At 35.6% G+C, this 144,179-nt stretch overlaps 5 protein-coding genes across 9 annotated transcripts; 3 read left to right on the top strand and 2 right to left on the bottom strand.

Annotated features, from left to right (window-relative positions):
* Positions 1–12,644: 12,644 nt before the first annotated feature.
* On the top strand, positions 12,645–14,868 carry LOC121369465 (E3 ubiquitin-protein ligase RGLG2-like). Its single transcript, XM_041494569.1, has one exon. The coding sequence runs from the start codon at positions 13,007–13,009 to the stop codon at positions 14,036–14,038; it is 1,032 nt and encodes a 343-aa protein (XP_041350503.1). The 5' UTR covers positions 12,645–13,006; the 3' UTR covers positions 14,039–14,868.
* Positions 14,869–30,990: 16,122 nt separating this feature from the next.
* On the top strand, positions 30,991–34,516 carry LOC121369464 (E3 ubiquitin-protein ligase RGLG2-like). 4 transcript variants are annotated; one of them, XM_041494566.1, is made up of 2 exons: positions 30,991–31,046; positions 32,945–34,516. In XM_041494566.1, the coding sequence occupies exon 2, from the start codon at positions 32,965–32,967 to the stop codon at positions 33,991–33,993; it is 1,029 nt and encodes a 342-aa protein (XP_041350500.1). In that variant the 5' UTR covers positions 30,991–31,046; positions 32,945–32,964; the 3' UTR covers positions 33,994–34,516. The 4 variants fall into 4 exon arrangements, with proteins under 4 accessions (XP_041350500.1, XP_041350501.1, XP_041350499.1 ...); XM_041494567.1 differs by lacking the exon at positions 30,991–31,046 and adding an exon at positions 31,054–31,102; XM_041494565.1 differs by lacking the exon at positions 30,991–31,046 and adding an exon at positions 31,115–31,253.
* A 22,758-nt stretch (positions 34,517–57,274) lies between these two features.
* LOC121367511 (tricarboxylate transport protein, mitochondrial-like) lies at positions 57,275–101,663 on the bottom strand. The gene is made up of 7 exons (XM_041491731.1): positions 101,425–101,663; positions 74,999–75,209; positions 63,855–63,940; positions 62,205–62,342; positions 61,431–61,651; positions 60,391–60,464; positions 57,275–59,811 (listed from the first exon to the last, which is right to left on the bottom strand). Exons 1-7 carry the CDS (start codon positions 101,534–101,536, stop codon positions 59,697–59,699), a joined length of 957 nt encoding a protein of 318 aa, XP_041347665.1. The 5' UTR covers positions 101,537–101,663; the 3' UTR covers positions 57,275–59,696.
* Positions 101,664–102,026: 363 nt separating this feature from the next.
* Positions 102,027–115,168, top strand: LOC121367510 (tektin-1-like). 2 transcript variants are annotated; one of them, XM_041491730.1, is made up of 7 exons: positions 102,027–102,180; positions 108,086–108,277; positions 108,671–108,836; positions 109,586–109,714; positions 110,811–110,954; positions 112,749–112,971; positions 113,496–115,168. In XM_041491730.1, exons 2-7 carry the CDS (start codon positions 108,088–108,090, stop codon positions 113,850–113,852), a joined length of 1,209 nt encoding a protein of 402 aa, XP_041347664.1. In that variant the 5' UTR covers positions 102,027–102,180; positions 108,086–108,087; the 3' UTR covers positions 113,853–115,168. The 2 variants fall into 2 exon arrangements, with proteins under 2 accessions (XP_041347664.1, XP_041347663.1); XM_041491729.1 differs by lacking the exon at positions 102,027–102,180 and adding an exon at positions 106,283–106,400.
* A 573-nt stretch (positions 115,169–115,741) lies between these two features.
* On the bottom strand, positions 115,742–143,045 carry LOC121367509 (F-box only protein 21-like). The gene is made up of 12 exons (XM_041491728.1): positions 142,754–143,045; positions 139,697–139,942; positions 134,940–135,064; positions 133,956–134,111; positions 132,130–132,266; positions 130,534–130,667; positions 128,662–128,806; positions 126,018–126,197; positions 125,318–125,440; positions 123,084–123,154; positions 122,430–122,587; positions 115,742–120,392 (listed from the first exon to the last, which is right to left on the bottom strand). The coding sequence occupies exons 1-12, from the start codon at positions 142,915–142,917 to the stop codon at positions 120,214–120,216; spliced, it is 1,818 nt and encodes a 605-aa protein (XP_041347662.1). The 5' UTR covers positions 142,918–143,045; the 3' UTR covers positions 115,742–120,213.
* Positions 143,046–144,179: the final 1,134 nt, after the last annotated feature.

The following is a 144,179-nucleotide window of genomic DNA, read 5'->3' as shown; positions in this document are numbered from 1 at the left end:
GTCAAAACTTACCAAATGTTTGACATCTAATAACCGATGATTCATTAATCATTGTGCTCTAGTGGTGTCATTAAACAAAACAAACCCTGACTTTTATTTCTGTCGATGCCCAGTTTATCGGGGTTTCACTGTAGTATATTAGATTCTGTATAACCGTAGTTTACAACATGCTGAAGTGTTATTAAGCAAATATTCCTTTCCTTTCCTTGCCTATAAACTGAGATTAAATTCTCGTATTTGCGAGCCTGTTTGATGTGAGTAAGTGTTCTCTCAACACTCTAATGGGCTTGTCTGTCATAAATGTATGTTACATATGCTGCTTTATGTAATGTAATGTGCTCACTAATGGATGCTTCTAGCACAAAAGATATTTGATATGTGGAAGCAGTAACACAGTCGTGATAGATTGTTCTTAATTCATCTCAATCATTTTCCTGTACTATAAGCTGCAAGCTGTCTGTTGTAAGAAGGCTTCAAGCCATATATATATGCTGCCATTCTTCCAAGTTATTTAAATTTAGTACTACACTTCTGTTAAGCAACCACCTGTTGAAAGAAACAATGTTGCTATTCTCATGTTATTTACATACACATTTTAATTTAAACTAAGAACCCAGGAGAAGATCCATGGGGATGGTGCTGGTGGTGCATACACCTCCAGATTTTGAAGTTTTGCGAAATCCAATATTAAGGAGAGGAATGCAAATATGGGACATAAAAATGTGGTTAGCCTGATGTTACTGGGGGAGATGGCTAAATGCATGTTTGGTTTTAATTTGGAATACTGTACAAAAGTAGGAGTCTTTTTAAAAACTTTGTACCCCCTTCTCTGAATACTGTAGGTGTTTCTCCAGAAAAGTCCTGCATCCATCCCTAGTACCGTTATTAAACAACCATCTACCTGAAGAGGTTTGTTGCTATTCTCTGTTAAGCAACCACTTTTATTTAGAGGCCATTTTGCTATTTTCCCAAATAATAAGAATTTAGTATTAGGAACCTGTGTAAAGCAGCATCCTGTCTTAAGAAGCTATTTAAATTAGCACCAAATATTGCTATTAAGCAGTAATTTATCTTATATAAAATTATTCTTGTTTAAGCAAATACCCATTAACAACGTTAAAAAATGAAACGATTTACTAGCATGTTTCAAAGTTACCCCTGTTTAAGCAACCAGTCTTGTTAAAAAGACCACCTTACAATTTTTTTTAAATGATTCATTATACTAATATGTTTACAAAATGACCTCGATTAAGCAGCCACTTATACTAAAAAGCCCACCTTGCAACTTCCAAAAGTTAGTCAATATGATAGGTGTATTTCAAAATACCCAGCTGTATTAATTAAGTAGCCTATCAAGGTTTAAAGACCATCTTACTACCTTCATTTATTATTAATTAAGCAGTCATCCAAGGTTTAAAGACCGTCTTACTACCTTCATCTATTCTTAATTAAGCAGTCATCCAAGGTTTAAAGACCGTCTTACTACCTTCATTTATTATTAATTAAGCAGTCATCCAAGGTTTAAAGACCGTCTTGCCTCCTTCATTTCTTATTAATTAAGCAGCCATCCAAGGTTTATAGACCGTCTTGCCTCCTTCATTTCTTATTAATTAAGCAGTCATCCAAGGTTTAAAGACCATCTTACTACCTTCATTTATTATTAATTAAGCAGTCATCCAAGGTTTAAAGACCATCTTGCCTCCTTCATTTCTTATTAATTAAGCAGTCATCCAAGGTTTAAAGACCATCTTACTACCTTCATTTATTATTAATTAAACAGTCATCCAAGGTTTAAAGACCGTCATGCCTCCTTCATTTATTATTAATTAAGCAGTCATCCAAGGTTTAAAGACCGTCTTGCCTCCTTCATTTCTTATTAATTAAGCAGCCATCCAAGGTTTAAAGACTGTCTTACCTCCTTCATTTCTTATTAATTAAGCAGACATCCTAGGTTTAAAGACGATCTTACCTCCTTCATTTATTATTAATTAAGCAGCCACCTTCATTTCTTATTAATTAAGCAGTCATCCAACGTTTAAAGACCGTCTTGCCTCCTTCATTTCTTATTAATTAAGCAGCCATCCAACGTTTAAAGACCGTCTTGCCACCTTCATTTCTTATTAATTAAGCAGTCATCCAAGGTTTAAAGACCGTCTTACCTCCTTCATTTCTTATTAATTAAGCAGCCATCCAAGGTTTAAAGACCGTCTTGCCTCCTTCATTTCTTATTAATTAAGCAGCCATCCAAGGTTTATAGACCGTCTTGCCTCCTATATTTCTTATTAATTAAGCAGTCATCCAAGGTTTAAAGACCATCTTACTACCTTCATTTATTATTAATTAAGCAGTCATCCAAGGTTTAAAGACCGTCTTGCCTCCTTCATTTCTTATTAATTAAGCAGTCATCCAAGGTTTAAAGACCATCTTACTACCTTCATTTATTATTAATTAAACAGTCATCCAAGGTTTAAAGACCGTCTTGCCTCCTTCATTTATTATTAATTAAGCAGTCATCCAAGGTTTAAAGACCGTCTTACCTCCTTCATTTCTTATTAATTAAGCAGCCATCCAAGGTTTAAAGACCGTCTTGCCTCCTTCATTTCTTATTAATTAAGCAGCCATCCAAGGTTTAAAGACCGTCTTGCCACCTTCATTTCTTATTAATTAAGCAGTCATCCAAGGTTTAAAGACCGTCTTACCTCCTTCATTTCTTATTAATTAAGCAGCCATCCAAGGTTTAAAGACCGTCTTGCCTCCTTCATTTCTTATTAATTAAGCAGCCATCCAAGCCATCCAAGGTTTAAAGACCGTCTTGCCTCCTTCATTTCTTATTAATTAAGCAGTCATCCAAGGTTTAAAGACCATCTTCCTACCTTCATTTATTATTAATTAAGCAGTCATCCAAGGTTTAAAGACCATCTTGCCTCCTTCATTTCTTATTAATTAAGCAGTCATCCAAGGTTTAAAGACCATCTTACTACCTTCATTTATTATTAATTAAACAGTCATCCAAGGTTTAAAGACCGTCTTGCCTCCTTCATTTATTATTAATTAAGCAGTCATCCAAGGTTTAAAGACCGTCTTACCTCCTTCATTTCTTATTAATTAAGCAGCCATCCAAGGTTTAAAGACCGTCTTGCCTCCTTCATTTCTTATTAATTAAGCAGCCATCCAAGGTTTAAAGACCGTCTTGCCTCCTTCATTTATTATTAATTAAGCAGCCATCCAAGGTTTAAAGACCGTCTTGCCACCTTCATTTCTTATTAATTAAGCAGTCATCCAAGGTTTAAAGACCGTCTTACCTCCTTCATTTCTTATTAATTAAGACCGTCTTACCTCCTTCATTTCTTATTAATTAAGCAGCCATCCAAGGTTTAAAGACCGTCTTGCCTCCTTCATTTCTTATTAATTAAGCAGCCATCCAAGGTTTAAAGACCGTCTTACTACCTTCATTTATTATTAAGGTTTAAAGACCGTCTTACCTCCTTCATTTCTTATTAATTAAGCAGCCATCCAAGGTTTAAAGACCGTCTTGCCTCCTTCATTTCTTATTAATTAAGCAGCCATCCAAGGTTTAAAGACCGTCTTACCTCCTTCATTTCTTATTAATTAAGCAGTCATCCAAGGTTTAAAGACCGTCTTACTACCTTCATTTCTTATTAATTAAGCAGCCATCCAACGTTTAAAGACCGTCTTGCCACCTTCATTTCTTATTAATTAAGCAGCCATTAAAATTAAGCAGCCATCCAACGTTTAAAGACCGTCTTGCCACCTTCATTTCTTATTAATTAAGCAGCCATCCAACGTTTAAAGACCGTCTTGCCTCCTTCATTTCTTATTAATTAAGCAGCCATCCAACGTTTAAAGACCGTCTTGCCACCTTCATTTCTTATTAATTAAGCAGCCATCCAAGGTTTAAAGACCGTCTTGCCTCCTTCATTTCTTATTAATTAAGCAGCCATCCAACGTTTAAAGACCGTCTTGCCACCTTCATTTCTTATTAATTAAGCAGCCATCCAAGGTTTAAAGACCGTCTTACCTCCTTCATTTCTTATTAATTAAGCAGACATCCAACGTTTAAAGACCATCTTCCTACGTTTAAAGACCGTCTTGCCTCTGCTTCATTTCTTATTAATTAAGCAGCCATCCAAGGTTTAAAGACCGTCTTGCCTCCTTCATTTCTTATTAATTAAGTCATCCAGTCTCCTTCCAAGGCCATCCAAGGTTTAAAGACCGTCTTACCTCCTTCATTTCTTATTAATTAAGCAGACATCCTAGGTTTAAAGACCGTCTTACTACCTTCATTTATTATTAATTAAGCAGTCATCCAAGGTTTAAAGACCGTCTTACCTCCTTCATTTCTTATTAATTAAGCAGCCATCCAAGGTTTAAAGACCGTCTTACCTCCTTCATTTCTTATTAATTAAGCAGACATCCAACGTTTAAAGACCATCTTACCTCCTTCATTTATTATTAATTAAGCAGACATCCTAGGTTTAAAGACGATCTTACCTCCTTCATTTATTATTAATTAAGCAAACATCCTAGGTTTAAAGACCGTCTTACTACCTTCATTTCTTATTAATTAAGACCGTCTTACCTCCTTCATTTCTTATTAATTAAGCAGCCATCCAAGGTTTAAAGACCGTCTTGCCTCCTTCATTTCTTATTAATTAAGCAGCCATCCAAGGTTTAAAGACCGTCTTACTACCTTCATTTATTATTAATTAAGACCGTCTTACCTCCTTCATTTCTTATTAATTAAGCAGCCATCCAAGGTTTAAAGACCGTCTTGCCTCCTTCATTTCTTATTAATTAAGCAGTCATCCAAGGTTTAAAGACGATCTTACCACCTTCATTTCTTATTAATTAAGCAGTCATCCAACGTTTAAAGACCGTCTTGCCACCTTCATTTCTTATTAATTAAGCAGCCATCCAACGTTTAAAGACCCGTCTTGCCACCTTCATTTCTTATTAATTAAGCAGCCATCCAACGTTTAAAGACCGTCTTGCCTTCTTCATTTCTTATTAATTAAGCAGCCATCCAACGTTTAAAGACCGTCTTGCCACCTTCATTTCTTATTAATTAAGCAGTCCTCCAACGTTTAAAGACCGTCTTGCCTCCTTCATTTCTTATTAATTAAGCAGCCATCCAACGTTTAAAGACCGTCTTGCCACCTTCATTTCTTATTAATTAAGCAGCCATCCAAGGTTTAAAGACCGTCTTGCCTCCTTCATTTCTTATTAATTAAGCAGCCATCCAAGGTTTAAAGACCGTCTTGCCTCCTTCATTTCTTATTAATTAAGCAGTCATCCAAGGTTTAAAGACCGTCTTACCTCCTTCATTTCTTATTAATTAAGCAGACATCCAACGTTTAAAGACCATCTTACCTCCTTCATTTATTATTAATTAAGCAGACATCCTAGGTTTAAAGATGATCTTACCTCCTTCATTTATTATTAATTAAGCAGACATCCTAGGTTTAAAGACCGTCTTACTACCTTCATTTATTATTAATTAAGACCGTCTTACCTCCTTCATTTCTTATTAATTAAGCAGCCATCCAAGGTTTAAAGACCGTCTTGCCTCCTTCATTTCTTATTAATTAAGCAGTCATCCAAGGTTTAAAGACGATCTTACCACCTTCATTTCTTATTAATTAAGCAGTCATCCAACGTTTAAAGACCATCTTGCCACCTTCATTTCTTATTAATTAAGCAGTCATCCAACATTTAAAGACCGTCTTGCCACCTTCATTTCTTATTAATTAAGCAGACATCCTAGGTTTAAAGACCGTCTTGCCACCTTCATTTCTTATTAATTAAGCAGACATCCTAGGTTTAAAGACCGTCTTACCTCCTTCATTTCTTATTAATTAAGCAGACATCCAAGGTTTAAAGACCGTCTTGCCTCCTTCATTTATTATTACTTAGGTCTAGCTCTGGCACTTGCCAAATTCACCAATTGCAAATTTTAGAAATAATTGACAAATTTTATTTAAATGTGGCGAAATAATTTCATGTAATAATTGACATTTTGTTTGAAAATAACTATGGGTTTTTTTTTTTTTTTTAAGTTTAATTGATAATTTAGCAAATTTATCTGTTAACACAGGGCTATTGCCTGTATTAATCAACCATGCACTTAATTAACAGACCCCATATTTTTATATTGATCTTTGATTGGATGCTGTAACTGATTTAAACTTGTATCTTATTGGCTGTTTAACACAGGTATACTGGTATATATTCCAATATTACCTATATTAATTAATCAACCATGCACTTAACAGACCCCATATACTGTGTATTGTGATACTGATCCTTGATTGGAGCTCTAACAAATTTAAACTTGTATCTTATTGGCTGTTTAACACAGGTTTGTCCGTATACTAACACACATGTTTCCGTACTGGAGCTGCCTATAGTTGATTTACATGTGACGTTGTATATATCCAGCCAGTTGATTGTGCTCATGTCAGTGTGTGTAAAATGTGATTATATGCCAGGACTGGGATTTCTTCCCGCTTGATCTGACCTCATCACGGCCAATCCAGGATCAATATTATCCAGTTGCCCCCGTCTGATGTCTGATGGCCTGTGTGTGTATAGTCGCACGGCTTTGACGATGCTGTCAATGCTGCTGCTGTTGTCGGTGTGTAAAATATATTGATTTGAAGCTGATTTTGTGTGGTAGTTTTAAAATCGGCTGCATGGCAATGGTTTGGAGCTGCTGTCAGTGTGTTAAAATGAAAATAGTGATTGGAGGCAGATTTTGTGAACAGTTTTAAATAACCCTGGTAACAGTTTTGTGAGGGGTTTTTTTTGGTGATGGTTTTGATGGATGACAATTGAATGGAAAATGTAGGAGGAGTAATGTAGAGGGTTGTCTTTCATGAACTCCTTTCAGGTAAGTCAAGTTATGATCTTTTCCCGAGTTTGGTTATGCCATTCTGTATTGAGAAGGATGGATGGATGGATGGATGGATGGATGTGTGAGTTATGGATGGATGGATGGATTTGCAAGTTATGGATGGATGGGTTTTGGGTGGAGTGATGGATGTTTGAGTTATGGATGGATGGATGGGTTTTGGATGGATGGATGAATGATATTCAAACAAATTAACAAATAAATATATTGATTTGAGGTAGTTTTTCCTTCCAAATGTTTGGTGCTGTTTTTAGTGTATGAATGATGTCACAAATTGATATGTAGGAGCAAGACTGCATAATATATAGGGTTGTCTTTCAGGTAAGTCGGTTTGTTATCCCCAGTTATTTTATAACAAAATATGTTATTACATGAAATCATTTCGCCAAGTTAACATAAAATTCACCAACTGCTTTCAAAATTTGCAAGTGGCGAATTTGGCGAGTGCCAGAGCTAGCCCTGTTATCATTTTCTTAGCTTGCTTATAATATTCTAAATTGTGAGGAATAGATGCATGGATGGATAGATGGATGAATTAATGAATGAATGCTTAATAATACATCAGTTATTGGGCGTCAAACAAAAGTAAAATCATACTACCATTTTGTGGGGTTGTTTTTTTATAAGATGTTTGTTAATAAATTGAAACAGTGTATATATTTTCAGTTTTTGACAAAACATTTGTGGTGTATTTTGAAACAATGAACATCTTATCAGATACAAGGACTTGAAGTAGCTCAATGGTAGAACTCTTGCTCGAGGTGTGATGTTTGATGGGTTTTAGGATCAAATACCCTTGGTGGACTCATGGGGTTTTTTCAAATGGCAATCAGTGTCATAACCATAACTTGTAAAGATATAACATATTAAAGGTCCTTGTTGCTTGGTATTATGCAGGAGTAACCTATGTAGTATCAGGTTTCCTCTCTCTCAACCAAGTCTCACACTTACCAAATATTACACACCAACTACTGCAGACGCTGGTGCAGGGAGGGTGGGATGCAGCCTAGTGGTAAAGTGCTCGTTTGATCAGTGGGCCTATTGGGCTACTTCTCGTTCCAGCCAGTGCACCACGCCTGGTATTTAAAGGTGTGTGCTATCCTGTCTGTGGGATGGTGCATATAAAAGATCCCTTGCTACTAATCAAACATTTAGCGGGTTTCCACTCTAAGACTATGTCAGAATGATCAAATGTTTGACATCCAATAACTGATGATTAATAAATCAATCTGCTCTAGTGGTATTGTTAAACAAAACAAACTTTAACTGTAACTTTGTGCATGAGTGTTTCATGGGTCAACCCCCCCCCCCCACCCCCCACCCCCCCCCCCCCCCCCCCCACCCCCACCCCCTCCCTTGCACTAAGGCATATTTTCTTCTCTTTTTGGTTTTTGTTTTCAATATATTTTCAAGGGTAGTATGACCTGGCCCACCATATAAACTTCACTTAACATTGTCTATTCCTGAACATGCACCTGTATACATACAGTATATTTTGATCAGCCTTATGCTTTGTGCATATTAATATTTTAAGTAGCAGGTTATGTGATATTTGAATTGTGGTTGGTCTATTGATCATGCTTGATCATTTGATGCAGGTTTCAGGTCTGTAAGTTATAAATGCAATGTAATGTCAAAGCTGCTATAATGGATACCTTGTATAACCTTTATAACAGGCACCTCTCTTATAAGGACATTTCAGATCCCTTTAACATGTACATGTATTTTAATTGTGCAGTAAATAGTCAGGCCATCTGAATATACAGGCCACCAATCAAGGTCATGTTTGTGTTGCTGTACCTTGGGAGTGTGACTGTATATTGGACTGTACATCGTGTTTCATCTGACTCAATATGTCAAAGCTGATACTGAGTTCATTGACTTAAAATTGATTGCTGGTCACACATGTAACATTTTTCCAAGTTAGCCAGCTTGAACCTTTCTTTTGCATGTGTCACACATGCAGGGCTTGAAATTGACAGTGACAGGCAGGAAATGCAGTCAAAATGCATAATATGCTTTATGATAAGCAAATCCATAAGCAGCTGTTGCTTTCCATCTCATTTGGGGCAGTATTTTAGATCTATCAAGAATTCTGGATTTTCAGAAGCGATAATATAAATCTTGTTTTTATTTACATTTGTCTCAAATCTTCCACATTGCTGTTTTAAAAAAAAAAAGTTACATTAAGAGTTTAATTTTGAGAACCGCTTAGAACTAACTTTCTAGCATTTGCTTCCTGAATTCTGAGAAACACAAAATGAATTTCAAGCCTTGCATGTGTTGTACAGATGATGGCTGCCAAAACCCATTACAGTTTCACGCCATCATGTTTACAATATTCACAATTATAAACATTATTTTTAGCATCTTATAACTTAATCTATTCATCACTCACAAAACATGATGGGTTAAAAATATATATTAATTAATGATAATTAATATATACATGTATATAATGGGACAGGAGTTTTTTTAACAAGTCAACAGAGAAAAACTGGACATTATAATTGCTTATACCGGTACATGTATTTCATGTTTAACCATGCACAGGAAGGAAGGAAATGTTTTATTTAATAACACACTCAACACATTTTATTTATGGTTATATGGCGTCGAGGACCACACAGATATTGAGAGAGCAAACCCACTGTCGCCATTTCATTGGCTACTCTTTTCAATTAGCAAAAAGGGATCTTTTATATGCACCATCCCACAGACAGGATAGTACATACTACAGCCTTTGTTACACCAGTTGTGGTGCACTGGCTGGAACGAGAAATAGCCCAATGAGCCCACCGACAGGAATCAATCCTAGATCGATCATGCATCAATCCTAGATCGATCATGCATCAGGTGAGCACTGTACCAGAGCTACATCCCCCCCCCCCCCCCCCACCATGCAGAGAGTCACTTGCAGAAATGCATACAGACTGACATTAGCTTCAGTATTAACTCAATTATATACAATAAATCATTAATACCTACATCTGTACATGCAGCCAAGGTTCTTCCTAAGCATTATTGATAAAAATTACATTAATATTATAAAATGCTTAACTTTGAGATTTTACCTTCAACAAACCATTTTGCTGCTGATTGGCGGTTAATGGGTTTGTGTATTTTTTTGTCTCAGTTGTTATTCTGTGTTCAACCTCTGATTATACTACAGAATATTTGGTGGAATGAATCAAAGGAAAGGAAATATTCAGGAATATTTATTAACACCCAGCAAACTGTTTAAAGTTTAAGTTTGTTCTGTTTAACGATACCACTAGAGCACATTGATTTCTTAATGTTTGGCTATTAGATGTCAAACATTTGATAATTCTCTCATATAGTCTTATTGGAAACAAGCTACATTTTTTTGATTAGCAGCAAGCAATATTTTATTTGCACTTTTCCACAGACAGGACAGTACATACCACAGCATTTGATATACCAGTGAATGAGGCATTGAGACAGGTCCAGTGAGAAAATTTGAGTCCATTCTATAGCACCTCGTTCAAGCCCACTATTGAGCTAGATCCTGTGATATAAAAGAATGACAAAATGATGGTGAAAACAAAATGTGGATTGTCTCTTTCATATTAGTAAATAAGTAAAAAATATATTTAAGACTGCAGCTTTAATTATAAACTGTAGGACGTTTGTCATTAGCATGTAGTGTATGATTTCAGACCATGAAAAGGAAATCACTATCGCAATTCCTATCAGTTCTAGCTGATCAACAGATGTCCTTGTGGTGATGTTTTCTCGATGTCGTCACCAGTATTAATGTTTGTATTTAAATTCTATTTCAGTGCAAGTGTTTGAATTCTAATTACTAAATGTTTGACATCTAATTACCGATGGTTGGTAAATCAATATGATCTAATGGTGGTGTTAAACAAAAGAAACTTCTTTCATGTGAGTAAATAACTAAGGTTGACGATAGTCACTTTTCACACCCTTGTTTTGGTTTTGTACACAATAAATATCACATATCTTATTTTAATTTCACTTGAAATCCATATTTCGTAAACGATACAATTTTGTAATCACAAGATGTTCTTCAAACACATTCTGGTGCATTAGTAATGTTCAAACAAATAATTTCAATAGCAAGTTTGCACTGGAATTTTTTCAGCATTCTTAAAACGGAAATGTCATGTACCAAGTTTATGGTTATTGTAAGGAGATGCAAAGTGACGTCATTGGAATAGACATCATTCAGATTCAAAATTAGCAATATTATTACAATGCTTCATGGCATTAAACTAACCTTGACCCATGTCAAATTTCTATAACAAGCAGACAACATTGTTTACAGGTCGGTATTATTTTTGTTTTCATAATTCTGGACAAAATATTAATATTCAGTTTTAAAAGATGAAAGAAATAAAAAGTACCTTTTGTCAAATATATCATATAAAAAAATTACCATTGGATATGTTTTATTTATTGTGTACGAAGCCAAAACAAGGATCCGAAAAGTGACTATCGTGGACCTTAAAAAATATATTTAAGATTACAGCTTTAATTATAAACTGTAGGATGTTTGACATTAGCATGTGGTGTATGATTTCAGAGAATGAATGGAAATCATTGTCACAATTCCTTCTGGTTCTAGCTGATTGATGTAGCAGAAATAAATAACTTATTGTTAAAAAAAAAAAGGTAAAATGAAATAATTTTAAATGTAAAATTTAAAATTATTTCATTTTACCTTTTTTTTTTTAAATTCAGTTTCAATGCCAGACAAATATTAAATCTCATATGAGTGTACAACAGATGTTATCACCAATATTAATATTTTAATTTAAATTCTATTAGTGCCAGACAGATGTTAGGTATGAGTGTATAACAGGATCCAATTTCACAAAACATTGTACATCTGTTTGTGACTAGCAGATGTACTGGTCGAATGTTTTCTTGTGTCCGACTTCTATTTCATGCAGAAAATTACATCATTATGTAAGATTAAGCATTTTAAGGTCAAATAAAAATGAAATATGAGTCCTTCAAACTATTTTAGTTATTTTGTAAATAGTAATAAGAACTGTTGTTGAGTCATTGATTTACGTTGACCTCTAAAACTAAGCTTATTATGCTTTGTGAAATTGGGGCCTGATATCCTTGTAGTGATGTTTTCTCTAACTCATCGCCTATATTAATATTTTATTTAACTTCTGTTATACTGTCAGACCGATGCTGTGGTATGAGTGTACAACAGATGACATGTGGTAATGTTTCCTCTATGTCATCACCAATATTAATATTTTAATTTAACTTCTGTTATACAAAAAAAGAGTAAAGTTTGTTTTATTTAACGACGCCACTAGAGCACATTGATTTTTAATCTTATCATCGGCTATTGGATGTCAAACATATGGTCATTCTGACACTGTTTTTAGAGGAAACCCGCTGTCGCCACATAGGCTACTCTTTTTTTACGACAGGCAGCAAGGGATCTTTTATTTGCGCTTCCCACAGGCAGGATAACACAAACCATGGCCTTTGTTGAACCAGTTATGGATCACTGGTCGGTGCAAGTGGTTTACACCTACCCATTGAGCCTTGCGGAGCACTCACTCAGGGTTTGAAGTCGGTATCTGGATTAAAAATCCCATGCCTCGACTGGGATCCAAACCCAGTACCTACCAGCCTGTAGACCGATGGCCTGCCACGACGCCACCGAGGCCGGTTTCTGTTATACTGTCAGACCGATGTTCTGGTATGAATGTTCAACCAATAAGGTCATGTTTCTTCTACATCATCGCCTATATTAATATTTTATTTAACTTCTGTTATACTGTTAGACCGATGCTGTGGTATGAGTGTACAACAGATGACATGTGGTTTCAGTGCCAGACCGATGCTGTGGTATGAGTGTACAACAGATGTCCATGTGGTCATATTTCCTCTATGTCATCGCCAATATTAATATTTTAATTTAAATTCTGTTTCAGTGCCGGACTGATGCTGTGGTATGAGTGTACAACAGATGTCCATGTGGTCATGTTTCTTCTACATCATCGCCAATATTAATATTTTAATTTAAATTCTGTTTCAGTGCCGGACTGATGCTGTGGTATGAGTGTACAACAGATGTCCATGTGGTCATGTTTCCTCTATGTCATCGCCAACATCGCTGGCCTCGTCCTGCACTGGCTGTACTACCAGGAGCGCATCAAGAAGTCGCGAAGCACATCCAGCTCAAGCACGGACTTCACGGACATCTCGGAGATGAAGAAGGTAATGCGGTACAAACACACCCCATCGCTCCTGGCCATGCTCGGACTCCAGGCTCACCACACGTTCTTCGCATTCGACGACCATTTCAACACGTTCAAGGAAGTGAGTCTTGCGTGCAGAAAAGCAGGGCTGGAGAAGTGTGGTCTGATAATTGGGGTGGACTTCAGTGCCAGTAACGAGTGGCAGGGCAGGAAGACGTTTTCGAGTCAGAATCTTCACAGGATAATACCAGGAAGGATTTACAACCCATACCAGAAGGTGATCTCCATCATTGGGAAGACGTTGGAACCATTTGACGACGACAATTTGATTCCAGCATTCGGCTTCGGTGACAGTTCTACTCTTGGAATGGATGTCTTTTCTTTTGTATCATCTGGGAAAATGTGTTGTGGTTTTTCAGAAGTATTGGATCGCTATTCTGATATCGCTACAAAAGTCAAACTAGGTGGACCAACAAATTTTGCGCCTGTGATTTACAAAGCCATAAATATAGTGAAAGAAAGCGGCAAGTATCATATTTTGATCATCATCGCAGATGGGCAGGTTAATGAAGAACAAACGACAATTGCCGCAATTGTGGAGGCCTCGAATTATCCGCTGAGTATTATTCTGGTTGGTGTGGGCGACGGACCGTGGGATGTTATGGAAGATTTTGATAACTGTTTACCACAGAGGAAATTTGATAATTTTCAGTTTGTTAATTTTCATGCTGTTACCGCAAAAGCCAGAAATCCAGAAACGGCTTTTGCCCTGCACGCATTGATGGAAATTCCTGATCAATATAAAACAATAAAAGCCCTCGGTTACATCACACAGACTAACGAAGGCAATGGTAACTGTGTACAAAGTCTGGAGGCAGAGAACAGTTAGAACACAAAGCTTGTTGCTCATGCAAAGGACATATTTATTTAATGACATAATGCCATTTTGACAGGTTATTGAGAGAGAGACAGAGAGAGAGAGAGAGAGAGAGAGAGAGAGAGAGAGAGAGAGAGAGAGAGAGAGAGAGAGAGAGAGACAGAGAGAGAGAGAGAGACAGACAGACACACAGAAAGAGAGAGAGTGACTGACAGAGTTGGAGTGACAGAAAGAGAAGCAGGGTTTTAGATCACACTAATTTTGGCACTGCAGGCTTTTTGTCTGTTCTGAGCAAACTAATGTCTTTTTAGTGCAGTAATGTTAATAATAGCTCCCAATGAGTTGTACATATTCACAAATGCATTTCCAGTTATTTTAATCTAATACAGCTTAACATTGCCTTGATTTTGAGGTGATATGTTAAAGGTGGCATGTTTGTATTCATTTTGACTTGCTTATTTTGGGCATACTTTTTTGGGGCACACCCTATATTGCCTCAGCTTTGGTGCTGTCTAAAGCACTGAGAAGAGAGACACAGTGAGAGAAACAGGAAGAGAGAGAGGGGAGATATATATATATATATATATAGAGAGAGAGAGAGAGAGAGAGAGAGAGAGAGAACGAGAGAGAGAGAGAGAGAGAGAGAGAGAGAGAGAGAGAGAGAGAGAGAGAGAGCCCGCCCTGTTGTGCCACAGAGTCCTTCCATGATGCACTTTATATGCACTTTCTCATAGGCAGGATAATACCTACCATAATGTTTGATAGACTATTCATAGAGCACTGATTATTATGCAGGCAAAGACAGACGTGTGTATGAAGCATCTAGAATGACAGGAAGATTAGTGTGCGGGGGGGGGGGGGGGGGGGGGGGGGGGGGGGGGGGGGTGATATGTTAAGTCAGTTTGTCATATCAAACATTTAGCAAATTAAACTGTATATTTGGAATTTTGATTTGTATATGGATGGATGGATGGGTGGGTGGATGGGTATTTGGGTGTGTGAATGGATGGATGGATGTTTATCATTACTGTGTCATAATGTTACAGAACACCACAATGATTGTATGTAAGGAATAAAGCCATTCACTATTACATAATGTTTATATTTCTGGGCTTTTTTAACAATTAAAATCACATATCAATTACATTTTCTTACTTCAAATACTAATGTTTGTATATATTCAATGTGTTTCTGGTTATAATGCATATAATGTTTGTAGTAGTTCAAACTGGATTTTGCCAAATAATGTTTTTTTAATATACACACAATTATGGGAAGGTAAAAATCTAACCTAAACTTTATGGTGATCAAAATCATATTGGATATCAGTGTTCGAGATTAACGGTATCCCGATATCCCGGGGATACTAGAATTTAATTTTGGATACCAGACTTCAAGAACCCAGTATCTCACCGGGATGCCATATAATACTAAATTCTCAGGTGGGATACCAGATTTTGAAATGTTAGTATCCAACTGGGATACTGGCCAAAATATTTAATCTCTAACACTGGATATACATGTATGTAAACAAAAACAGTCATTAATATTTAACAATTATTGACACATTTTAATGGCTACAAAGCGAGCAATGTCTTATTTATTTTACTTGTTTTATTTTGACTAAAAATAATTTGATGAAACTTGATTCAGTGAGACCATGAATTACCCATGTCAGTTGTTTTTAACATATTTGTTTTAATGTAACTAATATTAACAGTGGACTACATATTTCTAATAGTACTTTTTAATGAAGCAAATATTGTTGAAAGGAAAGGAAAGGAAATGTTTTATTTAATGATGCACTCAACACATTTTATTTATGGTTACCTGCATATGGCATTGGACATATGGTTAAGGACCACACAGATATTGAGAGGAAACCCGCTGTCACCACTTTATGGGCTACTCTTTTTAATTAGCAGCAAGGGATCTTTTATATGCTCTATCCCACAGACAGGATAGCATATACCACGGCTTTGATATACCAGTCGTGGTGCATTGGTTGGAATGAGAAATAGCCCAATGGGCTGACCAACGGGGATCGATCCCAGACCAACCGTGCAGCAAGTGAGCGCTCAAATATTATTGATGACCAGGTGGTATTTGGTAATACTTTTTTTTTAATTATTATTTTTTTTTTTTTTACAGTATACCAATATTAATGGAAACAAAAGTTAAACATTAAATATTATAAAATGATAAATATATTCTGAGGGTGTATGAATATATATGCTAATGAGTTTGTCATTTTGATTTAATGTTTTTGGATCAAGACTAAAATAGCTTATAATTATTATAAGCTATTTTAGTCTTGCTTGTAAATACTAGTATTGCTTGGATGTTCCCAAATGCCACTACTTACAGGGTTGAAAATTAACATGAAAACCAAGGTTGCCAGCAGGGTCAGTTGAAGAAACATCTTACTGGCCCTTCTAAAATTCAACTAGTCCTCCAATTATCACATTGGAATTTAACTGCAAAGATGAAATTAAAACTAGAGTGTTTTCTTGTTGAATAATAACCGTTTGCATTAAAGAAAACCAATGAATTGGCGTTCATAATGAATAAAGTAAAAATTCATATAAAAACATGTTATTAAGTTTTAAACCCATACCAACTCAAAAAAAAAAAAAATGAAAAAGAAATCCAGTATAAATAAATCTTTTTCTTTACAAAATACCATTAAATGAAACATATTAAATCTCATTTTCAATAGAGGGTAAAAGATAATGCAGTAGAAACAGACTAAATGTACAACTGCGCGTGCGCTAGTAAACTAGTCTGGGAGTGGCAGTCCTCTTTTGTGATGCAAGAGGGATGGAATAAACTTTGTGGTGATGCAAGAGTGGTGAAATTCCCAGCAAATGATTTCCTTGGGAGTGGCTGTTTCAGATAGAGATCCATGGAGTCACCCACTGTTTTGCCAAATGCCCATTCAACTCTGCTTTGTGCAGAGATCATGTATTAGGGTTGTGTCATTCAGATTACCTTGGATGTTCCATCAATTGGCTTAAAACTTGTATCACAAACAATAGAGTTAACCTATGCAGTTTGTTGGTAATTTGTAAAGAATGTTTTGTTTTAATTTACACTGCACTTTTACCCCCAATAAAATTTTATTTGAGACGGTATGGGTTTAAAATTTAATAAATTAATGTTTTTATTTGAATTTTATCTTTATTAATTATGTTGGCGCTGTCAATAGAACATGTTCTGTCTTCTGCTGCCAGATCTGTAGTTCACGCCATCATAGATGCGGTGTGTTTTGTCACATTCGATTCAGTATCAGTGTTTCTTTTTTAACTAGTACCATACTCGCCACACTAAAATCGATGGTCGCCTTTGTAAAATTCTTAGTCGCCCTTAGCCAATAAAGGTCGCCATTGGTGACCGGGTGACTGCTAATTTTCAAACCTGTACTTATATATTATTACATACATTTTAACAACAACTTACTTTTGCTTAATCGTCTTTCAATATATGTATACATTTGTGATAGGAATGTGATCAGGCAACAGAATGCTTCTCGAAGGGTGGAGGTGGAGGTGTTAGAGGGTTTAGTTTCTTCAAGTGGATGCAGGTCTTTGAATCTTATTCTGTTGCTTTGAAAACTAATTGAATGATGGTATTTAACAACTGAATATTGTACCTTATGTGGTATTCATCCTTCATTACTGTTATTTAGTAACTTATGTGGTGTTGACCCTTCAGCACAACTCTAAAAATTGTAACCCATATGGGATTTTTCCTTGGTACTGCTTACCATTGGTACTGTAGTATTGACAGTTTAGACTACCTTTGGGATAAGGCATTGCTATTTTAACACTACCCTTTGGATAAAACATTTTAGCACTGCCCTTTCAATGAGATATTGACATTTTAGTACTGGATTTTGGATGAGACATTGATGTTTTAGCACTGCCTTTTGGATGAGGCATTGATATTTTAGCACTGCCCTTTGGAAGAGGCACTGGTATTTTAACACTGCCCTTTGGAAGAGGCATTGATGTTTTAACACTGCGCTTTGGATGAGGCATTGATGTTTTGACACTGCCCTTTGGATGAGGCATTGATGTTTTAACACTGCCCTTTGGAAGAGGCATTGATATTTTAACACTGCCCTTTGGATGAGGCATTGATGTTTTAACACTGCGCTTTGGATGAGGCATTCACATTTTAGCAGTGGACTGGATGAGGCATTCACATTTTAGCACTGGAGCTTGGATGATTGAGGCATAGACATTTTAGTACTGCACTTTGGATGAGGCATTAACATTTTAGCACTGCTTTTTAACAATTATAATAGTAATCATGTGTAATAACTAAAGATTGTCTGTTACTTCTTTTACGTTCATTGGGGTATGAAAAAAAAAAATTCATCCGCAAACTGTGTGAATCGGCAAATCACATACGTTTGTGGATGATTGTTTTGGGTCATACCCAGATGAACATAAAAGAAATAACGGACAATACTTCTAATTAAATTTGAATCATACTTGCTAATAATAACACTAAAACTCTGTACTTTATTTTGAATTATTTTTGGTCCATAAACAATAACACCCAATAAGACAACTTGCCCATATAAAATGACGTCATCAGATATGATGTTCCCGTTTATCAAAAAATGAACAATCCCCCATTGCTACGTTCTGACCAATGGGATGATATTACGTTGTATTTAATTACTGACCATTTAACACAGCTCTCCAGTAAGAACAAATATGTGGTAGTCTCCATTTTAGGAATTTAAACCAATGTGTAAATAATCACTGCTCTTTGTTTAATAACCCACATGGTAGTTGCCTTTAGCAGTTCCTTTTTGAAGAGAATGCTGTTGACCCTTTAACAAGTCCTATTATAAGAGCAACCTATGTGATATTAAACTGGCATGGTCCTTTGATCAGAATAACCTATCGACCTGTCATCATAGTATAGCCCGTTGATAGGATTAACATACATGTATTACATGTATATACTGTACAAGGTTTTGATTGAAGTAATATCTGATAGTCATCTTCAGCATTGCCTTTTGGTAAGAATACTCTGCTGTTTGTCCCCTGCCCTGCCTTTTGGTTTGGTAAAAAATGAGTGATTTTATTTAGTTTTTTTAATGTTGCTTGATATATACATGTACTTCACAATATGTGGTGCTGTTTATTATGTATATATATATTTTTTTATTACCCAACAGGGAAAATAAAAATTATATGCATTGGTCTAATGAACAATACTGTTGGATGATTTGACGCTTACAAACCAATGACGAATGAGTTAGCGTTTATGGCTGTCTGTTTTTGGTGTTAAATTTATACCACAATGTCATTTTAATGCAATTCATTATAGATTTTGTACCAGAATAAAGAGAACTTTTGTTATTGAAAATTATCTATGAACGTGATTAAATTATAAAGTTATAGCATACTCATAACGGTGTGTAAAGTGGTTTATATTGTTTCTATACATGTATGTGCATGTGTGTCAAAAATAAAGGCTTTTAGAGAAAAAATAGCTCAGGTAATAAATAGAATAACAAACTCAGTACCAGTTATTATGAAATTTATGTCCCTTGTAAAATAATAAAGCTTGTGACAAATGAAAATTATTTCACTCAGGACATAAATTTGATAATACATGTAACTGAAAAGTTGCTATCTTTTGTCCCCATATGTCCTGATAACACCTTAGTTTTATGAATAACTCAGCTGATTTCCTCAAGTTTCCAAAATTTAGCATTATACTTAAAAACTATTTCTGGTTGTTCTTTTATCTTGGATAAAAAGTTGACTGTAACTGGATTTTTTTGTTCAGTGTTATTTTCCTCATTAATAACTGAAAAGTGAATTAAATGTGGCCCTGTATGTGCTAATTGTGTGTGCCTGTATCTGTATGTTTTTATGTCCATGTGGCCCTGTGTGTGCTAATTGTGTGTGCCTGTATCTGTATGTTTTTATGTCCATGTGGCCCTGTATGTGCTAATTGTGTGTCCATGTGGCCCTGTATGTGCTAATTGTGTGTGCCTGTATCTGTATGTTTTTATGTCCATGTGGCCCTGTATGTGCTAATTGTGTGGCCCTGTATGTGCTAATTGTGTGTGCCTGTATCTGTATGTTTTTATGTCCATGTGGCCCTGTATGTGCTAATTGTGTGTCCATGTGGCCCTGTATGTGCTAATTGTGTGTGCCTGTATCTGTATGTTTTTATGTCCATGTGGCCCTGTATGTGCTAATTGTGTGTCCATGTGGCCCTGTATGTGCTAATTGTGTGTGCCTGTATCTGTATGTTTTTATGTCCATGTGGCCCTGTATGTGCTAATTGTGTGTGCCTGTATCTGTATGTTTTTATGTCCATGTGGCCCTGTGTGTGCTAATTGTGTGTGCCTGTATCTGTATGTTTTTATGTCCATGTGGCCCTGTATGTGCTAATTGTGTGTGCCTGTATCTGTATGTTTTTATGTTCATGTGCCTTAAACATTTGACATCTTTAGCAGTCCTAAATTAAAGCACAAAGTGCAAAACTGAGAAAATTATACCATTATTCAATTTGGGTATGTATGTGAAATCTATGTGATATGTTTTTAGTCAATACATTTGAAGGAGATGTTAAACATTGTATTTCTGGTTTACATAATATCAAGGTTAATGTATGTGTGCTTGGCTATGTGAAATTAATAGTGGTGTGATACCTGGACAGATTCTATATTTACCCTTCTGCAAAGACTGTCACTATATTAATTTATATACATGTATATACATTTTTATGCAATAAAACCCCTCAAAACAAGTTATTCAGTAAACCAGAATTCCCTCAAAACCAGATGTTTTCTGTGGACCTTTTTTAAATATCAGTACCCATTAAAACCCTTTTTTTAAACTTGGTCCCATTGGTGTCCAGTTTAGAGGGTTAACCTGTATGTATATAATTTTTGCACTGGTTACATTATTGAAAATATTTGCCATGATGTTTAACCTTTGGCAAGCTTGAAAGGTCTAATACAGAGCATGTACATATCAGTATACATGTATCATCTTGGGGAAAACTATGCAATATTAACATATGGTTAATATTAATTACATATATTAAAGTCACAGACCCTAGTTTTTCACTATTTGAGCCATTTTTGATCATTTAAATTTGACATTATTTACAATTATTGTTTACAATGTGCATTTTCGTACATACAAAGTGTTTCTAGTCATCCTGGTGTTTGCGATACCATGAAAAACATTTTTCATAATTCTAAAAACACACATACCTCTGAGAAGTAACAGTTATGAAGAAGAGCTCTAATTTACTTTAGAGTGTATTTCCCCATTTCAACATCACAAACTCATGTTTTAATCTATTGTAACTTTATCCAAATGTGTTACAGCTTGGGATTTTCAGGTGATATGCAGACTTTTTCGGCGATGGAATAAAACGCTACTGGCATAGAGCAGACACACATTTTAATTTTTAAAAAAACCCATTGTAATCTCGGGTGGTACACAGCTGCGTACCTGCGTATATGGAAGCTAGGCCCCTGACAGGTTTGTAGACTAACCAAACTTATCGTCTGTTTTTACGAGTTAAAACTAGGGTCTGCGACTTTAAGTTGTGTTGAAGAATCCTGGAGGTATAAAATAGACCAACATTCCTGGCCATTCACATCAGACATTCATTCATTTCAACTTGCTTTGGATTATTATCCAATTAAAGTTCAAGCATGCTGTCCTGGAGATACACTTCAGCTAGAGTTGTCTGTCCAGGACTGTGGGTTAATAGTTAGGTGTTAGTGTGGAGAAGTCAGTGTGGAGAAGTCGGTGTAATGGTCTTACACTTGCTCATTGAGTTGTTAAAACTTGCTTTGGGTTGGAGCCAGTACCAAGATGTGAACCCAGTACCTACCAGTCTTGACCACAACACCACCAAGGCTAGTCACATCAATTTTATTTTCATTTATATTTATTTTCCTGCTAAGAATCGAGCATTCTGTTGTGGGCACACACCTCAGCTGTCTGGGTTGTCGGTTCAGGACAGTGGGTTAGTGGGTAGTTGCTAGTAGTTAGTGAGAGAGAAGTCGGTATAATGACTTTACACCTGGTTAGTTATTAAACTTGGTCTGGGTGAGAGCCGGTACGTGGATGCGAACCCAATACCTAGTAGCCTTAAGTTTGATAGCTTAACCACTACCACTGATGTCAGTGTCACATCATTATCATGCTATGATTGTACATAGAGAATAATTAGTTAATGACATACATGTAGGATACCGGCCTTGAATGGGAAATTCTGCGTGGCTTGGCGAATGGAATTTCTCATTTGTCCTGAATAGGATAAAGACGATATATAGAGATTATTATATAAGCTTGTATCTTGTACTGATTTTAAGAAATGAGTGTCAGGAGTTTTGTATTGCCCGAGTGAGAGCGAGGGTAATACATAAATCTTGACACGAGTTTCATAAAAATCAGTACGACACACACGCGAGTGTAATAATTTCTTTATTATCCATATTATTATTGTTATTTTTTATGTCTCAAAATGTTTCAACCACAAGTAGGAAACGATGAAATGATGTCATATTTCAAATGCAAAGTCTGAGCTAGGACTGGGGAAAACAATGTCATGGTATGACATCGCTTCCCAAATTTACATCATTACACTTGTTATTACACATGTGCTTCTTATGATTATTATTAACTCGGTTATGATGAACCATGTGGATAATAACCTACATTATTAACTAGTTATTATTTTGTAATGTAGCTATGTGTGTGATGTCACATGAGTGATGTCAAAAGTCATAATCTACTAGTATACATTTATGACTTTGCTTTAATCGGTCATCATAATTGGCCAATTGAAATGGTGGTTACAGGATATATATATATATATATATATATATATATATATATATATATATATATATATATATATATATATTGTAGATAAACGTTTCTGGTGTTTTACTGCATTTTATCACATACATGTCTGTTAAGGTTGTATATGAAACTTCAATCGGGTGAGCATCCACCATTCATATGTGCTTTTGAAATATTGACTACTTCCTCTACATTGTGATATACATGTTTGTCCTTAAATATATTTAATTTCTTATTTATATTAAATATCAGTTACTTACACTGTTGTTTGTGTTCTTTCTGATTTTTTTTTGTTTTTGTATTGCCTTGCATTTCTGTTTAAAGCTTTTCTAGACGCAGGCTCATCAGACATAATTTTTGGAATTGTGGTGTAGTAAAAACTGTAGATTATGAAAGGTTTGTGGAAATAGATAGATAATTAAAAATAGCAATATGTTATCCACACAATAATATGATGACTGCTTCAAGAAAAACAAAATGAAAAAATTAATTTATTACAATATTAATTTGTGAACCAACAAATGGAAACCCACAAAAGCTGGAATCATCACCAAACATCTGTCGTTGGCAGTTGTTTGGTCTTCAGACTCCAGTTCAGATCACAGCTAGCAAGCAGAACTGACAAAGAAAGAAAGAAAGAAGAAAATGTTTTATTTAACGACACGCTCAACACATTTTATTTACAGTTATATGGCGTCAGACATATGGTTAAAGACCACACAGATATTAAGAGAGGAAACCCGCTGTCACCACTTGATGGGCTACTCTTTTTAATTAGCAGCAAGGGATCTTTTATATGCACCATCCCACAGACAGGGTAATACATACCACGGCCTTTGATATACCAGTCATGGTGCACTGGCTGAAACGAGAAATATCCCAATGAGCCCACTGACGGGGATCAATCCCACACCGACCGCGCATCGAGCAGGCGCTGTACCACTGGGCTACGTCTCGCCCCCAAGAACTGACAAATGCCAGCCATTCATTTTATTTCATTTAATACTAATTTTCAAGCTTATTATATATCCAGTGAACATTCAAGCATATTGTCCCGTCATCTGGGCTGTCTGTCCAGGACAGTGCATTAGTAGTTGGTTGTTGGTGGTTACGGCGAGAGAAGTCCCTGTAGTGGCCTTACACCTATACCCATTAAGTTGTTAAAACTTGCTTTGTTGTGGAGTCGGTATCAGGCTGTGAACTCTGTACCTACAGGGGTTTCCCTAGAGCGATAAGCCGACACGGCCCGTGCTCCCTTAGCCAGCCAAGTAAGCGCCTTCATGTCTGGTAAGCGCCTTAACTGCAGGACCGTGTCGGCTTAATTTGTAACATGTATACAAAACAATGGAGCTGTGATCCGTAACGTCATTCACCACACATTATCACACTTCCATTTGGTATCTCTGCAATTCTTTAGATGTTCACTTTGAGGTCCATTGATCGCACCGTTTTAATTGTCGGCGGGCTTGTGCTGGTCACGTGGTACAGGTGATCGGCTACTACTAATCCGCCAGATAACTGCTTGTTGTAATAATGTCTGTAATGCTTGGGAATTACGCATCAAGACAAATCAAAGAAAATACCTATTAATTGAATAAACATACCTTTTGAAGGTGAAATTCTTGAGTAAACATGTCACCACCATTATTTTAATTTTGTAAAGTCCTTGAATCAAAGTAAAAAAACAAACCGAACTGCATGTCAATTTGAATACACAAGGGCCGAAAGACATGTCGGCTATCCCAAGGGCTGAGTTCAGCCAGACCGAGCGAAAACAAAACGTTCGCTACACTGGTTTGTGTGCGCTTCACGTTAAACCAAATGGACACGACGGACACCAATCAAATAGTTCGCGAACGTTAGGAAGAACGTTCGTTGGCTGAACTGAGGAAAGCTCTCGGCGTAATATACGTCACGCTTCAGAGTCAGCTGACACCCACGTGTCAAGAGACATCGTTGCGGACATGAACAATACGATTAGGCCTACACGGAAGTAAATTGATGTAAATGTGTAGAAAAAAACAATAGTTGTTTTGCATCTATGAATACCTAAGCAGTTTCGTTATTTCCTTTGTCTTTGTTAATTTTGTACCTATGGTCGAGAGCACGCACTGAGATCGCGATCGCAGGAAATGAACATGCAGTATTTATACAAATTGCAGTTAAACGTACACTGAATTAGTTTACAATAATCATATTTGTTTGATATGTAGTTTGTTAAACTGTGAGGTGACAAGCATTTAACACGACGCTGAAATCAACAGCAACAACATGGCGCAAATTATGAAATTGTTGGGGGTGGGGAATTGATGGGTTATTATATTAAAAAGTTTTAACCCCCCCCCCCCCAAAAAAAAAAAACCACCCAAAAACAACCCCAACATGATTTGATGGATTGAAGGCAAACACTTAACTGTTTTCAACCCACTACCCCACTTCTTTTGGCTTGATTTTTGTGTTATAATGATGCTATATATGTAAGCGCCTTAAAAAAATCCTGGGGAAAGGCCTGACCTACCAGTACCTACCAGCCTTATGTCCGAAGGCTTAACCACTACACCACTGAGGAAGCCATTAATTTACAACTATTTCTTTATATTTCAACAACCGTGGAATCCAGGACCCAACGTAACTTGATTGGGTTTGATAATTTGATTACACTAATTCCCACGTCAACAAGTTTGATAATTCTTTTAAGTCTTGACCTCAGTGTCTGCTAAGTAAATGATCTTGGCAATTTTTTATTTGACAACACACTGAACACATTTTATTTATGGTTATATGGCATCTGACATATATACACAAAGAAAAAAGTTAAGCACCCCCAGATATGATTACTTATATAATATTGGCATGCATTGCAACTGAAATTGCAATGACAATTCTGACAGGCAATATCCATAGAAAGGATGAGATCATGCAAGCATGACAATGGTGTCACATCTCATCGCCATGTGCACGTGCAACATGCCACCCATGACATTTCCAAAGTGCAGTATGGGTGCGTGCCCAAATTGGGTATTTAACGTGGCCGTCTTACACTGTTCGATCATTATCAGTGAAGATGAATCGAAGGAGAATATCAGTGGATCAAAGATCACAAATAATTGGCATGCGTAATGCAGGAATGACGTTCAAAGTCATCGGCCGTCAGCTGGGGTACCACTACACAGTAATTAGCAGACTCGTCAGGAAACATGTCGTAACCAACTCTGTGAAGAACTTGCCACAGTCAGGTAGACCGTGTGACATCAAACCGTGAAGACGTAGCACTGGGGCGGCTGGTACGGCGTCTACCGTTTGCAACAAGCACAGTGCTGAAACGTGAGTGGCTGCCCAATCACCAGCTCTCTACAAGAACGGTGACAAACCGCCTCAAACTGTTGGGATTGGCGTCCAGACGAGTCATAAGTGTCCCTTACTGTCAAAACGACACAAACGCTTACGTTTGGCATGGTGTCTAGCACGGCGAGTGTGGAATCTGAGAACATGGAGAAGGATTCATTGGTCCGACGAAAGCCGGTTCCTGCTCCATGTCATGGATGGGCGAATGAGGGTTTAGAGGCAGAAAAATATGGCTTATGCACCCAAGAACATCCAACCAACTGTCCCATACGGAGGAGGCTCGGTAATGAGTTGGGGGTGCATCTCCCATGACTGCAAGCTGGACCTAGTCACCTTTCAGGGCAATTTGACAGGTAACCAGTACATCCGTTGGGTCCTGGAACCAGTTGTCGTGCCACATTTCGACAACCACCCACTCGCTACAAGGCCTCAGTACATGGATGACAACGCCATGGCCTCATTGTTCCTTGGCTGTGACGGCGCATCTCCAGAACAACGCTGTGACGACTTTGCCTTGGCCCGCAATGAGCCCCGATCTGAATCCCCTGGAGCACATTTGGGACATTCTTGGCCGTCGAATACAGAAACTGGACCCCCATGTACAAAATCTGAGAGAATTGGAAGCTGCTTTGCATCGGGAGTGGCTGTTGCTGCCTTGTCAGAAGATCCGACACTTGACTGGGAGGGTGAGGAGCAGGCTTGAGGTGGTCATCTGAGCACGTGGAGGGTACACAAAGTACTGAACGTTTGGACTGTCAGTGTCGTCTAGGTAACCGAACATAACTTTTTACCCAGAACTGACAATCTTAAAATGTCGTATGGACTCTGTAGATCCATACTTATAACGGGTATGTTTTGCGGTGAAAACATGACTGGTGAGGTTGCGACCATATTGTGATTAAAAATTCACCACAGCTGACAATTGTTTGTGTTTTCCTATTGTCAGAATGTTGTTCTTGCCTTTCACATACATTGCCATGACTTCATTACGTCAGTAATTGCATGGCAAAAATATTTTCATTCGTCAGAAATTTCGTGGGGGTGCTTAACTTTTTTCCTTGTGTATATGTATGGTTATGGACCACATAGATATTGAGAGAGGAAACCTGCTATTGCCACTCCATGGGCTACTCTTTTTGATTAGCAGCAAGGGATTATTTTATATGCACTATCTTATAGACACGATAGCACATACCACAGCCTTTGATGTACCAGTTGTGGTGCACTGGCTGGAGCGAGAAATAGCCCAATGGGCCCACTGACAGGAATCGATCCCAAACCAACGGCACATCAAGCGAGCGCTTTACAACTGGGCTACGTCTCACCCCAAGTAAATGTTCCTTTCACATTGAGATGGGAACTCTATTAACATGCCCATGTCCACCAAAAGTTCAGGCACGCCTGTCCTGGACTTAGCCTCTGACCAATTCCGCGATATTGACCACTGAATGTTAGCTATACCCATAAATTAAAATAACACATGCCACATGACGTAAGCATTTTGTTCAATGCTAAATAAGGTGATTACATTGGGAGCATGTTAATTTTTATAGTTTTTGAGTCACGCGTAATATTGTTGCAATACTTTTGATGTAAGTTACAGCTGGCTTCTACGTGTTATTAATACATAGTTTGGATGACTGGTGTCCTCTCATAATACTTGCACAACACATTACGTAATGGATTTATGGTATACATACTAGTATTGATTTATGTTGAAAATAGACTCTAAACAGCTTAGAATGCCTGAAGAATGCTGTCATGTTGTAAGCTTGTGATCTGTACTGGTACTCTTGGGTGCATTCAGAGACATTTAAACAAAACATAATTTTTTTTATAATAACCTCACATGGTTGTATACAATTTTGTTTCACTTTCCTAGTAGGTGTACTGGGAGTACTTTAATGTAAATGAAGCCAAACAATTTAAGGTTGCTATTCAGCAAGAAAAATGGACTAGTGGAAACAAATCTCCAGGAACACTTTGAGAATTAAGTTTTATGCAAAAAGCAGAACCCTAGGGTCTGACCTTATTTTACCCTTCAGTAATAACCGAGTGATTATTTTTTTGTTTAAATGTCAGCCAGTATTGGAGATAACTGCATCTGTATGCTCACATGACAAGTTAATCAAGATTCTCACAGAAACACTGAGCTTATTATTCCAACTACAGGTATCCTCTTTTGTTGTTCTGGGATCACAGATTTGACTATTTAAAATACACATGATGGGTATAAACAAAGAAATGTTTTATTTAATGGTGCACTCAACATTTTATCTACAGTTATATGACATTGGAGAGAGGAAACCCACTACCAACACTCCATGGGCTACTCTATCAGATTAGCAGCAAGGGATCTTTTATATATGCATCATCCACAGACAGGATAGTACATACCACAACCTTTGTTATACCAGTTACGGAGCACTGGTTGGAGTACATTCAATGAGTCCACCGACAGGGATCGATCCTAGATCAGGCAAACACTCTACCTCTGAGCTACATGTGCGTCCTCCCCTATATAATGGGTATGGCTGTGGCAATCTGATAAATTAGCTTGCTAGACCAATGCAGAATATTTCTCACTGAGAAGATATGGAAAATATTTTCCCTGTTATGAGTGACTGCTGGGGTAATAAAATAAAATATTTCCTTCCTTCCCAAATTCTGAATAATTTTGTAAATTTTATCAGAAAAAATGTTGCAAAGTTCTTATCAGGCATTCGTATCAGTTCTAGCTGATCAACAGATGTCCTTGTGGTGATGTTTTCTCGATGTCGTCACCAGTATTAATGTTTGTATTTAAATTCTATTTCAGTGCAAGGGGCGGGAGGTAGCCCAGTGGTAAAGTGCCCACTTGATGCATGGTCAGTTTGGGATCAATCGCAGTTTGTGGGCTCATTGGGTTATTTCTCATTCCAGCCAGTACACCATAACTGGTATATCAAAGGCTGTGGTATGTGCTATCCTGTCTCTGGGATGGTGCATATATAAGATCCTTGCTACTAATGGAAAAATGTAACGGGTTTCCTCTCTAAGACTGTATGTCTAATTACCAAATGTTTGACATCTAATTACCAAATATTTGACATCTAATAGCTGATGGTTGATAAATCAATGTGCTCTAGTGATGTTGTTAAACAAAAGAAACTTCTTTTATATGAGTAAATAACTAAGGTTGCTGCCGACAGTCACTTTTCGCACCCTTGTTTTGGCTTCGCACACAATAAATATAACATGTTATCGTAATTTCATTTGAAATCCATATTCGTAAAAGATACAATTTTTTAAATCACAAAATGTTCTTCAAACATATTCAGGTGCATTAGTAATGTTCAAACAAATAATTTCAATAGCAATTTTGCGATTTAGAAATTGGTTCAATTTATCAGTCCACTTCGTCAGTCGTGGATTAGAATTCCACCAACAACTCAATTTAAAATCTTTCAAATTTTCAAAAGATGAAAATAACTGAATATGTAACGAATGTCCATGAAACAAAACAAAAAACCCATCAAGGTGGTGTTGTTAACGTGGAAGCACCTACTGACAAACGGATGTATGCAACTAATGATACTTACTGTCCAGTTGAAGCACTTCGTTAATCGAAAAAACCCACCCAGACGCCAAATCACTATTTAATCATTGCTCAAAGGATGCCTTAAATTCACCAATGAAATACTGAATCTGTCTGGTACACCACAATTCCCATGAAACAATACCAGTTTAGTCGCTTCATGACCGACATTTGCAGGCAATCAAAAACTAAAGTGTGAACCAAATTCTTAACAACAACGACAAATTGCTCTCCTACTTTTATTTTTCGTTAGATTTTACCCACATTTTGTCCAGACAGAAATCTTGAAAAAACCCATTACAATGACACATTTCCACATACTAGATGATAACCATGTCAACTATATCGACTTCGCTGAGATCGCATCTAGGACAAAAATCATGTAATTTTGTGCCGGCTGCCATTTTGACTTTTTATGGAATATTCTCCAAGAGGGGTGAAAGGATGACTTAAATTCACCAATGACGTCATATTTAAACAAAAAATGGCAGACGGCAGAAAACTGCATGTATTTTGCCCTATGCTATCTCAGCGAAGTCGATACTGGCGACATCATTACAGTCTCGTATGTGGAATCTGTGTCACTGTAATGGGTTTTTCACAACTTGTGTCTGGATAAAATTTGGGGGAAATGTAACGTAATTAAAGGTAGGAGAGTAATTTATTGTAGTCGTTAACAATTTGGTTCGGACTTTAACACCATATACACAGCACACTGCTTGTGAGCAACAAGCATCCAGGCAATGAGTCTTTGAAATGAGGCACATCATGTTTATGAGTGGGCATCGAAGTGAATCTGCTGTTAGAAGTTATAACAGAGATTTCCCATCCATACAAAAAAATACATATTAGCACAACTTGGTCGACCATGGCAAACCAGAAACTTGTCCCGTCTACTGTTTCGGCGCCTCAAATGCTTGTTCCATCGGAAAATCCAGCAGTTCAGTCAATTTCGCACAATTTCACATCAACCGGGTTCATTTCTAATTCTTCTTTTCAAAATTGCACTTTCCAGTTTGGCGGCAATTGACAATAATTAAATTAAGTGTGAATTGTTTACTGATGGTGCTGAACATTGAATTCTTCTCGTGAGTGCATTAAAAAACTTTGCAACGTCACAACATTTGATGACGTCATTTATTTTATATTTATATCTAGTATTACTGAGCGTTAAAGAAACAAATAAAATAATTCAAAATAAAATATGAACTTTTAGTAGTAGTATTAATAAGTATGTTTGAAATTTAATTATAAGGATCGTCTGTAATTTCTTTTACGTTCATCGGGGTATGAACCAAAAAAATCATCCGCAAACTTCTGCGAGAACGGCTTCGCCGATTCACAGTTTGCGGATGATTTGGTTTTTGTTCATACACCGATGAACGTAAAAGAAATTACAGACAATCCTTATATAACAAGCAAACAACATTGTTCACAGGTCGGTATTATTTTTGTTTTCATAATTCTGGACAAAATATTAATATTAACTTTTAAAAGATGAAAAATGAAAAGTAACTTTTGTCAAAATATCTATATCATATTAAAAAGTTACCATTGGATATGTTTTATTTATTGTGTACGAAGCCAAAACAAGGATCTGAAAAGTGACTATCGTGGACTTTAAAAATATATATTTAAGACTGCAGCTTTAATTATAAACTGTAGGACGTTTGACATTAGCATGTGGTGTATGATTTCAGAGAATGAATGGAAATCACTTTCACAATTCCTTTTTGTTGTACTGTCACTGACATTTTTTGTAGTTGTTAACAATTTGGTTAGGACAGTACTACTGTCCTAACCAAAACGTTAACAACTACAAAAAATTACTCTCCTACCTTTAATTACCCTTACATTCCCCCCAAATTTTGTCCACACACAAATTGTGAAAAAACCATTACAGTGACACAGCTTCCACATATGAGACTATAACGATGTCGCCAGTATCGACTTTGCTGAGATAGCATAGGGCAAAATACATGCAGTTTTCAGCCGTCTGCCATTTTGCTTTTTTATAGAATATTCTTCAAGAGGGGTGAAAGCCTCCTAAGTACGTGACATAATTAATATAAAATCAATGATCTTTAGTGGTATATTTAAACAAACAAAAAATAATTTTAAAAATTAATATGACGTCATCACGTTTGCTTTTATATCATAACATGTTGCGACGTTGCTAGATTAAGTCATATCCTTTCACCCCTCTTGGAGAATATTCCATAAAAAGTTAAAATGACAGCCGACACAAAATTACATGCTTTTTGCCCTATGCGATCTCAGCGAAGTCGATATTGGTGACATGTTATCATCTAGTATGTGGAATCTGTGGCATTGCAATGGTTTTTCCTACATTTCTGTCTGAACAAAATGTGAGTAAAATCTAATGAAAAATAGGAGAGCAATTTTTGGTAGTTGTTAACATTTTGGTTCGGACTTTAGCTGATTGATGTAGCAAAAATAAATAACTTATTGTTTTTGCATTTAAAATTATTTCATTTTACCTTTTTTCTTTTAAATTCAATTTCAATGCCAGACTAATATTAAATCTCATATGAGTGTACAACAGATGTTATCACCAATATTAATATTTTAATTTAAATTCTATTAGTGCCAGACAGATGTTAGGTATGAGTGTATAACAGGATCCAATTTCACAAAACATTGTACATTTGTTTACAACTAGCAGTTATACCGGTCAAACGTTTTCGTGTGTGTGGCATCTATTTCATGCAGAAAATTACATTATTATGTAAGATTAAGCATTTTAAGGTCAAATGAAAATGAAATATGAGTACTTCAAACTATTTTAGTTATTCTGTTAATAGTAATAAGAACTGTTGTTGAGTCATAGATTTACGTTTACGTCTAAAACTAAGCTCATTATGCTTTGTGAAATTGGGGCCTGATATCCTTGTAGTGATGTTTTCTCTAACTCATCGCCTATATTAATATTTTATTTAACTTCTGTTATACTGTCAGACCGATGCTGTGGTATGAGTGTACAACAGATGACATGTGGTTTCAGTGCCAGACCGATGCTGTGGTATGAGTGTACAACAGATGTCCATGTGGTCATATTTCCTTTATGTCATCGCCAATATTAATATTTTAATTTAACTTCTGTTTCAGTGCCGGACTGATGCTCTGGTATGAGTGTACAACAGATGTCCATGTGGTCATGTTTCCTCTATGTCATCGCCAACATCATTGGCCTCGTCCTGCACTGGCTGTACTACCAGGAGAAGTCGCAAAGCACATCCAACTCAAGCACGGACATCGCGGAGATGAAGAAGGTAATGCAGTACAAACCCACCCCATCGCTTCTGGCCATGCTCGGACTCCAGGCTCACCACACGTTCTTCGCATTCGAAGACCATTTCAACACGTTCGAGGAAGTGAGTCTCGCGTGCAGAAAAGCAGGGCTGGAGAAGTGTGGTCTGATAATTGGGGTGGACTTCAGTGCCAGTAACGAGTGGCAGGGCAGGAAGACGTTTTCGAGTCAGAATCTTCACAGGATAATACCAGGAAGGATTTACAACCCATACCAGAAGGTGATCTCCATCATTGGGAAGACGTTGGAACCGTTTGACGATGACAATTTGATTCCAGCGTTCGGCTTCGGTGACAGATCTACTCTTGGAATGGATGTCTTTTCTTTCGTATCATCTGGGGAAATGTGTTGTGGTTTTTCAGAAGTATTGGATCGCTATTCTGATATCGCTACAAGAGTCGAACTAGGTGGACCAACAAATTTTGTGCCTGTGATTTACAAAGCCATAGATATAGTGAAAGAAAGCAGCAAGTATCATATTTTGATCATCATCGCAGACAGGCAGGTTAATGAGGAACAAACGACAATTGCCGCGATTGTGGAGGCCTCCAATCATCCGCTGAGTATTATTCTGGTTGGTGTGGGCGACGGACCGTGGGATGTTATGGAAGATTTCGATAACTGTTTACCACAGAGGGAATTTGATAATTTTCAGTTTGTTAATTTTCATGCCGTTACCGCGAAAGCCAGAAATCCAGAAACAGCTTTTGCCCTGCACGCATTGATGGAAATTCCTGATCAATATAAAACAATAAAAGCCCTTGGTTACATCACACAGACTAATGAAGGCAATGGTAACTGTGTACAAAGTCTGGAGGCAGAACAGTTAGAACACAAAGCTTGTTGATCATGCAAAGGACATATTTATTTAATGACATAACGCCATTTTGACAGGTTATTGAGGGAGAGAGAGAGAGAGAGAGAGAGAGAGAGAGAGAGAGAGAGAGAGAGAGAGAGAGAGAGAGAGAGAGAGAGAGAGAGAGACCACCCTGCTGTGCCACAGAGTCCTTCCATGACGCACTTTGTATGCACTTTCTCATAAGCAGGACGATACCTACCATAATGTTTGATAGACTAGTCATAGAGAACTGATTATTATGCAGACAAAGACAGACGTGTATGAAACATCTAGAATGACAGGGAGATTAGTGTGCAAGGGATATGTTAATTGATTCACTCACTTAAACTGTATTTTTGGAGTTTTGACTTGTATATGGATGGATGAGTGGGTGTGTATTTGGGTGGATGGATGGATGGATATAGAGATATAGAGGTGAATGGAAGCTGGATGGATAGTTTATTATTACTGTGTCATAATGTTACAGAACACCACAATGATTGTATGTAAGGAATAAAGCCATTCACTATTACATAATGTTTATATTTCTGGGCTTTTTTAACAATTAAAATCAGTTACATTTTCTTGCTTCAGATATTAATGTTTGTATATAGTCAATGTGTTTCTGGTTATAATGCATGTAATGTTTGTATATATTCAATGTGTTTCTGGCTATAATGCATGTAATGTTTGTATATATTCAATGTGTTTCTGGCTATAATGCATGTAATGTTTGTAATTTTAGTTAAAACTGGATTTTGCCTCATAATGTTTTTTAATATGCACACAGTTATGGGAACGTAAAAATCTAACCAAAATTTTATGGCGATCAAAATCATATTGGATATATGTAAACAAAAAAGTCATTAATATTTAACAATTATTGACACATTTTAATGGCTACAAAGCGAGCAATGTCATATGTATTTTACTTGTTTTATTTTGACTAAAAATAATTTGATGAAACTTGATTCAGTGAGACCATGAATTACCCATGTCAGTTGTTTTTAACATATTTGTTTTAATGTAACTAATATTAACAATGGACTACATATTTCTAATAGTACTTTTTAATGAAGCAAATATTATTGAAAGGAAAGGAAAGAAAATGTTTTATTTAATGATACTCAACACATTTTATTTACGGTTATATGGCATCAGACATATGGTTAAGGACCACACAGATACAAGAGCCAGCCTTGGCCGGCTCCTCCGTTCATGACAGGAAAGGTGGGGGGAGGGGAGAGGAGGGACCGCCTGCACTGGCAGGTGCAAGGGAGCACCAGCAGCCCGATCAAATCAGTAGCAGGTGGGTGGGGGTGGTGGTGGTGCTATGGAATTTGAATGGAGCAATTAAATGCCAAAGAGAAAAGGGTGCGCATTTTTGATTGAGGGAATTTGGTGCAATTTTGAACGGTCGGTCGAAAGGTAAATGGCCGAGCTAATATAGGTTTTGATATTAGTGAATCGAGAGTAGCTCGTTAATTTTAGACCTCTACGATGCTGTGGTGTCTCCCTAGGTTGCCCATAGGACCCTTATAAAGGGCCTGACCGCTTCTGGTCATGGCATCACCAAGTACCAAGTTATTACCAGCAGCAAGTATTGAGGGTTTGGGTGGGGGAGGCCGATATTCTTTTGTTCAGCTTCCCCCGGGTGCATTGCATTTGTGTACTCGGAACCGGTATTCTTTTGTCCGGTTTCTTATTAGAGTACGTGCTGGGCAATTAAATGGGGGCGGGTGCATTGTTATCATTAGTCAATGCACCCTGTGTACTGATGCAGTGAGAGTGTAGTCTGTGTGTGAATCCTAGTTTTGTATTAAGGTTGTACCTATTGTCTTAAGTCCCTATTCTAGTGAGTTCAACAGTCATTCATGACCACCCATCCCCCTCCGTCCTTGTATAGCATTGAATACAATGACGGAGGGGGAGTTAAACTAGCCTAGCTATCTAATTTGAAGGGTTAAACCCTTATAGTGTAGGTATTGGTTTAAAAAGCCTAGTGCTTGGCATACTTAACTTTATTACCAATGCAATGAAACGAAACTAACGGTGGCAAGTAGCAATTGTATACATATATGCACCAATCTAGGTACTTAGTTTGAAGAATTTTGATTCCCGCCCCCTAAATATAGGATTTTAGTAGGCTTACTTGGTTTGTCTTCAGGCTATCTGGATAGTTGGGTATCGGTTTTCCTGCATGTCTTTGCTTCTGGAACCCTAGTTGACTTACCTTAGTTAGCTAGGATGGAATGCATCAGTAATAAAAAAAACATGGTGTGGGTGCAAAGACAAATTCGTGCAGTTTATTTACAGCTCAAACAGGCAACAGAGAATGCTTCTTAAAGGGTGGAGGTGAATCGAGGTGTTAGAGGGTTTAGTTTCTGGAAGTGGATGCAGGACTTTAGTCTTATTCTGTTGCTTTAAAAACTAATTGAATGATGGTATTTAACAACTGGATATTACATGTCTTTGTTAAACACTGTGATATATCCAGATCTTCATGCACTGGTGTTTAGTCATCACTGCCTATGCTAAACCCTTGAGCATTGTCCTTAGGAGATAGTACCTTATGTGACCCACTGTCCTTAGGACATTGTACCTTATGTGGTATTTATCCTTCATTACTGCCATTTAGTAACTTGTGTGGTGTTGACCCTTCAGCACAACTCTAATAATTGTCACCTATATGAGATTGTTCCTCAGTATTGCTTACCAGTGATACTGTGGTATTGACAATGTAGACTACCTTTGGGATACAGCATTTATATTTTAACACTACCCTTTCGATAAAACATTTTAGCACTGCCCTTTGGATGTGGCATTGCTATTTTAGCACTGCCTTTTGGATGTGGTATTGATATTTTAGCACTGCCCTTTGGATGTGGTATTGATATTTTAGCACTGCCCTTTGGATAAAACATTGATGTTTAAACACTGCCCTATGGATGAGGCATTGATGTTTAGCACTGCCTTTTGGATGCGGCATTGCTATTTTAGCACTGCCCTATGGATGAGGCATTGATGTTTAGCACTGCCCTTTGGATGAGTATTTTAGCACTGCCCTTTGGATGAGTATGTTAGCACTGCCCTTTTGGATGAGGCACTGATATTTTAGCACTGCCCTTTGGATGGGGCATTGATATTTTAACACTGCCCTTTGGATGAGGTATTGATATTTTAGCACTGCCCTCTGGATGTGATATTGACATTTTAGCACTGCCCTTTGGATGTGGTATTGGTATTTTAGCACTGCCCTTTGGATGTGATATTGACATTTTAGCACTGCCCTTTGGATGTGATATTGGTATTTTAGCACTGCCCTCTTGATGTGATATTGACATTTTAGCACTGCCCTTTGGTTGTGGTATTGGTATTTTAGCACTGCCCTTTGGATAAGACATTGATGTTTAAACACTGCCCTATGGATGAGGCATTGATGTTTAGCACTGCCTTTTGGATGAGGCATTGCTATTTTAGCACTGCCTTTTGGTTGAGGCATTGCTATTTTAGCACTGCCCTTGTGAAATTAATAGTGGTGTGATACCTGGACATAAAACCCCTCAAAACAAGTTCTTCAGTAAACCAGAATTCCCTCAAAACCAGATGTTTTCTGTGGACCTTTTTTAAATATCAGTACCCATTAAAACCCTTTTTTTAAACTTGGTCCCATTGGTGTCCAGTTTAGAGGGTTAACCTGTATGTATATAATTTTTGCACTGGTTACATTATTGAAAATATTTGCCGTCGGTATAATGACTTTACACCTGGTTAGTTATTAAACTTGGTCTGGGTGAGAGCTGGTACTGGGATGTGAACCCAGTACCTAGTAGCCTTAAGTTTGATAGCTTAACCACTACACCACTGATGTCAATGTCACATCATTGTTATCATGATACGATTGTACATACAGAATAACTAGTTAATGACGTAGGATATCGGCCTTGAATGGGAAATTCTTCGTGGCTTGCCGAATGGAATTTGTCATTTGGCCTGAATAGGATAAAGATGATATCCTACGTCATTAACTAGTTATTATCTTTATCCTGTAGACCATAAAAATTAAGGGGAAAAGCTATTATTTCTGTTATTTCAGCTATATTGTGTGATGACCTAAAAATCAAATGAGTGATTTTGTAAGGTATGCTATGCGTGTGATGTCACATTAGTGACATCAAAAGTCATAATCTGCTAGTATACATTTATGACTGCTTTAATTGGTCATCATAATTGGCCAATAAAAACAGTGGTTGCAGGATATATATATATATATATATATATATATATATATGTGTGTCTGTGTCTGTGTCTGTGTATGTGTATGTGTATGTGTATACGTGTACGTGTACGTGTACGTGTACATGTACATGTACATATACACATACATACACACATATACACACACACATACACATACATACAGATACACATACAGATACATATACATATACATATACATATACATATACATGTACATGTACATATACATATATATATATATATATATATATATAACGTAGATAAACGTTTCTGGTGTTTTACTGCATTTTATCACATACATGTCTGTTAAGGTTGTATATGAAACTTAAATCGGGTGAGCATCCACCATTCATATGTGCTTTTGAAATATTGACTACTTCCTCTACATTGTGATATACATGTTTGTTCTTAAATATATTTAATTTCTTATTTATATTAAATATCAGTTACTTACACTGTTGTTTGTGTTCTTTCTGATTTTTTTTTTGGTATTGCCTTGCATTTCTGTTTAAAGCTTTTCTAGACGCAGGCTCATCAGACATAATTTTTGGAATTGTGGTGTAGTAAAAACTGTAGATTATGAAAGGTTTGTAAAAATAGATTGATAGAAATGTCAAAAAATATGAAAGATGGTGGTATTAAAGTTACATTAATAGAAGAATTTATTAAAGCACAAAAAAATTGCTTGGATTAAAAGATTAGTGAACACCGATTCAAAATGAAATGGATTGATTATTCATGAGTATACATTTTTAGGTAATATAATGGTTTTTGACTCTGAAGGAATAGAAAAACACTGTCGATATATTTATAATTATTTCTGGAAAGAAATATTAATGGCGTGGGGAACATATCTTCAAAAATGCAAATCAAACTCTGTGTTTGAAAAGAAGGAGGGATAAAATTTATTAATGATTTATTTCACGATAGAGGTAAATTTTTAACTTATCATGAATTTAAGTTTGCTTTTAATATCAATACTAATTTTTTAACTTATCAAGGTGTAATTAATGTGGTAAAACAATATTTCAAATTGTGTGAAGTTAAACTGAAAAATAAGCTGCCGTCTGCTATATTGCCATATAATATCACAATGTTAAATACAACTGTTAGAGGAAGTAAACATTACTATAATACTTTATTAAATTCGTCGTTCTCAAAATCGGCGTACAACTTAAAATGGGAAATTTTTTTAAACTGTACTTTTTCAGATTCTGATTGGAAAAATATAAATACGATTCCTTTATGCTGTACTAATAGTAGTGAATTGCACTGGTTTCAGTTTAAAATAATTCATAATATACTTTCTGTTAATACCTATTTATATAAAATTGGTTATATTTCTTGTCCGAAGTGTAATTTTTGTAATTTAGAACTTGGTACAATTATCCATTTATTTTGGGAATGCACTTTAGTCAACTCAATTTGGACTGATATTCAGAAATGGATTCATGTAAAAATTGGCAGCAACATTAAATTTAATAAAGAAAATGTAATTTTTGGTTTTAAAACCAGAAATAATGATCCCGTTAATGCCATTGTACTTGTTACAAAAGACTTAATATTTAAAAGTAATTTCAGTGAACATGTACCCAGTTTGAAATGGATCCAAAAAGAGTTGACTGAATACTATTATGTGACAAAAGCAACAGCTTTTTCCACGTGCAATTATGATAAATTCACCAAATTTTGGTCAATTTGTCACAATTTATTTAAAACTTAGATTGTATTTTTTTCTCTTCTTTTTGATATTTAGTATGTCCTCGGTCTCCTTTTGAATTTTTCATACATGTATGTTGGATTATTAGTCACATATATTTGATTTTGTAGCTAAATATATCTTTAACTACTTTATTTTTCATGTAGTTAAATATCTCTTTGTCATATTCACTGCATATATATGTGTGTGGATATCATGTCAATAAAAATGGGAATAATTAAAAAAAAAAAAATAGCAATATGTTATCCACACAATTTGATGACTGCTTCAGGAAAAACAAAATGAAAAAATTAATTTATTACAATATCAATCAGTGAACTAACAAATCGAAACCCACAAAATTGGAATCAACACCAAACATCTGTCATTGGCAGTTGCTTGGTCTTCAGACTCCAGTTCAGATCACAGCTAGCAAGCAAAAAAAAGTTTTTAAAAAGAGTAAAGTTTGTTTTATTTTATGACGCCACTAGAGCACATTGATTTTTTATCTTATCGACGTTAAACATATGGTCTGACACTGTTTTTTAGAGGAAACCTGCTGTCGCCACATAGTCTACTCTTTTACGACAGGCAGCAAGGGATCTTTTATTTGCGCTTCCCACAGGCAGGATAGCACAAACCATGGCCTTTGTTGAACCAGTTATGGATCACTAGTTGGTGCAAGTGGTTTACACCTACCCATTGAGCCTTGCGGAGCACTCGCTCAGGGTTTGGAATCGGGATCTGGATTAAAAATCCCATGCCTCGACTGGGATCTGAACCCAGTACCTACCAGCCTGTAGACCGATGGCCTAACCACTATGGCTGTTAGCTAGTAAGCAGAACTGACAACTGCCAGCCATTCATTTTATTTCATTTAATACTAATTTTCAAGCTTATTATATATCCAGTGAAGATTCAAGCACATTGTCCCATCATCTGGGCTGTCTGTCCAGGACAGTGCATTGGTAGTTGGTTGTTGGTGGTTACTGCGAGAGAAGTCCGTGTAGTGGCCATACACCTATACCCATTGAGTTGTTAAAACTTGCTTTGTGGTGGGGTCTGTATCAGGCTGTGAACTCTGTACCTACCAGCCTTAAGTCCAAAGGCTTAACCACTACACCACAGAGGCCAGTGGAAGCCATTAATTTATAACTATGTCTTTAGATTTCAACAACCATCAAATCCAGGACCCAAACTAACTCAGTGTGATTGGGTTTGATAATTTGATTATACCAATTCCCAAGTCAACAAGCTTGATGATTCTTTTAAGTCTTGACCTCAATGTCTGCACATCACTAAGTAAATATTCCTGGAAATGTTTTATTTAATGACACACTAAACACATTTTATTTATAGTTATATGGTGTCAGACATATGGTTAATGACCACACAGATATTGAGAGAGGAAACCCACTGTTGCCACTTCATGGGCTACTCTTTTCGATTAGCAGCAAGGGATTATTTTATATGCACCATCCCATAGACAGGATAGCACATACCACAGCCTTTGATGTACCAGTCGTGGTGCACTGGCTGGAGCGAGAAATAGCCCAATGGACCCACTGACAGGGATCGATCCCAAACCAACGGCACATCAAGTGAGCGCTTTACAACTGGGCTACGTCTCACCCCAAGTAAATGTTCCTTTCACATTGAGATGGGAACTCTATTAACATGCCCATGTTCACCAAAAGTTCAGGCACGCCTGTCCTGGACTTAGCCTCTGACCAATTCCGCGATATTTACCACTGAATGTTAGCTATACCCATTAATTAAAATAACACATGCCACATGATGTAAGAATTTTGTTCAATGCTAAATAAGGCGATTACATTGGGAGCATGTTAATTTTTATAGTTTTTGAGTCATGTGTAATATTGTTGCAATACTTTTGATGTAAGTTACAGCTGGCTTCTACGTGTTATTAATACATAGTTTGGATGACTGGTGTCCTCTCATAATACTTGCACGACACATTACGTAATGGATTTTCTGTATACATATTGATTTATGTTGAAAATAGACTCTAAACAGCTTAGCACGCCTGAGGAATGCTGTCATGTTGTAAGCTTGTGATCTGTACTATTACTCTTGGGTGCATTCAGAGACATTTAAACAAAACGATAAAAAAATTTCACTTTCCTAGTGTGTGTACTGGGAGTACTTTAATGTAAATGAAGCCAAACCATTTAATGTTGCTATTCAGCAAGAAAAATGGACTAGTGGAAACAAATCTCCAGGAACACTCTGAGAATTGAGTTTTATGCAAAAAGCAGAACCCCGGGGTCTGACCCTGTAATTAGCAATGTCATATTTTAGACCTATTTTGACACTATTTGCCAAATTAATTAATCATGAAAATAATAGATGTATTAAAATATTCGCATGTCTTTTGTTTGATATAGCTTCATGTTTCAAAATGAGTGTTCTTCATGAATACATTCATAATACTGATACACAAATAATATACACTGTACTTTCCCCAACTGAACATATTTCCACATTCGTTTTTTGTACACCAATTTGTAGAATTTTGATAAAGAGACTGCATCACATAGGAAGTACATTTGTATGGATTACACAAACCTGCAAGATTTAAATTCCTCAGCTGAGCTTTTCCCAGCAGGAAGAGGGGAGCGACTGATCACCCAATAACTGTAATGCAGAAACCGAGCAGAGGGAAAAAAATCAATAGCTTCTCACCAGTCTAATGCACATCAAACAACTCATCTGAAGAACCTTGCCTATTAAATTTTTTAGTTAAAGATTCTGTACACTGGTAAATTCGGGCCTTGGGTTACCGACAGAAAGAGGCATGCTATTATCTCCAGACTACTGTGATAATACTGTCACGTGAAGTGAATGTGTGTCAGGATTTTCAAAATTACTTCCTCCAGCATATCATGATGTATCCACCGTATAGTACACGTGGTAGTGATATATCACAATACTTATAGGGGCAGAGAAAGCAAGAAGGAAAAAGAAAGGGAAAGAAATATTTGTTTATTGATGAGTTAGAATTGTGTAAACTGTGGCTGCTAGGCATCCAATATTGGTTACTTTAGGTAGTACTAAACCAAATAACTTCCGGCTGGGTCAAAGTTCGAGGTGCACCCAACTTTTGATAGAGAAGTGAATACCACAAGTCCTGTGATTGGTTATAAATGTGAGTGTGTTGGTTGTAAAAAATAATAGTTTCATCTGGGTAAAAAAAATGTGCAATTTTATTTCATCTAGTACCAATGTGTCAAGTAGCCTTGTGCTTGAAACATGTATGGGGTACCTGTAAAAAAAAAGTACTCGAATTTTGTGCGAAACTATGGTAGTCATAGACTCAGAAACGAGCAGCTTGACCCCCATTTTTTTCTGATTCACTTTAAGTGTAAGGGGTGGTAGTATTTATATCCGTGGCGTTTATGTCGGTTGATACGTTGCAGGTAGGAGTTTTAGCCACATATGTTACTATTGTCGTCTATGGGATTTGATTTGGTAGTATACACCCTTTAACACTTTGGAGACAGAGACAAACTGAGGCAGAGGGAGAGAGAGAGATAGAGAAAGAGACAAACATACAGACAGAGAGGGAGAGAAGAAGGGATGGAAGGGTGGGGGATCTTTTAAAGGTAGATGGGACAATATGTATACTAGTTGGGATGAGAGGGGAAATTAAAACAACTAAGCTACATGAACATCCCACCTCAGGTCAAAGAAATTATATATAATACTTTATTGTATAACATTTAGTGAAATATCTTAAAATATCAGTGAAATAAAAGTGTTATCAGTCACTCAGTGATGATAACACATTTTAGAGTGAAAATTTCACTATTTCACTCTAAAATGTGTTATCGTCACTGTAAAAAGTGTTATCTTCACTGTAAGAAAGCCGGAACTATTTTGCTGCTGGCATTTTAAAAATAAAGGTACATGTAAATTGCCAAAAGTTATATAATAAATAGAAAATTTCATGTTTTTTGTCAAATATGATTTATGTCTCATTGAGTGAAGTTTGCAATCATATCACACTTGTCGTGCAAGCATGATTTGTGAGATATGTTGGACGAAAGAACTGGCCCACACCAGAACTTGCACCCAAGACAGGCGTGCACTACAAAAGCTTGCTTTAAACATGCACATTAAATTATTTCCAATTCAATCCAATGGAAAAATGTAGAGTGCTTCCTTTGAACACTACAATTAGGCTAACAAATGTTTGAAATCCAATAGTCGACGATAAATGTGTTCTAGAGGTGTTGTTAAACAAAACAAAGTCTTATTAATACCAAAGGGAACAGGAAAATCAATAATACAAAGAGAAAAGCCATTAATGTATGTCACAGTAACAACCATCTTCATAAATCAAGGCTAATATTCGTTCCTCGTATTCCTGAATACAAGGAACGAATATTAGTCTTGATTTATATATATTGTTGATCCATTGTTAAAGTAGTCCTGTGGTTAAGTCACTATATATATATGCCCACGACAAACATCATACATAGAAGAAAGTTAGTTTTTTTGTGGGTTTTTTAATGACACAACTAGAGCATTTGCAGTCATCAGAGGAAACCTGCTATACTTTTCCTTATGCAGCAAGGAATCTTTTACATGCACTTTCCCACAGACAGGAAAGCTCATACCATGGTCTTTGACAAGTTGTGGTGCACTGGTTGGAATGAGAAAAACCCCAATCAGTTGAATGGATCCACCGAGGTGATTCGATCCTGCGATGCAAGCACCTCAAGCGATCACTCAACTGAGGTAAATCCCACCCCTACATGTACATAGAAGAAATAAGTGAGCGACTGTTTAACAACACCCCAGAACCATCATACGCAGAGCACTCACCTGCACGGTCAGCTTGGGATCAATCCCCATTGGTGAGCCCATTGGGCTATTTCTTGTTCCAGCCAGTGCACCACAACTGGTATATCAAAGGCTGTGGTATGTGCTATCCTGTCTGTGGGATGGTACATATAAAAGATCCCTTGCTGCTAATGGAAAAATGTAGCAGGCTTCCTCTTTAAGACCATATGTCCGAATGACCAAATGTTTGACATCCACTAGCCGATGATTAATAACTTAATATACTCTAGATGGTGTCATTAAACAAACTTAAAATGTTAAACTCTAGTAGTCCTGTGTAGACATCTGCATGCCCCAAGACAACTGCCGTACACTGAATGAATAAATTAATGAATTAATGAATAAACGAACAAATGGTTTAAAGACACCCAAGCACCATCATATGCAGATTCTTTAAACCATTATCATATAGTCTGATGGTAAAAAAGAGACCAGAACTCTGATGAACAATCACACAGCAACCAGCTGTTTTATTTATGAATATTCTCCATATTGTATAAATATTTTATACAGCGTATCTAAACCACTGTAGGTGGCCATTTACCCTCATATATGTGTACAACAAGCATTAAACTCTTATTCTAACTAAACAGTATGTTACTGTTCTTAAATGATCATACATAATAATGTTGATGGACATACATGTAGATACAACAGCAGTGTTGATAAACATACTTTTATTGTCAAGCCATAAGTTAGATTTGTACACACCATATTAGAAGCTGCTTCCTGCACTATGTTCTAAACCACTATATACTAGTTTCCACAATGCTACAAATACATGCATACATGTGTAGTGAGCTTTTATTGTCAATAATAACATGTATACAAGTATGCTAAACTCTTATTGTTTCTAAATATATAAATACAAGTGCACAAAACTCTTTATTCTTACGGTACCAAATATATGTAGACAAAATTTACTGTACTAAACTCTTCACCAATTATATGTACATGAAAACAAGTGCACAAAATTCTTATTCCCACTAAATATATACTGTGCACAAAACTATTACTCATAATACAGGATTACTAAACCATTACTAGTATCCTCACAAATCACACGTTACACTTACACTAAACTCTTATTCTCACTAAATAGAAGTTATGTTCACAAAACTATTATTTTACTCACATTCAGCACTCATAAATATTTGGTTAATATATAGGGATTAAACTTAGAGCAATAATGCAAGATTTTCGAACATGTAACATGACATCATTTTCAAAAACTGACAAAGGTCGATGTTGTTGAGTCAGCATACAATATATGTCCCAAATGGTAAAGATATTCTTCCCTTTAAACATCTGCTAAAATAGTATGAACACATATATTATAGAAACCAAATTGACATGATAGCAATCATTCATTATTTGTATTGCTCTACATCACATGATTTTTAATTTAATATTTAATTATTATTGATGGGGATTTTTTTCTTCCTATTAATAAAAATTAAATATTAAAATGAGAAATGTGATGTACAGTGATGGAAATATTCAATCTAACATAATTATACTTTAAAAAAGCCATGTTCTCCATTTCAGTGAACACATTATGTACAGACACTGAAATCACAAACTGGAAATAACAAATAACACTTTACAAATCAAATCAACTTCAAAATCAACAAACAAAAAAATAAAAAGTAATGCCACCCTGTAAAATAATCTGGCAGGTTGGACGAGATGGATTTTAAAGTCTTGTGAACAAGATGGATTGGACGAGATGGATTTTAAAGTCTTGTGGACAAGATGGATTGGACGAGATGGATTTTAAAAACTACATGTGATCATGTCTGTGAAAAAGAGCACAGGTATATCATGTTAAAAGTTTGTTTTGTTTAATGACACCACTAGAGCATATTGGATGTCAAACGTTTGATCATTTGACACATAGGAAACCCGCTAAATCTTTTCATTACAGCAAGGTATCTTTTATCTGCACTTTCCCACAGACAAGACAGCACATACCACAGCTGTTAATCTATGTTAATCATGGGGCATTGGTTAGGACGAGGAAAAAACTCAATCATAGAATGAGTACATAAAGGGATTCAATTCTACAACGCGACCACCCCAGACAAGTGCTCTACCAACTAAGTTAAGATCCTTTCCCTGGCTGTCAAAAGTGCAAAAAACGGATCGGAATTTAAGCAGCCTATTTTACTTAAATGCAAGGGTGTACTTAAATGAAAGTGAAAGTTTAAAGTTTATTTAACAATACCACTAGAGCACATTGAATTTTTAATCATTGGCTATTGGATTTTAAATGCAAGTGTGTACTTAAATGAAAGTGAAAGTTTAAAGTTTATTTAACAATACCACTAGAGCACATTGAATATTCAATCATTGGCTATTGGATGTTAAATGCAAGAGTGTCAGTTTTAACAATACCACTAGAGCACATTGAATATTCAATCATTGGCTATTGGATGTTAAATGCAAGAGTGTCAGTTTTAACAACACCACTAGAGCACATTGAATATTCAATCATTGGCTATTGGATGTTAAATGCAAGAGTGTCAGTTTTAACAACACCACTAGAGCACATTGAATATTCAATCATTGGCTATTGGATGTTAAATGCAAGTGTGTCAGTTTTAACAACACCACTAGAGCACACTGAATATTCAATCATTGGCTATTGGATGTTAAATGCAAGAGTGTATGCATTGTAAATAAATGCAAGACAAAAACAGGTTTTACTCCACCTGTACCCTTTTTAGCAGATTGGTCACACACAGAGTTATAGAGCGAAATAAGTAATCTAAAGACACGGTCACATGACTGTTGGTCTTGTCACTTGAAATATAAACTGAATGTATTTTCAACTTCAGCTAATACTCACTACCAGCTGCCTTAAACAGTCAGTGTAAAAATAAGCAATTTTAGTGGGTGGGTTTTTTGGTTCTGTTTTGTTTATCTGGAAGGAAAGAAGGAAATGTTTTATTTAACAATGCACTCAACACATTTTATTTACAGTTATATGGTGTCAGACCACACAGATATTGAGAGAGGAAACCCACTGTCGCCACTTCATGGGCAATGTTTTTCTGTTTTTTGGTGTTTTAACAAGAATTTGTTGATTCTTTTAACAATATAACAATGATTTAACTATGTAAGTTGATATACACCTATGTAGCTAGCTGAATAAAGTACCAGTCTAGGACTAAATGCATACTGAACAACAAAACAAACAAAGATATTAAACTCATATTTTTTCAAGATATCAAAACTTTGGTAAATAGATTGTCAAAATGAGAGTAAAATGTTCAAAAGATATTGTTAATTTTAATAAACACAAAGCTCTAACGGAATTCAAAGTGAATAATTTGAAATAAAATTAACGTAAACTAAATTAATATCTGCATATCTTGTTTTGTTCAGTATATTTTCACCTAACATTTTGTTGGGCTAATTAGTACTGAGTATTAGTATTGGAACTGTTACATGACTGTGCCTTTAAAAATAGAAAGTACAGCACACAACAGAAGACAAATGTTGGGACAATTTTCATTAGCTGATCAGATTTAAAATACACAAAAGAAAAAATATTTTTATCCTTTTTTAAATTTCTTTTTCTGAGGTTGCCTAATGATTGTTTCCAATTGTAAAGGATAAATCACAGTTTCAGTCTACTGTAACATGATCAGTTGTAACATAATCAAAAAATAAATCCCTGAATAATGCAGAACATATAACAGTAAACAAATTTTACAGTCAATCAAAACAACAAAAACAAGCATAACAATTTGCATTTAAATACAAATATTATTAGTGAACAAGCATTTCAGATAATTCTATAGAACATTAAATAAACCATAATTTGTTATTAGAATCCATTTTATACAATCTTGATTATATCGTACTAAAGCAGAGAGCAATCCTGTGAAATTTCTTATTATTAAAACATCTACAAAAAATATATTAAGACCAAAGTACCATAATATTTCTAATACATGATTATTAAAAACATTTAATTTGCATTCTCTTATAGTAAAACAAGATTTTGGTTTTGTCGATGATCAAGAAATAAAAAAGTGTATCAATAAAACAAACAAGATCACTAGAAAATAAGAACTAGTGTATGAGACACGACCTTCACCTTTAGGCAGAATCACTATTTTAACTGGTGCAAACTGGATCACATTCAATCTGACATACATTGGTAATAGTCCTCAGATATGGATATCCATCTAAGAATGAAATAACATTTATTACCCATATGGTTATAGATATTCTGGTTCATATCAAAGTGATACATCCCACTAGAATGCCAAGTGGGACGCAACACTTCGACGTCACTATTGGTACACTTCAACCTTATCAGAACATTATCGGAATGCTAATCAAATGAGTTCAGTGATATAAACTGAAATCGATTATGGGTAATAAATAGGATATTAAACTTGCTACAATTTTGTATCATGTTTATGTCCAGCGTAAAATAATTTTCATTGTCACTTGCTAAAGGTCATGACAATTGAAAATTATTTCACTTGGGACATAAACATGACATGAAATGGAAGTTCGTTTAATATCCTATAATAATGAATCTTGGTGCAGTACTCAGCATGCCAGACAAAGTATATCATCCATACTCACACTATAATATATATTTACAAGATATGACTAGATACATTTTAATATTTTTGGTTAGTCCCCAAAAATATAGATTGTTACATGATTCACTTCAGATATTTCCAATTTACATTTTTGTTTTTTTATCATTAATTTTTAATGTGAATAGGGAAATAGTTTTGTGTCATGGTAGACAAAATGTAGATAATCTAACATTAATTGATGATTTACCGTTTAAAAACTAATTATGTGAAAAAACAAGGCATAATATGAAGAATAATGCCACATAATACCTTCTATGATCTCATACTAAAAAAACAAAACTGCCTAGACCGATTGCAGAACAGAACTTTATTACACCCAGCCTGTTACACAACAGCATATGAACAACTTTTAACATTATAGTATGAAGGGACAAGATGGGTTTACAATATATAGGAATAAAATGGATTTTCCCCCAACTGCTTGTTGGACTGCAAACTAAATAACTGGCTGTTGCCTTAAGGTATCGGCTTTATTCTGCTCAGGTCGAATAGTAAATGAAGCTCAGCGCAGCCTTCAAGCATTTCCATTGTTTGCAGGATGAAGTGGATATTTAAAAATAGTGACCGGTTATTCTCTCTGTGTTCTGCATGTTCACAGTAAGATGTTCACTTCAATGTATGCATCATCACATCCTTATACACAATGTAATATTCACATACATAATAACATCCAACACAACAGTATAATCAGTTTATTATTTCCTAACATCCATCGCCACAGTATAATTACTCAACTTGTCACACATCCATTGACACAGTATAATTACACAGCTAGTCATAATTATCACATCCACAACACAGTATAATTAATCAACTTATCACATAACATCCGCTAACACTATATAATTAATTAATCAGCCTTTCGCATAACATCTACTAACACAATATAATTAGCTTGTCACATAACATCCACTAACAGTATAATTACTCAGTTTGTCATATAACATTCATCAACACAGTATAATTAGCTTGTCACATAACATCCATTAACACAGCATAATTACTCAAACTTTCTCATAACATCTATCAACACAAACATAATATACATCAATATAATTGTGCATGTCTTATAGAGAGGGCCTAATAAGTTAAAAGAACTTGTGCCCAATCCATTTGTTTTTTAAATGAAATAAAATGTGTTTCAATATATCAACAGTAAAATCATTTTGTCACATACATCATAACATCCATCAAAAGTAAAATAATATTCTAACATCCATCACCACAGTTTAATCAGCTTGTCACATGTCAAAACATTCATCAACAGTAAAATAGTTTTCTTACATCCATCAACACCCATCCCCAACTACAATTATTAGTCAGCTTGTCATATGACATCCATCAACACAGTGTAATCAGCCTGTCACATAAATCATAGCATCCATTTCTCAAATATCATTTAGTCAGCTTGCCACATAAATCTATATTAATTTGTCACATCAAAATAACATCCATCTGAATGGTATAATATTGAGCTCATAACATCCATGTCTGCATTAATATTCAGCTTGTGACATACATAATAACATCCATATCCACAACACACTCTACAATACATACATACCTAACAATTGACATGAATAACCTAATGTATTCATATTATGTTAATCAGTTTGGTATTTCTTGATGTCAAAAAATATATTTCTAAAATACAACCGACACTAACACATTCTTCCAGAGGTTCTTCTGGGTGAAATATGAATATGAAACAATATCAGTGATATATAGATTATATCAACAAAAGCAGTTATTGATGAATACTATCTAAAAAACACATAATTAAAAAAATAAAATAAGGAAGAAAGAAAGTAAAACAACACCAAAAGTTGTTTTGTACTGAATACCAGGTGTTATTTGATGGATATACAGGAGTAATGGGTTTTTATATCTATATTATAGTAATATTTACTGAATACCAGGTGTTATTTGATGGATATACAGGAGTAATGGGTTTTTATATCTATATTATAGTAATATTTACTGAATACCAGGTGTTATTGATGGATATACAGGAGTAATGGGTTTTTATGTCTATATTATAGTAATATTTACTGAATACCAGGTGTTATTTGATGGATATACAGGAGTAATGGGTTTTTATATCTATATTATAGTAATATTTACTGAATACCAGGTGTTATTTGATGGATATACAGGAGTAATGGGTTTTTATGTCTATATTATAGTAATATTTACTGAATACCAGGTGTTATTTGATGGATATACAGGAGTAATGGGTTTTTATATCTATATTATAGTAATATTTACTGAATACCAGGTGTTATTTGATGGATATACAGGAGTAATGGGTTTTTATGTCTATATTATAGTAATATTTACTGAATACCAGGTGTTATTTGATGGATATACAGGAGTAATGGGTTTTTATATCTATATTATAGTAATATTTACTGAATACCAGGTGTTATTTGATGGATATACAGGAGTAATGGGTTTTTATATCTATATTATAGTAATATTTACTGAATACCAGGTGTTATTTGATGGATATACAGGAGTAATGGGTTTTTATATCTATATTATAGTAATATTTACTGAATACCAGGTGTTATTTGATGGATATACAGGAGTAATGGGTTTTTATATCTATATTATAGTAATATTTACTGAATACCAGGTGTTATTTGATGGATATACAGGAGTAATGGGTTTTTATGTCTATATTATAGTAATATTTACTGAATACCAGGTGTTATTTGATGGATATACAGGAGTAATGGGTTTTTTATATCTATATTATAGTAATATTTACTGAATACCAGGTGTTATTTGATGGATATACAGGAGTAATGGGTTTTTATGTCTATATTATAGTAATATTTACTGAATACCAGGTGTTATTTGATGGATATACAGGAGTAATGGGTTTTTATATCTATATTATAGTAATATTTACTGAATACCAGGTGTTATTTGATGGATATACAGGAGTAATGGGTTTTTATGTCTATATTATAGTAATATTTACTGAATACCAGGTGTTATTTGATGGATATACAGGAGTAATGGGTTTTTATATCTATATTATAGTAATATTTACTGAATACCAGGTGTTATTTGATGGATATACAGGAGTAATGGGTTTTTATGTCTATATTATAGTAATATTTACTGAATACCAGGTGTTATTTGATGGATATACAGGAGTAATGGGTTTTTATATCTATATTATAGTAATATTTACTGAATACCAGGTGTTATTTGATGGATATACAGGAGTAATGGGTTTTTATATCTATATTATAGTAATATTTACTGAATACCAGGTGTTATTTGATGGATATACAGGAGTAATGGGTTTTTATGTCTATATTATAGTAATATTTACTGAATACCAGGTGTTATTTGATGGATATACAGGAGTAATGGGTTTTTATATCTATATTATAGTAATATTTACTGAATACCAGGTGTTATTTGATGTATATACAGGAGTAATGGGTTTTTATGTCTATATTATAGTAATATTTACTGAATACCAGGTGTTATTTGATGGATATACAGGAGTAATGGGTTTTTATATCTATATAATAGTAATATTTACTGAATACCAGGTGTTATTTGATGGATATACAGGAGTAATGGGTTTTTATATCTATATTATAGTAATATTTACTGAATACCAGGTGTTATTTGATGTATATACAGGAGTAATGGGTTTTTATGTCTATATTATAGTAATATTTACTGAATACCAGGTGTTATTTGATGGATATACAGGAGTAATGGGTTTTTATATCTATATTATAGTAATATTTACTGAATACCAGGTGTTATTTGATGGATATACAGGAGTAATGGGTTTTTATGTCTATATTATAGTAATATTTACTGAATACCAGGTGTTATTTGATGGATATACAGGAGTAATGGGTTTTTATATCTATATTATAGTAATATTTACTGAATACCAGGTGTTATTTGATGGATATACAGGAGTAATGGGTTTTTATGTCTATATTATAGTAATATTTACTGAATACCAGGTGTTATTTGATGGATATACAGGAGTAATGGGTTTTTATATCTATATTATAGTAATATTTACTGAATACCAGGTGTTATTTGATGGATATACAGGAGTAATGGGTTTTTATGTCTATATTATAGTAATATTTACTGAATACCAGGTGTTATTTGATGGATATACAGGAGTAATGGGTTTTTATATCTATATTATAGTAATATTTACTGAATACCAGGTGTTATTTGATGGATATACAGGAGTAATGGGTTTTTATGTCTATATTATAGTAATATTTACTGAATACCAGGTGTTATTTGATGGATATACAGGAGTAATGGGTTTTTATATCTATATTATAGTAATATTTACTGAATACCAGGTGTTATTTGATGGATATACAGGAGTAATGGGTTTTTATATCTATATTATAGTAATATTTACTGAATACCAGGTGTTATTTGATGGATATACAGGAGTAATGGGTTTTTATGTCTATATTATAGTAATATTTACTGAATACCAGGTGTTATTTGATGGATATACAGGAGTAATGGGTTTTTATGTCTATATTATAGTAATATTTACTGAATACCAGGTGTTATTGATGGATATACAGGAGTAATGGGTTTTTATGTCTATATTATAGTAATATTTACTGAATACCAGGTGTTATTTGATGGATATACAGGAGTAATGGGTTTTTATGTCTATATTATAGTAATATTTACTGAATACCAGGTGTTATTTGATGGATATACAGGAGTAATGGGTTTTTATGTCTATATTATAGTAATATTTACTGAATACCAGGTGTTATTTGATGGATATACAGGAGTAATGGGTTTTTATATCTATATTATAGTAATATTTACTGAATACCAGGTGTTATTTGATGGATATACAGGAGTAATGGGTTTTTATATCTATATTATAGTAATATTTACTGAATACCAGGTGTTATTGATGGATATACAGGAGTAATGGGTTTTTATATCTATATTATAGTAATATTTACTGAATACCAGGTGTTATTTGATGGATATACAGGAGTAATGGGTTTTTATATCTATATTATAGTAATATTTACTGAATACCAGGTGTTATTTGATGGATATACAGGAGTAATGGGTTTTTATATCTATATTATAGTAATATTTACTGAATACCAGGTGTTATTTGATGGATATACAGGAGTAATGGGTTTTTATGTCTATATTATAGTAATATTTACTGAATACCAGGTGTTATTTGATGGATATACAGGAGTAATGGGTTTTTATATCTATATTATAGTAATATTTACTGAATACCAGGTGTTATTTGATGGATATACAGGAGTAATGGGTTTTTATGTCTATATTATAGTAATATTTACTGAATACCAGGTGTTATTTGATGGATATACAGGAGTAATGGGTTTTTATATCTATATTATAGTAATATTTACTGAATACCAGGTGTTATTTGATGGATATACAGGAGTAATGGGTTTTTATGTCTATATTATAGTAATATTTACTGAATACCAGGTGTTATTTGATGGATATACAGGAGTAATGGTTTTTTATATCTATATTATAGTAATATTTACTGAATACCAGGTGTTATTTGATGGATATACAGGAGTAATGGGTTTTTATGTCTATATTATAGTAATATTTACTGAATACCAGGTGTTATTTGATGGATATACAGGAGTAATGGGTTTTTATATCTATATTATAGTAATATTTACTGAATACCAGGTGTTATTTGATGGATATACAGGAGTAATGGGTTTTTTATATCTATATTATAGTAATATTTACTGAATACCAGGTGTTATTTGATGGATATACAGGAGTAATGGGTTTTTATGTCTATATTATAGTAATATTTACTGAATACCAGGTGTTATTTGATGGATATACAGGAGTAATGGGTTTTTATATCTATATTATAGTAATATTTACTGAATACCAGGTGTTATTTGATGTATATACAGGAGTAATGGGTTTTTATGTCTATATTATAGTAATATTTACTGAATACCAGGTGTTATTTGATGGATATACAGGAGTAATGGGTTTTTATATCTATATAATAGTAATATTTACTGAATACCAGGTGTTATTTGATGGATATACAGGAGTAATGGGTTTTTATATCTATATTATAGTAATATTTACTGAATACCAGGTGTTATTTGATGTATATACAGGAGTAATGGGTTTTTATGTCTATATTATAGTAATATTTACTGAATACCAGGTGTTATTTGATGGATATACAGGAGTAATGGGTTTTTATATCTATATTATAGTATATTTACTGAATACCAGGTGTTATTTGATGGATATACAGGAGTAATGGGTTTTTATGTCTATATTATAGTAATATTTACTGAATACCAGGTGTTATTTGATGGATATACAGGAGTAATGGGTTTTTATATCTATATTATAGTAATATTTACTGAATACCAGGTGTTATTTGATGGATATACAGGAGTAATGGGTTTTTATGTCTATATTATAGTAATATTTACTGAATACCAGGTGTTATTTGATGGATATACAGGAGTAATGGGTTTTTATATCTATATTATAGTAATATTTACTGAATACCAGGTGTTATTTGATGGATATACAGGAGTAATGGGTTTTTATGTCTATATTATAGTAATATTTACTGAATACCAGGTGTTATTTGATGGATATACAGGAGTAATGGGTTTTTATATCTATATTATAGTAATATTTACTGAATACCAGGTGTTATTTGATGGATATACAGGAGTAATGGGTTTTTATGTCTATATTATAGTAATATTTACTGAATACCAGGTGTTATTTGATGGATATACAGGAGTAATGGGTTTTTATATCTATATTATAGTAATATTTACTGAATACCAGGTGTTATTTGATGGATATACAGGAGTAATGGGTTTTTATATCTATATTATAGTAATATTTACTGAATACCAGGTGTTATTTGATGGATATACAGGAGTAATGGGTTTTTATGTCTATATTATAGTAATATTTACTGAATACCAGGTGTTATTTGATGGATATACAGGAGTAATGGGTTTTTATGTCTATATTATAGTAATATTTACTGAATACCAGGTGTTATTTGATGGATATACAGGAGTAATGGGTTTTTATGTCTATATTATAGTAATATTTACTGAATACCAGGTGTTATTTGATGGATATACAGGAGTAATGGTTTTTATGTCTATATTATAGTAATATTTACTGAATACCAGGTGTTATTTGATGGATATACAGGAGTAATGGGTTTTTATGTCTATATTATAGTAATATTTACTGAATACCAGGTGTTATTTGATGGATATACAGGAGTAATGGGTTTTTATATCTATATTATAGTAATATTTACTGAATACCAGGTGTTATTTGATGGATATACAGGAGTAATGGGTTTTTATATCTATATTATAGTAATATTTACTGAATACCAGGTGTTATTTGATGGATATACAGGAGTAATGGGTTTTTATATCTATATTATAGTAATATTTACTGAATACCAGGTGTTATTTGATGGATATACAGGAGTAATGGGTTTTTATATCTATATTATAGTAATATTTACTGAATACCAGGTGTTATTTGATGGATATACAGGAGTAATGGGTTTTTATATCTATATTATAGTAATATTTACTGAATACCAGGTGTTATTTGATGGATATACAGGAGTAATGGGTTTTTATATCTATATTATAGTAATATTTACTGAATACCAGGTGTTATTTGATGTATATACAGGAGTAATGGGTTTTTATATCTATATTATAGTAATATTTACTGAATACCAGGTGTTATTTGATGGATATACAGGAGTAATGGGTTTTTATATCTATATTATAGTAATATTTACTGAATACCAGGTGTTATTTGATGTATATACAGGAGTAATGGGTTTTTATGTCTATATTATAGTAATATTTACTGAATACCAGGTGTTATTTGATGTATATACAGGAGTAATGAGTTTTTATATCTATATTATAGTAATATTTACTGAATACCAGGTGTTATTTGATGTATATACAGGAGTAATGGGTTTTTATATCTATATTATAGTAATATTTTGAAAAATAAAAGGAATGTATGATGAGACCTGAACATACTGTGGCCATTGGGTATTGACCACTGTAATAACACAGTTATACAAACACTGCTGACATAACACACGTCCAGTTCTCCCAGTAAGATTAGCCCCCATGCCCTGACACTTTTAAAGTCTTGTCTCAAAGTTTTAATAATGCATTTTAAATTTAAACTTCATGGCTTTTAATTCTATAAATCACAGATACCACAGCATCATAACAAGGTTTCCAGTGCAAATACATGTATTTTTATTGATGATTCGAGTAACATAACATAAACAAAAGATGCCAAACACACTGTGTTTTAATGTGTAAAATGTCTTCATCATACTAGAATTTAGTGTTTTGTTTCAAATATTGAATGCTTTAACAAAATGGTGTTTTTTTCACATATTAATGTACCATACAGTATATTTACAGTGGTTTTTCTCATATTACTATTTGTTATGGTCATGAACTCTTGAATACCATGGGAACTGCTACAGCTTGGAGGAAATGGAGGGGGTTGGAAACAAGGGTTGTACAAAATGATCCAAAGTGTATAAAAAAAATTAAAATATTACAAAATGTGTAAAACTTGATGTGTGGAATTTATTGTACACTATGGTAATGTACCTGCAGCAAACTTCAAACCAACCACTAAAATATTATATTTACCAAATTTGATTGTAGTGATTATCTATCCCCACTACAAGCACCCACCCCTCCCAAAGCACCCTAGAATAGTACCAGTACAGTGGACACCCATGACCTTTGTTTTTATTATTATTACAGTAAAGTTTAACATCAGCTCAGTGTTTTTTAAACATTATTAACTTATTTACAACATCATAATACAACAGATTTATGATGTTATATACAGGTACATACTATTTTTCAAAGAACGTCAGGAAAAGAAAAAGCAAACAAGATATAATGATGTGTTTTAGGGCTGTGTTCGAACCGATCACAGAGGGTGGAGGGAGGGAGAACAAGCCACACATTATCACAGCTGGATGCAGCTCTCACATTGTTGGTTTTAAAGGTTAACTTTACAATACACAATTATTTACCATCAGCTTTATACTGTTTAAATAGAGAATACTACATTTGTGTCCATTAGATACTGTTTATTTTACATGGAGTTCTTTAAACATGTATCCAACGAGTGAAAGCGAGTTAGATATGGTTTTAAACAACGAGTTGTAAAAAAAATTGGTATCTAAGACAGAAATGTAGTATTATATTTTTTATATACTAGTATCTTCCAGGGCTGGGAATGCTGAACTGTAAACAAGAGGAAATCTAGAGGGGTCCCGGATATTCTTGCAATCCTAGGTTAAAATCTGTGCCATCTGACACATTTTGGAGGAAAGGACGATTAAAATGCGAGGAAACGCAATGTTCCATGAGAGGAAAACAGCTGATCCGAGGAGAATTCCTACCCCTGATCTTCAAAAAATGTTTTAAAATAAATTTAGCGCTTAAAGTTAACTTGTGCGTCATAGACAAGTTAATTTCAGGTCACGATGATCACAAATGAAATCATGTAATGAATAAAGCATTTTCAATGCAGGTTTTTTAATAATATTTATAAAATTGATATAGCCTTTATAGCAAATGAAAACATACATGCATGTCATATCCTGATATTTGAATACAACTTCTCTAAAACATTTTTGTTTGTGTTAATTTTACTTTATTATGAAGTTAACCTTTAATTAATTAATTAATGGTCATTCACAAGTATTAATTGTTTTCACTGTGTACAAACTGTATAATGATGTGGGGTATATGCCTTTAAATACAAACAGATGTTAAAATATTTCATATAAAATCAAAAACATTTATGTATGCCTTAAAAAGGGGTAGGGTGTTACCAAAAAATAGTACAGATTGTGCACTTCTTGTTAAATATGAATGACACCTAACTGATTTAATTTTGTCCTACTGGAACACATTTCTCTCCACCACTACCACTCCACCCTATGGTAATTTCAGGAACAGACCCTAGTTAACAGAATAATAAATAATTAGCTGTACTCTTCTTGTAGACTTGGTTACATGGAATGATGACCATGATGATGACGATGATGATGATTCTCAACTGGATAAAACTTCATCAGGATTTCACAACAGTGAAAACAGCAATCACTCTAATCATCAGTCGGTCTTCCAAATTTGGTTGAATAAATGCATGAAGTTATCGTAGATCATAAATGTGATGGCGACATCTAAACATACCCGACTCAGTCTTGGAACAGTTCCTTTGTAAAATCTGAAATAAAAAATAAAATAATAAACACATTAATGTTATATAATACTAAAATTTGTTATTCTAAAAGAATAATAACCACATTAATGTTACATACTTTATAAAATCTGTAATAATTAAAACATTATAACCACATTAATGTTACATACTTTATAAAATCTGTAATGTTTTTTTAAAGAACCACATGTTTCATACTTCGAAAAATCAGTAATAATTAAACAAATAATAACTATATTAGTGTTATATATTTTGAAAAATATGTAATAATTAAAACATTATAACCACATTAATGTTACATACTTTTTAAATTCTGTAATAAATAAATAAATAAATGAAAAACTCCAAAACAAAACATCAATGTTGTATAATACTTTGTAGAATTTTTAATAATTTTAAAACATGATAACATAATTAATATTTGTATTTTGTAAATTATGTAAAAAAAAAAAAAAGAAGAAGAAAGAAAATCGAAATAATAATCCTATTAATGTTATATACAGTTAAGAACTTTGATAATTTCTATATTCTACTAAACTGAAATGAAACAGTATTTTGTGTTTTCAGTTACTGAAATCCACTTACGCTTTGGGACCTTCCAGTTTAAAAATCTGTACAGCGCAGTCAAACATATTCTTGTATTTGGAAGCTTCCAATCCCTAAAAAAAAACAAGAAAGATATAAAGAACTGTTAAAACCTTTAAAATACACTGACTACTGTAACATTTATGCAGCCATAATTGTTAGACAGAAAATGAACTTCCATTTTATATCAAGTTTATGTCTCATGTACTGGTAAACGGGGGGGGGGGGGGGGGGAGAGAAATGCATGTGTATAAAAGTGTTATTCATGGCCAACCTCTGGTCGCAAAATGTATTCACATGCATTATTTTCATTGCAGATAGGCACTGCAGATGCCAATGGTTGTTCACAAAATTTACATGTCATAAACATGTGCTAAACTGCGTATTTACGAGAGACAAACATGTCACAATATTAATCCAGTTTACAGTAACCGTTTTTACTTACCTCTTGTGTGAAATAGCCATAAAATAATATTAGTAAGGTGGAGATAAACTTACAGAAAAATGGTGTAGTTTAAAGGCACAGTCTCTAGCTTTTAGGTAGTACAAATATTTTTGGTTATTACAGCTTTTATCATTAAATTCATATTACTAACATGAGAGGTGGATGCAGGATTTTTCTAGGGAGTATGTGCAATGTTTAAAAAAGGCAGGTCTAGAGTAGATGAAACTTTAACGACGCACTCAACACATTTTATTTTACGGTGATATAGTGTCAGACATATGGTTAAGAACCACACAGATATTGAGAGGAAACCCGCTGTTGCCATTTCATGGGCTACACTTTTCGATTAGCAGCAAGGGATCTTTTATATGCACTATCCCACAGACAGGGTAGCACATACCACAGCCGTTGATATACCAGTTGTGGTTCACTGGCTGGAATGAGAAATAGCCTAATGGGCCCACCGACGGGGATCAATCCTAGAAACCTACAGTATTAAAAAACCCCACTAACATCTGATATAGTTCTTCCACAACTACAGTCGATGTCTTTTTACGGATGAACTGAAGCATTGGGTTATAAGGTAACCACTCACCTGCATTCTTGTTTTGATGACGTCAATCGGCGTGTTTCCGAACACAGATGCTGCTCCAGCAATAGCGCCGAATAGACCGGTGACGAGCGTGGGAACTCGCGCACTCTTGTCCTCACCCCGGTACCAGTCCTTCATCGTCTCCATGACGAAGAATCGAATCGCTTGGTTACTGCCCTGTTTTATAATTGTCGGGGTCAATCCCTGATATACACCACGTAAACCTGCAAATGAAATCAACAAAGAATATAAGTATCATTAAATACTCTTTATATTACAAAATATTTCAAAATGTATCTGACAAGCTAGAAAGGTTGTAAAATTTTACATTATTACAGATTTTAATGGACATGAGTGTAGTATTCTATTTCTTACATATCTTGATATTCCAGGTTTGAAAGAAATATAAATGTTATTTCCAACTATAATTTACATATACAGAATACTTGCATGAAGCAGGCATTTGACCCTGAGCCCCTGCACATGTGCCTGATGTTGATGTTACAAATGTCAAACAGTACCTTTCTTGTGGACGATGTTACAAATGTCAAACAGTACCGTTCTCGTGGACTATGTTACAAATGTCAAACAGTACCGTTCTCGTGGATGTTACAAATGTGAAATAGTACTGTTCTCGTGGACTATGTTACAAATGTGAAAAAGTACCGTACTCGTGGACGATGTTACAAATGTGAAATAGTACTGTTCTAGTGGACTATGTTACAAATGTGAAATAGTACCGTTCTCATGGACGATGTTACAAATGTGAAATAGTACCGTTCTCGTGGACGATGCACTTGATGCCATGAGCGAAGCCCCGGTAGTGAGGGTGAGCCGATGACTGGTCGTGGATGAACTTCACTTTGACAGTCTCCATTGGTGTGACCGCCAGGATTGCCTCACACACCCCAGCACCTGAACAGATAACATTACACTTAAAACAGGCACACACCAACTCATGCTGTAAAAATCTTATAATAATGTGTCCGAAGATAATAAGAGATCAAAGAGACTGTCCCAAGTTGCTGCCATTTTAAGATGTTTTTAATTAATGAAATGTTTTAACTATAAAAATTGCATACTCAATAGATATTGTTGTTTAGAATATCAGTGTGCAATGTGTTTCTGAATGTCCTATGTGCAGTTTAGAAGTAGCCCAAACTGGATTTCGACTCCCAATAATTTTGTACCTACGAAAAATATATATATTGGACAATAAAGGATATTTGATCTAGAACAAACACCAGGATGATCAGTAACACGTTTAATATACAGCCACATATATTTTATGCAGAAAAATTTATTTAATATGTAATTATAGTCATTTCTTTTCAATTTATTTGCATGCTTATATCCAATTAAGGTTCAAGCACGCTGTCCTGGGCATACACATCAGCTATCTGGCCTATTTGTCCAGGACAGTGGGTTAGTTGTTAGTGTGAAAGAAGAGGGTGTAGTGGTCTTACACCTACCTATCGAGTCATTAAAAACTCGCTCGAGTGGGTGCCAATACCGGGCTGTGAACCCTGTACCTACCAGCGTTATGTCCAATGGCTTAACCACGCCAAAAAACCGAAGCCGGTTATAGTCATTAAAACTGTCTGTCATTCAGCAACAGCTTAACAATGACAGCAAACTCGGGATAGTTTATTTAATGTTTAATTTGTACAATCTGAAGAGTCTCGTTTATGAAAGCCTCCTAACTGCATCACAGATCATTTCCTGCTATAACCCCTCAGATCTCAGGTGAATGATTTATCACTAAGCAACATCCTATACCTTTTTCATATTAGGTATAGAAGCCAACCTTCCCAGCCTTCCATGTGAAATAATATTTTATTTCAATTGTTTACTTTAAAACTAAAAAAACCCCTATAAAATATATATGATCGATGTTTTATACAAATTAAACTTTAAAACTGCATACACTTTATATAATATTCTGAAAAACTACAAAACAATCCAAAAGTATGATTGTCAATAATGCACTGTCAAGATCAAATAAAGCACCTCTACTCTCAATTAAATGTTCTTTGTGCACGCACACACACACACACACACACACACACAGTATGAAATTGACAACTTATTTAGCATCAATATTATATTTAGCAATGGCAAACTCAGTGGCAATTTTTGTGTAGACTTTTGCCAACATCCATTGCTAAACACAATAATATTAAAAGTGTACTTGTTGTTTTAATATGGTAACTAGAGACCCTAGCTTTAAAATATTGGCTTTATTCTGCTCAGGTTCATACGTGAATGTCATTCTAACCTTTGCAGGGTAAAGCCAATGACATCCAGTTATTCTCTACATAACAAAAGTTGTCCCACCTATGCCATGTATTATATTAAAATGCAAATTGTGATGTAACTACAAAGTCCTTAAAGGTAGCTGAGAAATATTTGATATTAAAAACTTACCTAAACCACATAACATTCTCTGTTGTGGTTTTAAAACACCGGTTTCATCTACAATATTCTTTTTAAACTCTTCAAAAGCACCAAACCTACAAATAAATTTTTAAAAACATTTAGCTACATGTATAGAGACTCAGTCTTTATAGGACAGTATGTTTTTGTTCTCTGTAGAGACATTCGTTCTGTGTAGATAGTTTGTTCAGTGTAGAGACACTGACTTGAACTAATTTTTGATAATTCTATAAATTACTACTAATTAAAGGAGAATTAAAAAAAAATTATTCACACTTTAGACAAATACTATCTTAAATTTAATAATTATGAGAAACACAATAAATAATAATAATAATAATAATAATAATAATAATAATAATACAATTATGAAAATGTCTGATGCAATAAAGAATCAAGGTCAATGTGATTTTGGTTTGTTATTCTGAATGTACTATGATACTTCACTTTTAACAGGTATAAAAACAATCTTTGGCATAAAATGTGGTAACTACATGGTCTCTGAAAGTAAGGGGTTACTGAGAGCTTTTCATCAAATGACAACGTGAAGAAGAGTCTTCATGTGACATTAAAATGTGGAAGTCTGTGAAAATTGGGCATTTCCCTCTTATTAACTGACAACAGTGGGTAAATAATAATGAAATCTATAATTAGATTTGTAAAGAACATTTATTTACTACATTAATCTTCTTTTATCGGGATTAAATTGTTGATAAGATGTACATAAACAAATGTACATTAATAATGACCAATTATCTTATTTATATAGCAGAGACTCAATCTAAGTTAACATTTTGTCCAGTTCATTCCATGATTGATTAAAGTAAAACGAGATCAGTTTAGACTATTGTATTAAAATTGGCTGTTGTAAAGAAATGAGAAGTGGCTGTTAAAGTATAAATACCCCAGTGCAGCAGAAAAGTGTATACGAGAAGACTATGCTACAATCTTTTCATTTCAACTTATTTTCAATTAAGGTTCAAGAATGCTGTCTTGTCAGGTATCTGGGCTGTCTGTCCAACACAGTGAGTTAGTTGTTAGTGGTTAGTGAGAGACGTTTTTACACCTACCCACTGAGTCATTAAAACAGTGAGTTAGTGGTTAGTGGTTAGTGAGAGAGACGTTTTTACACCTACCCACTGAGTCATTAAAACAGTGAGTTAGTTGTTAGTGGTTAGTGAGAGAGAAGTTTTTACACCTACCCACTGAGTCATTAAAACAGTGAGTTAGTTGTTAGTGGTTAGTGAGAGAGAAGTTTTTACACCTACCCACTGAGTCATTAAAACAGTGAGTTAGTTGTTAGTGGTTAGTGAGAGAGACGTTTTTACACCTACCCACTGAGTCATTAAAACAGTGAGTTAGTTGTTAGTGGTTAGTGAGCGAGACGTTTTTACACCTACCCACTGAGTCATTAAAACAGTGAGTTAGTTGTTAGTGGTTAGTGAGAGAGAAGTTTTTACACCTACCCACTGAGTCATTAAAACAGTGAGTTAGTTGTTAGTGGTTAGTGAGAGAGAAGTTTTTACACCTACCCACTGAGTCATTAAAACAGTGAGTTAGTTGCTAGTGGTTAGTGAGAGACGTTTTTACACCTACCCACTGAGTCATTAAAACAGTGAGTTAGTTGCTAGTGGTTAGTGAGAGAGAAGTTTTTACACCTACCCACTGAGTCATTAAAACAGTGAGTTAGTGGCTAGTGGTTAGTGAGAGAGAAGTTTTTACACCTACCCACTGAGTCATTAAAACTTGCTCTGGGTGGGAGCCAGTACCAGGCTGTGAATCCAGTACCTACCAACCTCATGTCCGATAGCTTAACCATGACACCACCGAGACTGGTATATCAGAATCATCAACTGTTTGACATCCAGTTGCCGATGACCGATCAATGCATGTTTTCTAGTGGTGTCATCAAACAAACTACAAACCATAGGCTACACTAAGTGTGGTCACACTGGCCATGGTAATGTAGTTATTAAGACACCAGCCCAAAGAAAGTTTTAATAGACCACTTGTAAGGCCACTATTCTGATGCCTATTGGGCCATTTCTTATTCCAGCCAGTGCTCCGCAACTGATGTAACAAAGGCCATGGTGTGTACTATCCTATTTTTGAGTTGGTGCATATAAAAGATATTTTGCAGCTATCCAACTGAATAGCCCATAGAATGGCAGTAATGGGTTTCCCTCTCTTCTGTAATCCTTGACCATAGGTTTTATGCCATAAAACTATAAATAAAAATGTATTGAGCGCATCATTAAATAAAGGGCAGGACGTAGCCAAGTGGTAAAGGGCTCGCTTGATGTGCAGTCGGTTTGGTGGCCCATTAGCTATTTGTCGCTCCAGCCAGTGCACCATGACTGGTATATCAAAGGCCGTAGTATGTGCTATTCTGTCTGTAGGATGGTGTATAAAAGAATCCTTCACATGTGTCCATGTGGGACAAGGCTATTCCACCTGACGGTACATAATTTGTTGTCAGGGACTCGGCAAGCCTTGTCCCTGACATCATTTTATGTATCTGAGGGTGGAATAGCCCTGTCCCACACGGATACATACTGGAGGATTATTTTTCTCCCATCCAGTAGATGAAAAATAAGCATTTTGGGAAAAGTGAAAAACCTACATTTTTAGTTTTTTACCTTACAATAAAATAATCATAACCATTGAAAAGATCGTATGCAAAAATGGTTTATACTAAAAGTATAAACCGAAAATTCTGCATGGGCCGACGTCATGGAATATGCCTGTCTTGCATGGCTAGGAAACCACATACCACAGTCTTTGACCAGTTGTGGATGCCATCTGGACTGTCTGTCCAGGACAGAGGGTTTTTGGTTAGTTGTTAGTGGTTAGTGAGAAAGAAATCGATGCAGTGACCTTCCACCTACCCACTGAGTTTTTTTTTATGTCAACCCACAACCTTGCCCCCCCCCCCCACACACACTTAAGATTCAATCATGCTGTCCTGTGCACAGAGAACTATTTGAGCTGGTTGTCCATTATTTTGTTTACCCATTGTGTCATTAATCTCGCTATGGGTAGGAGCCAGTACTTAGGAATGAGGTGCATGAATTAATGTTTAATGACAACCCAGTACAGAAAATACATCAATTATTGGGTGTCAAATGCCGGCACCAGATGTGAACCCAGTATCTACCAGCCGATGGTTTCACCACGACACTATCGAGGCCGGTACCTTGTATTGTAGTGACATTGATATTTGTACTAAACTGCTGTGTCGGCAGGTAACGGCAGGTAACCATCAACCATGAAGCAGATGTCCAGCATCTGTTGACATCAATAAAACCTCTTGGCCAACATCACATGGTAATCAATGTGTGTAAACTGATGATGAAATACTGTCAATTATTATAGCATTCAAACTTATTTCCATGCTTACATCTAATAACGGTTGAAGCACATTAATGGCGGCGCCTCAACTATCAGGACTGTGTCCAGGATGGTAGTTAATACTGTAGTTAGTTGTTAGTTGTTAGCAGACACAGATATTTAGCACCAACAAGCATTTTTAGAGTACTGCTGAAGCAATACATGTTCCCTACTGGGTCCAGTAATTTCTTGTATCTCCTAAGTTCAAGGATCATAATTCTATCAAAAATGTATAAATCATCATGAAAGTCAAACTTGATCTGTAACAAGGCTGTAGACTATGTATAAAATATCAGCTCAATATCTTGAAGAATTGTGGGGGGAAAAAAGTATAGAAAACTATATATGGGACAGACGGAAAGAGAGAGACAGACAGACAGATGGACAGACAGATTATGGATGAAGCTGAAACCTATAGGTCCCTCTGGTTGGACCAGTAGGAGACTAATAAGACCTCCGCAACAGCAGCACATGGTAATCAATGCTTGTAAACAGATGATGAAATACTGTGGGCTAATACCGATTTTTCTTGCCTACATGCAGAAATGAATGAGCCAACTTTTGCACGAGGCTAGATAATTCTGTCTGACCCATGAGACAGATTATTTCATCTTATCTCAACGTGGCCATTACAAGATGTTTTTCCGTGGAGATAACTCGATTTATGCAGAAGGTGCCAATTCATGTTGTATTATTATTTTTTTATAATAAATATATCTTAATGAATTGAAATTTTGAACTTGTTGGTGAAGTTGTTGTTTTGTTTTTGTACAAATGGGGACTATAATTTGGTGTGTATGGTCAAACGAGGTTGTAGGTGCAATGCTTACGGAGGGTCAAGAGATTGCTTTTAGTTTACAAATTATGTTTTGCTTTTGTAATTAAGAAGTGTTGGCAAAAAAAGAAAGAACCAATCACCACTGTGAGGTATAGAAAAGGCAATTCCAACCTGTAGGTCTACGTTATTCAGTAAATCTCAGACCTCACCATTTTTATTTTTTTTCTTTGAGTTGGAACTGCCTCATCTATGCCTCACAACAGCGAATGATTCTATTTGTACGTCAGATGTTTGCCGATTAGTGGGAGTGTATGTACACACAAAGAAAATAGATTATCACTATTAGATAATAACCTGACAAGATAAAGGAGGGAATGCTGGACTCCACAACCTAATACAGTCAATATCTTGTGTGTGTTCATCTAGATAGAAACATGGATGTAGCCCAGTGATAGAGCACTCACAAAATGCTACACAGTGAAACCCCTTAAATCAGACACCCACAGGACCAAGACAAAAGTCCACTTTTATGGTGAATTTGATTTAGAGAAAGGAAGGAAATTATTTATTTAATGACGCACTCAACACATTTTATGTATAGTTATATGGCGTCGGACATATGGTTAAGGACCACACAGATATAGAGAGAGGAAACCCATTGTCGCCACTTCATGGGCTAATCTTTTTCATTAGCAGCATGGGATCTATTATATGCACCATCACACAGACAGGATAGTACACACCACAGCCTTTGTTACACCAGTTGTGGAGCACTGACTGGAACGAGAAATAGCCCAATGGGTCCACTGACGGGGATCAATCCTAAACCAACTGTGCATCAAGTCAGCACTTTACCACTGGGCTAGTACATCCCACCCCTCTGGTTTCGAGAAGTCCTGTTGTATACAGATACACATATATATTTTTAAAAAGTGACACTGAAAAATGTCCAAATTTTGTGGAATTCTGACTATCAGAAAGTCTTGTTTTTAATGATTTCACAGTAAGATGCCAAAATTATGTATGTCCCAAATAATCATGACCCCAAATTACATACAAACATACAAAGGGTAGCATCTTAATTATTATCTTAAAACCACGTCATTTCCACTGGAAGAGAAATAAAACACTCTGGAATCTGTTGATGAAGACAAAGTACCACAATGACAGTCCACGAAATCATCACATAGTCAGTGCATACACACAGTAGTGTTTTGATTGGAAGATGCCAATCATTCTTTTAATGAGTCTCATAGAATGTTTGTGATGTAAAGAAAATCACGTTTTGTATTTTGTGAGAAATGAGGATCATAAAACCTGACTCCCACTCCTACATTCCCCCACCCACCCCCCTCCCCGTTAACTTTCCTAGACAGCTATATGCACCCAGCTCATTCCAATCTGTAACTGGGGTATTCCCTCGGGAAATTTAACCAGCACCTAAGTTGAAGAAAAAGTGTGGCAATTTGGGTTCCTACTTTGATGAATCTGATGCTATACAAGACTGAGTTGACTATACACTATTCTGAAGAAAAATGTTTTGATCAGCAGTCAGTCTGGGGTTGATCCCCATCAGTGCATACAGACAGTAGTGTTTTGGTAGTAATTGGGCTATTTATCATTAAAGCCCGTGCACCATGACTGGTATATCAAATGCTGAGGTATGTGCTATCCTGTCTGTAGGATGGCGCATATAAAAGATCCCTTGCTACTAATGGAAAAATGTAGTGGCTTTCTTCTCTACAACTCCATGTTAAATTACCAAATGTTTGACTCCAATAGCCGATGATTAATAAATCAATGTGATCTAGTGGTGTTAATAAAAAACAACAACTTTTCTCCAAAACAAGATGGCACATACAATTGCCTTTAATATACCAGTCCACCAATGAAAACCAATCCTATGATCCATAGCAACTAAGATCATCACTTTACGACTGGGGCTCATCCCCCCACTCCCACCCCCCAACAATGTTAGAAACAAAAACTGATAGGTGCCTAGTTCATATGTCAGTACTGACTCCAAACCAAGTGTGCGTGCACAACTCTGTGACAATCTTTTAAGATGTCTTCAATTTTTTTTTCTCGCTCAAGCCAGTGCACCATGACTGGTACATCAAAGGCCGTGGTATGTGTTATCCTGTCTATGGGATGGTGCATATAAAAGATCCCTTGCTGCTAATCGAAAAGAGTAGCCCATGAAGTGGCGACAGCGGCTTTCCTCCTTCAATATCTGTGTGGTCCTTAACCATATGTCCGATGCCATATAACCATAAATAATATGTGTTGAGTGTGTCGTTAAATAAAGCATTTCCTTCCTTCTTCAATTTTAGCCACTAATCTTTGCTATGGACAAAAGCCTAGGTAGTTAGATGTTCTGAACTTTAACTGAATGCATGCACAAAAATGAAGTAAAATAAATTGAATGGCCTGTTCCAGATACTACACATAATGATATTAAACTGGTCAGGCACTGATTTTACTGCAAGTACAGCTAGTTAATGAGGTTCATTCTCATTTGTATAATGGTAAAGAATGTCTCATTAAAACCTCTTTCCAGGTTCATGGGTCTGTACTTCGCATGGCTGGAAAGAAGAATCATCTCTTCTGGTGCTTGACAGGCACACATCATAATGTCCCTTACATGACTTCTTCAAACAGTGAGGTTCTTATATGACTGAACAATGAACTCTTCCAAGTATTTGCTGCTGTTGTTTTTGTCAATGTGTTTTTGTTGTAGTTTTTTTTTTTTTTGGGGGGGGGGGGGGGGGGGGTTGCTGATTTTGATAGATTTTTGAAGAGTTTTTTGGTTCTTTTATTTATTATTATTATTTAAATAGCGAGGTTGGAGAAGTATTTATTTTTATGCACATTAATCTTCATGCTGTTACCCACCAAGAAATCTATATTGATCAATATCTGAACATTAACGAGGAAGCTATTTGTAGTAAGGAATAATTCAATATTAATAAGAGCACACTATTTGTAAAAGAAAGGATTTTTTTTATGAAATTCAATATGGAGCATTTAAAGTTTATCTTATTAGATCTCTTTCTGCATTATAGGAAATATGTAGCGGGATTCCTCTGATGACTACGAGTTAGAATTACCAAATGTTTGACATCCAATATCCGATGATTGATTAATCAATGTGCTCTAATGGTGTCATTAAACAAAACAAATTAACTTTTATTTAACACCACTAGAGCAGCATTGGCTGTTGGATGTCAACCATTCAGTAATTCAGATAATTTGTCTTCAGAGGAAACCTACATTTGTCCATTAGCAGTATGTGATCTTTTACATGCACTTTCCCACAGACAGGACAGCACATACCACAGCCTTTGATATGGAGCACTGGTGGCATGCTGTACAATCTGTCAAGGAGCACTGAGCTACATCTTGGTCCTTGGCAGATTGTACAGCCTTTGATTAATACCAGTTGTGATGTACTGGCTGGAATGAGAAATAGCCCAATAGGACCACTGATGGGGATCAATCCTAGACCAACTGTCTATCAGGTCAGCACGTTACCACTGATGGGGATCAATCCTAGACCGACTGTCTATCAGGCCAGCACGTTACCACTGATAGGGATCAATCCTAGACCGACTGTCTATCAGGCCAGCGCATTACCACTGATCTACGTAACCCCCCCCCCCCCCCCCCCCCCACCACCAATGACATTGAAGGTCACCTGTAACAAGCCGTTAGGATGTTCAGTCCGATGTAAACATCAGTGGATTGATAGGCAAACAACATGTCAGAACGCTACATTTACTTGAGCTTGAGCATCGTGTCTTCCCATGCAGTTAGGTCAAGATGACATAAATTTTATAACAGGTCAAAAAACAAATGACCTCAGTATAAATCATGTTTACGGAGATTACCCCCATTGTAAGACCACCTGTTTATTGATACCATCTGTTTAGTACCCCCATTGTAAGACCACCTGTTTATTGATGCCATCTGTTTAGTACCCCCATTGTAAGACCACCTGTTTATTGATACCATCTGTTTAGTACCCCCATTGTAAGACCACCTGTTTATTGATACCATCTGTTTAGTACCCCCATTGTAAGACCACATGTTTATTGATACCATCTGTTTAGTACCCCCATTGTAGACCACCTGTTTATTGATACCATCTGTTTAGTACCCCCATTGTAAGACCACCTGTTTATTGATACCATCTGTTTAGTACCCCATTGTAAGACCACCTGTTTATTGATACCATCTGTTTAGTACCCCCATTGTAAGACCACCTGTTTATTGATACCATCTGTTTAGTACCTCCATTGTAAGACCACCTGTTATTGATACCATCTGTTTAGTACCCCCATTGTAAGACCACATGTTTATTGATACCATCTGTTTAGTACCCCCATTGTAGACCACCTGTTTATTGATACCATCTGTTTAGTGAGCCCACGGTTTACTGAGACCACCTGAACTATGATAAAAATGTTTAGTGTAATCACCTATACAGCATGGCAACCTGTTTAGAAGACAACCTGTATTACAATATAACCTGTTTAGTTGGACATGGGTAACTGTCAGATAACCTCTTTAGTGAGACCACCTGTTCTGTGAGAAAACCTCTCTAGTGAAACCACCTGTACTGTGAGCAACCACTTTAGTGAGACAATGTCTACTGAGACAATGATTAATGTGACCACCTGTTTAGTGAGAGCACCTGCTCATTAAGACAACCTGTTTAGTGAGACCACCAACATAGTCAGATGACCTACTTAGTGAGGCCACTTGCCCACCCCACATCCACCAACACATATATATAAAAACATAATATGGCGTTTAGAAGTCAGTGCAAACTTTAGAAGCTATGATGAACAAGAAGGTACATGTATAAATATAAATACGGTAGGTATAGAAAATCATGAACTGTATCATATCCACACCCAGACGAGGAATTAACCATGCAAAGACTCTAATACCAGTCTGTTTATAGTATTAGTGAACAGTATACACCAGCTGACCTTGTAGCTTTACACAAAAAGCCACATACTATTTACTCAACAACCTTGAAATTACAATAGTATTTACTGAACAACCTTGAAGTGATAATAGTATTAAGTACTACCGAAGGTGTGTCAGTTAGACATTTCCTTAATCATTCATTCATTTAAATAACAATCACCTGACACAGGTGTCCACAAGCTGTTAGTTACAAGGGAAGGGTTAACTAGTATCACTGGGTGAAGTAGCTATGTTTATAGAAAAACAAACTAATAATAGACTTTTCTGCATTTAAACAGTACAACTTAAAAACAGTACACGTAGAGTCATCATGGGTAACTACTTCACTGTTCTAGGATTCTGTTACACATTAATTTCTGTTGACAATAATACACACTCAAACCTGTGTTAAGCAGCCACCAAAAGGAGTATCAAAAAGTGGCCTTTTAACACAGGTGGCTGCTTAATACAGGTCAGGTTATGCTATATTAGATGATTTGGGAGAATGAAAAATGTAGTCCCTTTATACAGGTGGTTGCTTAATGCAGGTCAGTTAATACCATATTATATGATTTGGGAGAATGAAAATGTGGCCTCTTAAGACAAGTGGCCGCTAGAGCTGGTTTCACTTTACACGTATGTTAAATTCATGTTTAGTCATGCACTCATGGTTCAAGCAAGGAATGAAAGGAATATTTCTTTAACAACACCCATCACATGTCAGTCTATTGCTAATTGGAGCCAACATACATGTATGATTATTTATCCTGCAACCATCGTTTCTATTGACAGAATATGATGACGGATAAAGCAAAGTCATATCCTGATACTAGCAGGATATCACTTTTGACATCACTCATCTGACATTACACGCACAGCTACATTACAAAATAGCTCATTTGACCTCTAGGTCATCGCACAATGAGGCTGAAATAACAGAAATAATAGCTTTTCCCCTTAATTTTTATGGTTTGCAGGATAAAGATAATAACTAATTAATGGCATTGGATATCTGCTTTATCCTGTTCAGGCCAAATGAGAGATTCCACTTGGCAGAGCCTCGCAGAATTTCCCATTCTTTCCTTCACAGGATAAAGCAAGATATCCAGCGTCATTAACTAGTTATTCTCTATTTGCACCCTTAGTTGCGAAAGAGGACATATTCTACCACATAGGCTACTCATACCAAAAGACAGCAAGGGTTCTTTTTATTAACTTAGCCATAGACAGAACAGTATATACCAGTAGTGGAGCACTGGTTAAGATAGGGAAAGCCCTGAGTCCCTTGAGGGCAATCGATCCTACAACCCATGACACTTCAGGTGAGCACTCTACCATAGTCCTTCATCAGCTATTGGTTTTTCCGCCATTTGATAATCTTTAAATGCAACCTACGAAATTGTTCCATTAGCAGCAAATGATCTTTTATATGCACTTTCCACAGACAAGACGGCATATACCACAGTTTTTGATGTACCAGTTGTAAGTCACTAGTTGGAATGGGAATCAATACACTGATACCTCAATATCATGATACTACTCACCTAACAGCTGATTTTGTTATTGAGCCATATAACAACACATAGAGACTCTGTATACTTCACAACACATTGAGACCTCTGTATACTTCATTAATATGATGATACTACTCACCTGACAGCTGATTTTGGTATTGAGCTGTATAACAACACAAGGAGACCTCTGTATACTTCATTATAATATCATGATACTACTCAACTGACAGCTGATTTTGGTATATTGAGCTGTATAACAACACATTGAGATATCTTTATACTTCATTGTAATATCATGATACTACTACCTGACAACTGATTTTGGTATTGAGCCGTATAACAAGACGTTGAGACCTCTGTATATTTCATTATAATATCATACTACTACTCACCCGACAGCTGATTTTGGTATTGAGCCATATAACAACACATTGAGACCTCTGTATACTTCATTGTAACATCATGATACTACTCACCTGACAGCTGATTTTGGTATTGAGCCGTACAACAACACGTTGAGACCCCTGTACAGCCCGCGGATGCCATGTTCTTTGACAGTGACCTTCACGCAGTCTATCGGTCCTTTGAATCGCTTCTCCACTCCAGCCCTCTCATCCAGTTGCAACTGGGTTTTAACGTATTCTGTGGGAAACGTGATACAGATCTCCAACCCGCCAGTTATTCCACCTGAAATGACAAATTAACAATTACTGCAGTACAATATTTAGTTACATTATATATCTGTTAGTTCATCATCTTTGTGCAGGCAACAGGTTTGGCAATCAAACACTGTAATGCCTATGATGGGTGCCACCTGTGGGGAACAGGTTATGGCCACCTACAGGGTTAAGGATGTGGTCACCTGTGGAAGAGGGAAGGATATGCTCACCTTACATAAACATCTGTTACCATCACTATTTTGTCAGTGATTCATCTGTGTTGACGTTTCTCTTGGACTCGGTCCTATATAGAAATAAAATTTTAAATATGTTAATAAATGTCTGGGGTTTTTTTTTATAATTTCCCTTTAAATATATATCACAACCTGAGAATAACAATTTTTATGCACCGGTACATGTATTTGTCTTTTTGAGACAAAAACATTTGAAATGTCAGTTCCATTTCACTGATATACTTAAAACTTTGTAATTCTAATAGCAGAGATGGAACACTCTCCCCCCCCCCCCCCCCCCCCAAAAAAAAAAAAAAAAACAAAAACCCAACACCATTCTGCTTGAATCTAATGAAATGCATGTAACTCAATTTTGACCAAATTGTTATTTAGAACACAGGCCGTTATTCTCAGATCATCAGTATATGTATATTATGGCACGGGAGCTCTCCTATATTATAATGTCCTCATGATCTAGTATTTGTTTTATTCTATAACATACCCATAATTCCCATGTCATAATCCCAATTGATATTTAACATTATTAACCCATTTAATATTTTTGTAATGTCAAGGTGTCATTTATTTACATACCAACAAGACCTGATGTTTTGATAAGATTTAGTTAAAGTGCTTGATGTTAAACTACATTTGTACTAACTGAGATGATATCATATTACCGATGGAGGCGACTTTCAATCTGTGATTTATTTAATACTGAATTAAAATGTTATTTTAGAAGTGTTATAGGATAAATAGAATTCGCTACATATGTTTTTAATACTGATAAGCAGTCACTTGATATTTTCCATATTTAAAAATACTTGTGACAAATTTTCCATATAATACGTGTACATCCAGATGTACAATGCATCAAGTGCAAAAACCATTAAATAAATATGATAACAGCAAGGACTCCAAAATATCAATGTCTGACAGTGGCAGATAATGTTTTCTTAATACCTAGTAATGATTAATGATACAACTGAATTGTAATTGGTCAATAATTCATACATGTAAACAAGAAGAATGATGCATTACCAGTCAAACGTGAATTGGCTGTACAATCATTTTATTGTAACATTGTAAATTAATAATTATCTCACATTAGCAAATAAAATGGAAGTCATTAATAAACATGTCATGAATGCATTGGTGCATGGCTAGAACAACCAACTAACTAAATGCTGCAAGAGTTTAAGCAGGGCAAGCTCTGGTACTCATCAACACTGCCAATTACAAATTTTAAAAACAATTGGCTAATGTTATTTTATATAATTTAAAAAAAATTAACAAGTGAGTTTCTGAAATGTTTAAGTTTAGTGGATAATTTGGTGATATATTTTGCTCACCCAGAGCTGGTCCTGTTTAGGGGTCTTATACATGCTCCTTTCCAGAGATGTCATGACCGTTGATGTACCAGCAGGTTGTCTGTTTTTTACACAAAAGGTTTTCTCTGTTGTTGCTTGTGACCAGAGGTTCTGTCTTATACTGTTATAGGCTGGACAGTTTGATCAAATAAAACAAGTCTGCAATGTATCAGTATACTTCAAAGTTTGTTTTGATTTATTAATCATCAGCTATTGGATATCAAACATTTGATAATTCTGACAGTCTTAAGATAAAACCTGCTACACCTTTTTCATTAGCAGCAAGGGATCTTTTATATGCACTTTCCCACAGGTAGTATAGTAAATACCATGACCTTTGAATACCAGTTGTGGGGGAAAACCAGACACAGTTGAATTTGCATATAATTGCATACGGTCACCGCAAGATCAAAAAAAATAATTCTTTGCATTGTATTTTCAAGTTGTGTCCCAATCCTGTGACAACCTTTGCTTTACAGGAATTAAGGTTTTAGTGGACAATTTCTGAAAATACCCAGACATGACATCTCAGAACTCTTAACCAACATGTAACATTGAAGAAACCCTTGCTGTGATGAACTTCTTCATTTGTACAGTATACAGAGCTTCTAGAATTTTTATAAAATCCACTAGCCATGGGATCAGTCATTTAAAAACTTTACTAGCCATGATTAAAAATTCACTAGCCCTACTTTACTTTAGGTTAATACAATTTTACTGAATAATAGTAAAAATCGGTGTCATGTTAAGAGAGAGATATAGCTTAAAAACACTAACATTTGGGTTTGGGGGGGGGGGGGGGGGCAGGATATTCATATTAAGAAAATAGACTGCAACATTTGACAATTATTTTCTCACTAGCCATCAGACATGGCAATAGTAGTTATTTACTAGCCAAACATTGAATATAACTAGCCATGGAAGTGAGGCTACCATAATCTAGAAGCCCTCCATTTAATTTGTTTTAAATTTAAAAAAAGAGAAAAGTCTTCCTCTCCCACACAATTATTTTGACAAAAAAAGATAAGAGTATGTGGCCTTCAAGACTCAGGAATGTAGTTAATTCTTTTGTCAAGACCATCCATGCGACCATATATTGCAGTCTGTTGTTTCTAAACACAAACTGCCTCATAAATCACTGAAGCAAGAAATCATTGTTTTCAAGAATTGTTTTTCATATAGCTTAAATGTCTTCCCATATAAATGCACATTTTTTAACCCATATATAAATGTCTCCAGCTCATGCAGACTAAAATGTGAAGGTCATCCATCAGAAGCATCACAAAGGGAAATTAAAGGCTGCAAACGAACAAACACCCTTTTGCATCTGATGCGCAACTATCCCATCGGTGGGCCCATTGAGCTATTTCTCGTTCCAGCCAGTGCACCACAACTGGTGTAACAAAGGCTGTGGTATGTACTATCCTGTCTGTGGAATGGTCCATATAAAATATCCCTTGCTGCTAATCAAAAAGAGTAGCCCATGTAGTGGAGACAGCAGGTTTCCTCTCAAAATCTGTGTGGTCCTTAACCATGTCTGACACCATATAACCATAAATAAAATGTGTTGAGTGCGTCGTTAAATAAAACATTTCTCTTTCTTTCTAATCAAAAAGAGTAGTCCATGAAGTAGTGACAGCGGCTTTCCTCTCTCAATATCTGTGTGGTCTTTAACCATATGTCTGACACCATATAACCGTAAATAAAAAGTGTTGAGTGTGTTGTTAAATAAAACATTTCCTTCTTTTCATTTTGGCAATTATATATCTCTTTTTCTTTTTTACTGTTCTTAATTTATATGTTTAAAAACAATTAACATAGTGAAAAAGGCCCATAATAGTTTATTATGAAAATAAACCTCTTTGAAACATTCCTGGTGACACCTATGCTTAATTGTTCTTTACAGACAGATTGACTCTTTCTAATTCAACATATATTTCTTCATCTTGAAATACCAATCAATTAATTCTGTAATTAGTACACATGATTCCAGGAAACAGATGCAACCCTGCGTACAAATCTGATTAGGCCAATCATGTATTTAAATGTGACACAAATAAAGTGTCCCTCGGTGTGTATACATAACGCTCAATCCTCTCGGAGTGCTTTTCCGCACAACTACACACCAATTTCTCCTCTCGTAACAAGCCAGCCTGTGTATTGATTCACCCAAATTGGTTGCACATCCGCAAGCATTGATTTGAACTGGGCATATCTCGGTGGGAGTGGAGCAAATTTTCTTCGTTTAGAAGATAAAATAGAGTTATCGACTTAGCTGATTGGATAAAGGAGTCTGTTCATTTGTAAGTCATATAAGACTAAGAAGGATTTCATTTTCTCGCCATTTAGGAAATCTATGGTTAATTCAAAACACTTAAGTCTGTTCAAGATCTGTGTGGTCTTTTGTAGTCTTTAACTTCTTAAAGGAGAAACAATGAACGCCACAGTAATATTGCTGATTTCACAGATCAAATAAATCACTCAATGGTTTTATCTGCCACGTTCCCAAATTAATAAAACCATGATAAGACTAGAATGTTGCTAAACTGCTCTCTGACTCTAGTATGTTGCGAAGTCACATTAATAAAACTATTCTGATGCTACGTCTTAGTTGTGTGGCAGTGAACTAGACATTTAGAAGCCTGATACTAGGCAGCTAACTAAGTTACAAAGCTTTTATGAATTTGGGCCAATATGGACTTTGATATTTGACAGATTGAATGACAATTTCAGGTTGCATTAATATTTTGAAGTGAAAAATATTTAAAGCACAAGTTTTAATTTATTTTTTAATACTGAAAATTAACCACATGTGGTGTAATGGACTTGATATAAACAAATATAAAACATTTATATACAATGTAGAGTACTCTATTAAAACTGCTAAATAAAACCCTAACTTTATCAAGGTTTTGTTTGATTGTTGGTTTGTAGGAGGGAGTAAGATGAACAAAAGGTATTTGTAGTAAATATATACGTACATATAATATACATGTTTACAAATAATAAACCCAGTAAATGCACTGTCTGAATTTGACTAATCCGACAGTGATAAATAGCACCCATTAATCCAGACAACCTAATTTAGACTGCAAATACTGTCTAAAGCTTACTGATCTAATCTTTGTTACTCTACATTTAATCAACCTTTCGATCCCAATCAAAGGCTGTGGTACGTGCTATCCTGTCTGTGGGATGATGCATACAAAAGAATGTAACGGGTTTCCTTTTTAAGACAATATATCAAAATTACTAATTGTTTGACATCCAACAGCCGATGATTACTAAATAAAAGTGCTCTAGTGGTGTCGTTAACCAAACCAAACTAACTTAAACATTTTTATTCCATAATCACTGTATACTGGCAAGATAGAATGACTAGATAAATTTCCATATTTGTGGTCACTGACCTGTCTCGGTGGTGTCATGGTTAGGCCATCAAGACTTATTGCTTTTAGGTATTGGGTTCACAACTCGGTGAGTAGGTGGAAGGACACTACAACGACTTGTCTCTCACTAAGCATTAACCCACTGTCCTGGACAGACTGCTCAGGTAGCTGAGATGTGTGCCTAGGACATAACCTTAATTGAATACAAGCATGAAAATTAGTTAAAATCAACTGAATAAAATTAAATGTTTATAAGCGTAACAAACATTCTGAGAGTGGTGCTAAAGCATTTCATTTTCATTTCAACTGATTTTCATGCTTATATCCAATTAAGGTTCAAGCACGCTGTCCTGATACACACATCTCAGCTATCCTGGCTGGCAGTCCAGGACAGTGGGTTAGTTGTTAGTAGTTAGTAGTTGGTGAACTAAAGAAAGAAAGAAATGTTTTATTTAACGACGCACTCAACACATTGTATTGATGACAGAAGGATGGCGATGAAACCTATAGTCCCCTCCGGTTGCATCGATAGGGGACTGATAAGAATGGGCCCACTGCTTATTATAAACGTTTAAAGTCCACATTCAAGCTGTTAACATACAATGTAGTTTGCAGTCTTAACTGCATGACATCTGTAAGGCCAAGGCTTTATTAATAAAGACTTCATTCTAGACTTTCAACTCAACCATATATGCACTGAGCCATGTCACTGGGACATGTGATAGCCAGTTTGAATATTACTAAACCGGAGTGTTTTAATTTTTAGCTTGTTCTTTATGATCAGTGACAGCTAAGTAGATAGGACTGCATATCAAACCATTACAATAGATATTTAGTCAATAAACTGTTTTACATTGCTGTAGACATTTTAAAATCTTGCATAGTACAAAATGATACCATTTGAAACAGCCAATAATTATTACAAAATTGTGACCTAAATATAAAAATGTTTTATCCCTAACTGAAGCTATCAACAGTTTATCTCAGTTAGTGTGGGAATGAGCCACGTGCTAGTGGTTACATGTACTATATTATAACAAGCATTTTCAGAGTACTGCTAAAGCGATGCATGTTCCCTATCCCCTACTGGGCCCAACAAATGTTTGTATCTCCTAAGTTCAAAGGCCATAAACGTGAAAAATGGGTAAATCGCCATTAAAGTCAAACTTGATCCGTGACAGTAAAGCTATACACAAAATTTCAGCTCAATATCTTGAATTGTGAAAAAAATGTCCAGAAAACTATATGTGGGTCAGATGGACGGACTGACGGACGGACGGACGGACGGACGGATGGACGGACGAACAACAGTCAGATATACATACAAGACGGAAATGAAACCTATAGTCCCCTCCAGTTGGAAAAAAAGGATTTTCTGTTTTATTTCAATAATCCAAAATTTATACACTGAATTGCATGGGCATCTAGTTTAAAAATTACCAAAATATGTCATCCAAAATTTATTTAACTCATTTAAAAATTATATTAATAGTAAAATGTATTTTATTTTCACTTACAAATTAAATTTTATTTTTTTACATGTTAGTATGTTACACCTTTTAAATACACAACAGTGTTTAGACAAAATTACCTTATTAAATTAACTAAATCAATTTTATTTCTTTTTACATTATATGATGATGGCATGTGCTAAATGAAACTACTGCCAATTACCGGGCCAGAAATCAATTTCTCCAGATATAATCATACGTCAAATGATTGCTATTTTAGAATGTTATTTTTGTCATTTGTGGTCTGATTGAGTTTACACAAGTTTTACCAATGAAATCGAAGGAGGGTTTTGCATCGACTTGCAACAACACCAGCCATGTCCTCAGCAGAGACATTATCATTGTAGTTTGTGGGTGTTTGCGGTGGTTCGGGGTCGTTGGTGTATAAGAAATCCAATAACGTTGAATATAGTGTGTTCATCTCGGGAGGGTCATCAATCAAATCTGTGCAAGTTTTAGATGCAGACAGTTTCAGTGTAAAATAACTATCTTTGGGGGAGAGTGTGTGTGTACACACAAGTTTTTGATGCACACAGCTTCAGCATAAAACAACTATTTGGGGGGGGGGTTACACAAGGTTTTTATGCACATAGTTTCTGCATAAAACCATTCTTGGGGGGTGGGTGGGTGAGTTACACAAGGTTTTGATGCACACAGCTTCAGCCTAAAACAACTATCTTGGGGGGGGGGGGATGAGTTACATAAGGTTTTGATGCACACAGCTTCAGCCTAAAACAACTATCTTGGAGGGTGGGGGTACACACAAGGAGGGTTGCAGGGGTGGGGGGCAAACCTCTTTTTGAAAAACACACCCAGACAATCCAATCCCATTATTTGACTTTATATTTTCAAATTTCATGTCAAAATATTGTGAAACTAACCTAGTGATAATATACCACAGGCATTAGCTTTTTTTATCCTGTCTATTATAATAACACTTCTGTCAATATTTCATCACAAAGATGTCAAATTATATCCCCAGGCTCATATCCTATCAGCATATAACTTCCGCAATATTAGCCAGTTACAAATTTCTCAATGTACTACACATTTAGGGCTGAATTTACAAAGCCAGTTTAAGACTTACACATGTGTAATTGCATACATTTACAATGCTTAAACACATGCGTTTAAGAAAAACAGGCTTCGGAAATTCAGCCCTTAATACTTAGCTAACATTTAGCTTGAAGTACTTAGCCTCTTTTCAATAATTATTTTATTAAAGTAAAGTCACAACTTTCTAAAAACTGACTAACAAAAATGTTATCCATAGTATAAATTTTGTATAAAGTATTCAACCTTTTTCCAAACTACATCAAAATCTGATTTTAGTAAGTCTTCTATTTTGTGCAAAAGAAACCATAACTTTTTTCATTTGGGGGTGGTGGAGAGGCTCACAAAATTTACAAAACTTTGTCTTTTCAACAACTATGTAGTACCTACCATCCCATATGCCTTTGGTAATATAGTATCAGGATTAGCAAGCAAAGTCAAGAAATTAATTCTTTAAAGGTTAACTTTATAATAAAATTGTTAACTATACAGCTTAAATCATTTTTTGGCAACAATGAGTAGGAAGGAAATGTTTTATTTAACGACACACTCAACACATTTTAATTACGGTTATATGGCATCGGAAATATGGTTAAGGACCACAAAGATATAGAAAGAGGAAACCCACTGTCGCCACTTCATGAGCTACTCTTTTCAATTAGCAGCAAGGGATATATGCACCATCCCATAGACAGGATAACACATACCACGACCTTTGATATACTGGTCATGGTGCACTTGCTGGAGCGAGAAATAGCCCAATGGGCCCACTGACGGGGATCGAACCCAAACCGACTAATCATCAAGCGAATGCTTTACCACTGGGCTACGTACCGCCCCTCAACAACGAGTAAAACGTGTTACATGTATTTCTACTTTTGCTTTCGCATAAGCACTGCAAAGCATCTAGCAAAATATCTATGCTAAACTTTTAAAAGTTTATGAAAAACCAAGGATGACATCCTCATTCTTGAACATTGTCAGTATGTACTCACCACATACTGCACAAATTACAACTTTTGAAGGAATTTACTCATGGTCATTTTTTCTTCTACCTAAAAAGCAATGTTAATTTTATAAAAGTGAAAGAGCCTTTATTAAAAATGAAAACATATGTAATGTCATCTGTTGAGATTTTAACTTTTACTTTAATATAGTTTAAAGTTAACCTTTTATGATAAAAGGTGGAAAATCTATTATCCTACAGCAATAAATCTTGTTTACAAATTCTTCAAAGCTTCTTGATTTTTTAAAAAAAATTTGGTCTTCCACTCAAATAAACATTTGTACACTGTGGAGAGTAAAAAAAGTCAAAAAGCGTACGTGTTTTACTAAAAAAGTCAAAAAGCGTAGCGTGTTTTACTAAACAAGGACTACATCCTGTGGCGTGTGATAATCTTGTTACTTCTTTTTAAGCATCGAGGATTATTGATCTTAGATTGATTTCCACATCAAATAATTGTTAATTTGCTGGGTTCGTCCATTCACCATGTTCGGACGTCTCCAGGCACAGATCAATACAGTATGGTGGTGTTTAACAGCACCATGACGTTTCCGGTTATTCATGAATAAACCAAACTAAAAGGAAACACAGTTTTGTCTGCCTGGCAGTCATAAAAGGCAAACGTCAGTCACACACAGTTTGCACGGAACGAAGTAAAGAATATGGATTTACTGCTAATATGATTTTCTAAAGTTTCCTAACATTACACACCTAGACTGTTGATAAATAGTTGATATATAAAGCCCAAATGTGAACCTCTAAACACCAAACCTGATCCCTTAAACACTAATTCTGAACATTTAATCCCCTAAACCCAACCCTTAACCCCAACTCTGAATGCTAATTAAACCCCAATCTGAACTTATAAAAACGTAACTCCCATAATGAACCCTCAACAGTCAACCCCAAATCTGCAGGGCTCACATTGGAACAAATTTTGTTGTAGCCAATTTTTAGAAATGTAGACTATTTCCTTGAAAATTAGTTTAAAGTGGCTAATTTAAAGAACATTTTATTATCCAAAGACTAAATGTTGTAGCCACTTTGCACGTTGTATAAAAATTATCATTTTGGCAATTTGGCAATGACAAGGTGAGCCCTGACACTGAATCCCTAAACCCCAGTCCTGAACTCTTAAACCCAACCCTTAACCCCAATGATTAAACCCCAATTCGGAACCTATAAATACTGAATTCCCTAAACGACAATTAGAGAAACCAAATGTAGTTCTGCTGCACAGCTCACTGAAATATATGCTGAACATTGTTAATCATTCTTCCTGCGTGATGCAACCTGTCAAAGTGAACAGCTGATCTCCCTCATGAATTCTCATCAATATTAATTGTCACCACCTGTCCACAGGTGTGACATTTAAATACTAATTGAAACATTTCCATCATAACAGGGATTATGTGGCTAACACATGCCAAATGACACGCAGGAACATCGAGTAACAAACAATCACTAAGCATTGTTACATGTATATAAAGTTATTCATCTGACAGCAGACAATTGTTATCGTATATAGCACAAGTGACATTAATACATTCAGCTGACAATATATATTATGTGATTGTGTCTGTGAAAAAGGGTACAGTACAAAGCACAGTAAATGATCAATTACATGTAAAAATGTTGAGAACATCATTTTAGTGACTGTCATCTATCTGTATTGTTATGACTACTGACTATCAGATAATACTAAAATATATTACATTGTACTTCATCTGAACCCTTCTGACACACACACATACATACATACATACATACATACATACATACATACATACATACATACATACATGTACATGTACATGTACATGTACATGTACTGCTACATATTATTTAATAAGTATTTTGTAAATGAACTCTTATTAAGTTTTTATCATTTAAAAAAGCTTATTATTTTTAAAAAGTTTGTTTTGTATAACAACACCACTAGAGCACGTTGATTAATTAACATTGGCTATTTGATGTCAAACATTTGATAATATGGGCTTGTAGTCATCAGAGGAAACCCGTTACATTTTTCCGATTGCAGCAAGGTATCTTTTATATGCACTTTTCTACAGACAGGAAAGCACATACCATGACCTTTGTCCAGTTGGGGTGCACTGGTTGTATTTTTAAAAGCCACTAACTGAACTCAAAAGGATTAAATTATGACATAACTGACTTTGCTTTAATAATGGACTACTGTTTAACATGTTCACATGACAGAATACTTGTATAGTAGATGTCTGACATACCAGCATGTATTAGTTTCAGTATGCTTTGTTCCATGAGATGTGAAATAATCAAGCCTTGCTTGACCAACATGCCATTGAGTGGTTTATCATACAAAAGTTGCCAGTCAACAGGTTATAACAGACCTCACCTTGAAAACAACCGAGGGACGTGATTAATTGCATCCCTAACTTAGATTATTGGGAGCCATTCAGGATATTTCCATACTGAGCATTGATATTTAATCCTTTTCACATTTTTCATTTCAACTTATTTTCGTGCTTATATCCAATTAAGTTTCAAGCATGCTGTCCTGGGCACACACTTCAGCTATCTGGGCTGTCTGTCCAGGACAGTGAGTTAGGGGTTAGTTTGTTATAATGGTTATCACATTTTTCAGTACTTTTACAATGCTAAAACATACTCTCCTTGAACTAGTCTCAGGGGAGTGATGGGGAGCCAGGGTCAAAGCTCCTATTACATGGCATGTTCTGTTATAATAAAACTATGTCCATTCTTTATAAACAAGTTTTCTTCTTTGCATATCCATTTAAAAAACTTTCATTTCTTCTTTGTTTTTGTTTTTGGTAACACATCACTTAAACAAGTTAATGTTTGTTAATACTACTTCCACCAAGAGATAACATAATAAAACAAGTTAATGTCTGTTGATGTCACCTCCACCAAGAGGTAACAGTATTAAACAAGTTAATGTCTGTTGATGTCACTTCCACCAAGAGGTAACAGTATTAAACAAGTTAATGTCTGTTGATGTCACCTCCACCAAGAGGTAACAGTATTAAACAAGTTAATGTCTGTTGATGTCACCTCCACCAAGAGGTAACAGTATTAAATGTAATGTTGATGTCACCTCCACCAAGAGGTAACAGTATTAAACAAGTTAATGTCTGTTGATGTCACCTCCACCAAGAGGTAACAGTATTAAACAAGTTAATGTCTGTTGATGTCACCTCCACCAAGAGGTAACAGTATTAAACAAGTTAATGTCTGTTGATGTCACCTCCACCAAGAGGTAACAGTATTAAACAAGTTAATGTCTGTTGATGTCACCTCCATCAAGAGGTAACAGTATTAAACAAGTTAATGTTTGTTAATACTACTTCCACCAAGAGATAACATAATAAAACAAGTTAATGTCTGTTGATGTCACCTCCACCAAGAGGTAACAGTATTAAACAAGTTAATGTCTGTTGATGTCACCTCCACCAAGAGGTAACAGTATTAAACAAGTAAACAAGTTAATGTCTGTTGATGTCACCTCCACCAAGAGGTAACAGTATTAAACAAGTTAATGTCTGTTGATGTCACCTCCACCAAGAGGTAACAGTATTAAACAAGTTAATGTCTGTTGATGTCACCTCCACCAAGAGGTAACAGTATTAAACAAGTTAATGTCTGTTGATGTCACCTCCACCAAGAGGTAACAGTATTAAACAAGTTAATGTCTGTTGATGTCACCTCCACCAAGAGGTAACAGTATTAAACAAGATAATGTCTGTTGATGTCACCTCCACCAAGAGATAACATAATAAAACAAGTTAATGTCTGTTGATGTCACCTCCATCAAGAGGTAACAGTATTAAACAAGTTAATGTCTGTTGATGTCACCTCCACCAAGAGATAACATAATAAAACAAGTTAATGTCTAATGATGTCACCTCCACCAAGAGGTAACAGTATTAAACAAGTTAATGTCTGTTGATGTCACCTCCACCAAGAGGTAACAGTATTAAACAAGTTAATGTCTGTTGATGTCACCTCCACCAAGAGGTAACAGTATTAAACAAGTTAATGTCTGTTGATGTCACCTCCACCAAGAGATAACATAATAAAACAAGTTAATGTCTGTTGATGTCACCTCCACCAAGAGGTAACAGTATTAAACAAGTTAATGCCACCTCCACCGAGAGACAAACAGTATTAAATAAGTTAATGCCACCTCCACCAAGAGGTAACAGTATAAAGTTTGGAGAAATGTGATGTGGTATTTCCGCGGCGACCAAAACGAAGTAATCAGACACGAAACTGCGCCAATTTACAAAACACAGAATCAATGTTTGCCCCGAGTCAATCACTGGAGGAAGCAAAACTACAAGTATGTTGTCGAAATTAAATAATCAAGACTACTGGCTCCATTGCAGGATGTTCCAGCACAGAAATATTTGTAAGCAATATCTTTGTAGCAATATTCCAAAACGAGTGGAGAAGAATAGGCATAATAAAGATGAAGAATAGGCATAATAAAGATGAAGTGAATGCTAACTACAAGTATTACTGTGTGGATGTAATACAAACCATGTCATTCAGCTCTGGTTTCATTGTTAGTTGTGCATGGCAGTCAATTGTGAGAGCTGGGGCCTAATTCATAAAGGTCTCTGCTAGACAACAAAGCATTCTCTTTGCAAGTCTTTCAGCAATGCATTGCGACATCACAAAGTTGCAAGAGTTTAGTGAATTAGGCTCCTGATGAGCCAATCAGGGTCATTACTAGACTAAAATAACTAAGGACAATAAAAAATTTTTTTTTTTAGAAAAATTCAGAAAAAATGTCTTATGACAAAGAAGAAGTGTGTTTTGTTTAACGACACCACTAGATCACATTGATTTATTAATCATCGGCTTTTGGATGTCAAATATTTGGTAATTTCGACATATAGAAAGGAAACCCAGTACCATTATTTTTCATTAGTAGCAAGCTGGGATCTTTTATATGCACCATCTCAGACAGAAGCCTTTGATATACCAGTCATGGTGCACTGGCTGGAACGAGAGATAGCCCAACTGGCCCATGGACAGGGATCGATCCCACACCGACCACTCCAAGTGAGTGCTTTACCACTGGGCTACATCCCACCCCAAATGTCTGAAAAGGAAACCAGCTACATTTTCCGTTAGCATCAAGGGATTTTTATATGCACTTTCCCACAGACAGAACAGCATTTGGAATGGAAAAAACTCAATCAGCAAGTGGGTCCACTGAGAAGAATTGGACATAATGAAGATGAACTGTGCTGTAATGTAGTATAACTGTGTAGTGGCACACAAACCATGTAATTCAGCTCAGGTTTGATTGTACGTTTAATTTTAAGAGCTGAAACATGATCGATACTTGATGAGTCAATCAAGCCCATTACTAGCCTAAAATAACTAGGGGCAGTAAAAGAAAATCAGGGCAGTGTAATATAGACTATTCTCCAGCAAAAGCAAAAAAAGGTAGATACTTTAAACTAACAACTAGACACTTATTCTAAACAGAACAATTAGGCAGGGTGCGAGGAGAGACATAATCCAGTGGTTAAGTGCTCGTCTCATGCCCGCTCAGTCCCCATTGATGGGCCCGCTGGGTTATTTCTTGTTCCAGCCAGTGCACCACAAGTTCCTGGTGCCCCAAAGACCTTGGTACAGCTCAGTCCCCATTGATGGGCCCGCTGGGTTATGTCTTGTTCCAGCCAGTGCACCACAAGTTCCTGGTGCCCCAAAGACCTTGGTACAGCTCAGTCCCCATTGATGGGCACGCTGGGTTATGTCTTGTTCCAGCAGTGCACCACAAGTTCCTGGTGCCCCAAAGACCTTGGCACAGCTCAGTCCCCACTGATGGGCCCGCTGGGTTATTTCTTGTTCCAGACAGTGCACCACACGTTCCTGGTGCCCCAAAGACCTTGGTACAACTCAGTCCCCACTGATGGGCCCGCTGGGTTATTTCTTGTTCCAGCCAGTGCACCACACGTTCCTGGTGCCCCAAAGACCTTGGCACAGCTCAGTCCCCACTGATGGGCCCGCTGGGTTATTTCTTGTTCCAGCCAGTGCACCACAAGTTCCTGGTGCCCCAAAGACCTTGGTACAGCTCAGTCCCCACTGATGGGCCCGCTGGGTTATTTCTTGTTCCAGCCAGTGCACCACAAGTTCCTGGTGCCCCAAAGACCTTGGTACATCTACTATCCTGTCTGTGGGTTGGTGCTAGGGCCTCCACGAGTACTCGAGTACTCGGGCACGCGGGCCAAGTCTAGCAAGACTAGAATACCCATGCAAGGAAGAACTCTCATTTAATTATACTTGTTTACGTCATTTTGCCATATGCGTTATAGTGGCTGTTACATTATAGTGCTATGAGACATGAAGTAAAACAAAAGTCAAATGTGTGGAATGCAATATAATGTCATGATTTGGCATGATTTGTTCAGCACTGCAAATAAGATGCATAATGCTAATTCACTTTTATTATTAAGTCTCATTGTCATCTAGTTAAGTGTCGGGTACTTGGGTCTGGATAGAGTACTCGAGTCTAATATTTTAGACTCGTGAAGGCCCTAGTTGGTGCATATAAAAGATCTCTTGCTGCTAATATAAAAGATCCCTTGCTGCTAATATAAAAGATCTCTTGCTGCTAACCAAAGAGAATACCCTGTGGATGCGGGAGCAGGTTTTTTCTTATTATCTGTGGTCCTCGACTATATGTCCAACACAAATATAGCCATAAATAAACATGTGTTGAGTGCATTGTTAAAATAAGATTATTTGTTTTTACTTCTTTCTTTTTTTTGGGGGGGGGGGGAAGAGGGAGAAACTGTTGCCTTCTCATCTCCCTTTAGTTCTGATCCTGCCAGTGCATAAACATTACTGTCTGCAATGTATGACAGATACTGACCAGTCATCACCTAATAAACATTAACCTCTTCAGATGCCATATATATTATAATAATATTTCAAGTTAATGCCATTTCCAATTCATAATTTTAACAGTGGCTGTGTGGCTTTAATGACTGGCAAGATGACAAATATATCTGCATCTGTATCTGTATCTATATATATATATATATATATATATATATATATATAGCATACTTCTGAATTAGTGAAATAAGTACATCATAAATAGAAAATGTACATAATAAATAGTAACAATTCATTAACAGAATGGACTACCAGTACATGTCTGACCCAGTCTTCTGGTGCCATTTGCAACTGTAAGTATTATCACCATTCCCACAAGACCACTTAGTATTTTTATATATGTTCAAACATACTAAGTGGTCCACTGGGAATGGTGATAAAGCCTACAGTACAAACCTTCAATTGTCATAATCTTTTGACAGCTAGCAATATTCAGAAAATTGTATGGATCATGGAATAGAGGACTGCTGAAGTTCATGGGTAGCCATTAGCAACCTGTCCAAAAATCCGTCCATCTTGCATTAGAAACCACCATTGACATGCATAGCATCATTCCAGAATTCTTAATGAAAAGAGGGTGTTGTAATTATTATTATTATTATTATTATTTTATTTTTTTTGCTGCTGTTTGTTTTGTTGTTGTTCTTGGGTTTTTGCTAGTTATGTTTTCTTTGCTTTATTTTATTATTAATTTTTAAGACAAGTGAAAATATTGATGACTCCATGCCAGGGCTATATATAATCTAAGCTAGGGGACACCTAGAAACAAATCAGGGGACAGTAATATAGGTCTTCTCCATTTAGAAAAAAAAGCATTTTTAAAATAATCAAAAGGAGTAGCCTGTGTGAACGTTACTTCTACCTATTTGTAACTACGAGAGCACCTTTTGCTATTTTTCGGGGAGAGCCACAGCCTACATGTCCCCTCTAATTACAGCCATGCAATGACTTTCAATAAGAGAAAACACCAACAAAATATATATAATGGAATAAAAACCAAAAAATAGACACCTTTTGATTCTCATACTCTCATTTTGACAAAATCAATATGAATAATTTTCTCCATATTCAACTTCAATTTGTATTGGGTGAAATGAAGAATGACAGTTTAAGCCAAGACACAGAGACAAAACAACCTAGAAAAGATGAAATATCCATTCACAGTAAATGGGCACAGACAAGATGATTAAAAACAGTGATAAATTACGACAGTCTGGTGACAGGTAAAAGCCACAGTGCATGCAACATAATTACACTCCCAGATGACTAACTGTCCAGTGTGAGACTCCCGGCAGAATCAGTATCAAACTGACCACCAACACTGGCAGGAACCAGACTCCAAGATATAGTGTTTGAGCCACTGCACTTAAGGTTGCACGCCACCATTTACTTTTGTATCATTTCAATACAATTTCTGTCTCGGTAGACAGGCTGTGAATTTAGCATGATTATGCACTTCAGCAAATCCAAGATTTTCAATCAGAAGCACAAGATTATGAGACAGAATCCCAAAATATCTATAATAAATCATGTTTATGATTTTGACAGAATGCTGAAAAACACACACCAAAAAAACCCCAAAGCCAGATTCAATGTCTGGTGTATATTCTGTGAAAAATAGAAAAATGTCAAGTGGGCTACATATCTGTATTTTCATTAAGTGCCATACATTGCTTGGTAACTATTATCCAAAAATCAATACGGGTTGACAACAATTGTTTCAAGTTATCCATCCTTAAACAAGAGCACTACTGTATTTAGATGTTATATACCACATGCACAGTTGTCAAGTAGCAATAACAATAATAAGTAATGTCAAACCAATGAGTTATTTCTTTCAAGAGATTAACCACAGGACTCATGTAGAATATGGCCTGATGCTGTTGTTTGTTTTGGGGTTTTTTTTGTTTTTTTTAAATATGTCCTGCTGTTATTATTTTTTAATGACAGGTCAAAAGAAATATGTCCTGCTAAGAAACAATATAGCCTGCTGGAAATGAGACAGCTTGGGGCGAGTGGAGGGTTTGGGATGGTGTCAGATAAGAATAGGATCTCTGAGACGTATTTTAGAGCAATTTTGGAATTAAAATACAACAGAATTATGAGCTATAAACAGCAGGTGAGATAATTATACACACATCTGTCTTTTGAAAAATGACCTGCAATTTTGGACCACTTGCCACAGGCTGCTATTTTGATCCCTGAATGATCAAAGAAAGATTTGAAAAGGCATTTCAGTACCAGTATTTTCTATTATTTTTTAAAATGCAGACCTATTTCCTAAACCAGACAACATATTAAGCTGCTAGACAAAGTAACAACAGAGGATGATGTTGTGGTGCCTTAAGGCGGGTAGGTACTGGGTTCACACCTTGGTACTGGTTCTTACCCAGAGTGAGTAACGGTGAGGTATAAAACCACTTCACCAACTTCTTTCTCACTAACCACTAAGTTGACTAACCCCTGCTGTAAGCAGACAGCCCAGATAGCTGAGGTGTATGTTTAGGAAAGCATGCTTGAACCTAAATTGGATATACCAGTCTGGACGAAAATCAATTTCAAGACAAAAAGACAAGTGGCAGAAAATGGCTATCAAAGATGACATTGCATGAAAGAGAATAATGAAGTCCTCTGTTTGCTCATTCCAGGACAAATCTCGATTGAGTATCAACTGATATTAATTTAAATGTATAACCTTTCCAAATGAGGCTGCACTTATTTATCAATAATGACACATTAAAACCATCTTGGGGATGTTAAAATTAGCTTGACTGGTAAAGTGTCTGCTAGGCCTATTTTCTTGCACAGAAATCCATTTTTTAAATCCTTTTCCTTCCAGTAAAAAAAATTAGAAAGATATTAATTTTCAATTTATTTCATGTTTGGATCCAAAATTCTGGATCTGCCCCTGACTGGTATAGAGATATCAATCCAGTACCTACAGAAAGGAAAGGAATGTTTGACACCTCAGCACATTTTAAACTGCAATTATTCGGTATCTAACATGCAGTTATTTTTAACACTTGGTCTAGAGTACTTGAGGATACCCGCAGACATCACTTTTATTTTTATATGCACTTTCCCATAGACAGGACAGCACATACCACAACTTTCAGTGTACCCTATTACCTACCAGTATATACACTGCCACCCCACTTCCTTTATGACTTTTGTTTCGGTTACTCTTGTGATGTTTCAAGTCACATGGATCGGATTACATGTAACATACACTTAACCAATAGAGCTTCAGTTGAAGTTTGCTTTGTTTAACAACACCACCAGAGCACTTTGATTTATTAATCATCAGCTATTGGATGTCAACATTTGGTAATTTTAGAAAGGAAACCTGCTTCATTTTTCCATTAGTAGCAAGGGGTCTTTTATATATGTACCATCCCACAGACACAATAGCACATACCATAGCCTTTGATATATCAATCATGGTGCACTGGCTGGAACGAGAAATAGCCCAATGAGCCCATTAACTGGGATCGATCCTAGACTGTGCATCAAGCAAGCACTTTATCACTGGGCTATGTCCCACCCCTTGGAGACTTAATATTGATTATCGTCCAATTCTTGCAGTGCCCATGTTTTTACTGAGAAGCCATACCAGTATTTATTGGGTGCACTCTGCATGCTCCTGTCAGTGTGACAGCACCTACACTTTATCGTATCAGGGTCTGATCTAGTAGGTTCCAGCGGTCATTCACCTTCCTCAGGTCAGGGAACCATTTCACAGCCTAGAAAAGGATGAGTTTGTGAATTTATTTCAATTACTTTAGCTACCCCTATCAGGGTCGTTGTTGTAGTTTTTTTGATGGAGTTAATGTTTGTAAATAATCAAATATGCTATTTTTGTGCCCAGATTCTATCTGTAATGCCACCCTACTTACATGTGTTTGATACGACCCTGCCTCCTGCCCCCTCTCCCCCTTCTCCCCCCACTACCTTATGTTCTGCTGTAACTGAGAAATATTACATGTGAAGTGTTTACTTTGAGGTTATGTTTGCTGTGTTTCCAAAGTTTGATGACCTCCACACAACACGTTTGTTCAGTTCATACTGTAGTTAGATCTGTGTAGACCGTGTCCTGTTTGAAAAGATGATTATCTGCAACACATGTACACATTGCTGTACACCAAATCAATTTCCAGTGGTGGCAATACTAACACATACACACTGCTGTACACTAAATAAATTTTCGATGGTGACAAAATTAACACATACCAAACACACCACTGTACAAACTAACCCTCTAAAATTATCAGAAACATATTTATTCTACTTAAAGGTCTAAGGTGTTATCCCCCCCCCCCCCCCACAAACACACCCACCCAAGATGCACTAAAATGCAAAATAACCCCTAATCCTACACACATAAAAAGGGGTTAAAGATGACCCTATATAGATAGTTCAAGACAAAACATTTTCCTTGTTAAAGTCATAGAAGTCCCTACAAGATTTACCCTACAGTATGACACAATACCCATAACGCAGCGCATTGCACTCAGTTTTAGTGCAATGATCCAATGATGTGGGGTGGGACATAGCCCATTGGTAAAATGCTCGCATTATAATTATGTGCTGTTGGTGGACACAGTAAAACATTTCTCATTCCAGCCAATGCTCCACAAATAGTGTAACTAAAGGCCTTGGAATGTATGATTCTGTCTATGGGATACTGCAAATAAAAGATCCCTTGCTACTAATCAAAAAGAGTAGCACACAGCATGGTGGCAGCAGTTTTCCTCACTCATTATCTGTGTGGTCCCTAATCATATGTCTGACACCATATAACCGTAATTAAAATATGCTGAGTTGTCTCTTTGAATAGAACATTCCTTTCATACTTCTAGACCCTGTGATCTATATCATTTAACAATCATTCCTACCAGCTGGTCTTCTCATTACCATCCAGACCCAGGGCTGAAACTCAACTTTAAAACTTTAAACACATGGTGCCTGGCAGTGCCAGTTAAATTAAGTTGTTATTGGCCCTTGTTATATATTTAACCAGCCCTCAACCATCATGTTTTTATGATATATATTTACCATTACTGAAAACTATTACATTGATATTATATTAATGTCTGCCATTTTCTGTTAAACATTTGCAAAATATTTTGACTGGTTCGAAATTAAGTTGTTACTGACCCTTGTTATATTGAACCAGCCCTCACACAGTATGTTTTTATGATATATTTACCATTACTGAAAGCTATTAAAATTGGTATGATATCTACGTTCAGTCCTCCATTTTCCGTTAAAACATTTGCAAAATATTTAGACTGGTTCTAAATTAAGTTAGCCCGTTATATTGAACCAGCCCTCACACAGCATGTTTTTGTGATACATCTGCCATTCATAAAACCTATAACATTGCTACATGATATCACTGACCTATGTTCAGTCTGCCAATTTTTGTTACACATCTGCTAAATATTTTTAATGGCTCCTGAAATGGTCATTAAGTTTACTGTAGAGCATAAAACCCATCTAAGCATTATCCACGATTGGCTGGCTTTTTAGTGTATCACAGTTTTAGTGTTGAAATGACATGTGCATAATTTTATAAAATTATGGTTTCTTGATGTCGGCACTCTTTGTAAAATTTATAGTCACCCACAGCCAATAAAAATCGTTTTGGACAATAATTTTCAACCCAGTCGACCAAATATCACAACTATCTGTAGTCTACACAACACTAAATAGTCATGACAGCAAGGAGCTACCTTTTGATCATCTAAGTCAAACCAATTAGCTCTATTTTCAATTTCAATGAACTGCTCCAAATCATGCATAAAAAAAACCTTAACAAAATTATGCAATCTTTTCTTTTTGACATTAATCCTATGGCACATTTCCAAATTCAATAGCACCAAAACCAACACTTGCCTGGTTGGGCTGCTCGTGCTCCCTTGTAACCCCGTCTTCCATATCACCCCCGCCCCAAACCCTTTCCTGTCCTGGAAGGAGGAGCCGGCCAAAGTCGACACCTGCGCCCATGGCATGCTCTGAATGTGCATGTTAAACCTGACCTGACCTCACAGTATTAAAATTAAAATGTGCTGATTCATTATTAACCAACCATTCTTTCTTTGACCTTCTTGCATGAATTTGTGGAGCACAACATATTTAAAAGACTTTTAACTATTTTCCTTTGTCAACCGAGTGCTCACCTGAAGTGCTTGGGTCAAAGGATTAAATCCCCTCACTAGACCATTCTCTGATTGGGTTTCATCCTTTCCCAATAAGAGCCCCATCACTGGTGTATCAAGGGTCACAGTATGTGATGGCCTGTCTATGCAAAAGTGCATATAAAAGATTCCTTGCTACTACATGTACTAGTACTACTTAATGAAGGAAGGAAATGTTTTAACGACGCACTCAACATATTTTATTTACATATATGGCATCAAGACATATGACTAAGAACCACACTGATATTGAGGGAGGAAACCTGCTGTCGCCACTTCGTGGGTTTTTCTTTTTCGATTAGCAGCAAGGGATCTTTTATATGTACCATCCCAGACAGGATAGTACATACCACAGCCTTTGTTACACCAGTTGTAGAGCACTGGCTGGAATGAGAAATACCCCAATGGGGCCATCTACGGGATCGATCTGAAACCGACCGCGCATTTAAGCAAGCGTTTTGCCACTGGGTTACGTCCCAACCCTTAGAAAACATGGAGTGGGTAGAAGTTCTCCTGAAGAATACATGTCACAATTACTGGTAAGAATTGTATGACCTGTATGACCTGCAACAGCTAATGATTAATAAATCAATGTTCTTAATATAAATCAATTTGTTTAATATAAATCAATGTGTTTAATATAAATCAATGTTCTTAATATAAATGTTCTTAATATAAATCAATGTGTTTAATATAAATCAATGTTCTTAATATAAATCAATGTTCAATGTTCTTAATATAAATCAATGTGTCTAATATAAATCAATGTGTTTAATATAAATCAATGTGTTTAATATAAATCAATGTTCAATGTTCTTAATATAAATCAATGTGTTTAATATAAATCAATGTTCTTAATATAAATGTTCTTAATATAAATCAATGTGTTTAATATAAATCAATGTTCAATGTTCTTAATATAAATCAATGTGTCTAATATAAATCAATGTTCTTAATATAAATCAATGTGTTTAATATAAATCAATGTGTTCTTAATATAAATCAATGTGTTTAATATAAATCAATGTGTTTAATATAAATGTTCTTAATATAAATCAATGTGTTTAATATAAATCAATGTTCTTAATATAAATCAATGTTCAATGTTCTTAATATAAATCAATGTGTTTAATATAAATCAATGTGTCTAATATAAATCAATGTGTTTAATATAAATCAATGTGTCTAATATAAATCAATGTGTTTAATATAAATCAATGTGTTTAATATAAATCAATGTTCTTAATATAAATCAATGTGTTTAATATAAATCAATGTGTTTAATATAAATCAATGTTCAATGTTCTTAATATAAATCAATGTGTCTAATATAAATCAATGTTCTTAATATAAATCAATGTGTTTAATATAAATCAATGTGTTTAATATAAATCAATGTGTTTAATATAAATCAATGTGTTTAATATAAATCAATGTGTTTAATATAAATGTTCTTAATATAAATCAATGTGTTTAATATAAATCAATGTGTTTAATATAAATCAATGTTCAATGTTCTTAATATAAATCAATGTTCTTAATATAAATCAATGTGTTTAATATAAATCAATGTGTTCAAGTGGTGTCATTAAAAAAAATATTAAACCTTACTTTTAAAGGTTTTTATTAATAATAGCAATTACTGCAGACAAAATGCACTTTCTAGCTTAGTTCCATAGTATCCTTATATATATTGTTTGAATCTCCAGTGTAAGCCACATACATGTATGTAACACCTGTCGTCTACATGAAAGTATATTAACACACTGAGCATACAAACATGACAATGTAGTTGGCAGTATCACTAAATAAACACTGTCACACACATATATTAATTACCGGTACTAACAATCATATTAAAGCATTTACCACTCACTGTACATGTGTTGGTGCACCTGCACTAATACTGGATTAGGTAAACAGACTTGAGGTGTTATGGGTACAATAAAGTGCAATTCCATTTATCCGTAATCCGTATGGGTATGTATACACAACTGATAATGCACAGTTAAAAGTTAGTCTGTTTTGTTTAACAACACTGCTAAAGCACATTGATTAATTAATTATCAGCTGTTGGATGTCAAACATTCGGTAATTCGAGTCGTAGTCTTAAGGAAACCCATTACATTTTTCTTTAATATGCACTAGCTTTCTCATAAACAGGAAAGCACATACCACAGCCTTTGACCAGTTGCGGTGTACCGGTTTAATAATGGACAGACATGCACAGGTGAACAGAGATGCATACATAGAATCTACTCAACCTGTTTGCATGAAAAGTAATTACTATGGATTACAATATATGCAGACAAATTATGGAGAAATGGAATTTGCACCATACCTTATTTTTTAAAGAGTTTGTTTTGTTTAATGTCACCACTAGAGCACATTGATTTATTAATCATCAGCTACTGGATGTCAAACATTTGGTAATTTTTACACATAGTCTTAGAGTGGAAACCTGCTATATTTTTCCATCAGTAACAAGCGATCTTTTATATGCACCATCCAACAGACAGGATAGCACATACCACGGCCTTTGATTTACCAGTCATGGTGCACTGGCTTGAACAAAAAATAGCCTAATGGGTCCACCGGTGGGGATCAACCCAAGACCGATCATATATCAAGTGAGCACCTTACCACTGAGCTAAACCCTGCCCCCAGCCTTCTTCTGGACACTGTACCACGTATTCTTTACGGAATTCAGTGCACTAAACAGCCCTTGAAATAGCTATAGTCAGCTCAACTAATTTGGTTACTACGGTACTGTAGTTTCAAAATTTCAGTTAGAAGGCAAAATAGGTTGCTGATTAGAAAGGATCATACTAAACACCATGGGGCGGGACGTAGGCCAGTGATAAAGCATTCGCTTGATGCACGGTCGGTCTGGGATCGATCCCCATCGGTCGACCCATTGGGCTATTTCTCGTTCCAGCCAGTGCTCCACAACTGGTGTAACAAAGGCCGTGTTATGTACTATCCTGTCTGTGGGATGGTGCATATAAAAGATCCCTTGCTGCTAATCGAAAAGATTAGCCCATGAAGTGGCGACAGCAGGTTTCCTCTCTCTATATGTGTGTGGTTCTTAACCATATGTCTGACGCCATATAACCGTAAATAAAATGTGTTCAGTGCGTCATTAAATAAAACATTTCCTTCCTTCCTTATTAAACGCCATGTGCACAAATGCATCATACTAATGGATTTGCATTTTCATTTAATTCAGGAAAACATTATCCTGCCCTAGTTGAAAGGCTACTACAAGGTTCGATGCCCGTACATCTATGCCTTCCCCACTCACTATCGACACCTATGAAAACAAAAATAGCCTTTTGGGAATGGTGCTGAATATTAACATCTGCACAACACAAGTGATAAAATCCTGAGGGTACTGGCAGGATATTAAATATTAACAAATCAGATTAGCTGTCACTGTTTATGAGTTCACATTTCGTCTGCTGTAAATGGTCAACCTATCCATGGCCCAGTGTGTGTGGGCCTATTGTAACAAGTATTGACCTTTCAGGTGATACAAAGCTCATGCACTCACCAAGCATGCGGTGAAGTCTGCATGCACTATCACAAACGGCCTGTTGAACTCTTCACCCAGCTCAACAACCTACTGACCACTGTCGGCATTTTTACATGTTAGTTTTACATATCACCATGCATAAAGCTAAATCGCAGATCCAAACTTGGTTGGTGGGTCATGCAAACAGCCCTCATAAATTGACTCGATTCTTCTTATTTATTTATTTATTTATAAATGTATTTATTTATTTACTTACTTATTTATACAATGAACATGTATATCATAATGATTCAGAAATAGCCTCTATTATAGAGGCACAAATATACAGTGTATATGTAGTCAGTGTGATGCAGGTACATGTATACAATGCATGTGCTGCAAGTAAGGCTTACACAGCCTTTGAAATGTGAAATAATGAGGACTGGGGTTGTTAGAAATAGTTGTCAGTATATTTGATTTACGGTTGTTGTGGATGGTTGGGAAAGAGTTGACCCATACCCCTCTATATCAAGGCTCAAAAGACCTCATGCCATTGCTTGGCTGATGGATGGATGGACATACGGATGAATGATCTAGGGATTGGTAGATACAAGCCTCCACTATTTCAAACATATATAATAATGTGCACAAATGTCAATGACTAGTTCGCCTGCAATACAATAAGTCCTGGGGTGACCCGCCCATCACAGTACACAAACGTGAACTGTATGCTATACATACAATGATACATTTCAGTTTTTCAGCAGCAATCCTTTTATTCATCACAATAGCATTGCAACAATAACAAAAACAAATAGCATGCTATACAATGTAGGCCTAACACGTTGTCAAGTGCATGCCTGTTGATATACAATGTAGGCCTAACACGTTGTCAAGTGCATGCCTGTTGATAAAGATTCTATGCATCGCTACTTGGAACTACCATTTTAACTTGTAATATAAGCTGTGCACCCGACACTTGGAACCCCTCCCCTATATTCGTCCCTCACAAACATGAAAACGTGACTGACGCTTACATCAAGCATTCTTACCAGCTAAAATTCCTTTCAGAGTTTTTGCATATCCGTGAGCTGGGGCGGCTGCCATCTTATGACAATCCCTGTCGATGAAAGGCGAAACGAAATTTGTGTTGCTTTTATCCATTGCGACTGTCACTGTCAAAGCATCTCAAAGAAACCCGCTCGTTCTCCGCACAGCTGATTCCACGCAATCGAATGATCAATCACGCTACGGCGAGAGTATCCCAACCGGCCTCAAAGTAGACACGTGGTATGGTCGTGACCTTTGATCCGATAAAATGTCAAAGGAGGCACTTGCAACATCCTGGATTTAGTAAATGTATAATGCTGATATTTACTACATGACTAATGCCAATTGTTCATTAGTTATTTTACAGACGTACCAGGATGCATATTATGGTCACATGATGTAAAATGATCCTAGTATTTTAAAATAGAATGTCGGTCGACTTGACTACTGTAAAACCTGATTACACCATAGTGTCATCTTACATGTTTTTCATTCTATCTTTTGAAAGGTGTTGATACAAGAATAGTTCAGTCCATGAACTTTCACAAACAGAGAAGGCAATATCTAGCCTAAATAAAGGAGGTGGGAGTGTAAAATAAAATGGAAAGAAAAATACTATTTCTTTAAAGTTAAAATTTGTTTTGCTTAACAACACCACTAGAAGACACTGATTAATTAATCATCGGCTACTGGATGTCAAATATAGTAGTAGTCTACAGAGGTTCAAGCCGCCTGTACATGTTCCCATTCGCAGCAAGGTATCTTTTATTTCTTATAGACGATAGCCCATTATAGACCAATATTGTCTTCAACATATGTTGCAGATCACTTTGGAAACTTGCGATTAGTCGCTCCATAGTAATGACCCAGTCAAAACCACACCACACAATAACATAATGACGACCGAAATTGATTGCCATGTGACGTGTAATTTTATCTAAAACTGATTGTCCAGTGGCGTACAAGTTAACTGCCGCATATGTGCCGTAAATAGACTGTGCTTAGTTGAAAAATACGTTTAAATTGATTTTATACCTGTTTTTTGAGGATATGCAAGAAATATTCGAAATACTACATTCGTGTTCGGTAGATACAATTTATTTTACAACTCGTTGTTTAAAAACGTATTCAACTCACTTTAGCTGGTTAGATACGTTTTTACGCAACTCGTTGTAACATATAAATGGTATCCAGCAGCAGATCTCTCTCTCTCTCTCTCTCTCTCTCTCTCTCTCTCTCTCTCTCTCTCTCTCTCTCTCTCTCTCTCTCTCTTCGTCTGTGTATCTTCTCTCACTGTCTGTCTATCTGTCTTTATCTCCCTCTGTCTGTCTGTCTGTCTGTCTGTCTGTCTGTCTGTCTCTGTCTCTCTCTCTCTCTCTCTCTCTCTCTCTCTCTCTCTCTCTCTCTCTCTCTCTCTCTCTCTCTCTCTCTCTCTGTCTGTCTTTCTGTCTGTGTATCTCACTCTTTCTTTCTCTCACTGTCTGTCTATCTATCTGACTGTCTATCTGACATTGTCTCCCTCTGTCTGTCTGTCTGTCTGTCTGTCTCTCTCTCTCTCTCTCTCTCTCTCTCTCTCTCTCTCTCTCTCTCTCTCTCTCTCTCTCTCTCTCTCTCTCTCTCTCTCTCTCTCTCTCTCTCTCTCTCTCAAATGTCGAAATAACCATAAATTAGATACGACTTTATTGTAAGCACTAAACGTTTTGAAACTTAATAGCACTGTTACATTTCTCTACTTGTACTATTTCTATGTACGTACTTTTCCTTTCTGTAGCTCACCTTTATATTAATCATCTACTATTATGTTTTATTATTGTTAGTTATTAATTGTACTTTGTCTGTGATCTTGTCAGTTTGTAAAAAAAAATGTAGGAAAAGGCCTAATATAGGCTTGTAGCCTGTCGACCAATCCCACCAGTAAATGGAATAAAATATTGTTTAAACTAATGTTGACAGTATGGCAAATTAGTGCGGGCTGAGAAATTTGGGGTTGAAAACATATGGTTTGGGGTGACAAATATAAAAAAGTGAAAATGTAAAATTCAAAAGCATATACAATTATTAATTATTATGCTTTTAGGCTTAAATGACTTTTATCAAATACTGAATGACCATATCAACTAAATTTACTGTATGTGTTTTTATGGCCATTACATAAAACAAAATTATGCATAAAAGAACGTCTTCGAGTAACAAATGTATATACATGTATGCCAAAACAAAAAGTTTAAATATCTTGAATTAAAATATAAAACATTTTACACAACGTAGAAAACATAAAATATTTAGAATCAATATAAATTTAATACTATCTAAAGAATGACAAGTATATGACTAAAGTATGACAAGTATATGACCAAGCATTGTAGAATCTGAAACCTTAGCTATAACATCCGCAGCAAAATGTAGCCATTCTTGCAGTGAAAACTATACCTATTCAATGAGTGTATGAGTGCATAGTTTCAGTTTAATCACTGTCGCTATCTACAGTCTGCTATGGTCAGTGTGTTAGAGTACTGGTTTCGACAAAAGGTCAACCGATGCTTCACAGATACACACATCAGTACATACCTGACCATTTGCTTATGCAATTTCCCTAACAACTATTCAACGCACAGCAAACACACCAAATTAAGACGCCCAGGAGCTGTTGGTGACTATTTTATTACAATTCCAATCTCAGGTTATCCCCTGACAAAAATCTACAAGGTATAGCATATGATGAATTGCAATGTTAGCAATACACCATATCATCTACTGGTAAAGACACCAAGAAACATAGAGATGGAAACTATTCTCCATAGGGGCCTTTCAAATATTACATAACGCTATTTTTATCAAAATTTGATACCCCCCTCCCCCTGTAACGCTCCATAACGCTAGACCATACACCCAAAACATACTGGATACCTACACCCCCCCCCCCCCCCCCCCACATTCACAAATACGTCATGGTATGGGTATAATATAATTTTAACGGTTGTCTCCCATTTGTTACACATCCCATTTGTTACACACCTGCATAGTTCTGCCAGTTCTTACACAGTCAGCTTAGGGACTAATTAAGAAAACCCCTATAACCTTAGTGGAACAGTCTAGTCCAATTCAACTGTTCAATTCAATTGACTTTATTCCATCAAACCATTTATTTTATTTTTCCCATGACACTGATATTTATTTTACAGGTCTGGGTTTGTTTCGGCGTTTTTTTTCCCTCTCTGGCTACGCCCCAGATTGGTACATAATACATACATGTATGCATCTGTAAACTCATAGGCATACTGCAAATCGGGGAAAATAACGCGTTTAAACTGACAAGAAAAAGGAAAAAAGTAGTAATAATAATAATAATAATAATAATAATAATAATAAATCCAAGCGCATGTGATAAACGTTTGCAGTGTGAATATCGCATATATGATCGTGGTATTTCGTAATAAGCCAGTATTCACGAATCGGAAGTGAAACTCTAAATAATGTAAAAATAACACGGACAAGCTAACATAGTTGTCAAGGTTTGTTGTTTTTCTTCTATTAATTAATGACTAGAACTTCAATCAGTGGCGACTTAATGAATATGTTCTGTTCTTGTGTGTTAATTGTGAATTGAAGGTGAGTCTACTAGGTAGGCATAGTGAGGCATGCTAGGTAGATGGTAGGCTATAGGACTGGCAGTTCACTCAACCATGACATGTCTATGTTGTTATAAGCTGTGTAAGAAATGGGACGAGTTAAAAGGAGACATCATAAGGAATTATCGGCCTTGCTCCCTACATGTATACACAATTGCTAACGAGTCTCCCCTGGGTTGTCATGCCACGAATTGAATAATTCAGGCCCTTTTAAGGGCCCTATGGGCAACCTAGGGATACATTTGAACGCCAGCTAGGTGCCCTTAATGAGCTACTCTCGGCTTATTAAATTCCAAAACTATTCTTTACAGTATTTCGGCGGACCGTTAAAAAATGCACCTAATTTCCTTCTCAAAAATGCGCACCATTTCTCTTTGGACTCATCCTTCGGGACTTAAAATTCCGTAACACCAAACCACCCTCCGCCTGTTAACGATCACGGTCGGACTGCAGGTGCCCCCTTGTACCTGTCAGTGCAGGCGGTCCCCCCTTTACCCACCCCACCTCTTTCCTGTCCCAGACGGAGGAGCCGGCTGAGGCCGACACCTGCGCCCAGGACAGGCGTGCGCTACAACAGCTTGCTCTGAATGTGCACGTTAAATTCTCTGACCTGACCTAATGGGAGGATACCAAACAAACCTTCAAATTGTTTTAACAAAGCAATAAATCCAAGGCAAAACTTAGAACCAGATGCTTAATTCTAGGTGTGGCTCAAGTACTTGTTATTTATATGACATTTTAGCGGAAATTATAACATCTTTAAAAAGTGTCCGAGAAAATTAATTGGGGGGGGGGGGGGGTGTCCAGGCTTATGGCGAAGCGACCGAGTTGCTTAGGGGGGTCCGGGGGCATGCTGAAAAAAAAAACCCACACCAGTAAGGGGAGGGGGGTGTCGACTCCCCATTGGCTACGGGCCTGTACTTTTAACACCAAGAATAATTTATGTTTAAAAAAAATGCAGTTAATAAACAAAAATATACAGGTTTGTGTACAACAACGGGTCTTGTGACAAATATGGAATATTATTTTTATGATGTATATATATATATATATGTGTGTGTGTGTGTGTGTGTGTGTGTCCCTTTATTATATTTTTAATAAAAATATGGTTTTAGTCGAATATTACAGCACGCGGCATTAGTGTTAATTAATCAAGATGCCTACAACCGAACACCTAATTAGTGTCATTGTAAACTACTGTTTAGAATACAGTATTGATGCTACGTCATTTCCGTTGTGATTGCTTTAGCAACGAACGTTGCTAGGAAATTGTTCATTCGATCGGTGAAAACTATAAACGTTACAAAATATATCGGTAACCCATATTTACCCAATACTCAATTAACCTGGTAAGTATTTTTTACACTAATGAATGAATGACACGATCGTGTTCCAATATTGGAATCTACTTCTTTTGTAAATATTTTGTACTTCAAGCTGTGTCTGACTGTGTCGGTTATTTTGTTGACGTTGTTGGAAGTGAATAATTCATTGTTTCACTGTTATTAGTGTTCCAAACAGTAGTGCTAGTAGACATGTGCTGACTATAAACAAAATCTGGAGAACGGTGAGTACGTATTAAAACTGTAAAATAATAAAGCAAATGCATTAAAGGTTTACCTACATTCAGTACCACACCCTAAACCTCTTCTCAAATGCTTTGCCTTTGGAAATTGATTCAGAGTGATCACAGTGAATTTTTCATGTTTGCACAATTGTTATTACAATTCAAGTACAGATCCAATCTGTAATAATTATGTTTTATAATACTTCAAATAACTGGGTGCAGTACACATGAAGGGAATAAGTGGTCGTAATAGCGGAGTTTCACAGTGATGTTAATAAATAAAATGACACAAAAGTTGTAGATGTCCATTTTTCATTTACACAATTATTTACGGACAGTAAAGTTTGGGGTGAGTTGTTCAAATACTGGGGCCAGTTGACCAGCATTCCACATGAATGCACAACCCATCAATATTCACTGTCAATCAGTTTTACGGAAACATCTCAAATTCATGCTGTGATGTCATATAGCATGCCACTGAACAAATGTGGATATTTTCGAGGATCGTTGGTAAATGGCTTCATGCAACATGTGAGAAATGAGAATTTAAAGGGTATACAATCTCAATCATCATGGTGTCACTAATTATCCAAATATCATCTCAACCGATTACTAGATTATGAATGTAAACATCTACACATATAAGCATGCTCCAGTAGATGCCAATTGAATTTTATTACAGTGTTATAAATACAAATGTAGCTCATGGCCATTTGTCAAATACTACAATATTGTAACATGTACTGTGTGTATTTGGAACTTGTACTGTACTTTACATACATCATACATGTACTGGTATAGGTATTTGTTGTATGGTTTACAACAATGACTTAAAAGCAACCATGAAATTAATCTACTCTTTTCTCATTGTCGAATCGACTTTCTTTTCTCAATGTTTATTTAACAGTATAAAGAGTAAGCAAGAATAAATTTGTTTGACTCGATCAGCTTGGAAGAAAATACATCAGTACCATTTCTTTCTTTCTTTCACTTTATTAACATGCCTATATCCAAAAAAGGTTCAGGCACATAGTACCATTTCATTTCCATATCAGTTTTCAAAATGTTGGGACATACTGTGAAACATTACTGTGTGGAATATTTATGAAGGCTGGTTTTATTCACCTTTGATTGGCGGTGTTTCTGACACTTTTGTCACTTTGTTATATCAGTACAGAGTAGAATTTGACAGTAGAGATTTTTGACTGGGACTAACCGATTAAACCACTATTTTCAAAAATTTATAATTGTAACATATTTTTGATATTGAAAAGAGAAGAAAAATGTTTTATTAAAGTAAGTTTTACAGCTCTGAACTGTTGATGGTATTTGTACTGATTAAATATTCTAATAAGTCACCTTTAAATAATTTATTTAAAATGTTTACTTATTAGTTTTGAACTAAGTAGTCTTAATTTAAATATTGTTAGCCATAATGTTGATAAGCATGTCATTTTTAATTTTTAGTCATGGCCAAGGTTATTACAGCCCCACCTCGATTCACTCATGAGGAGTGGACGAGATCTAATTTAACCAAATATGCCAATGCTGATGTGGAAAGGGCTGCAGCTGAAAGACTGGTCGATGAATCAAAACGTTTGGCCGATGAAACAGAAAAGAGATCAGAAAAATCTCAAAGAGATGTGAACAAGAAATTACGTAAGTAATGCTGTGTTTAGTAAATGTTTTGGGTCACTTGCTACATCATGCAAACTTGACAAAGTTCCTTTGGGGGGGGGGGGGGGGGGGTAGTAGGTGGGTGGTGTGAAAGGGATAGGATTTTGTTCTCTAGAGAATTCCAATATTAACATGACATTATGGAACATTTTAAAATACATGAATATACAACTTATCTAATCACACAAAGATGTGTACACAAAAACATATTTTTATGCAAATTCAGAATTCAGGGTATGGTATCATTTAGCCCTTAGCAGAGAATCCTGTTTGTGCCTACATATGTTTTAAACAATATAATTTTTAACATCCGATTCTATACATGGGATGTTTATATGTGTACAGATAGTACAACATTTTTTTTTTTTAATTCAGAACAAAGAATTGATGATATTAAATACTGGAAGAAAGAACTAGATGACAAACTAGATGGAATTACTACTGAAACGGACAATCTCGGAGCGTTCAAGAACCGAGTTGAAAAGGCACTGGAAGCCACAGAGGAACCACTACACATAGCCAGACAATGCTTAGCAAACAGGTGCTTCATTCTACACTCATTATTGACTTGGTTTTGTAATAACTGGTTCAATAAATACCATGTTATTTGAAGCTGTCTTTACAGCATATGCCACCATAACAATAGTTATGACACTGTAATGACTTCACTAGTTTATCAGGACATTCCTCTGGTTTGTTAATGTGTTATCAGCAAGTCTGATGTTGCATTTAAACATCTTAAAAAATATATAACATACATTGGTGTTGGATTTTGTGCATGTTTCATTGTTGTGATGATAAAAAAAACTATGTATGTAACATTATGGTGCCACAGACCTCGCTTTTAAGGGGAGCTATCACTCTCGCTCTCCATCACTCCCATGAGACTACATTGTTTAGCTGCCCTTAACATGAATTTATATGGAAAAATCATTATGGTAATATCTTAAATGGCTCCCCATAATCTCTGTTAGGGGAGCAATTAATCACTCTCCTCAATGTTTGTTACGGTGCTAGTTAGATGTCCTAGTTAATAATAAATAAATACATTAGTGTGTGTACCATACAGTTTAGTCATAAATTATTGGTTATTTGCATGGAAAGGTGAAAAAAATATATGTGAAATAAATATCTGATTGTTATAAGGGGCAGTGAAAAAAATAATAACTGTGTTATAAATAACTAATTGTTTTTAGGGAAAGGCCAAGAAATAACTGTGAAATAAATAAGACATTGTTTGTAGGGGAAGGTGAAAAATAATAACTAAAATAAATTTGTGATTGTTTTCAGGGAAAGGCGAAAAGGAATCGACCTTGTGCATGATGATGTTCAGAAGGAATTGATCAAGGAGGTGGAGACGCTGGAAGGTGTCCAGGCTCTTCTCAACAGAACTCTTGAACAGGCAACCGAACAAATCAGGTGAGTCCAGGTTCTTCTCAACTGAACTCTCGAACAGGCAACCGAACAAATCAGGTGAGTCCAGGCTCTTCTCAACCAAACTTTCGAACAGGCAACCAAACAAATCAGGTGTGTCCAGGCTCTTCTCAAACGAACTCGCGAACAGGCAACCAAACAAATTGGTTCTCAGCCGAACACTCGAACAGGTAACCAAACAAATAAGATGAGTCCAGGTTCTTCTCAACCGAACACTCGAACAGACAACCAAACAAATCAGGTGAGTCCAGGCTCTTCTCAACCGAACACTCGAAAAGACAACCAAACAAATCAGGTGAGTCCAGGCTCTTCTCAAATGGAATTGGTTTATATGATTTTGCAGAGATCAAATGAAATCTCAGCTATTTTAGTTCAGTAATCAGGTACTGTGTTCTGGCACAAAATGTTTGGTTTGACTGAGTCGCATGTTTTATCCTCTAATGGGCAGTTTGTTTAACATTTTAAAATGAAAACAAAAATATTATTTAGGAAAGAATTACCAGTGGTAAAATTGCTGTAGCCTATTGCAAACTTCTTATACATTAATTTAGGTTGATGAATTCTTTTTAAAGCTATAATCATGAGAATATTTTAATGTTTTAATCATTTAGAATTAATAGATCATTCACATTGTTTTTCATGTTGTTGTTAATCTAGGTCACATACAAATGTATTGCTTGTTGTGAGCAACAGAAAGAAAGGACACTGTTATTACTGATCTCAACATATATATTTATATTAGGAACAATGGTGGAAGACTTGTTATATCAAAGCATTTGATTATAGATCACCATGACCTACTTACCGGTATGATGGGTGTATCATGTACCTCAAAATCAAGTACACAGAATTTAAATTGTGATTTATGTTTTAATTCTACTTATTTAATGCTTGTTTTCTCAATATGGAAATTCTGAAGATCCAGCTTTCTTGAACTGACCCAGCAACATGTTGATTATGAAAAAGCACAATTTTATTAAAATAACACTTGTGCTTGTATTTTCAGTTAGGAAACAATATTATAACATAGGGAGGTGAAACTGCAGCTTGAAGTAAAATGTTTTTATTGTTGTTGTTGCAGACTGAACAGGAAGGCCAAATATCTGCTAGAAAAAGACTTAAAGGACAAGTTTTCTGCTGTCAGCATTGATGAATACTGTGAGAATCTGAAAAACAACTCGGCAGACATCAGATTTAAGGATGGTGTTGCCAAAATAGAAGCAAAGTAAGCAACTGTTTCAAATAAAACAAAACTTTTACCTTTTCTGAAATCCATGTATTTTAAATGAAAACAAAAATATCTTAAAGTTTATATTCTATTTTAAAAAGTAACCAGTCAAGAACATCTGTGGGAAAGGTATGGATCATATTCTGTTTATGCTAGTCATTGAAACACCATCTGTCATTTTGGTCGAGAGTGTGTGTCAGAACGTGTTTGTCAAACTGTCAGACAATTAATGTAACTAAAGTGTGTTGGTTCTCCAGTGATCAAGTCTTGATTGCCTGTTTGGTTGTACATGTATTTGCACATTCAGAAAAAGTACTGTTAATTGTCATAAAATATGAAAAGTTGTCAGTTCTTCATTCTTATGTTATTACCTACAATATCAAACTTACATAGCAGACATAGCAGACGCATGTCATTTTGTTATATGATTTAATATTTATTGAAATATTTTAAGATATTATAAATACAGACATGTCATTTTGTTATATGATTTAATATTTATTGAAATATTTTAAGATATTATAAATACAGACATAGCAGACACATGTCATTTTGTTATATACTAAAAGGCAAAAGTTTTTTGACACACAAAAGACAAAGATAATTGATGATAAGCTTTTACTGCCATGTATGAAACGTTGTATGGCGCACCTGCCATATGCAAATGAGCCACATCACTAGAGGAGGTACAGAGCGAAGTTCACACAGTCTGTAGCGAGTGTGTCCACCTTGAGCAATGATACAGGCCTGGCACTGTCGTCTCATTGAGGTCACTAAACGCTGGAAAAAGGGATGTTACAGGCTGTGAGAGTTGCTGGTTGGAACCTGTTTAGCAGATACGTGGTTCGGATCCATGTGTCTTGGCGAGAGGTTGTCACGGGGATGGTCCCTGACCCGATTGTTTTGTTGATATCATTGCCATAAGTGCCATATGGTGTTTCTGTGGATGTTAAATTGACGTGCGACATCATGCTGCAAGGTCCCAGATTCAGGCATCACTATGACTCGCCATCTGTCATTTTCACTGAGGCGTGGCATGACGAAATTGCATCAAACAATTCACTAATAGTGTTTTCCTGACTTCTGGACTTCTAAAGGCTGCACAGAGTGGAAATGATTTACGACTGAATGTCTGGCCTTTTATAGTGAACACTGGACAGCATTTCTCCTGAATATTCCATGTTTCTTGCACAAAGTATGCATTCGCTGTAACAACTACTTAATGTAATTCTTTGAGGTGTCCATTCACAAATTTATTACTCCAAACAATCCATGTCACAATAACTTTTGCCTTTGAGTATATAATTTAATATTTATTGAAATATTTTAAGATATTATAAATACAGACATAGCAGACGCATGTCATTTTGTTATATGATTTTATAGTTATTGAAATATTTTAAGATATTATAAATACATTATTTGTTTTACTTAAAAAAAAAGAAAATCCATTCATTTTAAAATATGTTTTAATTCAACATTACACTTTTGTTTTGCTATTAATTTGCATTACTGTGGCAGTACTAGTTTAATAAAAAACATTTTTTATGAACTACAATATCCATATAGCTTTTATATCAGGTAAATATTGCTTATAAATTCTGTATTTTGTTTCTGACACATCATTTATTATTAAATGGTTTGATCTGTTATTTCAATCTTGTTATTATAGAATAAAGCCAATATTCTATATCACTAACCTGTTAATCTCTATATCTGAATCCAGAGATAGTTTTTTACAGAGTTGCTGTAGTAATGCCAAAGAATTACATGTGTGTTGTGTTGTTTCAGCTCTGTATCACCCGAGGACTGGCAGGACTTTTCTAACGACAACATTGAGAATGCCGAACGTGAACGTCAGAATTCCGTCGAGCTGCGCACTCTGGTGGACGGCATCCTGCAGCAGACCGCCAACGACATGCGCAAGCAGTGCAGTGATGTGAATCTGGCGTTCACCAAGCGTATCGCAGAGACCAAGGACACCAAGGGCAAACTGGAGGACAACCTCAACAAGGTAAAGGAATACTTTCATTTTATAGACAGTTTATAGAATAATTACAGTTTATAGAATAGTCACAGTTTATAGAATACTTTCATCTTATAGAAATGTCACAATTTATAGAAAAATTACTGTTTATAGAACTGTCACAGTTTATAGAATACTTTCATCGTATAGAATACTTATCAGTTTATAGAATACTTTCATTGTATAGAACTCGGTTTATAGAATTTACTGAATACTTTCATCTTATAGAATACTAATCAGTTTATAGAATACTAATCAGTTTATAGCATACTTTCATCTTATAGAATACTTATCAGTTTATGGAATACTTTCATCTTATAGAATACTTATCAGTTTATAGAATAATTACAGTTTATACAATGCTTCCTTTTTTCCCTTGAGCAATTTATTTATATATTTACCATAATTTGACACCCAGTAGCCAATGTATTTTTTGTGCTGGGGTGTCATTAAACATTTCTTTGTTCATTCATTCATTCACTCTTTTACTCATTCATTCATTCCTGCTTCAGGTGCTGGCTCAGATCAAGGAGATGGAGGAGAACATCACGCGACTCAAGAAGGCGATCGCCGACAAGGACGCACCACTGATGCTGGCCCAGACGCGACTTGACACGCGAGCCCAGCGACCCAACGTGGAGCTGTGTCGCGACCCCGTGCAGTACCGACTCATTGAGGAGGTCGGGGAGATCGAACAGTCCATTGCCAGACTCCAGGACCGGCTGAACGATGCCGTCAAGTCGATGAAGGGACTGGTCCGCAACAAGCAGGCCCTGGAGGAGGACATAGAGATCAAGGCCAACACAATCTTCATCGACGAGGTTGAATGCATGGGAATGAGGAAAAGCATCAACATTCAGAGTTTCTAAATAGACTATAAGATTAAAAAAGGAAACACCCATCAACTGTAAAACTTTGAAAAGCAAAATATTGTTGACTGTTGTGAACAAATGCCAAAATGATTTAAAAGAGAAATTGGTTCCAGTTGCCCCTTTAAACTGCTTCGTTACAAATCTGCTGTCAACTCTGTGTAATTACCGTTAAATGGTTCTTTGTTAAGCTGCTGCAACACGTTTTGACCGCTTTGAACCATTTCTTACTATTCTATAGTATGTCTTTGACCTGTTTGAACCATTTCCTATAAATCTGCTGTGGCCACATTAATAATCTGTTACAGCACCTGTGACCCCATTATTTATGTGCTTCAGCACCTGTGACCACACTGTTAATGTGCATCAGCACCTGTGACCCCACTTAATGTGCTTTAGCACCTGTCACATGGTTAATAATCTGCTGTTAAATCGTTTTTCTAGAGTGGGACAATTTCTCAGTTTCATCACAAATACATATACTTTCACACTACTTGATGTGGATATTGGTTGTGGATGATACAGTATTAACAGAAATAATAAAAGAAGGATCAGCTTCTGTATGGTCAGTTCGGTGCATCTCTATAGTAATTCTTTTTCTCTTTTTTTTAGAAATTTGTTGTTATTGCTGGTCAACTAATTAGGTTTAACAATTCCACCCACAATGCACATGCTGTTAGTTGTCTACAAAATACCAGTAGATGTACCAAAGTATGATGACCGGTCTATTTTAAAACTGATATTTTATTTTATCATATAGATTATAGTGAATACCACATATAGGTATCACACACACAAAATATAATATATATATATACATGCTGAATGTGAAGGCTTGTTTTTCACAGTTAATTGAATAGTATTTGCAAATTTCATTTCTTTGTATACAATTCATGATTTTACATTAAAATATTTATCAGGAATTGTCGAGTTGTTTAAATCACTTGAACAAGAATAATGGTTGTTAAAGCAATCCTTTACAGTTCATGTTCCTACATGTCTGTCAGTGCCAAATATTGTATACAAGGTTAAAATGGCGAATACAGCGATGCTCCTCAAGAGTGGCAATTCGCCATTCAACGTGAGCATTATAGACAAGTTAGGATCAGCTAAATGTTTTACAAGAAAGGAACGTCAGATATTAGCCATCCATCTCTACCTTTCTAGCATTTACAATTTTAAAAACATTATTATAATATGTACATTAGTTTAGCAATGGAAGAGTCCACGCTACAGTTGTCAAAGGGATGTTGAAGTGTAAAGCTTTAGTTTTCTAGGTCTAGGAATATGTTGTGATTAAACCTGTGAATTCTTCAGTTGTATTTCTTGTATTTTTATGAAACATTAAAAGAATATGTGTAGTCTGGCAACCGTCTACATCTACAACCTTGTACCAGCCTCCATTTTATGTTATTTTGTCAATAATTCCAGTTTGGCTAGACGTAAAAAAAAATTGGAAAATGCTTTGGTTATAATAAAAATGTAAAAAATGTGATCATATTTAAATAAAATAGCAATGCACACCCATAGTGAAGAATATCATCTGTTCATGAATTTGAATTTGATTAGTTTATCCTAATAAACTATATTGATATTGCTTTTGTTAATCTGTTTCTACTAGTCTGAGATAAAGTATTGCATGTACAATAAAAAACAAAAATTTTAAAAACTTTTCACTCTGTGGGCAGATGAGAATTTTTATATGGGTATTGCCATATTATTTATATCCTGACCAATATTTTCACAAACTGAACATAAAAATTTAACATTTTTGTTATTTCCAAATTGGAATTATTGACAAAACATTACTTAAAATGGAGGCTGGTACCTTGTTAGATGGTACATCCCTATCATGAATCAAATGGGACAATACAAGACAAAAGCTAAACTTTTATTTCCATCTTTATTTTATTCAATTGTAAGAACAGGTGAATTATAACAAGTGTTATTATATTGTTACATTAAAAATATAAATAATCAAATTTTAAATGCACAACCATGGATGCATTTACATGTATTTACAAACACAAACGGTACAAAATATAACACACAGTAAAATGTGTACATTAACACTTTTGAGAATAGCTGCCATACACATGTATGGTTTGAGCACATCATAGTGTAGAATGAAACTTGTAATTAAGCCAAAAATTAAAAACAGACTATCTAGCCACCAATACATCTATTACTCTGTTCACATTCTACAAGTTTCAGCCAAACATGAACCTAACTTCCAACCCTCAACTGATTTTTATACGCCAATCTATGATGGGTCGTATTATGGTATGGCGTTGTACGTCTGTCTGTTAACTTTTTCTTGTCCGGACCATATCTTGCATACAGGACCATAAAAGACACATGTAGGAGCAAGTTGGGATGGTGGTTTGTCCAAAACAAACTGTTCATCCATCCCATTGCAGGGGCGGATCCAGGAATTTTAGCAGGGGGGGTCCAGTCTTGAGCCTTTGAAGGCCCCCCCCCCCTCGATAGGAAATTTTCATATTTGAAGATAGCTTTAGATGTATTTGAAGTATATTCCTGTTGTCAAGATCAGCTCTCTGGTCATGGGGGGGGGGGGGGGGGGGGGGGGTGTCTCTCTGTACAAACATTGCTTAAATACAACTTAATTTTGTTGGTGGGTGTATAATAACAAAATTGCCTCCCGACATGTAATAAATATACAGAATGTCACATAAATCCCAGGAAACCTCTAATTTGGTTCTACAAAATAAATTTAAAATAACTGTTCAAACCTGCTATAAACTCTCCAACAATAACATGGGGAATTCCCCATAAGAATAGTTCAAGCTTTTATTCAACATGTTTAAAAAAGACAAGTGTCAGGATTCTTGTATTGCCTGAGCAAGAGCGAGAATAATACATGAATCGTGATACGAGTTCATAAAATCAGTACAACCTGCATGCAAGTGTAATATTATTTTTATTATCTATATTTAAAAAAAATTGTTATGAGCAAAACATTTCAAATGTAAATAGGTCAATGTCATTTTCAGAAATGTAAATTGAAGGTCAATGTCATTTTCAGAAATGTAAATAGAAGGTCAATGTCATTTTCAGAAATGACATTTTGTTAACTGACATCGTCTTCCCTGTAGTCTTAGATCTCTACATTCTCAAGACTTGATATTTAGGTGTAGAAGACTATTTGTTGTGTGAAACTTTAACAGCATTTATATCAGCCTTTGGCATCATAAATGCCCAACTATGTTTTTTGTTTTCAAAATAAAGAAACATACAAGTGTTTGTAAGTCTGGAAGGTGCTACATTCATATCCAAGCAACTGCATGGTTCCTCGGAGTAGATTAGAGTTGAAGGTCACTACACCAACTTGTCTACAATTATCCCAGCCTCTGAACATTGCAAGAACAATTATTTCATTAGCGAATCTTATTTTGCATAACTGAGTTACATGAATTTCAATTCTCAGAAACCCCATTAACTGTTAACTGTTAATGTCTTCCAAGACAGAAAGTGTCCAGGAGAGTGTGCTTGAACCACAGACACAACAAACCAAATACATGTATATATAACAACATACACCAGACCTTGATGGAGATTGTGTTATTTCTGTTCATGTACATTGTTAAAAGCTCAAATATTTATGACACAAATAACAGCTGAACGTGACATGGTTTTAACAAGGGACCTCCAGGACTAAAGTCCAACTGTGTTGACGGGGGAACTTCCCACTAAGCTAATTCTAGTAGCTATTTACCCATTTCCTTATAACACATTAATTTATGCTGATCAATACAATCATGCAATCATCAAAATATTTAAAAAAAAGTTTTAGGTTTTTTTGAATTCATTGATGTATAACAGTCACAAATTGTATAAAATTGTGAAGTGATTTACACAATTTGTAACTGTTACACATTAATAAATTCACAAAAATGTCAAACAATTTTTAGAATTAAAAAATAAAACAACTTATTTAGTTAAAATACACATAAATCAGTTTCTAACGTTCTTTCTATATTTTACGTAATGACGTAATCTTTTGAGGTTTATCAAAGAATAACATTTAGTTTTTAAATGACGTCGTCCAATCAGAAAAGAGTAAATCGTATAATGGCGGGAAGTTTGTAATTATATTTATTACCTGTAGGGGCAGAGAGATGTGAGGAAAGAAAATTGATCTTCCCCAGATACGTTTTGATGTCATAACCAGTGTTTCACTATAGGCTTTGACATCACCACTGTTGGGCAACAACAAACAACTGTATTAAGTGAAAGAATAGTTTTCATGGTGGCATGTTACCAACTAACATGTCATCAGCAATACATATGTCACAGCTATGATGCAATGCTGTCTCTTGTTCTCAACTTACAAACTTCTTTTCAATAAGAGTATCATTTGAAAATCTTCCATAAAATGATACTGATTGATAATGGGTAATAAATAAAATATACAACTCACTACTCGGCAATACCATTTATCTTGCATGAGTGAATTGATGTATTTCTTCCCGAGCCTTTGTTGAGGGAAGGACAACATCAATTCACTTGTTCAAGACAAACGGTACTGCTGAGTAACGAGTATGAGTATTTTCTAATTATATAAATAATTATGCTCATGTTGTGGTATGAACAAAGGACCTTCAGGATGAAAGTTCAGCTGGGTTAACGGAAAACTTCCCACTAGTTTAACACAAACTATGTACCCATTTTCTTCTTGTAACACATTGGAGTGATCAATACATTCCATGCAACACTGGCATTCAAAAATAATGTACAGGTCTTTCATACATTGTGTAACTTACAAAATGTCAATTTATAAATGCATAATTGTATTCAATCACAAAACCCCCCACACAATAACCAACTAATCAGATTTGTTAAATATTTCACATGCAGCTATTTGAGTTATCTATTTTCCTGAACATTTTCTTGTTTTCATCTTCATCTGTGAGCTGCTATCTGACAGTGGTGCTACAGAATAAATAACAAATACTTGTCTGTGAAACTGCTACCAGATATACCGTTTTACAAGACAAAATCTAATGTTTTGTTAGTTTCTTCCTGCTTTTAACTGATGGATATTTTAGTTACATATGTTGTCTAAAAAGCAGGCCCTAATTTAGCTTCCAAACTGATGCTTTTTTTTTCACCAAAAGTACTCGGTCACAAACTTATTAACAGTAGTGAGAAGTCAAAGTCACCAAAATATTTTGAACGTAATCCAATATCAAGAACAAAATCCCACAACAGATGTGAAGATCACCGACTTGTTTAGTGTCAGTTTACTTAACACCTTATTTTACTTTGATATGAGACTACATCAACGTACTGCACACCATCTGTAGTTGACCAGTGAAGCAATGTTTGGTTCTCAAATATTAAACTCTTTTGATTAAATTTTATTTCCAATATCTGACAACAAAATATTAGGATTCAAAACAAGTGTATAAATCGGAATCTTTCCAAATGAATGCGAAACATGAAGAAAGATTATGAAATCTACTGACAGATGTTCACTTTGCCTATTTTCAGGCTTTCAAGCAAGATTTTGTGAAAAATAAGGGCTTTTTTTAGGGCAAAATTCTTTAAAAATAAGGGCTATTTTTAGGAATTTTTTGGAATTTTTTGACAAAAATAAGGACTGAAATTCAATAATCAATATAAAAGAAAAACATTCTGTACTCACCTCCAGGGAGAACATAAATACAAAAGCTAATTACCAACTCAGAAGATCATGCCAATGGTCATCAACAGCGATATTCAGCATATCAATACAACCAGATTAAAATAATCTGATATGGTGCAAATCCATGCTGAATATGATGCTTATAACCACCAAGATGTCTTCTGAGAAATACATTAATTCAACATATTCATTATCTGAAAGTATACTAAGGCTAGATTTAATTAATTCCAACACTTATTTTATGTTGCATTTATCAAAAAAATTCTAAATTTAGGATTTTCACCAAAACATTTGGGCTTTTTAGGATTTTGAAGCTTTAATAAGGAATATTAGGGCTGCTGTAAAAAAATAAGGAAAATTAGGAAAATAAGGGCCCGCTTGCAAGCCTGTATTTTCATCAAACTTCTCCCCATTTTTCTGGAAAAGGAGAGGTCACTTCACCTACTTTTTCAATTCTAGATTAGGGCCTGAAAACGTTGTACCAGATCTTGTGAATTTTTTTTTCCCACATGATGGAGGAATTACTGCCATCTTAATATCGATAACATAAAATCTCTACATTATTTTTGATATTGCACAAATGCTGTTGGATTAGAATATTACAAATCTGCTGATTAAACCATGTGCTGGGGTGTTGTTAAACATTCCTTTCTTTGAAATACAACTGTTAACAGCGTTGAGCACAATAATCTGTTATCTGACACTGGAGCCATAGTACTCTGTGACCAGTCTCTCCGTCTCGGCCACGTCATCAGGATATTCCGTCCGTTTTTCTTCATTAGGAATGTAATGAGTCGAACAGTATTGCTCAAAGTACCGTCCTACCTCCGGGTGGCTGATCACTTTGGGATCATCTAAATACAACATGTTTTCTAAAAATAGAAAAACAAAACCCCAGTGTTAGTAAGACTACATGTTATACCGTACATGTATATTATACTGATGGAAAGAAAAAAGTATTCTTCTTAAACTATGGATTTGTTTTGTTTTTGTCACCTAAACGAATGGGAATAACGTTTTTATCATAAACTTCAGCTTAGTACACTGATGGGGAAAACTAAGTGAACACATACGTAGTGAAATATGAACTTCTACCAGGAACCTTATCAACAATACCGGTATCAGGACTGTTATTGACAGTTAATGCTAAGATACCGACATTCAGTCACACAATACATCTCTTGATATATACAGACAATAACTCCTGTAGTGGTTTCAAATACTACATGCTTCCTTAGTTTCAGTAGTCAAATTAAAAATTTCTGAGGCCAAATTAACAAAACATTGTAACTTTACAGTTAAGGTTAGTACCCATATGTTTACTAATGCTTGATATTTATTTTGAATATTTCATGCAGAAAATTATGGAATATGAATCAAGGTAGAAACAAAAGAAATTATTTATGTATATTTCTAGCTCACTATATTTATAAATGTAAATTTACATGAAAACTTAACTTTACCTCTGTAATTACAAATGGTACAAATAATATAGTTCAAAATTCACACGTACATAAATCACTTTCATATGTCTTTATTGTGACCCATCTTCCATACTGACAAAATTTACTGCATGGAATAAATACATGTACCAAAAACGTATGACAGCCAAACATAAATTTAAAATTACAATGTTTTGCAAATTTGGATCCTGGTATGTACGTAACTTAATGAGAGTGCAGTGCTAAAACAATTCAATGGGAATATTGTATATATTGTATTGTATAATGGAATTATACTAAAAGGCAAAAGTTATTGTGACACACAAAAGACAAAGATAATTGATATGTTTTTACTGCCATGTATGAAACATTATAATATGGAAAGAGAAATGTCCGAAGGTATGGAAACGAGCAATAGTCCATGAAAAGGGCACATCTGTCATATGCAAATGAGTCACATCACTAGAGGGGGTCCAGAGCGAAGTTCACACAGTAGCGAGTGTGTCCACCTTGAGCACTGATACAGGCCTGGCACCGTCGTCTCACTGAGGCCACTAAACGCTGGAGAAAGTTCCTGTTTCGCAGCTGTGTGGGTAGGATCCATGTGTCTTGGTGAGGGGTTGTCATGGGTGGTCGGCCGCTATGGGGTCGGTCCCTGACCTAGTTGTTTTGTTGATATCGTTGCTGTAAGTGCCATATGGTTTTTCTGTGGACGTTGAATTGACGTGCAACATCACGCTGCGACATCTCAGATTCAAGCATCCCTATGATTTGCCATCTGTCATTTTCACTGAGGCGTGGCACGATGAAATTGCATCGATCAAACAGTTTACTAATGGTATTTTTCTGACTTCTGGACTTCTGAAGGCTGCACAGAGTGGCAATGATTTGCGACTGAATGTCTGGCCTTTTATGGTGAACACTGGACAGGATTTCTCCCGAATATTCCATGTTTCTTGCACAAAGCATGCAATCACTGCAACAACTGCTTGGTTGCATTTCTTTGAGCTGTTTCATGCACATTTTCTCTGGTTTACATCCATAAATCCATTCACAAATGTATTACTCCAAACAATCCATGTCACATTAACTTTTGCCTTTTAGTATAATATGCAATTCCATGTAACATCCAGCAGTTTTGTATATTTATTACAGGTAATACAACTAAATTCATGTAATATCTTACATGTTAGACATCCAGGTGGAACAAAAATAAAATAACATTTATTTAGCAACCTTTATTAATTTGAAAAGATAACAATCACATTAAACAAAAATCCAGAATATTCTGAATGGTATATAAAAAATATTAAAAAGTGGTGAGGGGATTCCCATGCATTTAAAAAAAAAAAACAACCAAGTCAAGAATTTTTTGGGGGTAGCACAGAATTTCAAAACAAATCCCCATAATAATTTTTAACTGAATTTTGATTTGATACAATATCAGTTTAATTGGTGACAAATTACCTTGTGCTGCATATCTGTTACTTCCATCTTCAACGAGAACGTTATAAAATGGCTGGTGCTGTTTGTAAGGCAGATTGTTGACACCCATCTGTAAAATCCACTCATCACTGGCCTGGCACGTGTTGTCCCACCCGTATATCACGCACATGTAGAGATATCTGCAACACACAGTCAATACCAGATCATTTTTCATTGGGTAAAGATTCCATCTTAATTCGTAATGCTTATGTTATTATTGGTGAAAAATTAAAAGCAATTGTGTTAACATGTAAGATATACCAGGGCTTTTAGATTATGGCTAGTGATATCCAGTGTTGGGCTAGTAAATGACTACTATCATCATACCCGACGGCTAGTGAAAAAAAGTTGTAAAATACTGCATTTGTGTCTGTTTTGTAAATTGACTTTCCTGCCTCATCCACCTACCCAAATCAAAAGGCTGTTAAGCTCTATCTTCCTCTTTGAGTGACATACCTGCATCTGATTGTATTTATTAAAGTAGGGCTAGTGAATTTATAATCATGGCTAGTAAATTATTTAAATCACTGATCCCATGGATAGTGGATTTTTATAAAGTTCTAGAAGCCCTGGATATACTGAGATACAATAGTAGATGTTTTGGACTAAACGGTTTTGGAAGAAGAGAAATCTTACCGTTTGTGCTTCATGACCATTCCCACTGAAAACTTTACATCTTTATTGTCTTCCCTCAATTTCAGCTTCTTCTACAAATTAATTCAGTATTAACATGTGAAAAATGATCTTATATAAAGATTAGATTAACATATAAAATAAAATAATAAGATCATATTAAAAATCAACTGAAAGCTATATTTAATGGAAGATCATCTGAAAAATCAGCTCAAAGATATATTCACCAACTTAATAAAAACTGAACAATGTGTATTTATGAATTGTTTTCGTTATTACCTTATTTTCTGTGGTAATATGCACTTAAACTATGTTTATATACAAGATATATCTTCTGTTAAGGTCGACGACAGTCACTTTTCGCACCCTTGTTTTAGCTTCGTACACAGTAAATAAAACATATCCAACAGTAATTTTTTGATATGATATACAGTATTTGACAAAAGATACTTTTTATTTTGTTCATCTTTTGAAACTTAAAATTAATATTTTGTCCAGAATTATGAAAAATTAAAAAAAATACCGACCTGTAAACAGCATTGTCTGCTTGACAGGGTCAAGGCTAGTAGACCAGTTTTTATTTTAATGTGGCGAAGCATTGTAATAATATAGCTAATTCTGAATTTGAATGACGTGACTTTGAATCTCCTTACAATAACTCAGAGTTCGACAAATCCGCTAGCCCGACGCCCGTGGCTAGTGGTTTTTAAGTTCGGGCTAGTGAGAAATGTAGAACCACTAGCCCGCCGGGCTAGTGGTTTCCCCCCCCCATCTCTCGTTATCGCTCGATCATGGGTTTTTTCTTTTCTTCTTTTTCTCTCGGCTGAAATTTTGTTTAATATATTTGATTGTGACATTTGTCATCGAATAATAACAACGCTATCAGTATATAATAATAATCTACTTGAGCTAGGTCTGCAAACTGCAGTAACATGCTATCTCTACATCGTCACAGTTACAGCATGAATTGTTTACTTTTCCCTTTGAAGTTTCTGGCACAGGAAATAAGTCTAATGACATGCGTGTTTTGATTGGTCACGTGGTAGTTAATCTCGCACATATGTTTTAGGCTAAGAACTTGGAAATCACCAATCGCGACGACAGGTTAATCTCAATCAAGTAAACCCCAGCCATGCTTTGAATTTCAGTATTTGTTTTATTTACCTATTGTTTTCTAATTTAACACTTCGCTGACATGTGGTTATCGGCAATTAGGAAAACAATTTACTTTAATGGTAACCGCATATGCAATGACTCGGCTTGGCCTATTACGTGTAGCAGTTTGGATAATATGTCACAGCTGCCGATACAAAATAATACCTTTTTTGTTCATCATTTAACAACGGATTAGATGTTGCCGTTATATTCTTTTGACATCGGTCTGACACGGGATAATGCCCTGTATTTGAGCAATTGGCATCACCGTTCCTGGCGACATAAATAGTAGGCCCTAAATATATAACCAACTACCAAATACAGTGACTTTTCAAAATATTTGTCATACTCTGAATAACTATACACTGGGTACATGACATTTCCGTTTTAAGAATGCAGGAAAAATTCCAATGCAAAACTGCTATTGAATATGTTTTGTTTGAACATTACTAATACACCTGAATGTGTTCGAAGAAAATCTGTCGTCAACTTTAGATAGCAAGTTCGATAACAGTCTACTTTTACAGGTCTCCTTAAGATGTCTGGACATTTTTTTGCTGTAGGTAAAATACTCACCTATAGCAACTTTGAGCCCACCTACAGCATTATAAACAGGACTGTCAGTGTTTTTGTCCAACCAAATAAAATACAATTTTTATTATTATTTTTGCTGAATTGTCTTCTTAAATAACTAAACCAAATAACCTTTTAATTATTATTATTTATTTTTTATCTCACTGCCCCCTTTCCTTTTCCTTTCCACTTCAGAGAGTGTTCAGTAGTTACTTCTGGCATTGTTAAGAGGCACCACCTACTATACTCCCCTACTACTGGCAGTCATTCGTTAGTGCCGTGGGTCAGACCAGTTTTCTTAGTGGCAGAGAACGAGAATGCCATATGGGTGCAGGGAAGTACATAGAGACTGCACTCATGGAGGTGGAGGAAGTTGAGACAGGTAGGTGATGGTGTGGACAGCTCAGAAGATAAAGTTGGAGGAAACTGACAGAAAGGGTCGAAACAGATTGAAATCGTGGGAGAAATTGGAAAGTTTTTATTTTTATTTTTTAAAATATTTTTTATACCTTTTTATTATTTTTACTGGAATTGTTTTCCTGCATCTGCATCTCGGCTTCCTGTTGTAAATACGCGACGACTCCCATTCGACTTGCGTCGAGATCGGCGATTCTCTGAAGACTGTCCAGAACCTGTAACAAAGATCATTAATCACAACTCTGTAAACTTGAATATCTCACCTGCCAAAACCTATCTTTCCCAATTTCAGTAAACAAAAGATAAATTAAAATTTTAATTAATTTTACATTAACATGAAATAGTTATGTAAAATATATTATTTAAAAAAATATCATTTATGATTAAACTTGCTTTATTTAAAAACAAGCAACATTTATTAATTACCTTTTTTACATGCACTAAAATAAACAGGTGTAACATAAAACAGTTTCATTTATTTAGAATATGCATGCTGCAAGAAATGGAGATAATTACAAAAATGGCTTCTTTGTTTCCACGTAAACTAAATCACCAAATGCAAATTAAAGTTGAATTTGATTAATTTGTTTCATTATTAATTCACTAAAACTCTAATTACAAAATCAAATAAATAACATTTTAAAAGAACCTTCATTTTGTTATAGCTAGTTTATTTAGCAATCTGAAATTTGAATTTCGCTGCAAATTGTTTGACCAACTTCACTAAATTGTAATATTTAAGACTGAGCTTAAAACCAGGGTATTAGAAGAACAGACAAGTTTGTCACTTACTTGTGGAAGGTTTATATTCAAGTGGAGATAGATGCGCACTTCCAGTAGCCTCATCTCAAGGTCGTCTGGTGAGATTGTGAGAAGTAATTCCAGCGCGTTCCTCAAACACATCAAAGTGTCTCCCATCTGACTCTGATGTCGGCCAATCCCAACCAAGTTACGTGCCATTCTCTCAAATACCTAGGAAAAAAACCCACAAGTCAATTCCTCACTCATACAAACATTTTTATAGAAAAATATTACCTTTCCCTTTTTCTTACGTTAGTATAATACAGTCATAATGAGCCATGAATCGTAGTCAAGATTATAATTTAACTGGGCATCTGACTGATGTCAGCAAATCCCAACCAGTTTACAGGCATCGAAGTAAGTTGAGAACGGTCATTCAGGTTACCGGGAGGTTACCACATGTAAGAAAAGCCAAGAATGGTGTTTTGTTCTCGACAAAAATTCTCATGTAACGGTAGTTTCGTTTCTGAACGTATACCAGGCAATGCATTCCAGACTTCTGCAAGCAATTTCAGCTTTCCGCGTTTAAGCAGCGCCCACTAGATAAATTTACTTCCGGATATTGTTTCTCGTATCAATGTTCGCACACATCGATACAATTTTAGAACATCCGTGTTTTAGCAGCGTCAACTAGATCTGTGCCGAGTTGTTTGCAAGAACATTTAATTTAAGAACAGTGACAAGATAAAGAATGAATCATAAATACATGTATACTACAATAATCATCTGGCACACATGTAAGGGCACTGAAAGTAGTAGTAACAGGAATTCAATTCTAACTTTCATATACATGTAGTTGTGGTAACCTATAGGCAGAGTTCGACAAATCCGCTAGCCCGACGCCCGTGGCTAGTGGTTTTTAAGTTCGGGCTAGTGAGAAACGCAAAACCACTAGCCCCTGCGGGCTAGTGGTTTCCCCCCTCCTCTCGTCATCGCTCGATCGTGGGTTTTTTGTTTATAGTATAGGTTACCAGGCTATATTTTGTGGTAACCTGTAAATGGGTTACAAGACAAAATGCTTATTTTGATGTCTGAGTTTATGACCCATTTTCTCAAATACCTAGAAAAAAGTCACTTCCTTAAATACACAAACACCCCCCACTAAAAATATAATGAGCCATGAATCACAGTCATGGCCCAAACTTAAATTGGTGTTGGAATGGTAGTTGTTTCCAACTTAGCCTGTATGATACTGTACTCTTTGATCACATGCATATAGCCATGGAATTCTCACATGCCTTTTTTGGTGGAGGAGAGGGCACTGACTTTATCAATGACTTGTGTTATGTGGTGACAGACAAATATAAAAGATGGCAACAATCAAGAATAAAAGGTGGTGGCTAGGGGTGGGGGTGGGGGGGGGGGGAGAGGTGTGATTGGGAGGGGGGGGGACATGGCCTCTCATGACTATGCCAGTATTTTACTATTTGTAATAAATGACTAGAAATTAACTAACACCACATAATATTTGCATAAATAACACTGGAATATCAAAATTATAATATTCTTATAAACCTTGAAAACAGAGTTGGGTTCAGTTCGACTAGATTCCTGATGTATAAAAAAAAGTTTTAAAATCAGTATTAACAAAATCTGGTTTGTTTACTGGATAGGGCCATCAAAGACAGATGAATTGCTACAGAGTGTTCACCTCAACTGAATGAACCCTTATTTTTAACATCAAAGACAGAAGAATTGCTACAGAGTGTTCACCTCAACTGAATGAACCCTTATTTTTAACATCAAAGACAGATGAATTGCTACAGTGTTCACCTCAATTGAATGAACCCTTATTTTTAACATCAAAGACAGATGAATTGCTACAGTGTGTTCACCTCAACTGAATGAACCCTTATTTTTAACATCAAAGACAGATGAATTGCTACAGTGTGTTCACCTCAACTGAATGAACCCTTATTTTTAACATCAAAGACAGATGAATTGCTACAGAGTGTTCACCTCAACTGAATGAACCCTTATTTTTAACATCAAAGACAGATGAATTGCTACAGAGTGTTCACCTCAATTGAATGAACCCTTATTTTTAACATCAAAGACAGAAGAATTGCTACAGAGTGTTCACCTCAACTGAATGAACCCTTATTTTTAACATCAAAGACAGATGAATTGCTACAGAGTGTTCACCTCAATTGAATGAACCCTTATTTTTAACAACAAAAAACATCTACTAATAAATTAAATTATTTGGTTGTAATGTTTTACAGTATAATGCGTAGACTTTGAAGCATACTCAGAGCACTGAGTACTAGCGGTCCCAACAAAGTTTTGTATTTTTTAACTTCAAAGACCATAACTTAGTTAATCACCATGAAAGTCAAACTTGATCTGTAACAATGCATGATAGAGCTACATGTATACACCACATTTCAGTTCTATATCTTGAGCCTGTTTGAAAAAACATACCTGCAACAGACATACAGACAGACAGACAGACAGACAGACAGAAGGACAGATGAAACTTAGTCCCCTGCGGTTGGACCAGTAGGGGACTAAAAATACAGTTAGTGTGAAGGAGCCATAATGCAACCGTATGCACTTTTAAAGGTTGCTGGCTTAAACATAGGGCAATTCAGATGGTTTAGGTCTCTACTACACAGAGTAAAGCTGTTTTCACCTGTTGTGGTGCCACACTGTGGTAAATGTCGTTGTTAGAACCCATGGAGGCAGGGATATCCAAGACCGCGCAGCATTCCTCCTGCTTCATGAAAATGCCTTTTCGAAACACATCGATGTAGGTATATTGCTGGTTGGGTGATGCCCTGTAATATTCAGCCACAGACAAAATAGCCACATAATAGAAATGTAAATAGTGGTGCTAATATTAAATACATATTAACTGAATACAGCATTAGTTAATTTGTACGTTAGAACATACCTTAAAATTATTATGTTTTAATGATTTCCATATTTTGAGTGCAGGGCTTGAAGTTAAGAATATGCCAATTGTAACATGCTGACATACAGCCATTTTGAGCCTGACTATGGCAATTGTAACATGCTGACATACAGCCATTTTGAGCTGACTATGGCAATTGTAACATGCTAACATACAGCCATTTTGAGCCTGACTATGGCAATTGTGACATGCTCACATACAGCCATTTTGAGCCTGGCGATGGCAATTGTGACATGCTCACATACAGCCATTTTGAGCCTGACTATGGCAATTGTAACATGCTCACATACAGCTATTTGAGCCTGACTATGGCAATTGTAACATGCTCACATACAGCCATTTTGAGCCTGACTATGGCAATTGTGACATGCTCACATACATCCATTTTGAGCCTGGCGATGGCAATTGTGACATCCTCACATACAGCCATTTTGAGCCTGACTATGGCAATTGTGACATGCTCACATACAGCCATTTTGAGCCTGACTATGGCAATTGTAACATGCTGACATACAGCCATTTTGAGCCTGACTATGGCAATTGTAACATGCTCACATACAGCCATTTTGAGCTGACTATGGCAATTGTAACATGCTCACATACAGCCATTTGAGCCGACTATGGCAATTGTAACATGCTCACACACAGCCATTTTGAGCCTGACTATGGCAATTGTAACATGCTCACACACAGCCATTTTGAGCCCGACTATGCCAATTGTAACATGCTCACACACAGCCATTTTGAGCCTGACTATGCCAATTGTGACTTGCTCACATACAGCCATTTTGAGCTGACTATGCCAATTGTAACATGCTCACATACAGCCATTTTGAGCCTGACTATGGCAACTTTAAACTAGTAAATTTAACCAAAGTTTAACCAATGGAAATATGTTTTGTCCAGAGGCAAAAATCTGCCATCGGAAAAGCCCCTCACCTACGGCAAGTGTAAGCCCTGGAGTGTTTGGTATTCAGCATAACAACATAGAATGCAGAACTCCAAATGAAAGCACCCTAGTATACATCTTAATAATATCAGGTTAAAAATACAAACATAAAAATTTCATATATATCTGAAGTAATTTCAGGACATACAATTTAATATATATCTGAAGTAATTTCAGGACATACAATTTAAAGCATACAACAATAAAACACCGTCAAATGTTTTTTGTAAATGCTGATTGTTATTTACTCCTGAGTTCATAATGTATAACACAAGTGTTCATAACATATAACACAAGTGTTCATGACGTATAACACAAGTGTTCATAACGTATAACACAAGTGTTCATATAACGTATAACACAAGTGTTTATGATGTATAACAAGTGTCTCAGATGTGTAAAATAACTGTCAATTTATACAGTTGATTGGTGTACACATGGGAACTAATTACCGAGGTATGCATTACTATTAGGGTTCTAAGTTAACCCATACCTGTTTATAGGTTAAGTCAAACGTGCTATAGACGGTGCTTTGTCACATTTTGTTTTCATTTTTAATTACATCTTAATTAGTGCTATTAAATAATTAGGTAGTAGACATGGCTACTTGCAGCTATATTTTTTAGTTTTTTTGTACATACATTGGGTTTTCCATCCAGCGAAGTAGGAAGTGGGTTGGAAAATTCACAGGTTCGCAGAGAACACCCAGTCGCCTAGCAACACAGCTGTATAGAATACACAACGTGATGGGAATACCTTTCCTTGTCTCCAACACCTGTCATTGAAATCAGTGTAGTACAATGTCACTTCAAACAATGTAAAACAAAAGGAAACGAAAATCAGCTCAGTAATTTATAATTTAGATTTACTGCTGTCACATGTAAACTTTATTTGTAACACCAGCACATTTTAAATTACAGCTACAGTAAAACCTCTCAAAACCGGACCCTCTTAAAACCGGAATTCCCCCCAAAACGGACATTTTTAACAGTCCTTTTTTAAAAATCGATATAGAACTTAACCTCTCTAAAACCGGATACCTCTTATAACCGGACATTTGACTTGGTCCCGAGGGTGTCCAGTTTAGAGGGGTTTCCCTGTATTTTGTGTGTAACATATGGGTCATCCCATGAGGTAAAACACTGATGTCTCAGAATTGCTTTAATTTGTAATCAAGTTCTTAGTGGCTTTATCCGAGTAGGGGGCGGGACGTAGCCCAGCGGTAAAGTGCTCGCTTGATGTGCGATCGGTCTGGGATCGATCCCCGTCAGTGGGCCCATTGGGCTATTTCTCGCTCCAGCCAGTGCACCATGACTGGTATATCAAAGGCCGTGGTATGTAGTACCCTGTCTGTGGGATGGTGCATATAAAAGATCCCTTGCTGCTAATCGAGAAGAGTAGCCCATGAAGTGGTGACAGCAGGTTTCCTCTCTCTATATCTGCGTGGTCCTTAACCCTATGTCTGACGCCATATAACCGTAAATAAAATGTCTTTCTTTTTTTCTTTTTATTCGAGTGAAACAAATCTGGGCTTGCTTGAAAATTGTATCAGTAATGGCCTCTTAGGTAAACAAGAGTAGACCGTCAAAAGTTTGACCTGTTGTTTATGTGTAACAATAAGATTCAAATATTAAACAACTACTGTAAATTATTTAAAGTGCTTAATGACGAACCTCCTGCCCAACACATTTTTCAAAATATTGAGATGAAAATGATATGGACCAAAAAGTCTTTAAGTGCTCTTGAAAACTAGGAGGTTCTCGTAAGCTTTTCAACACAGAACCATGTTAAGTTTGTTTGTCTTTCTTAAAGACATCACTAGAGCACACCGATTTATTAATCATCAGCTGTTGGATCTCAAACATTTGATAATTCTGATGCAGTGTAACTCCTCTAAACCAGACACCCTCAGGACCAAGTAAAAAGTCCAGTTTTAAGAGGTATCCGGTTTAGAGAGGTTCTCTTCTGTACAGATATTTAAAAAGGGACCATGACAAATGTCCGGTTTTGAGGGAATTCCGGTTTACTGAGGGTCCGGTTTTGTGAGGTTTCACTGTATATAGTTGTTGAGGAAATCTGCTACATTTTCCCATTATTAGCAAGGGATCTTTTATATGCACTTGTCCACAATTAGGACAGCACATACCACGGTCTTTGATAAACTTGTCTCCAAGGACAAGAACAGGAACAGTTTTAGGATATTTGTCTGTGACTATACACTGTAACATCTTCCTCACCTTGTTAATGAATGAATTTTCAGGACTATAGTACATTAAATCATTGCCCCGGAAACCCTGGTCTTCAAAGAGAACACAGTTCACCGATTCCAACACTAGTCTGCTCTGTTCTGGACTCCAAAGTGAAGTACTCATTTCTTAAAAAAACAAAAAATGAAACACATTTCAAGACAATCAGAAAGAATTCTGCTTCTGCACAGACAGGGTTTATATTCAAATTCATTCATTTCAACTTATTTCTGTGCTTATATCTAACTGAGGTTCAAGCACGCTGTCCTGGGTACACACACCTTAACTATCTGTCCAGGACAGTGGGTTGGTGGTTTGTGAGAGAAAACTTGGTGTAGTGGTCTTAATACTCACTCTGGTTGGGAACCAGTACCGGGCTGCGAACCCAGTACCTACTATCCTTATGCCGTATAGGAAAGATAGATAAACGTAACTGGCCCTTGTGACATAGTGGTTAAGTTATCAGTAGATGGTATGTACTGGGTTCAGAGACCTATCCCAGTAACAGCTCACATCCTAATTGAGTTTTAATGACTAAGTACTTTGGTATAAGGCCACAATGCCAATTTCTTTCTCACTAACCATTAACAGCTAACCAGACATCCAAGGACAACGTGCTTGAACCTTAACTGGATATAAGCATGGAAATCAAACCAGAAGGTCACTAGCAATTTAGCCAGGCTAATGCATGATACTCTGTTAAACGTTTTTAATTGCTGGTTCCACTAGAAGTATTCTTGGATATCTAAAATCAGCTTTTTTGTCACTTTGATACCAAAATTGGAAAAAAGTATTAGCAACGTGACTTCTACTTATGATAAGGTAACTCTACTTAGGAAAAATGTAACTACTAATGATCAGGTAACTCTACTTAGAAAATATAACTATACTTAGAATTGTATAACCCTACTTAGGAAAAGGTAATTTGACTTAGGATCGGATAACTCGATCTACTTATGATCAAGTCGCTCTACTTAGAAAAAGATAACTTTTCTTATGATCAGGTGACTATTTATGATCAGTTAACTACTTACTTATGATCAGTTAGCTACTTACTTATGATCAGGTCACTTTACTTATGTTCAGGTAATTATTTTAGAAAACTTAGCTTTACATGTCATATCTGGTTATGATCAGGTAACTACTTATCAATAACTACTTGTATCAGATAACTTTATTTATGATCAAGTAACTCTACTTATGATAAGGAAACTCTACTTATGATAAGGAAACTCTACTTATGACCAGGTAACTCTACTTACGATCAGTTAACTCTACTTACGATCAGTTAACTCTACACAAATGTACTTACGACAAGGTAACTCTACTTACGATCAGGTAACTCTACTTATGATCAGGTAACTCTATTTATGATCAGGTAACTCTACTTATCATATACGACCAGGTAACTCTACTTATGATCAGGTAACTTTACTTATGACCAGGTAACTCTACTTACGATCAGGTAACTCTACTTATGATCAGGTAACTTTACTTACTATCAGGTAACTCTACTTATGATCAGGTAACTTTACTTATGATCAGGTAACTCTACTTATGATCAGGTAATTCTACTCATGATCAGGTAACTCTACTCACTATCAGGTAACTACTTATGACCAGGTAACTCAACTTACGACCAGGTAACTCTAATTACAATCAGGAAACTTTACTTACGATCAGGTAACTCTACTTATGATCAGGTAACTCTATTCACGATCAGGTAACTCTATTTACGATCAGGTAACTTTACTTACGATCAGGTAACTTTACTTACGACCAGGTAACTCTACTTACGACCAGGTAACTCTACTTACGATCAGGTAACTCTACTGGCCTACAAGCTGGGTGGTCTTGGCACCGACACTGCAGGCTGTAACGAACTTGTTGAGCAATGTTGTTAAGACGATCACTGATGACATTTTCTGCGATATTAACGGTCGGCTGACACCATTGACTGATTAACACAGCACCTGTAAAATAAACTAACTTAATAAAAACTAAAGTAGTAAAATGGATGTAAAACTATTTTGCTAAATAAAAATGAGACCTGAATTATGCTGTAATGTAATTCAGGCTAACTCAAGTAATAGAGGTTTTGCAATCACACCATTAACGTTACGGATAATCATAATGGGTCGAATTTATAAAGCCTGTTTGTGTCAGTGTGTAACTACACACATCTACATTGCTTAAACAGACTTCATAAATTTGGCACAATATGTTTTGGTAACAGTACTAATTGTTTAGCTAGTTTTGTAAATCGGCATGGTTAGTCTCTAAAAGATGGCAACATTCTCAGAAGTGTTATTTATTTAAATTATATATTAGCTATGAATGTAGCAGCTAGGCCTTTACCAATTTCACTCAAAGTGGAACTTTACAGACCACTCTTGATTATTCTGTAAAGCTCATCTTTGAATATAAACTGAACTAGATCAGTATTATCTGTTATCAGTGTCCGAAATAAGAACTTGTCCGTTTGTTCTGACAAGCAAAAATCTGCTCAAACAAAATGTACCTTGCTGATTGTCCATTGGACAAGTGAAAATTAAGTTTCCTTTTGAGCAATGAAAACATTGTCGTTGTACTTGAATAAAACAAACTATTTATTTGGACAAATAAAATCATTGACAGACAAGTAGATTTCTAGATGTATTTGTCCGGTGGACTAGTGAAACATTCTGCTTATTTCTATCACTGGTCATGAGAGGATACTTTTTGTACTCTCACATTTATGGATATAATCCAGGTCTGACTATAAATAACTAATCTGTCTACATCAGTACACTAGAATTAACCTGTTTCCAGTCTTTGTTCAGCTGGTGGGCGACTGAGAAGTTCCTGCCACTTCTTTGTTAAATGCAGCTGTTGGATATTCCGCAAAACCTTCTCAGCGTAATATTTTCTTGTTAGATTCTCATATCTGAAACATCAAATAAACATAAATACTAAAATCTAAGCAACCAGAAAGTATGTGATTAAAGAAGTAATATGTGATTTAACTAACAGGAGAGAAGGAAGTTGTACTTATGAAATGGACAAACAATAATTGCAAATTCCTAAACAACATCATCAAACTGTCAACAAAATGGATGTCTATAACACGTCAAGCTATTAATGATCAGAGCAACTATCAGTGCAATCTCTGGCTAAGCAGAAAATTTGGCCTAATTATCTATTAAACTTCAAACATTGCAGTAACCCAGTTATTTTGGCATAAAATATTACTTATTACTTGCAATTATTTCGCCAAACAATTAAAATAAAATTTGGCAATTATTTTTGAAATTCGCAATTGGTGAATTTAGCAAGTGCCAGAGCTAACCACAACTATAAAGTAGTCCAGAAGCTCCAAAGTACAGTGGTGTCACATGTTGCCTGGAAACAGAAATCAAGAGTGAAATATACTCTTAAAAAAAAAGTAGGGGAACTCTAATAAGAATTTACAATTGCCAAAATTGTACGGTACATGTATATTAGCTGTGGGAAATGGTTATATGATAATAGTGAATTAACTGGGCAAACATTACAACCAGTAGTTCAGTATTATAGTAGGTTTTATGAACATCAAAGATCTTGAAGGACGATTGGGGTCAGAAGTGAAATTTGAAAGTTGAAGGTTTTTTTATCAGTAAATCGCAAATTCAAACAATAAAAATGACTAAAAACAAAACAATAACAACTGTATGATCAACAGAATGAAAAAGATTGACAGAAATAATGTTCCACAGTGATTAATCGACCTTCTTGGAAATTGTCAAAATCGAGAATGATACCCATGCATGTGCAAACTATGGAATGTGTTTCGTTGTTTTGATAAACAGACCTGAATGTTCTTTACTAGAATGCAGGGCTCGAAATGCAGTGTTAGTACATGCACCGGTGCATGCTGATTTTTGCATGTGCATGTAACTTTTAAAACTGGGTGCACACGGTGCATGCTAATATTTTTCAAGTACTGTGTATTGCGTATACTAGTATCCTGTTGTCTACCAGATTCAGACTCAAGTTGTTGAATTTTGCGTATGCATTTCGTAATCTGTTCGAGACCGACTTTGGGGTATCCACGCGCATAACACAGTTGTTGTCGTCACTAACAAATTGAACTCCGCCAGATCTGTGATCAATACAAAGTACCGTAACTGCCTTGAAAATTTTTGACCTCAGATATGGGCACTTGATCAGATGATTGCGAACGTACAGGTGCGTTACTCGCGTAGTTGACTCGAAGTCAGCCAGTGATTATTTCAATCGCAACTTCTCGTCGAATTCCGTAGGCTAATTTATATTATACCAACAGATCTTATCGAGTTAAAAAAGTGGATAACTTGCTTAATACAAAACACAAATATTCGTACGTTTTTGTAATAGGCCTATTATAGATTTCTGTAAGGCGTTTACGTTGGGTGAAATTTTCAAATTTGATCAAGAATCAGTAATAAATGCAGTTGTATAACGTTCCGGTATTGTTAATAAATAAATATAGGTATTGCCGAATAATTTCCGAATAGCATCGTATAAAAAAACAAATGAAGTTGCCTTAATTTTGGTGCAATGCAACTTTTTTTTCAGCATGCACTACTTTTTTTGAAGAGTATAGATCAAGTGACAAAAGGTTTTGTCACAGCAAAAATCCCAAAGACATGGAACTTTTAAAAACTGATGGATCCATGGTGTAACAGAGGTTCCAAAAACATTAGCTATCAAGAAAAAACCTCAGGGCAAAACAAATGATCCAGAAGTGTGTGAATTATAAGTGTCAACAAAAAATCAAAACAATGAAGTGAACTATGGCTTGCACATGACTAATCGTGTTATATACATTTTATACTATTAATTAGATTTAAGTAAAAGAACAACCCCCAAAATGGAAAAAGGAAATATCCGTAAGTGTGAGTGGTAAGCAACAACCAAAAAAAGACAAAATAGCTATCAGCATGGGACCCTGGTGATTCGAGATACTTTATAATTGTATTAGTATATTTTAAAACTGCTTTGTAATTTTATTATTAAAGTATTAGTCGAAGAAATTTTTTAATTGTGACTTGAACCAATGCTGAAAAATCTACATATTTGATGCAATGTGCTTAAAATCAGTCTACCCCCGCTCACTAAACAAAAAAACATAACTCTATTGAGTCATGTTATTTACTACTTTTAAGTATAGAAGCACAAAACACCATAAGAACAAAGTATATAGCTGCAATTTGCTTGGTTGAATTTATGTCTTGAAGAAATCAATAAAAAAGGAACCGTTTTTATGAATTTTTTTTTTTACTGATTTAGCAGTCAGCAGATTGCTGCATGGTGTTTAAAATATTGCTTGCAAGATAAGGTGGGACAAACTTCTTCTCTTTTTTTAAAAATAACATACGTATTGTAGTACGGTAATAGCCATATTTTTAATGTAAAACTGTATTGATCTACATCTTAGTTTACATTTTCAAATTTTAGCACCCTTATTTTGCTGGCATGGAAAAACAACTGACGTGTGAACTCACATTTTTATTGATGTCACTCACTAATACATAAAAATAAACATGCACATGCAGACGACACTTCGATATATATTTTGGGCATGATCGCTATAAATTACGAAAATTACAAAAGTTTTAATTGGCATACGCGTCATGTGTTTTTGACCTATTTTGGTTCTTGTATAGAAAAAAAAAATTAAAGGTAAAATGAAGCAAATAATTGGATATACTTAAAATTTCTTAGCTATTTGACTGTCTACACATCTTACTGTGAAATTTGGAATGTAAACAAACGGTAGGTGGCGTATTACTTTAGAAAGGGGGAAATTCCAAATGGCGCGACTTAATAGAGACAACGACTCGCAAGGGTGAGAGTATAAGTCTTGTGCCTGAATATGTGCTAAATTGAAAATACTACACGAGTGGCTGTTAAATACCATTTATCTTAAAAAGTTGTTTTAAAATGTATTTGATGAGCAAAAGCGAGTTTGATACGTTTATAAACAATGAGTTGCAACGGACACAAATGTATTATTCTATTTCTTATATATCCTCAAAAACCAGGTTTAAAGTAAATTTTAACACCTTTTTCGACTAAAAGTTATTTACAGCCATTGCACTTGATTGTCAGGCCCCTGCGCGTGCTGTAACCTCACCGTGGTGCAGGGGTGTAACATTCTCTTTGAGAATGGCCAATACAGCACACATTGAAGTTTAGAGTAAAAGTCAGTATCTATCTGTGATATTTGTATTTTGCACAGTTCTTTACACTGTTTTTATTTATATCTTGAATGTTTCTGTTGATGTTGATCATCACCTTATTTGTTTCCATTACCATAGTTTGACACCCAATAGCCGATGTATTTTTCGTGCTGGGGTGTCGTTAAACATTCATTCATTCATTCATTGTCAGGTTAATTATAAATAACAGTGTAATCGATTTTGAATGTGCTGTTTTTTCATTGGATGTATGGCATTGGTGACCTAGTCATCACCTAGGAGCAACCAGTCGTATGTCTTCAAATTGTTAACAGACACATGTGTAAACAAATATGTTATGGAAACTAACAAATGATGTTCTCACCAACGGATATATAAGACAAATAATGTATTATATTTCACTGTGTTACTGGCATGATAATATTCTATATTTCTTGCAAAATGTCCATTTTAGAATATAAATAGTATATTATTTATATTCAGATGTATTATGTATTACTTTTTTTTCTAACACCTACACATTATGCTTTGTTAAGTAAATTTGTTCAATAGTATCTTTTTCATTTGACCTTATTGATTAATTGAAAATAGATACTATAATGAACGAGTATTTGAGACCAAAAATCAAATTCCTCTCTATTACCCTGCGAGTTCAAAGCCAATTAGTTGTTTTAGATTCTTACATATATGGTAGTTTTGGATGTCATCATTGGTTCTATTCCTTATGCTTGGTAGTTCTTGGTTTAACAATGTAGCACTCGGTAGAACTAGGAATAGGAAATGTTTTATTTAACAACGCACTCAACACATTTTATTTACGGTTATATGACGTCGGACATATGGTTACAAGGACCACACGGGTATTGAGCGAGGAAACCTGCTGTCGCCACTTCATGGGCTACTCTTTTCAATTAGCAGCAAGGGATCTTTTATATGCACCATCCCATAGACAGGATAGCACATACCATGGCCTTTGATATACCAGTCATGGAGCACTGACTGGAGCGAGATATAGCCCAATGGGCCCACTGATGGGGATCGATCCTAGACCGACTGTGCATCGAGGGAGCGCTGTACCACTGGGCTACGTCCCACCCCATTGGCAGAACTAGGTAAATACATGTAGTATGACTTTGCTGTACAAAACAAACATTTTATACCAACAAGGTTCGACAAATCCACTAGCCCTCATTCCCAGCTATTAAATGTTTGGTCTGGGCTAGTGGAAAGATCAATTATTAACAGTATTACTATATTACATATGGAACAAGCCAAAGCTTTTTGAGGGGCCAACTTTTTCAAACATTTGTCAAACACTGACAAAAACACTGTGTTGTCAAAAGGCGACAATCTCTTACATTTTTCCATCATGCACAATTTGCATGAGTTCATCAACCACCGATGTACTGGCATGCTGGTGCTCATCAAGAAGGGAGGAAAATGAACTGAAACCATCCTTGGATATTTCCTGCATGTTGTAGAACTGCGACGACAGTTGCTGCACCATACTTAGTGTTCTTTTTCCAAACAGGTGGCGCTGTTTATAAACGTCAAGCCATTGCCGTGGTGTTTTCCTGTCATACATATCTAGCAGGGATGACCATCTGAAATTTACAAACAAGTTAAAAGGAATTATGTTTGTTATACAATGCCTTAAATTAGTAGCACATTTAAAAAATATAACTATTTGTGTTCAATATGTGGTTATTTTGATACTTGGTCTAGAGCATGAAAGAAAGGAAAAAAATTAATGTTTTATTTAATGACTTACTCAACACATTTTAATTATAGTTGTATGAACATGGCTGCATCAGACATATGGTTAAGGACCACACAGATAATGAGAAAAGAAACTGCTGCCAACACACAACTGGCAACTCTTCTCGATTAGCAGCAAGGGATCTTGTACATGCAGTATCTCATTGACAGGACAGTACATATCATGGTCTTAATTACACCAGTTGTAGAGCACTGGCTAAAATGGGCAAGCCCACTGCTGTGGATCAATCATTGACCAACTGTGCATCAAATGAGTGCTTTACCACTGGGATACATGTATAAAAGGAGTATGAAAGGAAATCTACTGTTACTTCATGACTAGGGATATTCTATATGCAATTATCCAGACAGGGAAGCACATACCATGGCCTATGCTATACCAGCTGTGGAGCACTGGCTGGGATCCTTAGTATACAGACCATGGACATCATTATAATTTATAAACAAATGTTATTGTTGACATTTGAATGCTGGTCAACTTGCACCAAAACCAACTATCCCAGCAGTTGGTCAACTTGCCCCATTGGTTGGTCAACTCACCCCAAAATGTTTAATCAACTTGTCCCCAAACGTTATCAACTTGCGACAGTGTTTGGTCAACTCGTTACAGTAGTTGGTCAACTCATCCCAATCCAAGCCTACTTTAAAGTTGTTTGTGAGGCTATGCTTTCAATTATTTTCTAAATTAGTGTACAACTGAGACTGAAGACTGTCTCGACAGACAATGCTGTCTTGGGTATTAAAGTTTTTTCACAGAAAAAGCATCAATCCATGAACATTACAGATGTCATTCATTCAGCAGGGCTTTTAGATTATGGTAGCCCCAATCCCATGGCTAGTGATATTCAATGTTGGGCTAGTAAATAACTACAATTGCCATGCCCGACAGCTAGTGAATTTCTTTTTGTTAAATGCTGCATTTAAGTCTATTTTGTAAATATGAATATGCTGCCCCCCCCCCCCCCCCCCCCATCCCAGCCCTCCAATCTTGGTGTTTTTAATCTCTTTAAGTAACATATCCGATTATTACTATTAGTAAAATTGTATTAAGTAAAGTAGGGCTAGTGAATTTTTAATCGTGGCTAGTAACTTTGTAAAATCACTGATCCCATGGCTAGTGGATTTTGTAAAACTTCTAGAGCCCTGCTGCTGTCTTGTTATATTGCAGTTCAGGACAAGGATTTTACATGCATCAAACACTTTGAGTTGATTGACTGATAATTAGTAGCAACAATGTATTTGTGCCGGTCTGAGCACACAAAAGCAGTTTAATAATTCAACTGTTCATTGCTGGTTTCATTACTATGACAGTTCACTCCTCTGAACCTCTGATATATGTTCCGACATAAAATATATTGTAGTTCCATCGCATCCAAGTAGCAGACATCCATCTTTAATCATCACAATTATGAACAGTTGTCCAAACACTGAGGTGAGTTGGTAACTTTTTTAGGGCGAGTTGACGAAACAATTTGGGACAAGCTCACCAACCACAGGGGCGAAATAATAGGGGGCGATTTGGTTTTGCCATTTTGGGGACGAGTTGACCTGCTCCCTAACATTTTAGGTATTGACAAAACAATTCAGATGGAGGAAAAGACTGAAACTAGTACTTGAATTGTGTGTTAGTAATTTTAGGTGGACTAAAATGGAAACAATGCCTCTATATATTTACAGCCGTGTCCGGTGTATCGGCGCGTCCAGTGATTCAGCACACTTGGTATTTTGCTTAAATATGCTTAGAAAATTGTCATGTTGTTGGTGTTTTTAACAAATTAAAGTTCAATTCCTTTTTCAATGTTTAATCAAGAATCAACATATTTATTATTAAGGGTACAATTTAAAAAAAAAAAAACTGATTATCAATAATTATAACAAAATTTCAAAATAAATCATTTGCCTGCTTTAGGCCTAGTGTATATAAACGCGAAGTAGGTCAGCCTTATAGCCTGAGTACTCTGACTGTAAGAGAGCTAGACGGACGTTTGGACATAAATACGCTCTCATTAATTCATTAATCATCGGCTACTGGATGTCAAATATTTGGTAATTTTATCATAGTGTTAGAGAGAAAACCCGCTACATTTTATCATTAGTAGCAAGTAATCTTTTATAGGCCTATGCACCATTCCACAGACAGAATAGCACATACCACGGCCTTTGATTTGCCAGAGTGGTTTCTTTCTGTAGTGTGTGTATTATAGATTAATATTGAAAAAATTTCTTAATCAAGGAACTCAAAAATGGTCGATGTAAATGTATTTGACGTCAAACATAGGATTGTTGTGGTATTAGAGCAGAAATCTTTGACTACTTTTTGGTGGTCGGCGATTGCCAAAAAATTACATAGCTTGGTCTCTGACTGTAATGGGAGCGTATCCATGTCCAAATGTCTTGCTCACTTATGGTCAGAGTACTTGGGCTAGTCAGCCTTAGTGATTGTAAAGCATGAATTATGACGTCACGGCATGTAGAAATCGTCTAGCCCTCGGGTCAGACAGATATATCTAGCCCTAGGGTCAGACAGATTTTTCTAGCACCGTGCAAAAGCTGGATAACTCTGTTCAGTGAGCAAGACAACATACTCCATCACTTTTTATAGGGACTATACTTTCATATAAAATTTGGGAACAAACCTTTGCTTCAGTTTTACTTTCCAAAGGTCATTGCTTAAGCAAACGTCATGCAATTTTCGACATGTCAATGAAACGCTCACTAAATCATTAAGTTGAACTGATGAAGTTTTAAGAACTAGTTCTATGATTTCGTATGGCAAATCAAGAAACTGTATTCCATCCATGTTTATCGTGTTTACTTCCTATCGGCAATGTTCGGATATTTCCGTGGTCACAAATACACAAACATCCATTTACGATACGCAGCATAAATGTCATTATTAGATTTCAAGAATGACAAAACATCAGTCTATCCACGTCTTGTTCGGAAGCAGACGCAATGTTTCTACAGAAAAACATTAAACATTGTGTAAGGCTTTTGCAGAATGCTTTTTGTGATGCGCATGAAACGCGATTAAGACTTCTATAGTTTTTTTTAATTAGTAATTCATGGATTATATAGTTATTTCATTTTAAGTATAATCCTATTGGTGAAAAGTGTTCCCCATTTTGAAGGATGATTTTCATTTTCAACATAATTTAGGATTTTTTGTTACACCAGCATGCTCATTAAAGAAGAAAAATAACTATTTTAATGCTTGCAATCCACAAAAAAAGTGTATGGTACATATTGTTGGAAAGACTTCCGAACGCTCCGGGTACAGGCTAAAACGGAACCCATCATGATCATGGCTAAAACTGCACCATATATTATAAATATAGATAACTTATCTTATTTTTAATTTCAGGATTAGGGTTAGGGTTCAGAGCAATGAATAGGGGTTGGGGGGGGGGGGGTGAATTCGAAAGTCTTTCCACTTTGATGATGTAGACTTGGCACTTTCTCCAGATTGCTTGGGTTAGGTGTCCAATCATCCGCATCCCCAACTAACACTGTTGGTCAAACAGATTAGTTTTTGTAGTAGTAAGCATTAAGACAGATCTGTATGGTGGGGTTAATTATAACAACAACAACAACAATACAGGAACAATACAACAACAAGGAAAAGTGTTGTCTTTATTGAATGTGTAAAAATTAAGAAATGCATACACAGCTCACGTTTTCTTCCGACTTCCGGTGGTCTTTTTGTTTTGACTTATTTTATTGAGAAAAATACAAAGTTCACAAGAGCTCTCCTCAGCAAGATTGGCGTCTGGCTCTTGTCAGAGGCGGCTCCCAATGGGAGCGTGCTTGAACAGTTATCTGATGGAAGCACGTAAATAAATTTACCTGACCTGAAGATTGTTTGTGCAACTATCAGAAGTGACACAAAAACATTTATTTTTTCTTTTAATAAATAACTTTTCATTTGAGTTAAGTTGTTTTGTTGGTTTTTTTGGTCTTATTTACTAGTCTTCAAATAAAATTCAATTATGGTGCCGTTTTAGCCATCGTAGGTTCCGTTTTAGCCATAAATTTCTGTGCCGTTTTAGCCAATGCAGGTTC

Source organism: Gigantopelta aegis, chromosome 3, assembly GCF_016097555.1.
Source record: "Gigantopelta aegis isolate Gae_Host chromosome 3, Gae_host_genome, whole genome shotgun sequence".
Classification (NCBI taxonomy): Eukaryota; Metazoa; Mollusca; class Gastropoda; order Neomphalida; family Peltospiridae; genus Gigantopelta; species Gigantopelta aegis.
This window is presented reverse-complemented; position numbering and strand designations above follow the sequence as displayed.

Excerpts from the sequence above, each read along its gene's own strand:
- LOC121369464 (XM_041494566.1), top strand. The coding sequence starts at position 32,965 with ATGAGTGTACAACAGATGTCCATGTGGTCATGTTTCCTCTATGTCATC.
- LOC121369465 (XM_041494569.1), top strand. The coding sequence starts at position 13,007 with ATGAGTGTACAACAGATGTCCATGTGGTCATGTTTCCTCTATGTCATC.
- LOC121367509 (XM_041491728.1), bottom strand. The coding sequence starts at position 142,917 with ATGGATGGAATACAGTTTCTTGATTTGCCATACGAAATCATAGAACTA. Across the intron at positions 126,198-128,661 it reads ACAGTGTGGCACCACAACAG|GTATTTGAGAGAATGGCACG; the intron begins GTGAAAACAGCT and ends TTTTTTTCCTAG. Across the intron at positions 122,588-123,083 it reads ATGGTCATGAAGCACAAACG|ATATCTCTACATGTGCGTGA; the intron begins GTAAGATTTCTC and ends TGTGTGTTGCAG.
- LOC121367511 (XM_041491731.1), bottom strand. The coding sequence starts at position 101,536 with ATGGATAAAAGCAACACAAATTTCGTTTCGCCTTTCATCGACAGGGAT. Across the intron at positions 63,941-74,998 it reads ATACCAAAATCAGCTGTCAG|GTTTGGTGCTTTTGAAGAGT; the intron begins GTGAGTAGTATC and ends ATTTATTTGTAG. Across the intron at positions 61,652-62,204 it reads GTGCATCGTCCACGAGAACG|GTTTACGTGGTGTATATCAG; the intron begins GTACTATTTCAC and ends TTTCATTTGCAG.
- LOC121367510 (XM_041491730.1), top strand. The coding sequence starts at position 108,088 with ATGGCCAAGGTTATTACAGCCCCACCTCGATTCACTCATGAGGAGTGG. Across the intron at positions 108,837-109,585 it reads AGACAATGCTTAGCAAACAG|GGAAAGGCGAAAAGGAATCG; the intron begins GTGCTTCATTCT and ends GATTGTTTTCAG. Across the intron at positions 112,972-113,495 it reads TGGAGGACAACCTCAACAAG|GTGCTGGCTCAGATCAAGGA; the intron begins GTAAAGGAATAC and ends TTCCTGCTTCAG.